Source organism: Acomys minous (genome assembly GCF_964271855.1).
Source record: "Acomys minous genome assembly, chromosome: 11".
Lineage (NCBI taxonomy): Eukaryota > Metazoa > Chordata > Mammalia > Rodentia > Muridae > Acomys > Acomys minous.
The window spans coordinates 98,726,341-98,870,519 of NC_140492.1; the positions used below are offsets into that span (position 1 = coordinate 98,726,341).

At 45.5% G+C, this 144,179-nt stretch overlaps 3 long non-coding RNA genes across 5 annotated transcripts in view; 1 reads left to right on the plus strand and 2 right to left on the minus strand.

Annotated features, from left to right (window-relative positions):
• Positions 1-8,538: 8,538 nt before the first annotated feature.
• Positions 8,539-67,650, minus strand: LOC311608264. Of its 3 annotated transcripts, XR_014782880.1 has the most exons (5): positions 67,482-67,650; positions 65,668-65,762; positions 49,704-49,860; positions 10,065-10,187; positions 8,539-9,205 (listed from the first exon to the last, which is right to left on the minus strand). It is a non-coding gene; the product is annotated as an uncharacterized lncRNA (long non-coding RNA). The 3 variants fall into 3 exon arrangements; XR_014782881.1 differs by lacking the exon at positions 67,482-67,650 and having other exon boundaries at positions 65,668-65,828; XR_014782882.1 differs by lacking the exons at positions 8,539-9,205; positions 10,065-10,187; positions 67,482-67,650 and adding exons at positions 20,165-20,427; positions 22,471-22,547 and having other exon boundaries at positions 65,668-65,828.
• A 58,404-nt stretch (positions 67,651-126,054) lies between these two features.
• On the plus strand, positions 126,055-131,409 carry LOC311609559. The gene is made up of 3 exons (XR_014783435.1): positions 126,055-126,142; positions 126,784-126,930; positions 130,999-131,409. It is a non-coding gene; the product is annotated as an uncharacterized lncRNA (long non-coding RNA).
• A 664-nt stretch (positions 131,410-132,073) lies between these two features.
• Positions 132,074-144,179, minus strand: part of LOC311609560 — a 13,686-nt gene continuing 1,580 nt past the window's right edge. Inside the window, exons 2-3 of the long non-coding RNA XR_014783436.1 lie at positions 137,733-137,835; positions 132,074-132,374 (exon numbers count right to left, since the gene is read on the minus strand). This is a non-coding gene — a long non-coding RNA (uncharacterized lncRNA). The remainder of the gene's footprint in view (positions 132,375-137,732; positions 137,836-144,179) is intronic.

The window sequence follows — 144,179 nt, forward strand, 5'->3', positions numbered from 1 at the left end:
ATCTAGCTTCAAGCTCAGTGAGGGAAGTGACCGGAAGGGAGTGATGGTAGGAGTGGAAGGGCTGGACACAAGGCTCTCTCATCGGGCCTCTGCATGTGCATGCGTGGCCTGAATATCCAGGCTCATACACGTGCGTGCACTTCACCCCAAAACACATGAAGTAGTGAAGGGGCAGAGACTTTTATCCCACTTTCGTGCTAAGGAGTGACCCTGCCACACTCTTTCGGATGCTGGCAAAGGACCCAGAATTAGCAGCTCAGAGACAAGAAATGTTATTTCTAGTGCGAGCTAGAGTCATTTCCAAGGCTCCAAACTCCTCAGAAATGGAAGAGACGTGGTTTGGGTGACACCCTCAAATAGCATATTGTATGAAGAAGACAAAACCTGTGTCTTTGTAGTGGGCTGGGTAAGGAAAATCGTCCCCTTTTCCAGAAAAAGGCATCGCCTCTCCAAGGCTGGGTAGTCGTACCTTCTTCCTAGAAATGGCACCAAATCAAAGGCTGCCAGTGCCTCAGCTTGTATGGTATTTGGGAGGTGAAAGGTGAGTGGATATCTTCCAACAGATAGCATACAATTTACATATCAAAATCTGAACACACCGAAAGGGCAGCCACTAGCCTGTAGTCCTATCCTTGCTGGTGTTTGAACTTTATTTGTCCTGTGAGATGGGTGAGTGTACTGAATAGAGCCAAGTTGCCACAAGCCGACAGCTCTTTCTTAATTGAAAACAAAACAAAACCCTCAAAATCTTACCCTCTGCCTTTGAAAGGAAAGAGCCTGATCAGGATTGCCAAATCAAGGACAATTAAAAAAAAGAAAGCAATCAGACACCACCCCCCTCCCCTACAAAACGGAAGCTGATGAGTGATAAAGAAATAAACCAATCAGAAGCAAGAAGTAGAAGGTGTAACTCCTTCAAAACCCTTACCCCAAATGGAAGGCCATGAAGACCCTAGAGCAGTGACCTCCACAGACCTGTCAAAGAGAGGCTAGGTGCATTCATGCGGTAAGACGTTTGGAAATAAGGAACAGTTCCTGTCTCTTCCACATGTCCCTGAGGCCTCCAGAAGCCACACAAACCAGGGAGAGGCAGAGGCTTCTGTCAGTGCCCCGTCCTCTCAGCTTGCACACCCTGCCCCACCCTCATGATGTTTTTCGTCTTTTTTGCTGGGAAGGAAGATACAAGGCATGTCATGCAGCCCGCTGGCTAAGTGGATGTCCAATCTGGAATGTTTAATGTCAACTCCTCCCCACCCCCAATCCCTTTTTGTAAGTTTCCCACAGCTTTTAAAATAATTTTCTTGTTGGTCTTTTAAATTACCGGGGGGGGGGGGGGGGGGGTCGGGCGTTCATGGCCCTGTCAAACACCCATGGATGCAATTCCAGCCGTTCTCCCTCCACAGTCTCTCTCTTTCTCTCTCTCTCTCTCTCTCTCTCTCTCTCTCTCTCTCTCTCTCTCTCTCAATTATTCAGATTACATCTCAACTGTTATCCCCTCACTTGTATCTTCCAGTTCTCCCCTCCATCCCTCTTTCACCCTATTCCCCTCCCCTAGGCCTGTGACAGAAGGGGACCTCCTCCCCAATCATATGATCACAGCTTATCAGGTCTCATCCTGGTAGCCTGCTTACCCTTCCTCTAAGTGCCGCCAGGCCTCCCCACCAAGAGGAAGTAGTCAAATAGGGGGCACCAGAGTTCATGTCAGAATCAGTCTCTGCTCTTCACACAGCTGTGGAGAATGCGCTTGTCCATTGGCTAAATTTGAATAGGGGGCCTAGGTTTACTGCATGCATTGTCCTTGGTTGGTCCAGTAGTTTGAGCATAACCCTCTGGGTCCAGATCCACCAGCCTTGATGGTCTTCATGTAGGGTTTCTGGACCTTCTGGGTCCTACTATTTCCCCATTCTCCCATATCTCCCTCACCTGGAGTCCCAATAGGAAGTCCCAGCATCTATACCAATCCCCTGCTGAATGAAGATTCTCAGAGGTCATCCCCGTTGGGCTAGTGTCCAATTATAAGTGAGTACCTGAAGTAAGCTGTCTGCCGATGTTCCCAATTCTCACTGGGTCTCAAGAGATGGCGTTGACATCTTCTCTTCAGCTGTACCCCACCCCCCACCCCCCAAGAGAACAGAGTCCTTTTCTGAATGAACAAATAAACGAATAGTTAAAACCAGACCAGACCAAACAGAATATTTTTGAATGCCCATTTCATGTACCAAACATTCGAGTGGAAATGAAAACAAAACGTAGGGTTTGTATAAGTGATCTGAGTAGATGAAGGGAAGTTAGCTGCAATAAGGGATAGAGCTGAAGCCCGGTGTGGTGGCGCACGCCTTTAATCCCAGCACTCAGGAGGCAGATGCAGGCGGATCGCTGTGAGTTCGAGGCCAGCCTGGTCTACTAAGAAAGTCCAGGACAGCCAAGGCTGCACAGAGAAACCCTGTCTCAAAAACAAACAAACAACAAACTACAACAACAAAACCAAACAAAAAGAAAGAAATCACAGACGAGAGAGGACATGGCTCTTTTCTGAGCCCTGATGTATTCTGTGCTGGGGCTCTATGCAGTTTACTGATCCTATTTCCCTCTTTGAAGCAGCACTAAATACAGGCCCTGGGAAGGTGACCGACCACTGCATAACTAAATTGGATTACTTTGTTGTTTCCACAGGAACCAGCCCCATGCGGGGAATGTTTGTTCAGGGGGGTGGGGGGGTGGGGGGATGTGCTGTGTTTGTTTTCATTCTATCCAATTGTCCACGGAGTGATTGGACTTTATGTTCTATAACTAATGCTTGAAGTCTATTTATTGGCTTTAAACAGGATGTGCTTTCCCCAACTCCCTGTATTTGTGTTCTGCCCTGTCATTGTTTTGTCACCAAGCTGGTCATCCCCAGCTTTTTTATTTAGCTTTAAAAAAAAAAAAGAGAGAGAGAGAACCTAAAAGCCAGAAGGGGTTTGTGAAGAACCCTTGCTGCTGGACTCAGGGCCTCAGGTATTGTTGGGGGCAGCAGAGCCGTGGGACAGAAAGCACCAAAGTGGTAGGAGTGGGAGGTCAGATGGCTCTGTGACCTTCAGAAGTCTTCCTAAATGGCCCTTTTGTTATTTGGACCATGGCCCTTACCACGGCTGTGGAGAGGATCAAATAGAAGCTGTGTGGAAACCTCTCAGAACAGTGCCTGTGACACACCCATGCCTGTGACACACCCATGCCTGAGACACACCCATGCCTGAGACACACCCATGCCTGAGACACACCCATGCTTAATAAACAAATGTTATTTAAAGGGTAGGATGTGTGGGGCCGAGAAGAGGAATGTTCCAGCCAATAAGCACAGAGCCAGTGGAGTTTTCTAGGTACTCAAGCCAAAGGGATCGTAGCTTTTCCTGGAGTTGGAGGACCTTGTCTGTGAAGAAAGAGATTGTCTTTTTGGGTTCAACGTTCTGCCCTTGCAGCATTGTTTAGGGCACTTGCTGAGCTTCACGGCATCCGGCAGCCTCTGCATTCACATTATTAAATCTCCAGCTATTCCTGGAAGTATGTATTTGTTTTCTGGGAGAGGCACTAAGAGGTGAAAAGCAGAAAGCAAAAATCCGTAGCCTATCTGGGACAGAAAAGCAGCAGGTGACCCAGCTCGGCTTCTCCTAGGGTTCACCGGGAGCCTGAGGTCCCATTCACACCGAAGACTTTGTATCCCTCAAGTTGATCCCAGGTTTTAATCGCAGGTGTTTCCCAGTTGCTAGGAGAGAGTGGCGAAACAGGAGATAAGAAAGCATAGCACTGATCACTTTGGACTTTAGTCCCTCCCCCCCCCCCACACCCCCCTCCCACCATGTGACAAGCACAGCTCATCGGGTAACTGTCACATCTCTCATCTCACACCACTGACAATGCAGGGTCATACTAGGGCGACCCTCCTCGGGTCCCCTTCCAGGACCACAAGTGATCCACAGTCTCACGGACTTGGAGAAGGGAGGTGGTACCTCTGGATGACCCTGAAAACTCAGCAGCTTTTAGAGACTTCAAACTTAACCTTCTTGTCATAAAGTGATATTAGGCAAGTGACAGCCCAGAGACAGCATAAGGCCAAGTCTGCAGCATCTTGACAGCCTCAAGACCCCTGAAGATCCCACCTGAATCTTCTGGATTTTTCTAATGCTGTGGGTGCTGCTGCAGAGCTTCTGGGCAGCAACTGTTCTCAGATCCCTGTTTCCTTTCGTTGCCAAAGACAGTGAGCTCATGGCATGGTGCCTGGCCCAACATTCCGCTCTGAGGTCTCTTTTTCTATAAAGTCCTTGCCCCATTCTCCTCCAGGCTAATGTACAGCTGGCCTCAGGAGCATTGAACTGTAGAATAATCACTTGACTGTGCTCTAAAATTGTAAGGGCTCTGTCCTCCCCTCCTTAGCAGAGATGTGCACGTGACAACAACGCCTTGGTTGTCTCATGGCTGCATGTGGGCCAGTGGCCCTGTTTCTCATGAATAGATCCTATAAGGGAGATGCTTATGGGAACTCAAAATTCAGAAGTCTGTGTCCATTGTCCCCAAATGTGGTTTTCTCTGTATTTAGATTTCTAAGGGAGACGTGCTCGGTGATCATGCATGGAATTTAGAAGCTGGCTGAATTTTCTCACGGTGTTCTCTAAGAGGATGGTGTCTGCTGATAGTTGGCTTGCCTCAAAGGGCAGTCACCTCTAGTTTTAGGCAAGCAATATCGCATATTAATGGCAGAAGAGGACAAGTATGACCACAAATACCAGGAGCATTTGTGCATCTTGCAGGGGGAGCATTTTCTGGGCCAATATTCCTATTATCAACACCATTTTGGAGATGAAAAATTTCCCATAGTCACAAAGTCGCACATAACCAAACTGAAATTTTAATTAAAGTTAAAATTAGAAAGTCAAGACGGTAGATACTGACAGCAGGGCTTGATGCTCCCCAGAGAGACTCAGGGGACCACCGAGTCTCAATCTTAGGCATCTGTTACTTTCACCCAGGGCATGCTACTAGCTACTACCGTGTTTTTTCATTCACCTGGGTCCTCTACCTTTACTGAGCTCCCATGGGTACACTATCAAGGGGTCAGGAGCTCTGCCTAATGCTGTAGAACACAGAGGCCAAGAAATGAAACCACTAAGCTTCTGTACAAGCACTCCTCCATGATCCAAGATGGCGCACAGCCAGCTGCAGGAAAACCCTGCAAGGCTATAGTCAGGCCCTAGAGAAGGGTTAACCATGTGCAGTGCACCTGCTCTATCCAGCTTTCACGTCTTTACTTTCTGATACTTCCATAAATCTTCATATTTTGGCTCAAATAACTTTTTATTAGAGTATTACATGTTCTGTGTATAAGTATTACATAGTCATTTATCAAGCACACATACCCTGAGTACATGTTTTATTATATATTATTTTTATTGAAGCATATGAGTAAAAATAGATATGTCCACCAAGTGCGTGTGTCCTAAGCATATAGCTTTGAAAGCTCTTAAAATAACTTTCTCATACTAACTAGTGCTATTCAGAGAAGACATTAGTAACCCATAGAAACCCATCTTTGTTCCTCATCCACCAAGGTGACTACTACCCTGGCTTCTACCACCACAGGTCTGTTGATTGATCTTGTACTTCGTCATTATAATGTAGGTGGGTACAAATAAGTACACAACAAATACATGCTTCTACATCCATTCTTCCTACTGAGCATCAGATCTGTTAGATCCATCCATAGTGGTTCTGATCATGACTTCTCTTTGCTGTCAAGTATCCTTAGCTAGGCCCAGTTGCTGGACCTATATCTTAGTTACTTGGGAATCTGAAGAAGAGCAATTGCAAGTTCACTGCCAGTCTGGACACTTTAGTAAGCTCCTGTCTCAAAATTAAAAGTAAAAAGGGGGCTGGGGATATATCTCAATGGTAGAGTGCTTGCTTAGAATATTAGCTTAGAATCTAGTAAGGCCCTAGGTTCAATCCCCAGTACTGTGATTAAAGAAATAAAAGTATTCCATTGAGTAGAAATGGCCATGTACTTCTCTTTTCTTCATAGGACTGATGTGTGGTGGAGCTTCCCTTTTGGGTCTATTAGATGTAAGTACACACACACACACACACACACACACACACACACACACACACACACTGGAGAAAGAAGAGAGTGAGAAGGAGGAATGCATACATGACTTTAATCCCAGCACTCAGCAAACAGAGGCAGGCAGTTCATGAGTTCGGGGCCAGCCTAGACTTCACAGTAAGACCCAATCTTTAAAAAAAAATTCTCTGTCAAAGGCACAACCATAGTTGCTGCATAGCTAGTACAACCAGGACTCAGCAATGGCCTCCTCTGCCTGGCTTCAGCTGGACCCAAAGGGATGACGTTCCCATATTCTTGGAAGCAACAGAAAAAGTCCTTGAGTCCTGGAAAGCCCATGGATAGTTGCTGTCTGCATCAACAAGTCTAATGGGGAGATGTATGGGTCAGCTCATGCCTTGATATGCTGTCAAAATCTTCTGGGTTGGAGGAGACTATGTTATAATTTAAGACAATAAGGGGGCATTAAAATGGATGGCCCCACATCCCTCAAATTTCTGACACAAAAGAGGGGGCTCTCGAGGGTATGGATTATATTTTGAGGTGAAATGCAGAGAAGGGCAGGCTCAGGTGTGCACGGGCAGCCCGAATGACCATCTCTTGGCATATTTTAGGTTACAGCAAAACTTATAGGAAGCACGTGGCAAAGGGCAATCTAAAGTTCATTAGTCCTCGGGAACTATCCAATTACAGACTTAACCATGCTTGGCACAGGAGAATGAAGTCAAGTGAGCCAGACAGCAATGTAATACTGAACAATCTGGGGGGAGGGGGGGACGTACTATTAGCTGAGGCCTCAGGGAGGCCAATAACAGAATCACAGCCCTCCCCACGCAACACAGAGCCACATATTTCAAACCACAGGCAGGTCCTGACCTATGCTTGGTTCCGCCTGGCACATCTCATCTTCACTCTGGTGTGAAAGCAATTTAGGCAGTGAGCAATTCTGATAATGAATTCTGATTTGCCCCCCCACCACCACCACCACCCGGGCCAGCAATATGTCCTTGCATACTTTCCTCTGGTGCTGGCAGCTCTCAGTTCTCAGCCAGCTCAGTCATGGAACAGGGGGGCAAAAGATCCTCCGAGGTAGACTGTGTTTCTATGCCGTGGTTGCTCTTTAATTGCATTTGTTTGTTTGTTTGTTTTTTAGAGCTGAGGTCTTAGGTACCCAAAGTTGGGCCTTAAAGTAATGATTCTACTGCCATGGCCTCCGGGGTGCTGAGGTCACAGGTGTGGGATGCCATGCCCAGTTATTAGATATGCTCTTGAGTTTTGATGTATCCAACATGTAATGGGGTTTATTAGGACACAACCCCATCAGCATTTTCAACTAACAATGGGTTTATGGGGGCAAAACGCCATCTGTCGTAAATCATTTCCGGTTGCAATTTAATGAGATAACCTTTCCTAATTGGCGTCCCCAATTATTTTTGGAAAATATTAATAAATATAAAACCTTTCCAACCTAAGAACATTGAAATTGTGCTTTCTGACTCTTAAGTAGCCACGACTATTTCAGCTAAGTGAGGTAATTAGAAACGAGGAGGCTAGAAATCACATGTCTAGCCTGTCACTCGTAGTTTACCTTGGCATCCATTGTTAAAGTCCCCCCTCCTTCATTTTTGTCCAAATTTCTCCTTTTCTTCTTTCTTTTCTCTTTGTGGGGATATAACTAGCCTCATACCGTGGGATAACAGTCCCTTTCTTTCTTTCTTTCTTTCTTTCTTTTTTTTTTTTTTTTTTTTGCTTTGTTGACAGGCTTTCACTGTTGTAAGCCCAGACTGGCCTCAACTGAGAGATCCCCCACCTCTACCTCCATGAGTGCTGGGACATAGGCTTGTGCCATCATGCCTGGCTGAGAGCAGTTTAAATCCTATTATACCTTTTATGATATAAATATTTCACATATCCATTAGTTTCATTTTGTCTATAGAATGAAGTATCATAAGCGCATGCCAGGTTTCTTTCCTTCCCGTTCTGTTTTAGAGTTGACTATACTATGTGCTGTATGTGCATATACCGTATGTGTTGCTGGACTCTTTTTTTATCAGCTAAATTACAAGGCACACATAGCACCTCATCCTCACTAATTAGCATATAATATGGCTTTGTGTCTTCTTCCTTACTTTCTCTGAGAAGAAAAAACTGAGACCCTGGACACTGGGCTTTTCTTTAATGAGACTGTCACAATTGTCACAAAATCCATTTCGTGTCATGTGCCATTGAATAGACAATGAACTTGGTCCCCAGAATCAAGATGTAGGCATCTTGATAGGAGGGAGTTCCTCAGTTTGGAACTATTAGGAGCCTGTCTTAGATCAAGTCACTTTCCGTTTTGAGTGTCTCTCACAGAGGGAGCCAGACACTGCCACATCCTGGGTACAGTTGGCAGTGTGCAACTGCACTGAGGAAATGGGATATTTCCTGCAATGATGCTCTCTCTCTCACCCGCGCGGGCCTTCCAAGGATTCCCACTGAACACTGTGTAACAAGATACAGTAAGACTAGGCACAAACTCACATGAAGAGTTAGGCAAAGCAAGGCAGTAGGAAGAAAAGGATCCCAAGAGCCGAAGAAAGAATTGGAAACAGCCCCATTTTCACTGTTAGGAGTCCCACAAAAACAACCATTAACCAAGCTAACACCATTAAGACATATGCAGAGCACCTGGTGCAGACCCACTGCGGGCTCTGTGATTGCTGCTTCAGTATCTATGAGCTCCGTTTAGTTAAAGTCTCTGGGGTGTTCTCTTGGCGTCCTCGGTCCCTCTGGCTCCTAGAACCCTTCATCGGCCTCTTCTGCACGGTTCCCTGAGCTCCGAGAGGAGGGGCTTGATGGAGAACTCCGCCTAATGCTTGGTTGTGGGTCTCGGCAGCCGCTCCCATCAGCTGCGACGGAAGCCTCTCTGATGACGATTGGACTAGGCAGCAATTGGGCTAAGCATGATATGGACTTCCGGCAGCCTTTTCTTTCTGAGCTGCTTGGTCCTTTCACTCCATTTCTCAGAGATCTGCTTCCGACATCCCCAGGGCAATCATGTAACAGGGATATCCGGGTCAGGGCTGGATCTAGGGACTCGCGAGAAAGTTATGGGAGTCACTGGTTACTCTAAGAAAGAAAGTCACATCGTAAAACGGTAGAGTGGGTGTCCTTTGATGATAAGCAGAAGACACAGTCTGATTGACCCCAGCAAATCAACACAATTTTTGCTTTGTTTTTGAGATAAGGTCGAACGTAGCTCAGGCTGTCCAGAACTCATTTATGTAGCCAAGATTGACTTTGAATTTATTTTGTATCAGTTTTAAATAATTTGTTTGTGTTGTGTGTGTTCAGTATGTGTACTTCTGCCCAGAGTGGGGAGGGTGTGTTCATGTGCACTCACAAGTAAAGGACCTCAGGTAGCTTGTTTGCTTCACACCCCTCAGACAGGATCTCCCGTTGAACCTGGCATTAGGCCCATGATCTGCAAACCCTGATGCTCTTCCTGCCTCTCTGCCCACTACGGCCCTGGGTTACAGGTACTCATGGCCGTGCTCAGCTTTTTGTGTGGGTGCTGGGGATTTGAACTCTGCCCTCACTTCCTGTGTGCTGAGATCACGGGCTCACACCATCACACGCAGTACATTTGGTGCTGAGGATGGAGCCCAGGGCTTCATGGTGTCAGGAAAGCATCCTACTGAGTTTTATTCCTAGCCCCTGTATCCTTCCTTATGGACCGTCAAGGCCCGTAAAGTTTACTATCCACCTCTGGAGGTGGAGGCCAAGAACCAGGAGTGGCTTATTTTTTAAATACCCTCAAACATCCTGGGATGTGTTTCCTGACAGGCAGACGGCAGGATGAGCTCTGCCCTCCCTTCCCAGCAGATACTTGTGAGCTCCAGCTGTTTGCGTCCTTCCTCTACAGCCACATCTGTAGAGCTCTGGGCAATTTTGCTTTTAGCCTTCCTTCCCAGAATCCCTTACTCACCTGTCTGTGGAGGACTGCCCCGTGTAAGCGCAGACACATTCCTGCCACCTGGAGTCGCCTCTCTGTCCTTTCTCTCTTCGGTTCATTTTGGGTCACAGCAGGGCTTCACAGTTTTCTTGCATCCTGTTAATAAAAATTAAGCAATCAATTTTCTTCCCCTCCATTACATGTAATTCCCTCTCTAACTCAATTATTATTGCAGCCCTGGCAAGTGCTTTGCAAGGCAGATGGCAGGAAGGACAGGTTGCCAAAATAAAGGGCATTGTTTGCTGAGGGATATTGTTTCCATGAAAGTGATGACACTCTCCTTCCAAGGATGGATTGTTTTTTGGTTTTTTTTTTTTTCTAAAATCAAATTCATGTAGCTCTGTGAGTGTAATAGGTTTGTGCAAGTGCTGCCAAGATTAACATAGGCAAGGTGACAGGCTATAGCAACCATTAAAAGTACTTTATATGATTGAGTAATGTAAAATAATATGGTGGTGTGTACCATTTACTTTGAAAGAAATTAGAATAAACCTATTATGTGACTTGCCGTTCCCAGCCCTTTGAGTTCTAAACTATCTAGTTGCAGAGGTGCTGTACTTGGTGCCACAGCACAGAGCATGCCTGGTAGATGGCATCAGGGTCCCAGTGCTGTTTGGGAAGTTTCTGTCTGACCAAGAAATGGCAGGTATCTAAAGTGCAAAGTCTAATCGACTGATCGATGGGTTGATTGATTGCTGTTGTCTGTGCCGTTGTGAGAAGGAGGTAAGAAGGGGATGGGCGCCTTCTGTAATACTGCCAAAGAAGCTCAGCAAGAGTGGAGGTGTGTGTGTGTGTGTAGATGGAAATACATATGTGTGTGTATAAATAGGAATATATGTCTATGTGATGTATATGTATTATGTGTGTGTGTGTGCGCGCGTGTGCATGTGTCTGCATGTGTGTGTGTTTGTAAATGGAAATACATGTGTATGTATAAATGGGAATATATGTATATAATGTATATGTATTATATATGTGTGTGGGTGCATGCACGCGCGCTCGTGTGTGTGTGTGTGTGTGTGTGTGTGTGTGTGTGTAGATGGAAATATATATGTATGTGTATAAATGGGAATATATATCTATGTAATGTATATGTATTATGTGTGTGTTTGTAGATGGAAATACATATATATGTATAAATGGGAACATATGTACATATAATGAATATGTATTACGTACATGTGTGTTTGTGTGTGTGTGTGTGTGTGTGTGTGCGTGCGCATGTGCATGTATTTACAAAGGCTAGAGGGCAGCCTTGCCTATTGTTGCTCAGGAATGACCCACCTTGTTTTCTTGAGGTTGGGTCTCCCATTGCCCTAGACCTCAACAAGTAGGCTAGGATGGCTATCCAGTGAGGCCCATGGAGCCACTGGTCTTCAACTGACCAGTTCTGAGATTTCAATTCTGTCACCATGCCTAGCTTCTTGTGTGTCTCCTATGGGTTCTGGAGAATTAAACTCTGGGCCACATTCTTTCATGTCAAGCACTTTGACCAACTGAACTATCATCCCGGCCATTCTTTTTTTAGATAGAATCTTACTTTGTAGCCCTGGCTTGATTGGAGCTCACATAGTGAACTTGTTGTCGTCCTCCTGTTGGTGTTTTCTAAGTGCTGGGGATTACATACGTGCAACACCATGCCAACTTCAGTAGGCTATTTCCACACTGTATTGGGTGGAGTGGGCATTTGATTTTTTTTACAAGCCTGCACTAGAATCAGTCTCCTTATTTTATACTACTTTCTGCCATGCTTATAAAGCTGCCCCCCACCCTCCCTGCTTGTGCTTTTGGGGGTCACTGCTTTTAGCCATTTGTTTTTTTCTGGAAAAAAAAACAAGAGAGTCCCTAAGATGGAGGTCCGAGAGTCCAGACGTACCTGCTAAAAGGACCTTAGCATACATACATCTTTCTGCAGTCCAGCAAACCTGAGCACTTCTGTCCATTAATGCCCAGAGTAGACTTGAATTTATCGGGACACAGTGAGTGTAAAACATCTGGCCAAGATTTCCCTTCTCCCGAAACAGCTTGGACGCGCCTCTCATAAGAGATTGCTAGACATAAACATAAAAAGTGTTCCCTTTGCATGATACATTTATAACGCCGTATAAAGCAGCAAAATATGCTCATACACTGAAAGCTCAGAAAGTGTAAGCAAGCGCAGTACTTTTTTTCCTTGAAAAGCAGAATCACCTATAATTCTGTTCTATGGAGACATCAGCCATTGCAATTTTATTGCGTCTGAAAGGTTTTTCTGTTTAGGCTATATACACTGCTGAGGCACGGAGTTGCCACTCATACAAGCTGCCTTGTCCAGTTAGCAGTTGTTTTAGCGAGCTCTCAGTTGCTGTGAAGATATAGCCGAGATATCCATTTTAAAAGGAGGAAGGCTTATCGCGGCTCAGAGTTTAGAGTTTTTGACATGGGGGCCTCTTAATTCCGTGGCTAAGGAGCCTGTGGTGGGGCCTAGTACTGAGCTACTGGGACTCAATACAACCCTGTGGCAACTGGGAAACAAAAGAAAAAGGAAGGGTTCCAGGTCTTTCTGTCACCTACCTTGCAGCAGTCCACTGCATCCTAACTTCCCTCCTCTATGCCCTGCCTCCTGAAGGCTCCACCATCTCCCGGTAGCGGTCAGAGCCAGCTGTTCATAAATATGCCTGTGGGTGGGAGGAATGGAAGGATACAAGTGTAATCTGAAAAAATTAATAAAATTTTAAAAATAAAAAAATAATAAATAAATAAATAAATAAATAAATATGCCTATGGGGCACATTCTAGATCTAAGTATTAGTGGCAACATTATTAATATTGCTCATCTGTTTGCCATTTTGCTAGATATAGCTTAGTATTTTTAATGGCTGCAAAGGACTCTGTTATATGGATATACTATAATTTATTTTAACTACTTCCCTGTGTTTTACAGTTAGAAGATTGCTAATGGTTAAATGACGATAAGCATTCCATTCAACTGGCTTATCTTCAACGCTTTAGGTATATCTCAACCTTTACCTTTTGGCAGATTGTTAGAGAGGAGCTGCAACTGTGTCAAAGTTTGTTTAAAAAAAAAAAGATTTTATGTATTTCTTATTTATATAGTATTCTGCCTGCATGTGTGCCTACACACCAGAAGAGGGCACCAGATCTCACTGTAGATGGTTGTGAGCCACCATTGGTTGCTGGGAATTGAACTCAGAACCTTTGGAAGAACAGCCAGTGCTCTTAACTTCTGAGCCATCTCTCTAGCCCAGTTTAAGGATTTTTATGTTGCTTGTCCAACTGGCTTCCTACAAGGATGTGTGGTATTTTGCAAATTGTGATTTTTCAAGTTTGTATAATCTGATTTTTTTCATTATGTAAAAAATCTTATATGCATATATACTCAGCTTATATTCTCTTCAGTTGCAACTATATGACCTTAACGTACTTTAGAGCAATCCTTTCATAGGGTCCCTCCAACTAACTGTACCGGGTCTTTCCGAAAAGCAGTCCTTACTTACGCAACTTTCTTACTTAACATACAAATGAGTGGCCTTGAGCTTGTGGGATTCAGATGTCTGTTCAATTAGAGCCATTTTCATAATGCATTTGAAGACTTTTGCTCAATATTCATAAAGCCAAATGTTCAGATACTTTATTTGCCAGGCTATTATGCGCCTGCATAATGGGAGGCTCCGGCGTCTGAGGCAGGAGCGGCTGCCTTGCCCCGGCTCTGGGAGCACAATACAGGTAACGTGCCTTTGGCTCCACTCCCAAAACCGCAGCACACAGATGGCGGAGAACAAAAGGCCTGCGCGGGGCCACCATGATTCAGCTGCTCCTCCTGCCTTCCTTTCAGCCCTCCTGAGTCGGTCTGCTCCCTCCCTTCCTCTCCATCCCTACCCCCATCACGCACCTCTGCCCTCTAGGACTCACAAAAGACCCTGCTCAGAACACCCAAATGTTGGTCCAATGTGGTAAAGCTGAAAAGAGAGCCATTTGATGTCACCCAGTCTTCTCATTAGACATTGTCATCGCCCCTCCTCTTTGAATGTCAGGGAAATAAAGTCTATTTAGGTGCCAAGAAATCTTTCCGATAGGGAGGTTGCTATGGCAACCGTGTAGAGATGAATTAGCCAGCAAGCCGCTCAGTCATAAGGTGCTGGCTAGGAAACTGCACTGCATGATGTCCCACCTTCTTTTAAAGCTGGATGGTTCTGCATGGCCCAGTGTCTACTTTCTATTGCAGGCACAACTGTTTGTTAAGTCGTTTGATTTGCTATAGAATTAAGACTCCCCAGAGGGGAAAGGCAGGGGTGGAGAGTAAGCTGAAAGACTAGCAAACTATGACAAAACCAGAACAACTTTTTTAAAAAGTGATGGGGTGGGGGGGGGATCAAACAGAACCGGCTCCCCTCACAAGCAGGTGCAGAAAGCTAATGTAAATTCTGTGCCCGGTGAGGGGCGGGTAAAACAAAGTCAGCTCTATCTAAATTGGGATTGGTTGAAAATAAACCTCATGCTTTTATTAATCTAATCCCTGCTTTGTAAGCCATGACATTTAACCGGGTAATTAAATAATAATTGAATAAGTCTGCGAGGCATAGAACCAGGCAGAAAGGCACATTCCCCTGAGAGAATATTTTTTTTTTTATCAAATATTGACTTACTCTTCAATATTAATGATGGGGATTTACTGCTATATTTTATATTTACATACTAACGTCGTTTGGCAGACCCTTTGTGATTTATAGGTTCTCGGCTTACACATGTGAATTGAATTAAAAGCACAAAAGAAAAATCCAAGGTCTGGGGAGCACACATGAACGGTAGGTAGGTGTGGCATGGGGTGAACCTCCCTGCCTTCGCTCCTGCATCTGTGGAAGCTGTTGCCTATCACGGGCCTCAGCGAGGCACACAGGTCTAACTGTTCCTACGCCACCAACACACTCACTTGGTGCTGGGCGGTGAAATGGAGCTTCTTATTATTACTTTCAGTTATATGTGTGAGTGTGCACTTGTGAGTTCAGATGCACGTGGAGGCCAGAGGTGTTCCATCCCCCTGGAAGAGTTACAGAGAGTTTTGAGCTGCCTACTGTGGGTGCTGGGAGCGGACCCTGAGGTCTCTGCAGGAACACTGTGTGTGCTCCTAAGCCTGAGCCACCTCTCCAGCCAACCCCTTGGATTTTGCGAGGTACAGATCTCCTCTTTGGCACTCGCTCGCTTGCTACGATGCGTGTAGGGAGGTCAGAGGACAGCTTGCAGGACTCCTTTCTTTCCTTCTGCTGTGTGGGGCTGAGGACCCAACACAGGTGGTCAGGCTGGGTGGTGAGTGGAGTGCCTTTACCCAGGGCTCTGCGCCGGCTCCACTCTGGTTTTGTGTGGTGCTGGGTTTGCACCCTGGGTTTCAGTACACTAAACAAACACCCTCCCAAAAGGAGCTACAGCCCTAGTCTCTGAAAAAAAAATATGTGTGTGTGTATATATATTTGTGTGTGTGTGTGTGTGTGTGTGTGTGTGTGTGTGTGTGTGTGTGTGTGTGAAAATACTTTTCAGTTTCCTTTAGGAAACTCATTAGCAAACAAAACAAAACAGTTCAAGTTTGGGGAGTACAGATCCTAGGTGAGCAAATGTCATTTTTGTTTCATTCAGATAAATGTACTTTCTAACAGAGCCATGTCAATCTGTGGCCTAATGACAAAGAACATTGACATCTGGTTAAAAAAAAAAAATGGGACTTACGTTTTTTTGCTGAGTGTTTGCAAGAGCTTTGCAGGATGTGTGTTGAGGAGGATGTGCCTTGGCCCTGGCTCTACTGGTACAGATTAGTAAGTTGGGCAGTAATCGTGCCATCTGAACTACACTCACAACGTGGGGCCATGGAAGAACCAAGCGCTGTGCCGCAGCCGCTCACACACAAGCAAGATTGTCTGTCGGCAAGCCCAAACGTGTGCTCTTTCTATTGTCCCATTAGGAGGACAATCTGGAAGATGCCACCTGGTCAATCGCTCCATATTCTCCACCTGACACAGGGCAACTTGCCAACCTGCCACTTACTTGCAGGCTGCTTCTCTTTGTTAGTGTAGTCACTATTTTTCTCCCTCATTTATTTGGGTTGCTTAAGTATTCAAGTTTCAGCCAAAAAAAAAAAAAAAAAAAAAAAGGTTCAGCTAATCCAAATGATCACTCTGTGTGCATAGAGAAACCTGGGCACTCTTGCTGCCTCCCTGACTGTCATAAGTTGTCTTTCAAGGTGTGTAGAAAAAGCAGGACCAGAATTTCCATAGGACTCCAACTGCGGAAATGTAGAGGTGTCTTGGTTTTCTTTTCTTTACCTTCTTTTCCTCCTCCTCCTCCTCCTCCTCCTCCTCCTCCTCCTCCTTTTCCTGTTCCTCCTCCTTCTCCTCCTTATTTTTTTTTCTCCGTCTTCTTAAAGAGAATCACTCTTTGGTTTTCAGCCCTCCTGCCAACTCCACACCCACAGAAGAAAACTGGCCCTTTTATTTCCTTTGCTTCAGGAGAGCTTATAGCTTCAGGAGAGCTTATAGATTCCATACAGACAGTAGAATGCGACGTGATCCACGGAGCCACCAGTGCTCAGAGCTCTCAAAAAGACAAGCAAAAAGGAAAGCAGCCCACACACCGCTCAAGGTTGCTGTTGGAACCAGGCACCATTCAACTTCTCTAAATTATCTGTATGCACATATCAGAGCTGCCAGTCTTCCCCTGTGCCACAAAGCTAGTTTACTCCTGCAGTTCGAGAGTTGCAGTTTTAATTCTGGGAAAGAAAGGCTCGCAAGACCCTCCCACCACCTCAGCAGCTGACAGGCTCCATGCCTTGGCTTACAAGGAAGGCAACGATGTCCAGGCAGCCTTAAAATCCAGGAGACTTCCTGATAGTGGGAGAGAAGATACTTTTCCATGAGAGCTCAGGTAGAGAGAGGACCCAACCTCACTACAAAAAATACAGCTAAGTTGTCAAAGGCATGTATCAGTTCTTAAGGAGGACAACTAGGCTTTCATCTGTGCCATCACATGAAAAAAAAAAGGGGGGGGGGCTCCTTCCTTCTCCAGACTAACAGTGTGAGTGGGTACCGCAGCCTCTGAAGATGAGCCAGGTTAACAATAGAGTCTATCAGAACCAAGGTGGGGTTAAAAAAAACCTCCGTCTTCCTATAGCAGCCCCAAAATCAGGGCAAGAAAACTGTGGTTTTGGATTTGGACTTTAGAGTTCTCACTAGACTTGACGACTCCAGATGAAGGTTTAGGTTTTGGTGTCTTTTCACTCTCCCATCTTGGCAACCTTCAAGTCCAGCTAAGAAGAGGCTGATGCTGCAAGAGGCTGATGCTGTGGGAGGCTGATAATGAGTTTTCACTGAGGGGAGGAGCTGCTGCAAGGAGTGATAACACGCTTGAATGACGAGCCGGTCAGCTCCCTGAGTCCACTCACTGGTACAGCCAGAGAGAGAGAGAGAGAGAGAGAGAGAGAGAGAGAAGTGACCTTCGAGACTCAATGTGTCTGGAGCTGCAGCAGGGAGCAGCTGGACCCGGCCATGGTTGACGAGGAGGGTGACAGTGGCAAACAGAAACCAGTGCATGAGCACATGGCTTCTGGGAGAAACCTGGTGAGCATGTGATATGCAGATGACATATCTCCAGGGGCAACCAGAAAGAGGTAGAGGGACAAAGCCTATGATTTGAGATCAGGAGTCCACGCGTTGCAGTTAGTGCTGTATAGTTGAATTCCATGTTGCCAGTACATATTTGCTGAGGTCTTTACGTCACCTTAGATTCAGCCCATGGCACTGTCATCCAACCAGTGAAGTAGTACTTTGCTGTTAAATGTCATTGTCACTTGTCTAGATTTCGAGCCATCGTGGGAGCACACCTCTGGATTTCTAGAAAGATTTTATTGACAAGGAAAGACCCACCCTGAGTGTGAACCCCAGAATGGAAAAGCAAGCTGGGAACCAGCTGTCATCTCTGGTTCCTGATTGGCTACACTGTCAGTCTCCTGCCTCACTATGACTTCCCCACCCCGACGGGCTATACCCTCAGTCTGTGCACCAAAAGCGACTCTTATTTGAGATGCTTTTTGCCAAGTATTGGTCACAGTAAGAAGCAAAGTGACAGACGCATGCCTCTAGTCACTGGAGTCTAGTGTCTGTCAAATGCACTTTGACGGAACAGAGAAGGGGGAGGCATGGATATGACAGACGGAGTGTGGACACTGGCATCTGAGGGACTTGAGTTCAAATCCTGATCGATCCTCTTGGTAGCGGTGAATCTATAAGTCTCAATCTGCCCAGCCTCTTTTAAAAGTAAGAGCAAGGGGACAGCGTGCTACCATATCTCTCTGTTCCCTGTACCCAGATGTAGAGGCAGAAGAATTGACAATCCAAGACCAATATGGGTTACACAGAGAAACTATCTTAAAAACAAAACGCAGCGCATGCGCACACACACACACACACACACACACACACACACACACAGGAAAAGGGAGAAGATGGAATGAAAACATTGGGAAGGAAAGAGTGGGATGGGGAGGGATGAGGAAAAAAGGGGGGAGGACAGAGAAAGGAATGGAAAAGGTGGGAGGAAGATGGAAGAGAGTTATGGATGTGAGAGCTAAACAATGTACATGAAGCCTGGGCGTCCGCCCACCTTTAACGGAACTTGCTCGTGTTGCTTCCTGCTTTTGCTACTAATCTAAGTGACTGCTCTCGCTGATTTTCCAGCGTTCAGCTATCCTCGCGCACATGGCTTTCCTCCTCCTTGTCCACAGAGCACTGTTCTTTGTCTCATATTGCCAGATTTGATTCACTGGTAGTCGTGAAAGATTTCTGTGTTTATGGACATACAAAATACTACTTCCTTCCTTCTTTCCTTCCTTTCTTCCTTCCTTCCTTTCTTGAATGTGTTTGTTAGGTTTTAAAGTTAGGGTTATGCTTGCTTCCTTAACTTCCTCTTGTCTGGCTCATCCATCTATCTATCTATCTATCTATCTATCTATCTATCTATCTCTTTCTCTGTCTTTGTCTCTCTCTGTGTCTGTCTGTCTGTCTGTCTGTCTGTCTGTCTGTCTCTCTCTCTCTCTCTCTCTCTCTCTGTGTGTGTGTGTGTGTGTGTGTGTGTGTGTGTGTGTAAGCTGGTCTCAGTCTAGTAGTACTCTTCCATTGCCCCCCCCCCATGCTAAGGTTAAACGTACAATGGTACCTGTTTTGTGCTATTTCCTTTTATGTCCACACATACCCATCTGCAAACACATTTGTTGCCTTCGCCCCATCTGCTAAGAGATATACTATCAGAATGCTTCAGACAGTTGAGAAAATCTCTAAATGTTTAATAAATGTGGTCCTCTATGTAACCAATGACTAGGACACCTTGTGGGGAGAAGGCGACTGGCACAGAACTGTCATTATGTCCCCAACATCTCCAATTTACACCTTCCCATCTGCTGCTAACTGCTGGCAATGCACTTGGGTGCAATTCAGAAGACCCACAAGTTCCGAGCGGCCTTTTCTCTTGTTTTCTGCACATAACAGTACATTTTTGATTATTCGCCCATCTACTCAGATGGCTTACATGTGATTGGATTTCCTTCCCCGCCTTGCCAAATGCTCACTTCTATCAGCCTCCAATATAAAAGCCAACCACGAATGGATTTTATGATGTGTACAAATAAGAAGACCCTTCAGAGGTTACAAAGACACAGGGTTGGACCTCTGCAGGGACTGATGAGCCTGGACTCCAGGGCATTGTGGCTGGGTTGCCCCCATAGGTTTTAGTGAGTGTCTCTGGGCTTGAAATATTTCCTCCATGACCATAGATTTGTGATCTCTTCCTGTGCCATCACTGGGCTACTATAAAGTGAACACACCCAGGGTTGGCTACACAGGAGCATCTTTTTCTGTCTTTCTCTCTGTCCCCATAGGGCACCCCTCTCCTCCTCCTTCTTTCTCTGCCCATACTTGTACAATAAATCTCTCCATATATCTGCTGTGTGGCATCTCATTTTTAATTCTAGCTGTCTTGGTCCTGGGTTTCAGCACTAATTGTTATCACTAAAAATGAGAATGAGACAACAGATATGAATATGGAGAGATTTATTACAGAAAGGGAGAATGGGGAGAGGGAAGAGGGGAAGAGGTGCCCCAGGGGAAGAGACAGACAGAGAAAGAGAGACAGAGTAAAAGAGTGCAAGAGTTAAAGAGACAAAGTAAGAGAGTGATGGATGGCAGGTTTGTTCTTTTTATCCTTGGCCCCTGGAGGTAGCGGCAGGTGAGGATGTCAGAGGTTGCTAAGCAACCTGGAGGCAGGCTTGTGGAGCTCCTTATGCTGACATTCCTCCCTTTTCCTATAATTAAAAAAAAAAATGAGGATGTTGGGTTGCTTTTCATGCAAGGTCAGTTAAAGTATATAAATGTAGGTTCATTGGAAGCAGCTCAGCTCTTGGCTGCCATGTAAGTGGGAAGAGAGAGGAGAGAGAGAGAGAGAGCAACAAAATGTCCAGATTATATGGTGAAGTGGAAGGAAAAGCTCTGCTTTGGAAAGTTCAGGGTAGAAGGCAGGATATGCCAGCCATGTCCTGCAGCAGGTAGCAACTAAGGTATGCTGGGAGAACCTGGAGCTGTTTCACCTGGGCCTGAAGCACATCAGAACCTATAACAAAAACTTTGATCAGTTGCCAATGAAGTCCATCTTGTAAAGGAATCTCACAAGTAAGGTTTTTTTGCACAATGCTTGAGCCAAAGCTGGATGTGAAGACAAGGTGTATTGGGCACTACCCCCAGCATTACCAAATTATGTGTGTGACTGGGTGTGGTAACATACATAACTGCTATCTCAGCATTTGGGATGTGGAAACAGAAAGATCAGGAGTTCAAAGCCAGCCTTATTTACATAATAAGTTGAAGACCAGCCTGGGTCAATGAGACCTCATCAGTTTCATGGTGGCCCAGCAACAAGTTAGCTTTGGCTCCATGCTTGCTTAAGTATGGTTTGGCTAAAAACAACCACAAATCTACCCGTATATGAGAAAATGGGTTTTCCACAGTTAGCTCAAGGTCTGACCACCTTTTTAAGAACAGTGACTTTATAAACAACTAGTAAGTGCTGGAGTGGGAGAAGTCTTTTCTATGTCCTCTGGCTCACGTCGGCAGCTTTGCTTAGCATCGCTAGGCAAAGTGACTCTGAACTACTAATCTACAAAATAAACATCCAGGGAATGAGACTAGTCTTGGAAGGAAACGTCAATCAGTTTGTTGCTGGAAGCAATGTGAGTGCAGGTGACGTGCCACCCATGTACCATCAAAGGCCTCCTAGTCTAAGGGTCTGCTTTGAAGAGTCTGGGAACATGACATACTCTTCCCACGTTCCTCTTCTTGCCTGAGCAGTAAGTAGCATGCACTGTCACATGAGTGTGCTGGCTATGACTGCACGGGCCTTCTGAGTAATTGGCCCAAGAAGTCTAAGCAATAAAAGTGATGGCAACCTCTCAAAGAAATGGTTGATCTTTTCCCATCTAAAGATCAGGACAGAAAAGAAAGAAATGGTCAAAGAAAATCTTGAAACAAGAAGAATTTCCCTTAAAACAATATGGTCTTTACTTGGTGTTCTGTCTCCGGAAACACCTGTAGACACCAGACCCCTTCGCCAATCAAGTCCCCCTGCCCTTTATAAAGTTTTTTTTTTAAGATTTTATTTACTTTATGTATATGAATGCTCTATCTGCATGTACAACTGCAAGCCAGAAAAGGGCATTAGAGGGTATAGATGGTGATGAGTCATCATGTGGTTCTGAGAATTGAACTCAGGACCTCTGGAAGAGCAGCCAGTGCTCTTGACTGCTGCGCCATCTCTCCAGCCTCCTTGTGTTTGTTTTTAATTAGGTATTTGTACATGGGCCTGTGTGGCTGTATGTTTGAGTAAGTGCAGGTAACTGTGGAGGCCAGAAAAGAATGTTAAATACCCTGAAGCTGGCGTTAACTGGCTGTTGTGAGCTGCCACACCTGGGTGCAGAGAATAGAACCTGGGCCCCTTGCAAGAACAGCACACACTCTTAACCACTGGGCCATTTATCCAGACCCCACCAATGAAGTCCTTTATTTACAATGGAATAATAGTTGTGTCTGACCTACCTACATATATCCTTCTGTATCTCTAGGCTAATTATAAAATCTCATACAATATAAAGTATGCACAAATAACTGTTGTACTTTATTGTTTAGAGAAAAATTATAAGGAAAACATCTGTACATGTTCAGGATAAATGTAGGCATCTCAGTATTTCCAATCTACAGGAGACTGAATGCATGAATGCAAAAATCCACAAATATGGAATGTCTTCTGTACATGGGAAAGAGTATCTGGTGAGAGTGGAAGAGTATATTTTTCTTACCTTGTCTCTGAGAGCTTCTTGGTTAAGTTCAAGTACAAATTTCTTTTACAGACAAGGCAGGCCAGAAAAGTTTTAACCTGCAAAACAACGGGTACAAAGGGCCACCCAAGTCACTCTGTACTGCTCTGAATTTAAGAGTAGCCAGGAGGCTAGCCTAGTGGGTAAAGTGCTTGGTGAGCAAACATGAAGACCCCAGTACAGATATCTAGCACCCATGTAACAGCTAGACACTGTGTGTGGCACACACACACACACACACACACACACACACATCTGCAACCACAGCACCCAGGGCGAGGGCACCTGAGAGAGGTTGATCCCAGAAGCTCACTAGCCAGTCTAGATGATCTCCAGCTTCCGTGAGAGGTGTTGTCCCCAAACAAAAGTGGAGACTAAAGAAAGACACTCAACTTTGACCTCTGGCCTCAACATGTACAAGCGTGGGTGAATGCATGCACTCGAGAGTGCACACACACAAAGCCAATAGGTAACTGTGATAAGTTTAGCTGTGGGTGACACCAGCTGTATGCGGGGAGCTTTTAAAGCATCTTTTATGGATTAGCTAGCAACCTGACATCCACAGGAGGGGACTTTAGGGTAAGTTGCCTCAAACAATGGAAGAGGAAACAGTTCAACCCCCCAGTGTATCTCCAGAGCACACACTCTCAACCGCTCTACCCAAAATCCAGCTCTGTGACAGCATAGTGTTCTCATTAGAGACTTGACTCCGAGGACTCATCTAACCCAACTACTATCACAGAAGAGCTATGCTCGGTTGCTCTTTCTGTAATAAAGCCTGTTACTTATATAGAGATAATGCATTATCCATTTTTTTCTACAAAAGAAAAAGGACATGGAACCAGAGTCACCATCAGAATGTTGGACAGGCCTGGTAGATGCTTCCAGCAGAGGTGACAATACAGCAATTACTACTTTGCAGCAATGTTGTCCTGGGAGCCGGGAGCCGGGAGCCACTCACATCATTCCATTTGCTTTATTAAGACAAGACTGTGGAGGATACGGAAGCTGAAGGGCCTGTCCATAAATTATCTGAGCCATCTGGTCAAAGAGGAAAGGAGATGCTGAGAAGTCATTGGATTCAAGGTATGTTTGAAGCCATGAGAATTATATAAAGGATGGGAGTGGAGTGTAAGATGAAATTTCAAATGACCCCCAAGGGTTTGACTTGAGCTATTGGAAAATTGAAACTGTGTGGGAGGGATTGTAGGCATTATCCCAGGTGAAGGTGCTTGGAAACACCTTATAGACACAGATACCTCACTGAGATTGACATTGCAATATACTGAACGGAGCCATTCTGGGTCTGGAATTCAGGAAATTGACCTGGGACTCCAGCCGGGCTATTATGTATGGGAGGAGGGAGCTTGAGAGGAGACCAGCTATTGCGCTAGAGAGAGACGCAGGCAGGCGGAGAGGAGAGGAGAAGGCTGTGGATTGGGGAGACGACCAGTTTACAGGCTGGACCAGCGTGCAGGCCAGAGACACCTAGGGATCCATCCGTGGAGCAGATACCAGATTTCCTTTAACCTTTTTTCCCTCTTGTATAGGACAGTTGGGTTATCTAATAAAGTCTAATTGTTAAGCAACAGAGCCAACCAAACTGCCTTTTGTTAGAAAGAGGAAAACCAAGGAAGGAAGAGACAGGTGTGAGGAGGGCGTGTTAAGAGGTAGGGGCTGAAGACGTTAACGAGGTGCCCTGCAGCCATCTAAGCAGGGGCATCAAGCAAGCAGTTAGATATGCAATACTTTAGGTGTCAAGAGGAAGGTTGGGCCTCGACATGAAAACTTGTCAGCTTTCAACATGTAGAAATATTTAAGAAAACGTATAATATCATTACTGAAGTCAATAATGATGGAAAAACTTAGGCATGTTACTCAAAATACACCTTACTGATAAACAACATCCGTCCCACCCAGGGAACATATTAGTTATGCAAGTCAATAGGCTTATCTACAACCACGGAATTGGGTGTTTTTTGGGTAGGGCCCTGCACCTTTGTGAAATAAGCCTTCCAGGTGTTTCCTTTGCCTGCTGAAAGTTGAGGATCATTGGTTTAGAAATTAGGGAGCAAAGAAGAAAGAAAGGGAACGGCCCAGAATGGAGGAGACCAGAAGGCATGGGAGTGCTAGAAACCAAGCCAACAAAGCATTACAAGCAGAAGAGGCATCATGAGGCGCCATGCCCTCAAGAACTACTGGATTTACACACTGTCTCCACGGTGGAGGTGATCACGCCATCTGTTAAGAAAAGCTTCAGTAAAGTTGGGTAACGGGCACAAGCTTGGTGAGTAGCCTTCAAGAGAGAAGGCGCCAAGGGAGATGTACGACCATAGAAGCAAGTGTTCAGAGGAGCTTTGCCACAGAGGGGAGGGGAGAGGTAGACAGTGGCTGAAATGGGGAATAGTTAAGAAAGAGCTTTTTTTCCCTACCTCTCTTTTCCCCATCTATCTCTATTTCCGCTCCTTCCTTTTGGAAGAGATCTAAGCAGTGCATTTTCATCATGTTGTGCTTGATCCGGTACAGATGAGGAAAACCGGGTGAGAGGGACCTGAAGGAGCAGTGCCTTGAGCAAGGGAGGAAGGTAAGATGGAGTGCCAGGAGACAGCCAGGAGCATGCACCACAGGAATAAGCAGGAAGAAGATGGTGTGGGCCAGACACAGGTAGGCTAGTGAGTGGTAGACAGGAGGGTGAACATTTAAAACAGAAGGAAAGAAGAAAGCAAACCAGAGGGGAAGCTGAGGGGAGAACAGAAGAGGTAGATAAGGGCCAAGCCCAGTGGCGCGTGTTTATAACCTGAGAGGAGAGGTAAGGGGGACTGTAAACTTCAAGACAGCCAGGGATACATAGTAAGGCTTTGGCTCAAGACATATCAAGTATGTACTGAAGGAAAGAAAGGTGAAAGAGAAGAGAAAACAAGAAATAACATCTTCAGCAAAAAAGGAGGTAAGGGCTGGAGAGATGGCTCAGAGGTTAAGAGCACTGACTGCTCTTCCAGAGGTCCTGAGTTCAATTCCCAGCAACCACACGGTGGCTCACAACCATCTACAATCCAGTCTGATGCCCTCTTCTGTCCTGCAGGTGTACATGCAGGCAGAGCACTGTATACACAATAAATAAATACATCTTTAAAGAAAGAAAGAAAAGAAAGGAGGTAAAAGAGATGTGGACTGTTACAGTATTTTGTATCCGATTGGCCTACAAAGCAAATAACTGACACAGGGAGACTAAAACATACTTTAAAGCTGCCATCACTTCGCAGGGTGGAGTCTGGACTGATTCTAATCTACTCGTAAACTAAACAAACTACTCTAAACGTTATAATATACATATATTCCAAGCACTTGCCACTATGACCCCTGCGCCGGTCCACATCAAGTCCCCACCAAACTCCTCCAAATGTCAAAAAACTCCTCTCGCCAACAGTCAAACTTTTTCTCCTCCCCTCCAGGAAGTCCCACCTTCCACTTCCTGTCTTTCTGCCCAGCTGATTGGCTAAACAGCGCTTTATTGATGGTTGATACATTTACTTAGCATTCCTCCACAGTGGACAATGAAAAGAGAGACAAATAAGCTAGAACACAAAGAAAGGAGAAAAAGAGGGAAATGCTAACAAAATACACAACTTCATAATTATCTCCTTGAAGGGTGGACTCAGCCATATTTTTGACAAGCACTTGATAGATGGTTCTCAGTGCATCCTGTGAACCAGGATGAGTCTCAAGAGTGGACAGGGCTGGATCTTAGCAGCCACTGAATATTACGATCAAAACACTCAGTTTCAACAGACTTTGCATAAGCAAATAGATTGCATCAGGATCAAGTCAATTCCTTAACAACTTTTTATGTTTCCTGCTTTTAAAGCCTTTACATAATACTGCTTGATGTCAAAGGCCCCATGTTTTATAGGATGAGGCCCTTCACACAAGCAAGACTCTGTTAGTCCTTTCGGATCGAAGAAGAAGTTCTAGAACATTCACTCACTGCCAGGTGTCAACTTCTGAAGACTCAGAGAGGCCATGCTAGTCCCTTCATGGATCTCTTTTAGAGCCAAACCAGAGGACTGAAACTCTGAGTCCCAAGGAATCTGAGGAGGATTTTGCAACGTCAGCAAATTGCTCTTGACACACTCTTTAGGCATCTTGGAAGCTTTCTATAAGGGAAGTTTCTTTCAAGTCCCTAATCCTCTTTCCCAGGATGGTGTCTAAGATCCAGGTTATGGCATAGTGGGAAGGAAAGGTGATTTTGAGCCTCCCCTGACTGGCATTCTCTGAGATGTATGCCTCCTATCTGAGCATCTGCAGTTCTCTCACATGGTCCATTTCTTAGTTATCTTCAGTTTCTGGAAATATTTCTTGTTCTCTTGAAGTGCTCTGAGACCTAACAAGAGTACAGGGCTACCCAGGGCCCTTCTGTGTTTCCTTCTACCTGGGCTTTTCCAGAAACGGGTGCACAGGCCCCATACATCGAGACTCAAAGACACAACTATCCTCTGACTAGTGACTGAGACAGGTGCCTAGAATAACACTGGCTCTCTCCTTCCCCGACTATCCTTTTCCTCAGTCTGGGGTGGTGGTGGAGGATGTGCCGACATGGGAACAGGAGGAGTGGACAACATCCAACTCTTTTGTTTATGGCCTATGAAAAAGAGAAAGCAATGGTTTGATCAGGTTGATATTCTTACTTGAGCATCAGTAACCCTTTCCAGAGATGATGGAGACAAAACACCTGAGGAATACAGAGCATGGTAAAAGGGGGTCAAGATGCAAGAGCTATTGCCTCTCTTTCACTCTCCCACATGAGCGTATATGTCTCACTATAGAAAGTCTCTATTTCATCTTGAACTGTTAAGCCAACACAATGCCCAGTGGTATTTGTACCTTGATATGGGTTGATGACAAAGAGTGCAGATCCCCTTTGGGGCAGTAGGATGGCATTGCTTGCAGGTGTTTGAAACAAATGGCCCCAAGAAAAGAGAGGAGCATATTTTTGTATACGTTCTGGAACTTTGCTCAAAGCATATTTTCCGATCCCGGGGAAATGCACTAGTGAGTTTCCATGTGATGATGTCTACCTGGGAGGCCCCATCCCTCTTGGCACCATCTCATTCCAAAGAGGCCCTGCTTGGAAATCTCATTTTTCTTACAACAGATGCTGGGGTTCAGTCCAGATCTCTTGGACATGTTTTCAGAGTGTGCACAGTGCTGGGGTTGGGATGGAAAGTGAGCCAGAAAGGGATGGGAGAGTGTGTTAGAGTCTTCTCCCTCCTCTGCCTGGCTCTCTGCACGTATTTGTTTTCTCCTACAAACCTGGCTGGCAGTAGCAAGGGTTGTAGAAGTGGAGCATGTTGGGGGCCAGGCTAGCAATCTGGATCCTTTCAATGGAAAATACTCCTGGGTGTCTTAGCAGGACTCCGCCATCGCCAAGACAACCTTCTTTGAAACAGGAATGCTCAAACTTCAATCAGCCAAGAAACCAAACAACAAAACAAAACAAGGGGCTAAGGTGTTAACAATGCAGATGCTTGGCGCCATCCCTCAGATTCTGGTTTCTCGTGCCTGAGATGGGGGACCCAAGAATCAACATGTTTAGTAAGCGCCTGTGGAATTCTGATACGGGCAATTCCAGACAACATGCTGGAAACACATGAGGAGCTCCATGAGGTAGGTGTGTGTTAGCCCTCGGCTTCCCTATGCTCCAGACCTCGCCTCATCGCTACAGCCAGGTGCAAACTAGTGTCACCTAGGCCTGCCCACCTGCTTCAGTGGCGCACCAAAACTGCACTTGGGTAATTGTGAGCCGTGAACCACGGGACAGCTATGAGCAAGAAGCCAATGCAAATAAACACTGGGAAAAGACAGCTTCTGGATAGGACCCTGCAACCCTGAAGCACTTGCCGGCTCTGTGCAATTTAAGACTCGCTTGCAGACTGCCTTGCCTGTCTCTCAAATGAGAGGCCAACTTCTGGGGAAGAGAACTCCAGGACACAGTTTCTGCAATGTCTACCATCAATTGGTGCTCATAACTGGAGAAGAGCCTCTAACTTCTTGTCAGGTCATTTCCAAAAGCTCATCGTTCCTCAGTGATTTGGGTCTTACAGTTCATTAGGACAATCTAATAGAAGGTAGCAATGCTCCCAAATGTTTGTTTAACTGGAGATGCAGTTGAGCTAAATTCTAATAGTACTACAGGATTTAAAATAATCTGTTATGTGGGTTTTATTGGAAAATGGGTTCCAGATTCCAGGAGAAGAAGCCAGGAGCTCATTTTTTTTCTGGCTGTTGTTCCAGAACAGGACTAGACTCATGCTGGGCTGGAGGAACTCCCTCTGGCCCCTCACACGCATGCGTGTACACACGTGCGTGCACACACACGCACACACACACACACATACCCCACATGTGCACACATGCATGCACACACATACAGACATAGACACACACATACAGATATAGACACAGACACAGATACATGGACCCACACACAGACATATGAATGGACACGAACAAATAGATGGACAGAGGGAGAGACAGACAGACAGACAGACAGACAGACAGACTAGAGCAAGTTGTTTACCTGTTAGAAACATTTCCATTAGTTCTGACAGAGTCAGGACAAGGGACCCTGAAAAAAGAATATTTCAGGGAGACAGAGTCAGGTGGCCCTTAAGAGACTGTGGAGGACTGAGCCCTTTATCCGCAGTGCAGAAGCCACATTGAGTGAGGATTTATCACACCCTCTAAGTATTTGAAGGGCTTTTAGTTATTTATCACTAGGTAATGAACCACTAGAAAACAGGATAGCCTTAAAAAAGCCCAACTACTTATTTTCTCATGACCCTGTGTTATGGGCTTGTCCAAGTGTGCGTGGTGTGACTGCATCAGCCTCACAGAGAGTTGGAACCTGGACTTTGTGGATATGGGGACCACGAGGTACCCTCTCTCTTTGTACAGTTTTCCCAATGGAGCAACCATATGTAGTAGCTCATGATATTTAAGAAACAAAACAAAAATTTCTAAATATTCTCTTCTCCCTCTTGCTCCTTTTTTTAGACTGTGTCAATATGTAGCCCAGGCTGCCCCAAATTTATGTAGCTCAAGATACACACCCATCCTCCTTTAACCCATTCAGTGCTGGGCATATAGGTGTAAACAACCACACCTAGCCTGAAATTTCTAGAACTTTGTGAAAATAAGCTGGTCACAGGCCCAGCTTCATTTCTGATTAGAGAGGCGCAGGATTGCCCAAATAACAAAGAAGAGACCGCGCTAAATCTTGCCCCCTGCCCCCAGAGGCATGGTAACAGACTGCCTTAGTTGGCGTGAGGCTCTGAGTATGTAGTAAAAGTTCTGAAGTACAGCCATCACAGGAGTATTGCCGACACTCCCAGGAGACTCTGTGGAGCGGTGTTATTTATATGTCTTCCCGTGTAAGTTTTCTGGATGTAAATTTCACCTTGTCTTCTTTCCTTCAATTTCCTCTGCCTAGGCCTTCTGTCCATCAAAACGGCCACCCACTTTATCAGCCACGATATCACAGAATCTTGGTAGACTACCATGGATTTTGAAGTGCTCTCCAGACAATTGCACATACATTTCCAAAGTTAGTTTGCATAAAGCTTACTTTAAAAAAAAATCTGACTAACCCAGAGTCACAGTTGGCCCTATTCTAACGTTCTCTTAGGCTCAGGCATTGTCTGGAGGGACAAAGAAAGAGATGGAAGCAGCAGTAGTTTGGAAATGATGTACAGCCCTGGGTAACAGAGACAACCCTGGTTGCCTCCTCCAGCCCCCTCCCCACAGCACACTTCTATTTGATTGGTGCTAGCAGTGTGCCCTGCCTCTTTCTCCCACTTAAGTGTGGCCACGTGGCTAAGTTCTAACCTGAGAACCAGAAGACTGGTAGACAGGCTGCTCAAAGGGACTGACTTCAAACCAGGAAGGGGGCCACTGAGCTAGCTCAGCAGATAATGGTGTTTGCCACACAAGCCCGGTGACATAAGTTCCATCCTTGATCCTCAGAATCCACATTAGAGAGCTAGGGAAAGAACTGACTCCACAGAGTTGTCCTTTGAACTCCACATGCCCACGCATAAACATTATGCGCACATACCACACGTGTACACAACTACAACAAATAAAGTTTTATTGATAACTGGGAAGTGACCGTTGGTTCACTTTGAGTTGCTTCTTTCCTGCTGCCCACACTAAGGACATAATGGTTAGTTCTCCACCAACCGTCTGAGAGCTCAAGGGAACTTTAGAGCCGAGGCCACATTCCAGTATGGTAGAACCTGAGACAGATGGATTTTTGGGTCAGTGATGATTATGATGTTTTATTCTAGCTCTGAACTCTAGAAACAGGTCTCAGAGTCAAAGTCAAGAGAGAGGCAGAGAGGTTTGTACTGAAGACATTGCTATTTGGGGGTTCTTATTATTATTATCTCTCTTATGTACCTGACCCTATCCATATGAGACATATAGTAATAGCTCTTCATAGGTATATTATCTATCCATGTGTGTGTTTCTGTGTGTCCTGTTATAAATGCTATCTGTACTAAATATAGAATCAGAAAAATGGTTAAGAACTAGTGACCAAAACTACAAGGAGTTCTCACCTGGACCATCTGCCTACCTCTGTGCCACCATCAGCCTTCATTGTAGTTGTTTTATGCAATTTAATTTATGTATGTGTGTGTGCAAGTGCCCATTGGAGGCCAGAAGAGGGCATTTAATCCCCTGGAGATGGAATTAAGTCCTCATGTGAACCCTGGAAACCCACCTAAGCCCTCTGCAAGAGCAGCAAGTGCTCATAAGCCCTGAGCCGCCTCTCCAGCCCCTCCCCCAATCCCTCCATCGTCTTGTGTAATCCATCTTCAGTGGAGGAAGCGCGGCCTCTGTGTGAACTATAAGGAGGTTGCCATTCTTTGCATCCATGGCCTCTCGCACCTTTTCTACAATACCAACCTTACCCCATCTCTCAGACACTAGCCTGTAGTGAAATTCACTATGTACCAGTATGCCAAAACAAACAAACAAACAAACAAACAATACTCCTCCCTCGGCCACTTAAGTGATGGAGTTACAGGTGTGTGCCATCAGACCTACCTCAAAGGACCACTTTCAGCTACACAACTTGTTCATTTGGTTTCTTTTCATGCGCACCCCATTTACTGGCATAGGCCCCTGGTACATAGTATAAGTTTAATGAGTATTTGTGGCAGTCCTTGTGGCCGCACACGGAGTGATATACCTTTTCCCCTCCCCGCTCCTACCCCCCATCACTGTCACATTTCCCTTTTGGCCGCACAGCTTCTGCTCACCAAGTCTAAGGCTAAGCCAGATAACTTTGTAATCTAACTCCCATCAGTACCCATTTGGATGGCAAATGGATGGTCCGGTGAGTTTGGTGCCTAAGCCACTGTTGTACGGAAGGAAGGAGCAGCCTCTCACCTGAGAGGGAGAGGCTGTTCTCTGCGACCTAGTCGCTTTCTCTTAAGTGAGGCAGAGAGGCAGAGGTGGGCATGTGATTTGAGCCAAGACAGACCGGAAAGGGCAGAAGGGAGGTTACTGGGGGGCCCTGCTGCTCTGATAGGGATAAAGGGGCTCTTTCAAGGCTTCCCATGAAGGCTGTGAGGGAGATGGGGAGGCAGTGCACATAAAGCAGGATCAAATGGCGTCTCTCTGTAGAGATTAAAGCTGAGAAGCAAGAAAGTGAATGGAGGTACCCAGGGCGCCTCTGGCAGGCGTCTGAATGGGGCCATTCTGTGGCCTCTGCCCATTCTTCGTGCATAGTCTCACTGCAGTGGTCAAAGGGCCCTTCAGCCTCTTCACAGTTATTTCTACAGGGGCTTCCCACATCCTTGCCCCTTGTTTACAGCTAAGACAGTTTGTTTGTCATTTGAATGATAAAGGTGCAAATTAAACATAACCCGCCCCAATAGTAAAGCAAACAGCTCCTCACTCCCGGCTTGATTGTTAGATTGTATGCGGACAATGAGGTTGATGGGGGTGATTGGACTTGCCTGTTTCCTGAGGATCACAGCCGTAAGCAATTAATTTAAAGGTACCCTCCGAGCTTCCCATCAGTTCTGAGTCTCCTCACTGAGACCCACTTAGCCTGTGGGGCCAGGTGGACGTCCTTGCGGTTGGCTGTTCTAAAGCCTTCTGAGTGCTCTGTGGCAGCCTGTCCGTGTGCAGCCTCACTCCTGATGCAAGGCCCGTGTCTTCATTATTATGAAATTTTATTTTTGGTTTTATAATTTAGCTAAATGAGCACTCTTGAGACTGGCCTCAGTAATTGTTTTTTGTAAAATATTTTGTTTATTTCTTATAGGTTATGCAAAATATTGATTTTTCCCTCCAGGATCCCAAGGCCTGACCTGTTTCTCTGATCTGAGAACTTAAGATTATTCTTGTAAAAATCAGACTTGCATGCCTCCATGCCTTTGTAAAGTGCAGCTCATGGGATTGGCCGTTTATGTATCAACTAGCTGGAAAAAGATTCTCTGGATTTTGAACCCTAAAAAGCAACACATCCCTGAAGGCCCACCTGAAGGTAAAGAGAACATGGACAGCCGTTCTCTTTGCTCACAGAGCTAGCACCAAGTACTATCTGTGTGCTCACATGTGCGTGTATGTGCACGTGTGCGTGTATGTGCACGTGTGCGTACATGTGTGCGTGTGTGTGGCACAAGTTTTTTTTTTAACTTGTCATTGGAACACATGCTTGCTGACAATATTTATACATCCTTTTTTGTTTATAAGGCAGTTTGGTTGGCAGTACTTATTTCTCTATTGTCTAAGGTTTCAAGAGTTTGGAAATACTATTGCTCGGATTTGTCTGTTATGTAGCACGGAGCCTCAATGCAGGCAAGATGCTTAAACACGAACATTGGAGATGACAGTTATCAAAAATCTCAGATACCTTTGAGCAGGGACAGAAGTCTCATGTTGCTGCACGGTCTGAGCTTCTTCTTGGGGAGATTTAGGCACAGTACAGAGAGACATTTGTCACACTTTCCCAGGGATTTGCTAAACTAGAAGAGAGTATGGGCATTTTGCATAGGTTAGTGATGCTGCCGCCGAGGCTGAAATTCAGCCTTTGCTTTAAGGAATCTGAACTGTTTTTGAAATAAACACATCTGGATTGGAGGTCGACAGTGTAAATAAGATCTAGACTCCTTGCTTCTGTCTGAAAAGAAAATATGAAGGAACTGGCCAAGGTTTTCTGAGCAGGTCTTAAAGAAATTGAACATCGCCAGCTTTTTTCTTCTTTTTACCTTTATTGTTTATTTGATTTCTTTACAGAGGAATCTGAGTCATGTCTCCAACATGTGCCCAAACATGGCATGACTTCTAAACATATTTACTTCTCAGTTCTTGTCAAACAGTCAGATTTGGAAAGCGAGGGCCAAGTCTAAATCACTCCATGCCGAATGCCTCCCCGTCAACACGGACTTGGCAGTCACAGAGTCTGTGTCTCAGGGTGGTGGGGGCTCGCCTGGGGCTGTATGCTCCATGAGGCAGTCCTGGCTTTGCACTCTGACTCTCGCCCACTAAATGATACAGAAACATTTGCTTTGTGCCTCGATGCATTTTAGAGAGCTATAAAAAATGATAATCAAGCATTTCCAGCACAAATTGAAATGCCTCAGCTGTTGCCAGGTGTCATTAGTGTGAAACAATTTTCTTTGTCTGTGATGTTGACTTTTCCATGTGCTTAAAAGCATGTTGATTTTTAGCTTATTTTTTGATTTCCAAAGAGCATCTAGTTTTCAAATACTTCTTTTTTTTCTAAAGAAGGGGCCTCTAGTTTTGTAAATGCTATGAAAAATTATCCTGCCTCAATTAAGCCTGTAAGGGCAGAGGAACAATACACGCAGAGTCCCAGCTTCACCAGGATGTCACCTTCCTAAACAAGGAAGCCAGCATCAGGACCACCCAGGACAGACTTCACTCTGCTGATCTTTTGAAGGAACTATGGTTCCACTGTTGGGTTATTTCTCCATCAACCACTGTTTAATGGCATTTCTTTGGGGAGTGGAAGATGGGATGTATGTGAAACAGGTCTCACTCTATCCCAGATTAACATGAAACCTGCTACGTAGAGAGGTCTCAAACATGTGTCAATTCTCTTTCCTTGGCTTTCCATTTGCTAGGATTATAAACATGAACTGGTTCTTAATGAAACGTTTCCAAAAGGCAAACAGATGTTCTCAAGGTAAGTTTTGCAAACTCAATACCATCACTTATGACCTCAGCAGCAACACCAGGAGATCTAAGCTCAGTATTTTGTTCCAGAAAGTAGGGACTGTGCTTATGGTTCCCCAGCAGTGATCTATTTATGGCTGTATTAAAACACAGACCACAACACACACACATACACATACACACACATGCAAACATGTACACATGCACATACACCAGCACCCATGCATGCACACATACGAGTGCATGCACACACACATGCATGTGGGCATACACGTGAACACTCACACACACACACACACACACACACACACACACACACACACACACACAGGATTTGAAGACCCTAGCTTCTTTCAGATAGGGAAAACACTCCAATTTCTGGTCATGTACCTACTCAAGTGCTTTATCTTACTGTGAAGAGCTCTGAGTTTCAAAAGAGCTCCTCAAAGAGTCTTCAGAAAGCTAGCTGGAGACGCCATCAAATGAAAAGGCCAGGATTATCTGGATAAATTCCAACGGTGCTCTCCTGCTGGAAGAAACTACAGGGCAATCCTTCTGTAGCACTGGTCCTGGGAGGACAGGCCTGAGGATCCGTTTCCAGAGTGGCTTGTTTTAGGACAGTGGTTCTCAAACTTGAGCGGGCATCAGAATCACTTGGGGAGTGTTCTAAAAGACAGACAGCTGAAGCACTGGTGGAGTCCCTGCCTCAGTAGGTCTGGAGGCAGACCAGAGAATCTCCCTGCCTCGGTAGGTCTGGAGGCAGACCAGAGAATCTGAATGTCTAAGAATGTGGATCCAGGAAGCGTATACTCTGAGAGCAAAGTGGCCTACATCCTGGACTGGATACCGGTCAGTGTCAAGCAAAGGAGACTGGGAAGTGTCGGAGCCTAGAAGTAAATGTACTAAGGGAAAGAAAGGACACAATGTGAAGAGGGAAGATGCGTTTATATGCAGTGAGGTTGAGCTTGGTATCTGAAAGGAAGGTACAGTCAGGGCTCTCTAGAGGAACAGAACCGAAAGAGTGAAACTACGTCAGAAGAATATGTCACATCCGCTTATGTTAAGTTAATAAGAGCTGTTGTCTCACCCCTGAGAGGCTGAGCACCCAGGAGTCTCACAGTGGCAGTCACAGCAGTCTCACAGTGGCTGTCTTGCCCTGCAGAGGCTAGCAAGTGGACAGTTGCTCAATCCACAGGAGTCTCACCATGTAGCTCTGACTGGTCTGGAAGTCCTTTTGTAGACGAGGCTAGCTCCAAGTTTTACAGGGACTTGAACGCCCTCCTGACTTCTGAGATAAAGATATGTGCCACCAAGCCCGGTCCCAGACACACATTTTCTTGGTGTGATAAGTATCTCAGGGGAGTAATCTGAAAGAAGGAACAGTTGGATTGGGCTTATGGTTCCGAACTTTTAATGCCCAGGCAATTAGATCTATTGCTTTGGGCCTGAAGTGAGGCAGAACGGCATGGGAGTGGAAGAGTATGGCAGACACTGCTCACCTTACAGCAGTCGGGAAGGAGAGAAAGAGAGACAGAGAGTGCCTGTGTCAGTGGCCTTCTTCTCCCAGCCCATTAGATGTCTGCATTCAGGGCAGGTCTCCCTCCCACTTCCTGTCCCACATGTCAGTTATCTCCGGAGACCCGCCCCCCCCCAACTGATACACTGAGCAGTGGGCTTTACTCATTTCTTAGGCATCTCTGAATCCAAGAAAGCTGACCATCAAGATCAACACCCCCCCCCCACCCCCTCGAAGCAGGGTTATAGACAACTATCATGGAAATCCACGGGCCACATTAAGTCAGGAAGAAAAGTTTTGGTGGCCAGCTAGCTAGTCTCTGCCACACACTGACGGAGGAAAGCCAGACATTGCAGTGGTTATTAATAGGTCAAAGAAGAAGGTTCACTCACAAACCAGTAATACAACTGAGTGCTGGCACTGAAAGTGGTCCTTGTGTTATGTCCTGTCGTTGCACTGGTCTTCCTGTAGGTGGGGAGTGAAGTAGCCTCTGAGATGGACCCAATCAAGGAAGGCAGCAAGCAGGCTTCCCTCATCCTGTGTGTGCTTGAGGGAGGTTATGCTCTCTCCCTCTCTGAACTAAACTCTCTCATCTAAAAATATCATGTCAAGGAATGTAGCCACGTCTGGCTGCTGTAAAAGGAGATGGGTGTTTTCTCCATCTAATATATTTTGAATGGACCCATTCAAAACACCCTGGATGGAGAAGCCTGTGCTTCAAACATGGGCTTCAAGTGTATTTTTAGAATTTCTTACACTGTCTGGAAATGTTGATTGGGAAAGGCTACCGCTAATCTTTTCGCACATTCAGGGAATATCTCCAAGGATAAAACAACTGCACATTAGAGGTTCTTAAAGTGCTAACACTGACGACTGCTCACTTTGGGGAAATGAAGACAGAGTGGGAATGTAAACACACACACACACACACACACACACACACACACACACACACACACACACACATGTCTCTTGATCGATTCTACTTACAAGTCTTTTCTTTGTCTTGAAAAATAATCGGAGATTCGGGAGTCTCGCCCTGGGAAGCTTGCAAACCACAGAACAATTCTAAAAGGATTTTTAAAAAGCAGTAAGCATTTGAAAACCAGAATCACACCACTGAACTGACTGAGGGATACTGCCACACTTGGGGAAAAGTGTGGTCTAAGCTGTGTCGGTGGGGGTAGTGATGTTGTGCCTTGCTCTATGGTGGTGTCACAACAAATTTACTGGTGACTGATGAACTTTCATTTTTGGTTTGGTTTGTTTTTCCTTTTTAACTTTTTGTATGTTTTGTTTGTTTGTTTGTTTTTTGAGACAGGGTTTCTCTGTGTAACTCTGGCTGTCCTGGAACTTTCTCTCTCTGTAGACCTGGCTGGACTGAAACTCAGAGTTCCACCTGCCTCTGCCTCCCCAGTGCTGGGATTAAAGGCATTTGCCACCACTGCCTGGCTGCTTTCCAAGTTTTAGTTGTTATTTTCTGATGTTTGTGCTTAAGGGGAGGAGTAATAACTGCTTCAAAATATTGGTTTGCAATCGCATAAGATACCGTATAAAACCATCTTTGTGAAATCCATGTGACTACTTAAACACCAGAGACACCTTTCATGGCAAATAAAGTGAGAACTCATTTCTTCTAGGTAGTCAGAGTAAGTGAGAAACTAACCTTTCAGAATTCTCAGAGGGAAAAGGGATGGCGTGCGCACACCTTAGCTATTTATCCAGAGAGGTGGAGATGCGCTGTGGAGAAGGAAGGTTTGATGTTCGAATAGCACTCAACCCCAGAAGCACATCAACATCCCCTGGGAGCTGTAGAACACTATGTGGCTAAGGTTCCTTGGACCGCTGAGGTGACTTCATCCTGAAAATGCCCCTAGGACAACTGCTCCAGGAGGTAGCCTGTCTTGCGTCACTTTACACATTGAGCCTCTGCGGAAGTGGAAGGTGGGACTGTGCAAACTAAGGCAGGGTAAGGAAGGTCGAGAAGGACACCAACAACAGCGTCTTGCAGCCCTACACACAGCACAGCCTTGGCCTGAGCCACTGAGCACGGTACAGAGTCAGCATCCTCGTCCTCTCGCCCTTCACCATGGGGATCTCAAAAGTCTTATGTGCTGGGAACCAGAGTTTCAACTTCACCGTGTGCTTTCCACTGTACTGTGCTTACACCTCATGCTCTGACTCTCCTTGGCATGGTTATCAAGCCGGGACAGCTGGCTCCTCCTCAGAGCTTCAGGTGACCATCGCTCAGGAATGTTCTCGGCCTATTTACTGATATGACAAATATCTCACTCTCCTATGCTGAGCACTGCTAGCTTATTTGTTACCCAACCTGGGCTGAATATAGAAGACCAGACTCAAGGTCCCCACGCTCAGCCCCTTGGGTTACAAGGCCAGCTCTCTGATAGAGAGTAGTGGCTATCGCCATTTCCAGAGACTGGCTTGTGGGGTGTGACCTGTTAATGGACTATGACAAGCTCACCCAGTACATCCATGAACAAGCCACGGGGGCTGTATCCGGTTATTATCGCCCAGGGCCACTCAGGGATCAGACTCCTTGTGAGTTAGAATAACAGCTGGGAAATTTCTCCTCTATACCACCCATTTCTTCTTTACCCTTCTTCTTCTTCTTCTTCTTCTTCTTCTTCTTCTTCTTCTTCTTCTTCTTCTTCCTCCTCCTCCTCCTCCTCCTCCTCCTCTTCTTCTTACTCCTCCTTCTCCTTTCTTCCTTCCTTTCCTTCCTTCCTTCCTTCTTTCTTTTTTCCTTTGAGACAGAATTTCTCTGTGTTGCCTTGGTCATCCTGGAACAGGCTGGCCTCAGACTCACAGAGATCTTCCTGACTCTGTCTCCCCAAGTGCTGGGATTACTGCCGTGTGCCACCATCACCTGGCTTAGGACATGATTTTAAAGGACACTGTGACTTGGCAGAGTTTCTTGACATTGAGCTGGTCCCCAGGACCGTGTAGAATGGCTCTCTCAAGAAAACTGCTTGCTGCCTCTGGGAACAAGGAGGCCAGACAGATCACTGAAATGCCATGCCAGTAGGTGAGCGTGCATTTTGTAGCTCATTGGAGGAAAAATAACTTGGAACGCCACCTTGAAATGTGCTACAGGTGAATCGGCTTCTGATTGTCACAGTACACAGGTAACGCAGACTTTGAACATTTTAACGCTGCTCCAAGTCTTTGGGAAAGCTTAAGTTTCAATGGCCTAGAACTGAGGAAAGGGGGACTACCTAATTCACAAAGAAGTGGCCCTCTTATTATTCACTTCATGTGTGCACTATAGCAGAATGCCACAGGTAGGATAAGCGGCACACGTATGCTGAAGCCAAGGCTGATGTTGGGAATCATCTTCTGTCACTCTGTTTACTAGGGCAGGGGCCCTCAAACACAGAGATCACCACCATTGCTAGTCTCCATAGCCAGCTTCCTCTGAATGTCCTACAGCCAAGTCACCAAGCCCAGCTGTGTGGGTTCCAGGAGCCCAAATTCCGGTCCCCACCCTTACATGGCAAGCACTCTCCACCTATGAGAGAGGAGCCCTCACCACCTAATCACCTTTTAAGCTTATCACATTCGGAACCCGTCGATTTTTTTAAGGAAGTCCATTCAAACCGCAGCATCTCAGGATGTGATTGCAGGATTGATGCCTGAAATCACAGCCCATAGCTCACACTGCTTTCAAACACTTGGACCAGTCTATGGCTCCTGTCTAAGTATCAATCAAAACAATGAATTCCTGAGAATGAGGTTCTCCCAGTCAGGCTGACTAGCCATTCTTCCAGGCCCTCTGAGCTCTCTGTATGTCAAGATAAATCGGCAGAAAGATTTGGGGTCTGGACCACATTAGCTGAATTCCCCCAAAGAAATATCATCACAGAGTTATGATTTAATAAACGGCTCACTCTTGTGTTTACTGCAGGTCAGTGTAAGAAAATGGCTGTAAGGAAACCATTTCTCCATTAGCGTAAGCCACCTTTCAGTTTGTATTGCCATCTGTATAAAAATCAGTTCAGCAGCAATCTTCATTAATTTATTGCAGGAGAAAAACATATCCCTATTAAAGAATTAGGTGCCTGAAAATATGATGCTTAACATGCCTCCCCCTTTCCTAGGGTGACTAATGATGGTTATGGTCCCATTAATGTTTTTGATACAACTCCATTTAACCTAGATCTCTGAGGTGTTAATCCCTTCTACTCTCTAATTTCTAACCATTGACCTACTTTGAGGCTTATTCTTCCAACTCACGTGTCTTCTTTCATATAGTGTTAACTTTGGAAGTGCACTGGGGCATGCAAGCATCTTTACTTCATGTTCCTGCTCCTAGGCTCAGGTATTTCTCATTTCCTCAAAGGAAGGTCTGGAAAGAGCCAGAAGCAAACTGTGCATATTTTGTGAGGGTGTGGGGCCTCCCTCAGGAGCCTAAGCCCAAGAAGCAGGCTAGAGTGGGAAGTGCTTAGCATCTTGGGGAAAAAAAATCTGTGTGAGTGGAGAAGCCAAGAAGCTGAATGGACTGATGTGGCAAAGTATGAGAAAGTTAGACAAATTTATAGCTAAGTACTTATTAAGTTACCAGCCTCGACTTAGAATAAGCAGATCACATATATTTCTATCTTATGAAAGTGACAATTGCCAAAATACTTGCATATTTCAAAGTCATCGTGTTCTTTTATTATTGGTGCATTTGTTTTCTGATTATCATCAAGCCAAAATGAAGAGGCAAAACTAGGAATGTTTCGACTAAAGTGTTCTGCCAGGTCCACTAACTTTGAGTAGCTCTCTAAGTTGACTTCTGATTTGGTGCCCAGTGGGTAGGTGTCCCAGCCCTTCTCTGATTCTAATAACACCTGGATCTTTCTGCAGGAACTGTTGATTGCTGCAGGCATGTAGGTCACCCATCAGAAAGATAGAGCCACTGTGGATTTTCCATACCTCAACTCCCACTGGACACAAAATAGGTAGGAAAAAAAAAACCCAAAGGAAAAACAATAACAACAACAACCCCACAAATAAACAAACAAACCAAGCCTTTATCTTGGGCTAGAGGCAGGAGCTGCCAGAGGGAGTTCATCTGGAAAGAAATGTTCGCTCTGATGAGAGATGGATAAGACAGAGGAACAGAGAGCACTAAGCATCATGAAAAAAAAAAAAAAAGCTAAGGTCAGGACTTGGGGGCTTATGAACAAAAGGAAATGAGAGAGAAAAATAATTGCTAAGGGAGTAAAGATGCTGAATAGGGGTATTAATTTTTTATGTCATCAAAAATTAATACAAGGAGTGGGGTCGTAACTTAGTCAGTGAAATGTTGGCCTTTCAAGCACGAGGACCTGAGTTCAGTCTCCCAGGACTCACATAAGAAAAGTCAGGTGTGGTAAAAACACATTTATAATTTCAGCTCTGGGGGAGGTGAAGACAGGTGAATCCCTGGGGCTTTCCAGCCTGCCAGCTGTCTTAGTCTGTGTTCCATTGCTGTGAAGAGACAACCATGACACTCATAAAAAGAAAGCATTGAATTGGGGCTTGCTCACAGTCTCAGAGGTTTAATCCATTGTCTTCATGGTGGGGAGCATGACAGCACGCAGGCAGACATGGTAGCTGAGCGTTCTACATCTAGGTCTAAAGGTAGCAGGAAGGGAGCAAGCTACTAGGCTTGGCTTGGGTTTCTGAAACCTCAAAGCCCGCCCCCTAGTGACACACTTCCTCTGACAAGACCACACCCCTTAGTCTTTTCAAAAAATGCCACTCTCTCTCATGACCGAGCATTCAAATCTATGAGTCTACGGAAGCCATTCTTATTCAAACCACCACACTAGATTAGCCTACCTAGCAAGCCAGGCAATAAAAGACTCGATGGGTAGTACCTACGGTACATGAGACTCTGATCCTCTGACCTACACACACATGCACACACACACACACACACACACACACACACACACACACACACACACACACACCACACAAGTGATTCAAATTATCCAAGCAGGATCAAGAAAAGAATCTCCCAAGAGAAAGGCAGGTAGATGTAGATTCTGGGACAGCTCTTGATCTGAATTGGTCAGGTTCATCTTATCGAGCTGTAAAACTACTTGGATTGTTTAAGTTTCAAACATCACCTACATATAGCTTTCTGTATAGAAAGGCCTTTAAATTGAAGATGAACAGGGTCATGAACGGAGACTGGAAATGTTTTTTATGTCTTTTTCTTTTTCTTTTCTTTCTTTTTTTTTTTTTTTTTTACAAAATAGCATTTTGGTTAGTTAAGTATAAATTAATTGGAAATGCACACATAAAACTGTGTTGGAAGCATGAAGACATTTTTTTTTAAGATACTGAAAAGCCATACTCAACCTAGCAAACAGTCAACAAAATGAAAAAACATGAAAGAAAACATTTATGAAACACTTTCTTATAAGGGATTAGTATGTCCACAATACTTACACAAATCAAAAGCAAGGAACTTGGTGGAACACTCCTGTAATTCTAACACTCAGGGGCCTGAGACAGGAGGATTACAAATTTGAGGTCAGCCTGTGGTACATACTGAGACTCTTCAAACAAATTTATTATTATTATTATTATTATTATTATTATTATTATTATTATTATTGGTGGTGGTGTATGTGTGTGGCATACACATGTATGTGCATGTGCATACATTGTGCATGAGAAAGGTTAGAGAACAACATGCCGGAGTGAGTTCTCACCTTCCACCATGTTGGTCCCAGGTTACCAAACTCAGGTCATCATGTTTGGGTGCAAGTGCATTTATTCACTTATAAATTATCTTATAAATTATCTTGTTGGCCTCCAAATTTATTTTAATTAAACAAAATAATTTTTTAAAAGAACAAAGAAGTGAATAACTAAAAAATAAATAGGCAAAGGCCCCCGAATAGATATTTGTTCTAGTTTGTGTTCTATTGCTGTTATGAAGACTGTCGCCTAAAGCAGTTTGGGTAAGAAAGGGTTTATTTCATTCTTACAGCTTATGTCTATCACGGGAGGAAAGCCAAGGCCAGGGCTCAAGGCATGAGACTGAAGGCAGGCAATGGAGCGGAGGTGATGGAAGAATGCTGCTTACCAGCTTGCCCCCCGCTGGCTTGCTAGGTCTGCTTTCTTATACAGCCCAGGACAATCACAAATACCCATCACCACATTCAGTGAGCTTGGGCCTCCCACATCAATCAGTCATCAAGAAAATGCCCCCTACAGACTAATCTATAGGTCAGGTTGATGGAGACAACTCCTCAACCGAGATTCTCTCTTCAAAGATAAGTATTTTGTGTCAAGTTGACAAAAACTAACCAGCACAATGTTTCTCAAAAAAAAAGAAAGAAAGAAAAGAAATATATATATATATGTATGTATGTATATATATATATGTATGTATGTATATATGTATATATATAAACATGGCCAAAAATTAAATGAAAACTTCTGGATGTTACTGATCATTGGGAAAATGTAAATCAGACCACAGTTAGGTGTGGTTTTCACATCTCTTAAAATAGCTTCATCAATAAGACACTAAAATAATACCTCCTGATTAATGATGTTAAAGGAACCATTATACATTGGAATGTGGAATGCAAGTTGGTGCAAACATTGTGGAAATCAGTACAGAGGCTCTGAAAGAAATCAAAGTAGAACATGATATGACCCAGCCTCTGCTGAGTTTGATTCAAAGGAAATAAAATAGTCCCTATATAAAGCTATCTAAAGCCAACTTCATTAAAGAATGACGTAGAATATCCAAGTCATGGGAACACCTGGGATGTCTGTTGATGTGTGGATGGAGGACAGTGGTTGTAGGTCAGTGGGAGAGCACTTTCTTAGCATAAGCAAGGCCGTGGGTTCAGTCCCCAGTGATGCCAGAAGACATTCACACAGGAAAACAAAAGAGCTTGTCTGGTGGATGAGTTGACAGGGCAGTTGTGATGTACACATACAACATTATGTCATTCAGACTTTAAAAATGAGATCCTGTCATTTTTCACAACATGGGTGAATTTAAAAAAAAAAAAAAACCACTGTGCTCAGTAAAATAATCAGGGGCAGGAAGAAAAATATCTGTGGTATCTTTTTAAAAATATTAAACACATAGAAAATAAAATGTGACTAACAGGAGCATGAGACAAATAGGATAATGTAAGTCAAAGTTGTAAAGAATTTGCCAAGCTAAGCATCGAACATATTATGTTGTATTCTGAGAATTTGCCAAGAGAGCAGGTTCTCCTCTCTCTCTCTCTCTCTCTCTCTCTCTCTCACACACACACACACACACACACACACACACACACTTACTTCTTTGAGGCAATGAGTAAGTTAACATGACTGTTGTAGTCACTTCACAATAACTAAAATTTGGTTTGGGACATTCTGCATTCTTAATGGTAGTACCATAAGATTATAAGGGAATTGAAAAATGACTTAGTCTCTACTTCAATGGCATGTCTGACCCCAGTGACGGAATGATAGCTCAATTTCTAAGAGGGTCCACCACCTCGGGTAACACCACAGACTGGGATCTAAACACTTAAACATGTGAGCATTTAGAGGTATTTCAAATTCCATCTGTAGCTGCCTCTCCACCCTGAAGTTGTGTCAGTACATTCCCCGGGTGTTTGCACAATGAGTAAATCACCTAACCGTGCAGGTAGGTCTCAGAGCTCAGCCTACTGTTGAGTGATACATGACTGTATATGGACATAAAAAAAAAAAGTCTATCAAGATCACATGTCATATTCCATAAATACATTCAGTGAAAATTCAAGGATAAAAATGAGCAAAGACAGCACTGACATAATAATGTTTAGGAGCTTGATGTATGGATGGCATGGGAGTAGAGCTTAAGATATTCTGGGCACCTGACCAACTTCCGGAATCTCAGACTCTTCCTTGGTCATCTGCATCTTGTCTCAGTGTCCATGCTTTGATATCTTTTCTCCACTGAATAACCTAATATCAGCATGCGGATGTCCCAAAAGCTTCATTGCATATGATTTCTCAACATACTGTTTTGTTGCTATTACTTTATTTGAGACAGTCTTCACTGTTTTGCCTAGGCTGCCTTTACTCTCATGTTCCTTCTTTCTTAGCTTCCCAAATGCTGGGATTACAGGTCTGCACCACCATGCCTGGCTCTAAGATATTATTATGCAATCTGAGATGAAGGTCATTGCCTTAGTTTATGCTTTCTTAATATCTAATTCAAAGCATAGAGCTTTTGTGGAGTCTCCCAGAAATGGTGCCTGCGATGGACTGTGACATATTAATCATGTGATTACCTTTTAGTCATGACTGTTAATGGCAGATACAGAGATTAGAGGACACTGGGTATCCTAAATCATCCAGCTCCCACAGATGGTTGCCAAGCCATGAGCAGTGTTTGTTTCATTAAAGCTGTACCTTCTGATGCCTGGTCATTTGGGCAGAAGTGTGATGTTTAAACACTAGGCACTCTTTGCCATTTATGTACTAAGGGCTGAAGACGCCTCTTCACCAAAGTTTCTGAGATCAAGGATGCCCAACAAAAACATATGGAGGGCCAGGCATGGTGGCACAAGCCTTTAACCCCAGCACTTGGGAGGCAGAGGCAGGCAGATCGCTGTGAGTTCAAGGCCAGCCTGGTCTATAAAGCGACTCTAAGACAGACAAAGGCTATACAGGGAAACCCTGTCTCAAAAAACCAAAAAACAAAACAAAACAAAACAAAACAAAAAAACATATAGAATGTGAGTCACAAATATGAAACACCGATGGAGCTAAGATATTACCATGTCAACACTTAATCAATACTGATATCATTATTGTTGATAATAAATTGTTAAGATGCTTTATAAGTTAAGTTTGCACTAAATCATTGAAACGTGTATGTCTTATACTCAGTGCTCTATGCCTTGTGTACAGTGGCTATTGGATTGAGCAGGGCAGTTCTAGACATACATGGAACACTGGTCTTGAAGTTGTATTGCTGGTAATTAGGGAAAGAAAGAGACACTAAGTTAAATATTATAGTTCAAAGAGGAGTCTTTGGTTTACCTATATTAAAATCACCTAGAGTGCTTATTAAAAATGAAGAAGCTGGATATGACTCTCTAGCTTTACCCAACTGTAACCTCTAAGGGGACACTGCCTTTTTTTTTTTTAAACTTCTAGACAATTCTCTTGCACAACTGTTGCTCTGGTGTCCGGAATAAAAGTCATATTTGTGTGGATATCAACAAACAAACAAAAAACTTTCAAATCATTGTGCTAAATTTGGGGAAATGTATGTGCATGCAAATTTTTTAAAGATTCTTTAAAATGATAAGCAAGCTACAGGATAGAGCCACGGATGTTAGGTACACAGTAAGGGACTAGTTGGGAGGGAGGGATATCCCTAGGAAGGGGAAGTAGAATAAATAGGCAGTTATGGATTGATGAGGAGGTGAGACTGGAATAGGAGGATTAAACAGGAGGGGAAAGGGAAGAGCCAACTGAGTGAGGGAATATGGGAGAGACAGCTAAAACTAAGGGTCATTTAAGAGGTCATATGGAAGCCCAATTCAGTAGAAAGTTTCTAGAATATATACATATATAAAGGTGATCTAAATAAAATTACCAAATAATGGGGGGAGACAGAACCCTAATGGACATCTCTCACCAACAAGTGAAGCTTCCAGTACCAAGAATGGGTTATATCTAATCAAGCTGTTGCCTATTTCCAAGGCAATTGGTTGATCTCCACAAACTGACAGTAAGGCCTCATTGCTGAAGACAACACCTACACAATTTGTTGAGCGCAGAGAATTCAAGCTGGTGCCTACTTAGAACCTTCAAGGTACTCTGGATACTACCAAAGGAGGTCCAAACCCTTCATCCTATGATGGTGATCTGCTTTCAAAATATACTGATGCAATAGTGGTACAAAGGTTGTAGAGTAACCAACCAATACCTGATTAGATTTAAGGCCCATTCACTCCATGAGATGAAACCCATATCTGATGTTACTTGGGTGGCCAAGAACTGAGGGTAGATAGGCCAGGGACCTAGGCTAAAACCAAATACTACTGTTTATCCTATGGCTCCTAAAAACATTCTGCTATGCTTATAGATCAGTGCCTTATTCAGCCATCATCAAAGAAGCTTCTGCGTCTAACAGTTGGTAACAACTACAGAAACCCACAGTAAGACAATGTGCAGAGAGTAAGAGACCTTGGAACACTCAGCCCTAAATGGAATGACTCCGTAAAACTCCTTTCTTCCCTCAGGACTCAGAAAACTCTGTGGAAAAGGGAGGTAGAAAGAATGTAAGAGCCAGAGGAGATGGATGACACCAAGGAAACAAGGCTTTCTAGATACAACAGGAATGCCATACATCTGAACTCATAGAGACTGGTGGTATCCACAGGACTTGCACAAGTCTGCACCATGTGGGGTCCTAGAGCTGAAAGGAGAGGTGGACATATACTCTGATCCTTAACCCAGAAGCTATCTCCAATTGGTAACTACTTGCAAATCAAAAATTAGTTTTCTCCAAGAGAGTCTTATTGGGGGGAAACAAACCATTTTTTGTGGGGGATAATAATAAAATATAATAAGATGAAATAAAAAAAACTAACATGTCAGAATTGGACAAAATAAACAGAAGGAAAAGAGCCCAAGAAAAGCTACAAGAAACAGAGACCCACTTGTTCACACACTCAGGAATCCCATTAAAACAAAACAAAACAACAAAAAAGGCTAAACATGAAGTCATAAATATATACACAAAGCGATCTAGAGAATAAAAACAATAAGATAAAGGGATTTTTTGTTTTGTTTAGCTTTGTTGTTTAAAGAAAGAAAAAAGGGAGGGGCTGCGACAGGACACTTATGTGACAAGAAACATCCAAAAACGCTTTGTTGCACTTGTTTTCTGTTGGCTATCTACTGCTGTTGGGCATAGGGCCTACCCTTAAGACTAGTTGAAACAAACCACTGTTTTTAAAAAATTAATTAATCAATTTATTTACTTTATATCCCTGTTGTAGTCCCCTCCTTCTTCTCTTCCCAGTCCCATACTCTCTTCCCCCACCCGCTCCTGTCTTTTTCCTCGGAAAAGGGGAGTCCCCTACCACCCACCCCAGCTCATCAAGTTGCATCAGGATTGAATTTGTCCTCTTACCCTGTGGTCTGGCAAGGCAGTGGCATCATGGGGAAGTGATCAAAAAGCAGACAAGGGCATCCTCTGACTAAACAAGACTCCTAGCAGAGGGAGGAGAACACCAACCCACCCACAAAAACTCTGATCCAAAACCTACCCTGCCTACAAGATGTGCAGGGATAAAGATAGAACAGATAGAGGAGAGATTGAGGGAACGCCCAACCAGTGCCTGGCCCAACCCAAGACCCAACCCCATGGAAGAGAGCCAGTTCCTGACACTATTAACTCTACTCTGCTATGCTCACAGGCAGGAGACTACCAGAGTTGTCCTCTGAGAGGTTCCATCCAGCAGCAGTTCGAAAAATACTCTGACTCATAGACAAACATTGGGAAAAGCATAGAGAGTCTAGTGGAAAAGTCGGGGCGGGAGGATAAACAGACTTAGAGATGACTAGAGCTCCACGTGAAGACCAACAGAACCAAATAACCAGGGCCCAGAGAGACCTGTGAATCTAAAGCACAAACCAAGGACCATGCATGGACAGGACCTAGGTCTTCTACATAGATGTAGCCGTGAGGCAGCTCAGGCTTCATATTGGTCCTCCAGTAAAGGAAGTGGGGTGCTGTCTCTGACATGGACTCTGTTCCACTCTTAAGGATAGGATGCTCAGCAGTAGATGGCCGGCAGAACAAGGACTCAATGGCATCTTTCAAGTTGTAGATTGTGTTAGTGTTGAGTTAAGGCATTTCCTCCTTTTTAACTTTACAGGTTCTTTGCATATATATTATGGCTTTCTGTTTGGGGGTTTTTATGATATTCCTGTGTATGGGAATGTATGTGTTTTTGTGTCTACATATCTTTTTTTTTTTTTTTGGCCCTTTCTTTAGCTCTTTTATTTTTGTTTGTTTTGTGCTATGACGATTATCGTGTGGCTGCAGCACTCAGGTGGGACGGAAGCTGCTGAGCTTGTATGTATAAATACCCTCTCTCCAAAGAGCTGCCATGCCTGATGTCTTTCAGGGGTATGGAACTGTTTAAACACATGACATCCGACTTTCCCACCCAAAGTGGTGAAACACAGACATTATAGTACTCTCTCCTTTCTTTCTGTTAGCATGTGCATTTTCTCTCAGGTCACTGGGACTAAACCTCTCAAGCAACGACTTATATAGTTCACGGCCACTTTTGCTTCTGAGGAGGTCTAATTGTGCAGTATCTGAAACCACCAGCAAGCCTTCTCATTTGTCTTAACTTGGAGTCCAACTTCACATGGAGCAGGGCTGGACCTAAGCTGTTTTCAAGGTGGAAACATCTCTTGGTTACAGATGCTTCTTGCAATGTTTACTCACCTCTGGTCCTCCAGGTGTGTAAATCATCTGCACTCTGCCTGGAGAGACCAAAGTCTCTCCCTCTTGGCAAATTCTGGAGATCAGTGGGTAACACATTCAAAGTCTTCCCCTTCTAGTCTTTGTCATTTTCAGGGGTGTCTCTCTCTGATTCTGATACCTGAAAATAATTCAGTAAACAATTCAGAAGAAAAGCTTTTTTCATATAGTACTGTTCTAGAAGGAAAGCCAGTTAAGAGAGTATCAAAGCCAAGCTTCAAAGGAACCAAAGTATCCCAAGCTGTCAGTGGGATGTCTTCAGTCTGTCTTAAGTGTATTACTGCCAACCCACCCAGGCTCTCAGGTTTCTGGGCTGTGAACTAACTGGTGGCTGCATCCCCGATGTGTCTTGTCTCTTTAAAGATACAACTTCCAAAAATTTGGGCACTGTGTATAGACAGCACCTTTCCTTCTAGAACCCTGTCAGCTCCTACCTACTCCTCTTCCAAAGGTCATATCTACCTTGCACCTTAAAAGTTGTATCTCAGATTTGTTGAGGACCATAAGCTTCTTAAAATACTCTCACACTTCTTCATTCTCTGGCCTTGGGAGAAAGGACTGAAACGCATGCCAAAGAGCTGTCACTCTACATGACATCACACACCTTCCTTGAAACAGTCTAGTTGCTAGACTTCTGTCCCCAGTTCTTCTCAAAGGCCACCCCTATGAGCCTATTGGGGTTCTGTGATCCCTCCTTTATTGGCTTTAAAATGATCCACTTGCAAGACATTTCAAAACCTAATTTATTCCAGGGTTCTCAACCACGGCCCAGCATCTCTGAATTCTGGAATCCGGAGATTTATGCTGAAGTTCCAACAGTAGAAGCACGGTGTGGCCAGCCAGGAAATGGAAGAGTGTGTTAATTGCTTTTCTTATTGATGTGAACAACCTGACAAAAGCAACATAATGGAGTGGGGGGTCGCTTTTCCTTGCAGTTTTAAAAGGGATGTAGTTCATTCTGACAATGAGGCATGGCCGAGGCCGCATGGGCCATGTTTCTTCTATAGTCTAGGAGCAGAGGGGATAGAAAGCTTGCACTCTGTTCACATTTTCCTTTTTATTCAGTGTGGGACTCCAGCCTACAGGAACAGCACATTTACAGTCAGGGTGGGTCTTCCCACTTTTTTAACCTTCTGGCCTTTTTAGTTAAACCTTCCTAGAAACACCCTCAGATATATTCAAGATCATATTTCCATGGTGATTTTAAGTCCAATCTCGCTGTTGACAAATTAACGATGATGACAAATTAACGATTGCAAGGGAGACAGGGCCCACCAGCTCTCCAAACTCCACCAAGGTAACATTTGTGTGGACAGTTGGCTTCCTTGTTGTATTGTTTTGGTTTGTGTTTTGAGTCTGGAAATCATGAAAAGAGCCTTTCTCAACCAAGGGCATCATTTACAAAGCTGGACCAGAGTCCTTGTGATGATAGGTAATTTTATAGATCTGAATTCTGGTGGTCCTAACTCCCAAAATCAGATTCAGAGTCCTGATTAATGAGGTTCTTTGGTTTGCGAAGTCAGTTAGGTCATAGACCATTAATTATCCAATGACTTTGTCAGTTCCAAGTTACTATGTGTCTTTGTATTGTAACTAGCGAGAGCTATTATACTGCTTGTAAAATAAATAACAATAAATCATTTTAAGAATTTCTGATAGAATGATAAATTAGTGACACTACTTGAATTCTAAAGGATTCTCAGTCAAGCGGTTGAACAGCACAGGAATTAAAGGAGACAGAAAAGCATCACAGCACAACCATATATTGCTGTCACACTAACTCGTTAGAGAATTTCTCAATGCCTGCCCAGCATCCTCTCTCCCTAAAGAGTTTCCCATGGGTCCTTGATTTTCCAAGACCTCCCAGCACCTGAGACCCACTTATCTCTGCTCCTCCCAACAGTATCTTAAGGCCCTCAGGGGTGAAGGTAGTGCCACGTGTGTAGTCTCCAGAAGCTCGTTCCCCTCATGTGGTTTACACGTGTTCCTAATGACATCCTTGGAGTGTGTCAGCCAGTACCATCTGGGGCGCCTGGAGGAGTGTCTGGGAGAGGGTGACAACTCAATCTTAGGCCAGAGGACAGGGAAACATATTGGGTGACTGCAGTTTCCATTCAGACAGAGGGAGTCTGGCAGGATGATGTCCACATCTGCTAAATCCATTACAAAGACTCTGCTCATCATGAATATTACAATAAGAATAGCCATCAATCTGGCTCAAATCAGCACTGTTCTTTTCTGGTCATTATTTTCCTTCTGGCCTGATTCCGCCCGCTCTTAATAGCATATTGGGGGAGTGTCAATCTTTCACTGGGGCACCTGGTTAGTTGTCTGCCTGTTTATGTTGGAAAAGTTTAGCCAGACCTCTTGATATCAAGTTGACAGGTCCTGAAAATGACAAAAGCCCGATGGTGCCTGGGTGCTAAAACTGCTGAGGAAAAGGACACGTGTCCCGAATTCAACACATCTGGCCTTTGTGGAACTTGATGTCTGTACCAGGGCTTCTCAGTCCTCAGAAAGTGTAAGAATGACTAGAGCATTTGTTAAAACGTTGTATATAGTCTACTCCCCGGCATTTAGATTCAGCAGGATTATCGGAGCAGGGTCTGCGCACTTGCTGATCATGCACTGAGTAGCGCCATTTAACACTTTCTTAGAGCAAGTCCCTTATTGCTTCGGCCTTGCTACCTCCTGAGAGCTCCAAGCTCCATGCGTACCCATTGCACTGGAAGACTATATTTGCACACAGGCACTCTTTGCACCCCACAACATGAAGCAATTGGCCTATATCATTGGTTCAGTTCTTGACACCGAGTTGGACATCGTACTCTCGGCATGCTCTTTGATTCAGATTTGGACCTTAGACTTCAGAGAGGCAGGTTGTTTGACCCACGTTATCTCACATGGTCATCTCTCTGTGGTGTGAGCTAAAGTTCTCTGAAGAGGCTGCATCTGAGTGGAGGATCTTGCAAATGTGCCATTGGCTAACCTAAGAACCTGGTTCCTGAAGAGATGGTTGGTTCTTACAAGTCAAGAACCAACATTCATTTTGGGTTGTATTTTGCTTATTTATTTTTTACTTAGTACTTACTATCAACTTCTGTATCTCGGTTAACATTCTTTTGACATTTCAGTGAAATTCTTGCACTATGTCTCTACCCTTGACATATCAATAAACAACCCACCAATACTAAAGCTAGGAATGTTATACAGGCAACATATACATAGATTTTTTTATTTTGCCAGAGCTCACCTATTCACCTCAGCATTTTAATCAAAACCTCATTTATGCTTTTTTTTTTCTTATTGTGACCATAAGTTTATAAAACCTTTGTCAGATGGGATTAGCCATTTAGGCAACCTGGACCCATGTTCCTGGATCATAGTCACTCACACTTGGGTCAAAATGAACTGTTCTCCTGCTCCCTTTGTGCAGAATTGGTATTTTATGTCAAGGGGGGTATCTATGTCTTTTATTCATTTCACAGTAACTTCAAAAAGCAGTGTCTGTATAATTAAATATACATGCAGAGTATTTTACAGTAGGCTGGACCACAGGAGCATCCATTGCTTGATATTATATTGCAAAGACACATCATAAGTTGACAATATGGCCCCTGTTTTGTTTGTAAAGGAAGGTATTGCCAGCTGTGGTCTGTGGTTATTTTTAAGTGTAAATTGGCAAGACAGAAAACCAGAGAACTATCTCAGATAGGCAGTCTGACATCTTCTCCTCCCCATTTTCACACTCTGATGTTACTGTATTTATAGGGGAAAAAAGATCTACTGTAAATAAGGCTTTGGCTCGAAAACCATCGTTCTTTTCAATTTTATCCCATGTTTCCTTTGGAAAGTTTTGTTTCAGGAATGATGTAAACTCTAAATCAGGGGGACTCAGAAAACAAGCAAAATCCCACTTGAAGACCATAACTAATTTAGTCATCAGCCTTCCCAAGTGAACTACATTACCATTCCTTGGGCATTTTAAAGAAAGATAATGCTTCCTTAAACCTTAATACATCAGTTAGAAATGCCTTTATTCTAGCCAGCTTGCAGCCACACAGAGGTAGACACTGGTCTCCTTTGTACTCCTGGAGGTTGGGGAGGACGTGTGTGGCTGACAAGAGCAACACTGTTGAACAAATATTTTTGGTTGCTCACTGCAGGCAAAAGTCATGTAGGTCTTTCCTGGGAGACAGTTAGACGGTGGGCTCTCAGGCTGCCCTTACCAGCTAAGTCAGGATCCACGATGATGTCTATACACATCAGCCAGTAGGAGTGTAAAGCATCTTGGAGAAGCCAAGCCCTCACTGGTACCTGGAAGGAGACAGTCAGCTGGCCAGACAGGGATAGAACAATGCCAACAGATGAAATACAATGACCATACAGTGGTCCAGGAAAGCAGAGAATGATGGAAAGAGGCTGGAGCAGGAAAGGATATGGGAAGAGAAGCTAATCATACCATCCCTGCATTCACTGCTGCGAGGATCCAGGCGGGAGAGAAAGCACGTTAGAGACAGACCCTTGTAGCTGGGCATGGTGGTGCAGACCTTTAATCCCAGCACTTGGGAGGCAGAGGCAGGTGGATCTTTGTAAGTTCGAGGCCAGCTTGGTCTACAAAGCGAGTCTAGGACAGCCAAGGCTCCACAGAGAAACCCTGTCTAGAAAAACAAACAACAACAACAACAAGATAGACCCTGTGCCATCTGTTGAAACAATGAACCCCAAAGAATTTAAAAAATTTCAGAACTCTTATATTGGGGGAAGGGAAAGGCCCAATCTGGATACCAACCGAGGAAGAATCTGCCTCCCAGGAAGAGATTTCACACAGCTCTGACACCTTAGGTCATCTTGTTCCATAGATCAGACTGTGATGGGTCACTGATAGGCCGGACAACATCTTGACCAGGACTGCATAGTTATGAGTGCCTCTTAACCCCTATTTAAACTAAATCTCATGTCGGTACCCTTCTGATGGACTTTGGGGGAAGTCACTAGACCCCTTTATTTGTTCCTCTTTCCAATGTGGCTACATTGTGCAAATCTCCTTTCTCTGCTCATTTCACTATTACTGTGTCTTTAGCTAGTGTGTGACAGATGAGTGCTGGAGCCGTGCTGAGATGGCTCAGGCCAAGGCTTTTACTGTAAAGACCCCAGTGAGAGAGCCATGAGTTAAGATGCTTGCCTTCAAGCCCAATGGCCTGATTTCAGTCTCCAGGTAAAAAGAAAGAATCCATTCCTGAAAGTTGCCCTCTTACGTCCGCTCACATACCACGGCATGTTCGAGCTCACATGCACAATAAGTAAACAAATATCACATCATTATCTTTATTCAAGTAGTAGAATCTTTTATTCAAGAGCAAAACAAGCTACCTAATGGATTTTATGCAGAAAGGTCCCTAGTTGGCTAGCCTTGGACAGCTGTTTTTGAAAAACATACAAGTGTTCTCTTGAGGAACTGAGTGTGAGGCAGGGCTGAGAGAATAGAGGCTGAGATCTTAAAAGAAGAACCTAGAACAATTTCTTGATTTGGGAAAAGCCTCTAGTGCTACTTACTAAGCCAGGGAAGGTGAGGTGGCAGGGGAGGGTGGAGTCATCCTCCTTTCTGATGCTCTGAGATTCACAAGGGAGCTGCCAGTCAGTTACCTGAACCTGAAAAGCTGAGCAGGATCCGAAATGGGGATTTAGAATCACTGACTTCTTTGACGCCATATTGTCCCCAAGTTTAAGTTGAGCAAAGAGCTACTTGGTTGTAGTGGAATGAGCCATTTTCTTGATTAAATTCAGTACTGAAGAGGAATACAGACAGACATCGATCAAGCAAATATTTGCACACACACGCCCGCCACCAGGCATGAGTCAAAAGTAAACAGCAATGGACTCTTAACATGAACTGTACTTGGATTCTACTCTCCCTGACCCACAGCCTTCCTAAGGACCACTAGCATTGTCTCAGACCAGAACAAATTATTTAACTTATTTAACTGAGGCCTCATCACTGTTTCCCTTTTCCAGTCCCGGGTGCACACCCACACAAGGAGGTCCTCACTCCTGCGTCCCCAATGGAAGAAAACCCAATGGCATGGTGAATACTCCAAAACTGCACCCTGAATGAAAGGCTGAGGAGAAGGCAAGACGTGTGAGCACAACAGTTAGGGAAGAATTAGAAGGCTCACAAAGGCTCAATAAATCTAAGACCCTGAGACCATTTACCTAGGAATTTTCCCAGCACAGCTCATAACTCAACAAGCTCTGATGTCATTGTGTATCTTTAGCAGAGTAAAATTATCCATGCTCACAGCAGTGGCTGAGTCACCGTGAAGGTTGAAATAGTTCAATCTCTGGAGAGAGGATGCCATGAAATATGAAGCATGCTTGTAGGCGCCTTCTATCAAAGGTGGTGAAGATGACTATGTCATAGCTGATTCTGAGCATAATTTGCTATATATAGACACAAAGTGCTTATTATCTGTTGATATTATCTATAGAGGGAAGGCAATTCATAAGCAATTACCTACTGCAAACCCCCGTCGATTTACTTCAGCAACGAGTGCATGTTCCTAATTAGCTGTAACATTCATCTGAACGTTAACAAAATTCTCTGGAAAAATTACAGACTGTTGTTATATGTTAACAAGGACATCTTCCTCCTGTACACAGTTAACACGGCAAACAGAAGAACTCTAGGAGCATCCACCAGACAGCAAACAAACGTAAACACCACAGGAGGAAAGAGAAGCAAAGGAATAAGAAAGACGTTGTGCAATTAAAACATCGACAAAGCTGATCGGCGGTGGACCGAGGCTTTCCCATGACACCGTGTGTTCACATGGATGCTCACGACGTGAAGCAAAGCTTTGCATGTTCTGTACATCCTGCGTGCTCAATAAACTTCTAAAAAGAAATGCCTTTCAGGTTATAGAGATGGCCCAGTGGATGAAGTGCTGGCTGAACAAGCACGGGGACCTGGGTTGGAGATCCCAGAATCCATAAAGCTGGGAGAGAGAGCATGTGCCTGCATCACGCATGGGAGACGGAAAGCAGAGACAGCAGGATCTCTGGAAGCTTGTGGACCAGCTAGCCTGGCTTACACAGTGCCCAACAATGATAGCGAAGATGCTCTGTACAAATAAGGATGAAGAGGAGGGAGGAACAGTACCCAAGGTTGTCCTCTGATGCCACACTCTTACCATGGCATGCACACGCCTCCTCCATAACCCATACATGCACACTTGCCACACACTTGCATCACACACATACACACACACCACCACCACCACCACCATCTCTTTTTAGGTCTAAGCTTTCCTGAGAACTAAAAACTCATCGATAAACAAATACAGAAACTGTTGCTTGGGGGCTGAAGGTGAGCTGTGTCTGCATGGAGGGGGTTTGTGCGCTCCTGTCAAGCTGACCTCACAGCATTATTTATAAGATAATTTGGAAACAAAGCTGTTTTAGATTCGGTAACACCAAAAGCTATGCTGTGTATTGCGGGGCAATTACATGATGCTGAGGTATGTTTCCATGAAATGCCTGCCAGGCTGGCAGCATTAGGTCCAAGACCCAGCTAAAAACGTGCATAATACACAGTTTGGAATGACTGGTTCCCTAGCCAAAATGACCCAAAAATAGAATTCAGGGCAGAAGTATATCCAGAGGGAAGGATCTTTCAATTCTCAAAAAGAAAAGAAAAAAAAAGGACCCAGTGGACCATAATTACAGTTGGGGAAACTGGAAAATCCTCTGAAAGGCTCCTCAGATGGTCAGATGGTTTGGGTAAGAGGTGATGATGGCTGGACCAAGAGTAGCAGAGCAGGAGGTGAGAGTTAGAGAGATTTAAGGAGCAAGCAGTGTGATGCTCAACATCACGTGGCAAATGAGTAGTCGAAGCAGAGACTGTTGTGACTCTGCTGCCTAAGCTGGAGATGGACTTGGTACATGGCTCATCCCATACATGAGTTCTAGCCCAGGATGGCTACATAACGCAGAACTAGTGGAAACAGGCCATGCTTAGGACAAAGAAAACCTCTTCAGTTCTTACAACAGCTGGGCCAAAATGTTGAGCTTCATGCAGTTTAGAATATGACTCTTTGGATATTAAAACCCCACCAGATGCACGGAACTGTCTTTATGGCTACTCGGAGAATAGACGTTTGATAAGAGAGCTACTCCACCCGAGACAGGGCAAAGCCGGAAACTCAAAACCTTAGTGAGATTGGCAAGAGGCCAAATGTCAGCCGTTTCTCCTCCTTTCCCATACGGCAGGAGGCATTTCACACTGCTTTCCCTAATTTCTATAAATCTGCTAAATGATAGGAGTCTTCCACATGCCAAGAGACATATAATACGGTTATCAAAATAGATGTCGAGGTTGCCGTATGACAAGAAGCAGACTTCAACAGCTGAAGAGAGTAAGTCTGGCCTGGCCTCAGTTCAGCACCACCAGGAGTGCTAGCCAAGGCCTTTCAGGGTCTTTCTGATTATTTTCTTCTTATTCCGTCTATATTTGTTTACTCCCCCCAAGAACTCTGGACCATCTCAATTGCCTCCTCCTATTTGCACCCCCACCCCGCCACCCCCATCACCTGCTGCCTGGCTGTGTCCTCCAGGCAGCTGAGGCTACAGAACATTAGGACCCAGGAATTCATTTATTCATTCAATAAATATTTAGTGAGTTCTGTATATGGGCCAGGACTTGTTTCAGACATTTGGGACGCTATGATGAACGGAAAGGGCCTCTCTGCACGCACACAGAGAGGCTGACAGTACTCAAATGACCAAGGGTCTATGCAACGTGTCAGGTGATGATGAACAATATCTAGAAGACTAAGCAGAGTAGATGGATAGGGGGTAATTGGAGGTTATCAAAAGTTTTGATGACAAGATGGCATTTTATCAGAAGCTACGTGGGAATAGAGAGCAAGATATGAAAAGCGGGGCAGGGGCGATCTACTGAGAGGCAAGTGTCAAGGCCCTGGGGTGCTGACTTATTATGTTTTCTCAAGGACTAGCAAGGAAGTTAAGAGGCCAGAGCAGAGCAAGGTCATCTGGGAGTGGAGCTCAGTGGTAAAGCACATGCTTAGATTGTGCGTGGCTCAGCCGGTGTTCCACCTCCTGTACTAACAGACAGAAAAAGAGGCAGGAAAGCAGAAGGCAAAAAAAAAAAGAAAAGACTTGCGGACCTTAGAGGAAACAGCCAGAGTGTGGCCAAAGAACTTCAGCAGCATCCTACTCAAGTCTGGATGTTGTTAGAGGCTTGAACCCAACAGCGGCATTGTCTGACTTACACTCATTTCATTTGATTCTGGTCCTCAACCAGAGCAGTGCTTCTCAACCTGATCCCAATCCATAAAATCATTTTTGTGGCTCTTTATTTCATAACCGTAATTTTGCTACTGCTGTGAATTGTAATATAAATATCTGTATTTTCTGATGGTCTTAGGTGACCCCCGTGAAAGGGTCGTTTGACCCCCAAAGGGGTTGCGACCCACAAGTTGAGAACCACCATGCTATAGACTACCCTGGATGCAGGGGAGCAGGCGGGAGGGCACTCTCCCTCCCTTTCTTCCTTCCTCCTAGCTTTCCTTTCATTCTTTTCTTCCCCCCTCCCTCCCTCCCTCCCGCCCTCCCTGCTCTCCCTCACATCTAAATTGGTTTCATTTTCAATTCTAGAATCAGGGAGCCCTTCCTTCCCTAAAATAGAATGGTGTTCCAATGAGTCAAGCAGAGGAAGCTGGTTTTATAGAGAAAAAAAAAGGGCTTGAAAAGAACAGAAAGCTAAAAGTGGGTCGTGGGGCTGGAAGAGAACTCCGGGGGACACTGGAGCCTATTTGAGAGTTTTGGCTGTTCTCTCTCTCTCTCTAATCCTGGTTTCTAGATGATGATGTAAGTGGTTTGAGTTTCAGCTTGGTGACTTTCACAAGAGCAATGACACTTTTTTTACCTTTAGCCTGGTCTGTTAAGGCCTAACACAGGCACAATGCCCTCCTGTGGTTTTAAGTTAACAATTTCCCACACTGAGTCACGCTCTCGCCTCTGTCACCGTCCTCCCTTACTGTCCTCAGGATCACACAATGCTCGGACCTTCTGTTGATCCACTCCAAGACAGAGCCGTTTGACAGTCAACAGATGACTGTTGGCGAACATTTAAAACACTTAGAGGTCGTAGCGCAGCAGAGGGGTGGCTACCATGACTGCTGGAAAGATAACAGAGAAAGTTTGAAGTGTACCCCTAGCTACCTCAGTCAAACTGAGAACAGTTGATAGATCAAAAGACAGAGGAGCAGTCCACCTGCTTTAACCAAGCCATCTGCCCATCACTTTTTGCAGCTGAGTCTCTGTCCGGAACGGTCATCAATGAACAATGAGAAGCATCCTAGGAGCCAGGGCTTTTCTGTCTGCCCCAGAGAAGGGAACAGAAGAACACAGCAAGCACTGCAGCGTCAAGGGCTTCCTCAGAAAGCATCCCACCTTGGCTGCAAGCCTCTGTCCTTGGCTCATTGGTATGCTTTGTCTTGGATGGACAGGCTCAGAATAAGCATGGGTCGAAGCTTCAGAATGTCATGGAATAACGGTGGGAGCTAGACCAGGATATGGAAACGGTCACCCTCCGGGATGCACTGGATGCTGCTGACATCAGCCCTGGGTTAGTTTCCCTTAACATGTTCTGGAACCATATTTGACCCCAGTGGCTTCAGGAGGGAGATGATAGTGGTGAGGGATTGGAAGACATCAAAAAGAGGTGGTTGGTGATAGCTTCCAGTGGATTTGGCACAATCTGACTCCCCTCCCCCACCCCCTGACCTCCCCAAGGCTATGTGCATCTCCTGAGGCACTGAGGTGTTCGAGGAAGTTTTCCATGCCTTCGCCAAACACCTGGGAATAAAGGAATGTAGCATCTGCCATCTCCGGGTCCTACACTAACTAAACTGTAACTAAAATGTTTGCCTTCTAGAAGCCTTCCAAGTCTTCCAGAATTCTGATGCCACCCCCCTGAGGTTGAAATAACTCATCTGAGTTTCAACACTGAGATAGCCCCAAACCATGACCCAATCTGTTGTCACCACCTTTTCAAACTCCAGGCACAGTTCCTCTTCCTCACCTTTTCCAGCCTTCACTAAAGACACGACACGACACAGGGCAAATATGTACTAAGGTTCTAAGGAGGCAAGGAAGAGAATTATAATGCAGAAGGAAGTTCAAGAAAGAATCAAGAAGGCAGCGAGGGCTTCCCCTGTGCACCAGCTTTGTTCCACAGCCCTTCTCTGAAAGCATCCTTCTTCTCCATCCTATTTTACATCTGTCCTGGGAGCTCGGCTCACTGGTGCAGGCTGCCACTTGGAAAAGCCCGGGGGGGTATTCCTTGCCTGTCACTACAAATCCTTGTTAGCCTCTAGAGGAGGTGGAATGTGAGTCCAGGTCTCACCAGACTCCCTGCGTGAGCTCTCAGCACCACCCCACACGGCTTTCTTACCTTCTCAGGACTCTTCCTGTCTCAGCAGGGAAATATCAAGACAGCCAGGAAGTGTTCTGGCAGGAAATTCCCTCTCTCCAAAACTCTCAACAGGGTAGGTCTCACCAGTGAAGATAAAGCATATGGTGGCAAGAAATGCACCATGAGCATCCTCACCCTCTGGGCTGCGTCTGGGCCATTCCTTGCCACAATTCCAGCCATTCTCCCTCAGGGGGATGAGCACTACATCTAAGCCTAGACCTTCTTGAAAAAGACTTCTTAGTGAGCTGAGATAACTCCAGCTGAACCTCAATGTCACATTCACCTGGCTAGAGCTTGTGACAATCACACCACTGCCTTGTCCCAATACTCACTCTAAGAGCCTTAGCAGTGTTTACCACACAGAAACTGAGCAAATGTTTGCCGAGAAGACCTCTACACAGATCCCAGAAGAAATCTCCCTAATGAGTAAAAAAATTCTTGGAAAAACAAGCAGTCAGAGTTCAAGGTATGCACTGGCTGCTTGCCTGTGCCCCGAGTGGCTCTTCCAAAGGCTAGGGGATGCAGGTGCAGCCGACCAGCTCTGATGTCTCTGGTCTTTATGGGGTTTTTACAGGGAGATCCCCTATTCAGATCAAGTACACTGGTCTTTCTCATAAACCAGAGAAGCTCCACATCCAGAGAGCTGGGAAGCAGAGAAAAAAGCAGGACGGGAGGGACATGATGAATCAAATTCCAGCCTAACAGTTCTAATAGGGTCAATATTTAGGCTACAGCGTTTGGCTAGACCCATTACGCAATTCATCTTCCCACAAGAAGACACAAATGATCTGGCCAATTTATTTTTGCGGCGTTAAATTAGACAAGATTTATAAATGGCAGAGGTTTCAAAAAAGTCTATTTAAGGAAGGTACCGTTAGTTTTTTTCTAAGTCCGTTCGTCTTTGGGTCATTCTGTTTGGCTGTGGTCTCTGAGTAACACAGTGAGTGTTATCTCTAAGTGCAGGAGAAATAATATCAGCTGTGTGAATGTGTAGATTGCCCAGCCTTTAAAATGGGGTGACATGCTGGGAAAGACCAGGCAAGGTGTGTAAGCACACGGAGCTATGTGTCACTTGGGCGCAGGGTTTCATGAGTGACAAAGAGATAGGACTTCAATTCCCAACAGAGCAAGGATCTCTTTTTTCCATATTTCTTTCCCTGGTGATACCAAAAGGAAAGAAGAACCAAAGAAACGGACTGAGGAAACACACCGGGACAGTCAGATGCACAGACACACTTTCTTGTCCTTCTCACTGCTCTCAGCTTTTCCAAAACCCTTCCTAATCTCCCGTCTTTAGCAGGAAGATGTTGTAACACCTAGGAAAGAATATCTCAGAGTCACAGGGGCCTGGCTGACGAGTGGCCTGAATGCACGGATGCAGGGCACGGAAAGCAGGTAGCTGGCAGAGAGCATAGAAAGAACATCAGCGTGAAACGTGGGACCCAGCCATCCAGAGGAGTGGCCTCGGACACGGGAAGGACATGGACAGAGATAAGACATTGTCCAAGAAGCTGAGAGTGGGATGTAGTGGCCCAACCCCGCTAGTGTGATACGAAGCCTCCAGCTCTTCCTAATCTCTGCTCCTGGGAGAGATAGAAGCACAGAGAGCTAAGACAAGGCATAGACTCCTCTCCTGCTGCTTGCCTACCTTCTGGTTTCTGGTCCTCACCTCTCCATGACAGGAATCCCCCAGATCATTTCCCAGAATCTTGTCTCTCTTCAGTGGATGGCATCTATATTCCCCCTAGGGTCTGGTAACCAGAAATCACTTGTACTTTTCTCAAAATGCTTAATCTGTGTACAGATCTTGCCCTACCTCCAAGCCCACTTTTCATATACTTTTAAACTCTAAGGGAAGGAACATGCGGCAGCGTCTCTACCATAGTCAAAAATAGCCTCAGCTCCTAGGTGAGATGTCTTCAGCTGCTGCGACTGTGCTCCCCAGGCACTGGCTCTGAGTCAGGATCCTTTATCTTGCTGACTGCTGAATGTCACCTGGGTGTAGGGGACACTCCCTACCATCTGCCTCTTCCATATGAGAACCCAAGGCCTCACTTATCTTCCCAGAGTCAAGGGACAGATTGACAAAGTGCCAAAGAAAAGATTGACACTATTTACATATTCCTAAGTCCTGGTGACTAAGTACAGACTGGGGAGCACCGATGGGATATTTTTGGAACCAAATCAGCGACCAGTGTCCATGTACCCTGTAAATAATGTTTGTGAATTTTCAGCTTTCTGCTCATGAGATGGGACGATAGCAGCATTGAAGAAGTAACATCTGTTGGATCCCTCCAGCCTCTAGATGATGGAGAAGCCCAGAGAGAGGGGTGATACGGAGACAGTGCATTCCTAGGAACCCAATTGTCTGCCATCCTGCCCCTTTTGGAGGTGTTGTCCACTTTCCCACTAAACTGAGATTTTGATACCTGAGGATTTCAGGCTATTGTTTCTTTATGATTTGAAAGGTTTTTTATTTAATTTTAATTTTATTAATTTATTCAGATTACAACTCAATTGTTATCCCATCACTTGTATCCTCCCATTCCTCCCTCCCTCCCACTTTCACCCTATTCCCCTCCCCTAGGTCATAGACCTATAGGTCTATAGACCATAGGTCAGGACCTCCTCCCTGACTATATGGTCATAGGCTATCAAGTCTCATCTTGGTAGCCTGCTTATTCTTTCTTTGAGTGCCCTCAGGCCTCCCCACCAAGGAGAGGTGGTCAAATATGGGGCACCAGAGTTCATGTCAAAGTCAGTCCCTGCTCTCTACATAACTGTGGAAAATGTCCTGTCCATTGGGTAGATCAGAGTAGGGTTTCAATGTTTACTATTGTATTGTCCTTGGTTAGTGCAATAGTTTGAGCAGAACCCCCTAGACCCTGATCCACCCATCCCTATGTTCTTCTTGTAGGTTTCTAGGACATCCTGGGTCCTTCTATTTCCCCATCTCCTATATTTCTCTTACCTAGAGTCTCAGTAGGATGTCCTCACATCTATCCCAATCTCCTGGTAAGTGAAGACTTTCGTGGGATGTGCAAGGTTAAAAACAACCCTATTTGTATTTGAATCAGAGATAAAATTGAGAACCATATTTCAAAGGTGCACTATTTTCCTATGACAAACTAAACAAGACAAGGTAAATGTAGCACACTTTGAAATTCTATAATCCTTGGACTTGGGCTTGAATATTTCCTAAATGAAGTCATTGTACTTGAAAGAATATTGATTAATGGACAAGATTAAACTCTCCTGCAGCACATCCTCTTCGGCCTCAGACAAAAAGACAGCACTCAAAGCTCTGCGTGTAGAGTCTGGCTCCCTATGTAGCAATTTTCCTTGTGTGCGCCGAGTGCCTGGCATGAAGGAAAGGCCACATCTGGCTTTCCCCTGATGGCGAGGATCTTGATGAGCAGTGAAGGCGAACAGAAATAGGCAACTCAACATGGCTGCTGTATTGGGGTTTAGCCGAGAAGTAAAATCAGCTGGGGGTACAGAGATATGTAATGGGGGTATTTGTTGGGAGTTGGCTTATGTGGTATTGCATGCTGAGTGTTCCATGGTGTGTTATCGACAAGTAGAAGGACCAGGGAAAGTCCTCAGTGTCCAAAGCCCCGAAGCCTACCACCTCTGTTGGAGAGCTGGAAAGAGGGTCAGGAAGTGGATGAGTTTGCTCTGCTCTGCTTTTTCTTCTCTTCAAGCCCTTAGCTGACTCAGGGTGTGTGCCCACCCTAGTGACAGTGGATTATCCTTACTCAGTCTATGACTCAAATGCTAATTTCTTCCAGGAATGCCTCAGGGACACCAGGAAATGTTTTCCTCATGACCTGGGTGTCCCTCAGGCCGGTAGGGCTGACTCATAAAAGTTACCCTCACCACACTCCCAGAGCTCATAGAAGGTAATGAATTAGTGCCCCAGGCGCCAGAAAGGGACTTAACAAGGCCAGTTGCCAGGAAGGCTAACAACAGTTTAGGAACTGAGTATACACCGTGGAATGAATGTTTGTGTGTGTGTGTGTGTGTGTGTGTGTGTGTGTGTGTGTGTATGTGTGTGTGTGTGTGTGTGTGTGTGAAGTCCAGGAGCAGATGGTGGCTGGCCCCTCAGGCCCCTCCAACATGGTGTCCAGCAGCCTCTGACCTCTCCTCAATATTATTCTCCTTGTTCACAATCATAGTGGCCTTTAAAACCATGACAAGCCTTGGTTCCAGCACCTTTGCCTTCACTGCTGCATCCTATGTCCTAGTGACAGTCTCCTGCCCTTCCTTCCTCCCTGCAACTCCCTGCCTGAATGCTGCCTTCTTAGCACAAGCTGATCTGTAGATTTGTTGCATCCCTTTCTCTCACTATCCCCCTTCTCACCTGGTCTTTTTGTGGTAGTTATCACCATTTGACATAGTCCATAGTTTTAGCTACTGTTATTTTGTTACCTGCTTCTGAGTCCCACGGCTTGCTCCGTCCTGTCGCTGCTGCAGCCCCTTGCTCTCGGAATGTCTGGAGGCATACAATAACCATCCATGGGTACCTGCAAACGGATGAACATAGCCCTCTGTTGGAGGACTGGAAATCACCATCAGCCTTCATCCTAAGTGTTTTCAACTCAGCATACTGATGGATTTTTTCCATGGCAACTGAGCCCTGATTATCATAAAAGCCAACTGGAAAATATCATCTCCTTTACCAGCAGTTGCTACCCTTCCAAGCCTGCTAGACGGGATCTCTTCTATAAATCAGCAAATATATTTATTTGCAGAATTTCTCCCAAATAACCACTAGCATCTCTTAGCCCTGTAAAAGTCCCTGATTATCAATGATTCTTTTTAAAAAAAAAAAAAAGGAATATGCTTTTCCCCTTAGATGAAGACAATTTGGCCAAAAGCACATCCTTGTAAGCCAATGTAAAATTAACCAATCTAGAACTGAAGAGAGTTTTACAACTTGGGCTATACTGATGAAGGATGTTAGACTTGCGAGGCAAGTGCTTTACCATCTTAGCTACACCCCTAGCTCAGAAGGCTTGTTTTATGACTGTAGAACCAAGTACTCTGAAGTTTTCCCTCCTCTTCGTGTGTGTCACTACCCTATCCTTGACCAACTGAGAGCAGGAGAGGTCTCAAGTCAGAAGCTTCCATCTCTTCCCCATGGGGTTGATCAATTCTAGAACAAAAAGACTGTATCTCCAGGAACTATTTGTCTCCTAGCTCCATGAGAAAGTCCAGGAGTATTTTCAAAGATAGTACAAAGCTTTCCATGGGGTTTATGGAAATGAGCCTAGTGGCACAAGGTTTTTGATGAAAAAAAAAAAATCTCATCCCCGGGAGGTAAGGGGATTCAGCTGGGTCCACAGAACTTTCCAATTTCATCTGCTTGGCAAAAGCAAAGTTAAAGATCCCTTAAGGGGGCCAGGGCAGCCAAGGGTAGCTGCTGGCCTCTGTTTTTCTTTCTGGGCCCTGCCAAGAATGACATCACCTCGTTGGATTATTAGCAGGCCCTATCAACAAACACAATCCCATCCGTCACATCAAAGCAGCCCACATATGTGCATGCCGGTCAGGGAGCCAGTTTCCATTAGCTTCGTGCCATCTTTAAACAAACTTAAGGTGGCCTCTTGAGGTGCAAAAGTACCCATTGGCCTTTTTTTTTTTTTTTAAACATAGAGGAAAATTCTTGGGAGGTGGGGGTGGGGGGTGGGGAGGGGTCAACACTATGACAACAAAATCTGTTGATTGTGAGGACTTGACATACCACAAAGCAAGCTGGTCCTCGTGGGTTAAAAAAAAAAAAAAAGCTAATATTTATGGTAAACATGTGAAATGGAGTAGGCATGGTCAAGATGAAAGCTGCTGAGCCTGTAGAGAAAGCAGGTGGGCTTCCTCAGAATAACCACACAGGGAGGGTGTGGCTTCCCTGGAGAAGATCGGGGAACGATGGCCTGCCGATGGAAGAACTCTGTCTTCTTCCGGTGATGCCCAGCAAAATTTTGTGTGGGTTTCTCAGTGCTGGTGTCAAGATGGACCTTTCAGAGAGTCTTATGGAAGCAGGAGACTTAGAGACTTAACTTAAGAGGCGGGGCCAGAGGCTAGAGAGACAGCCTGCTACCTATGGGGAGGAGTAAAAGCCAGGGAGCTTTTAAGGTGGACAGTCCAGTTGAGAAAAGAAAAGAAGAAAAACTGACTAGGCATTTACATGGACAATATAGTCGGTCCCGTTTTTTTTTTAATGACCCCACAATTAATGTGTTTACCTCTGAAATATGCTGGATCTGCTGTGGAGTATCATGAGCTCGCATCCCATCTCTTCGACTGCAGCGTGCACAGCAGCTGGCTTCTCCGAGGGTCCTCCGGCTCCTTCCCTGACAAAGTTCTTATAAGCAGAACCTCGTTGCCAATGTTGTCCAGTTTCTCCCCGTTCTTATCCTCCCGAGGGACTTCTCTCCTGCATTAGAAGGAAGATTTGGAAAGCTGTCTTGGAGTCCTCGAGGCAAATCCCAGCTCTCACAGAAGTCGCCCGTTCCCCAGGCTGGCTCGATCATGTGACAGCCCATGGGAAGCACACCCTTGGCTAAATCATGGCAACAGATTTCACAGAAGAGAAAGGTTGATGGCTGACAGAAGCCTCAAAATACCCGCTAGACTGAGCCTCATAGGGCAGAGGATATGCCGACTACACGGGAAAGATCTCTAGGAATTAGACCTCACTCTTTTTACATCGTGCGTTGGCTCACACCACCTTGGGGCTCTGTTCTTTGACACGTGACCCTGCCGCTGCCTACTCATAGAATTGATTTTAGAAGATTGCAAGAATCAAGTACATTAATTAAGGGACAATGCAAATTTAGTTTGCTTTGGGTTTGGTTTGTTTATTTGTTTGTTTGTTTGTTTGTTTTACTTTAGTTGTGATTGGCCATTAGTTGAGCTGAGCCTAATGAGAAAGATGAGGCATCTCCCTAACCCTCAGCATCCTTATGTGCTAGCATGTATGGTCAGGGCCTTCACCAACACAGTTGTGCTGAAATATAATCATTAGGCTTGACCCTGACCATGTGAGTCCTTTATAGAAAGGGAGATCTGGACATAGGGACAGACACATTTCCTGGAAAGAAGATGTGAAAGAGAACAAGAAAACAGACGTCCCATCAGCCAGGGAGGGAGGCCCGGCACAGATCCTTCCCTCACAAGAAGCAAGCCTGCTTGTGTGAACATCGTGGCAAGAATTAAGCCCCTCTGAGGAGAGACCCTTGTGCCCCATCCTTTGGATATCAGACTATTGAGGCCATGGGCTCCAAGGAATTGGACTCTCCCCCAGGAATCTCACGCCAGGAGGAGAAAAAGGCTGAAGCTTGGTGCCAGAGGGAGCACTTGTCTCCCAGAGAGAGAGGTCACACAGTTCTGACGATCTGTCAGAGCACATTGCAGAAGAGACTAGAGCTCAGTGCTGAGAAGGCCCATACTTGACCAGGGCTGCTCTAGTCTGCCCTGCAATTGCCCTCTCTTTAAACCTATACCTCATGTTAGAACCCAAGAGATGAACTTGGAGCTCACTAGACCCCTTCATCTGTTCGTCTTCCAAGTGTTGCTACGCTGAATAAAGCTCCTTTCTCTGTTGATTGCTGGATTGATGTATTGAAAGTGTGTGGCCAAGCCTAGCTTGAAAAGCCAATCAGAAGCTGGGCTTAGATTCTAACAGCTCTGGTGACATTGACCCCTTTGACCTTGGACTTCTGGAACGTGAGACAGTAGATTTCTGTTGTTTATGCTAGCCAGTTGTGACAGTCGTGGCAGCCCCCGCAAAAAAATACATTGATGATGATGATGATTTTGTTTTGAGACAAGGTCTTGTTAGGTAGCCCAATTCATAACCATCCTGCCTCAGCCCCCCAAGTTTGAGGATTATAAGCACATGTCATGGTCACATTCTGAAATCCTAAAGCCCAGTCTTTTCCCAAGAAGTTCTGTGTGCCAACGCTCATACAAACTGGCTGTACCAGCCCAAAGCAATTTCAGCCTCCTTCAGAATCTCAGACAAAAGATGTAACCAACATCAGTGCCTCCTTCCCTGTAGCAACCTGTGCCCTCCTCATGTGGGTCCCCACCCAAGGGACAAAAGCAGCTCCTTTGTTGTTATTTTAGACATGCACAACTTAAACAGTGGAAGGCAGATGTGAAAACTGTCATTTGCCCATAATGGCTATGACTTATGACCAGTCCTGCTGGAAGATGGCATTGCTGTACGTTAGCTGAAGTGGGGCTCCACACAAGGAGCAGCTTACAGAACCCTAGATGCCGTTTCCTATGAGCTCACACTGAAAAAACACAATGTGGCCAACCAAATCAGACTCTTTCAAGATGTTTGGAGGGTATTTTTTGAAAACCAACCAGAGCCTGATTTCTCTATCCAGGGTACAGTATGAGCTTATTATGAGAAACTGCCATGTCAAAGAGGCAGGGGTGTGACATGGAGGTGGGGGAGGGTGTCAAAGTGGAAAGAGAGAAAGCAAACACATCTCTGAACTTTGGTGGTGTTTGCCTAAGAATTCCGGTAGGGTTTAATGAACTTCGCTCTGAATTTTAACTGGTTTGGTTTATCCCATGACCTAAGCAGGGGATGCTTTTCACCGCATCTTACATCATTTAAGCCAGACCCTCCCTCACCTGCCGTTCCTGCTCGCTCGTCCTAAGACCTCACTGCAGACTCAGTCACTGAGGTCAGCGCAAGATGCACCTTCTTGAGGCTGAGACTAGCAGTTCTGGGTAGCGTGTGAGGGAAGGGTTGCACGTGCCAGGGATTGGAGGATGATGTTGCCCCACGTGCTACAGCTCACACCTTGAATCGACAAGCACCTGCCAGGCCACCTGGGTCAGAGGCTGGCTTTTCTCCATCTTCAAGGATGGTTGAGTTTTCAAAGGGTTTTGCAGGCAAAAGTGAGTGTACGAGTTTAGAGGGTGTACCACACACCCTGGCTGTTCCCAAGATGAAAGGAATTCCTTACCAGAGCAGCAGCTTTCTGCTCAGTGGGTTTTACTAAAGGTAGATAAAGCCTGTGGGAACATGGCTCGCTCGCCCTCTCTCCCCCCTCCCACTTTTCTGTCTCTCCTGGCAGGGATTCACACTGTAAATTTATTGCTTACTTTATTCTCTGAAGCCAGGGAGCAGATGAACAGGAAGCTCCAAGCCTGCATCCTAACAGATTTAGAGCAGAGGGTGTGGGCTAGGGGTGTGTAAATAAATCATGGCCTCTCAGCACAAGCTGCACATGAGAATCACCTGCGGAGCATTAAAAATGCCTTCTAAACTGTACCACCAAAGCTTTTTCATCTGAAAAGAGCAGGCCAGGCTCAGCAAGGGTGTTTAGAAGCTCCCAGGAGGGATCAATGCAAGCTGAAAACCAACCGTGTAGATCCTTGCCTCCAGCGACGATGAAGAATTATCCCAGAAAGACTATTTCTTTATTTCTGGGTGCAACGCTAACCCACTGTCCTCACTGAGAGAGAAGCTTCCAGAAACAGATAAATCCAGATGAACGAAGTCACTAGGGGCCAGAGGATGCCAGGGAAGCATCCAAGAGTCACAGGTGATCACAGAACCACCGATGTCATAGTCTTCAGAGACTGTCTTCATGGAAGGATCAGGGTATAAAGCAAGAAAAGAGGGTCCTAACAAAATGGAGTAAATGGAAGTGGGCTGAATAAGCATGAATCTACAGTCAGGAGTCTATGCTGAGGCAAGAGGGCACACTGCCCTCCTCAGAAGCCTCAGCTGACAGAAGAACAGTCAGCAATCCAGAGACCTCCTAGTAACACACTGCTCAGCTACCAATGGAGACCGTCTCGTACCACATGGCGCAGTTATAGTAGTCTACTTTCTGACCCCGAAAATAAATATGTACTAGCTCCTTCTGTGTTCCCGTGCCCGCGGTACCCCTCAGGAGCAACAGAAAGAAGGGAAGGTTAATTTTGGCTCACAGTTTGAAAGCTCTCAGTCAAAGCTGTCAGTGCATCCTGACAGGGAAGGCTCGGTGTAGGCCATGGTGGCAGAACCGTGTGGCAGAGGCTCTTCACATCACTGCAGAGAGTAGATCTAGGAGAGGGCGTTAAACCACAGCCTTCACAGGCCCATCCCTATTGTGCACGTGTCTACACATGTGTTCCTATGTCTACTCTTATGCAGAAGCATATGCACGTGTGTGCACATGCATGTATAAGCCAACAGTCATTTCTAAGGAGCCATCTACCTCTTTTTTATTTTTTTTTTAGACAGGATCTCTCACCGGGTTCTGGGGTTTGCAGATTCAGCTGGCCTGACTGGCCAGTCAGCCTCAGGGACCCTCCTGTCTCTGCCTCCTAGTGCTGGGACTACAAGGGCCTAGCATCACATGTAGGTTTTTATATAGGTGCTAGGGATCTGAATGTAGGTCCTCATGCTTTTATAGAAAACATCTTTACTGATTAAGCTACTTTCTTCTACCCACTACCCTCCCCACTACCCTCCCCCCACTACCCTCAGTGGCCTGTTTCTACCAGTTAGAGGTCACACAGCCTCCCAAACCAGTGCCACCAGCCAGAGCACGAGCATTCAAAAGCACTAGCATGCCAGAGCATTTCAAACTCAAACTCTGAACAAACGTCATTCTTTACACTAACAATTTTACATATGGTTTTGTGACGAAGACGGCGGTTGCAAGAGGCCTTTTTAGTTTTCTCTTCTGCATGTGGGAGGGCGTGCCTTTCCCCATTCCAAGCCCCTCTTCTGGGGTCTGCGACTCCGATGCCTGTCATGGTGGCGGGTCTCAGCCTGAAGGGTGGTCACAGCAGTTGGGAGGACAAACACACCAAGATGATCTGTGTGGGGCTCTGTCACTCAGTGAAGCATCTGTGTGTTGCTTCCTAGGCGCCCTCCTTCCTGATGTGGGCTCCCTCCCACCCACCACACATCCCCACCCCCGTCCCCCACCCCCACCCCCATCCAGTGTGCACACCAGCCACCAGCCCCAGATGTGAAGGGAGCTCCCAGCGGAAGCCTGCGGGTTGCCGCCTTTACCTCTGAATTGTAGTTAAGCCTAGTTATTAGGAAATAAAACCAGATTGGCTTTTAAGTGCTCAAAGAAGGATTCCTGAGGAAGTGCCTAATCCCATGGCCCTTGTCAGCCAGGCTTTTAATCGCTGTGCCCCTCAAACACTGTGAATGTGGGCAGAGGGGCAGCTGTGGCATCTGGGTGGTGGTGGTGGCTGTCATTCACCTGGGGCAGGCGAGGAGAAGGAACTGCATCCGTTCACCTGCTCCCATTTTGCAGGGAAGGATAATTTACTTTATTGGGGGCTAAAGCTTGCTTGCTTGAAGTGAGAGATGCTCTCGCACCTGTTATATCAACACAGAGAACGTGGTCTCCTGGCTCCTCTGTTAAGGGCTGGCGAGGGCCTGGCCTTCCCTCCAGAGCCTTTTATTTACCTGCAAGGAGATCACTGCCCTTTCTGCAGTGGCCCCGGTGGGCTAGAAGGAGCATGTGACGATGGGCAGTGGAGACTCTCTGTGGCCGATTACCCAAGGTGTTTGTGACAGCTGGCACAAAGGAAAAAAAAAACTCAGAAAGAAGTAAGGATGAGGTTGAAGACTTGCAGTAGCTAATTTGCTGAAGAAGGTGAATAGGTTTGGCCACTCTGTTGCTTGCCTCTTGGCTGCTCTTACCTACCCCTCATGGGGGAGGTGGGCTACAACTTTGGATAGCTCTGAAGAGGGTGTGGGCCAAGAGTCTTCAGAGGCCAGAGAAAGCAAAGAGCCACTGCTTTACCCCTCCTGCCACTTTGTGTAAGCGAAGAGAGTCATGTCACATGCTGGGCAGCCAGGTACCCCACCTCCACCCCCACCCCCGCCCCCACCCCGACACAAAATGGAGCTTGGCTGGAAAGATGCCCTGTTCCTTGATTTAGTTCACCTCTCCTCCTTTACTCGGACAAGCCTAAAGCCCTTAACACACCCAGAGCAAGGAGTTAGACAGATAGGCAAAAGGGCCATGGGCCTGGGGAATAAAGGTGGCAAGTTTCCGAGATGGCCAGCTTCTTCCGTATCCTCCTGATTTGAGACAAAAATGCATGACAGCTTAAATTAAAGGCCTTGTAGGCGGCATCCTTACTCTGCTGATGGACTGGCTCAACAAGTTCAAGGCTGGTTCAGGATATACTACATAGCATACATAACATACGTCAAGCAACCATCATATCTTCCTTCCAACTGAACAACCCTAAATTAGGAGAGAAAAAACAAATAAACAAACAAAACAACCAGCAATGAAAACTCAGCCCTCAAGGAGAGCTTGGATTTTTTTTTTCAGCTTCCCAAGCTGCCAGCCAGCTCCACTCTTTGCAAAGGGTCTTTTTCTCTGTATGTCCATGCGTGCGTGTGTTCCTCGCCTCCAATAAACGCCTTCCTTCACCTGCTGTCTCCGTCTATTCCTGTTTGCAGCGTGCAGCATTTGAGATTTCCCTGCTGCTACCTACTGCACTCGGGAATTTTCCTGCCATTTAATTATTTAACTGGCAGAGAAAAGAAGCCCACTCAAGACCCCTGTCCTGGTCTCCCTGATCAGGGTCAAGTCTTGTATTTCCATCCACATGGCGACAATCACCCTTCTTCACAGACTTAACCGTAGCTACGTGTCACCGATGACGTCCCTCACTGTTTGGGGACCTGCCTACGATCTTACTGCCATCATATGTCTTAGTATGGGGCATCCAGCAGGTACCCAATACTAACTGGCTCAGTGTTTATAAGAGATATCTATGCAAATCTACACATTTGATTTTCTGTTCCTTAAAAATGACTGTAGGCTTGCTCTCTCTGTTTGTTTTCTGTCTGTCTGTCTGTCTGTCTGTCTGTCTGTCTGTCTCTGTCTCTCTGTCTCTGTCTCTCTCTGTCTCTCTCTGTCTCTCTCTCTCTCTCTCTCTCTCTCTCTGTCTCTCTCTCTCTCTCTCTCTCTCTCTCTCTCTCTCTCTCTCTCTCTCCTCTCTCTGTCTGTCTCTCTTCCTTGTCTTTGTCTCTCTGTCTCTGTGTGTGTGTGTCTGTCTGTCTGTCTCTCTCTCTCTGTCTCTGTCTCTCTGTCTCTCTTCTCTCATTTAGTCATCCCACACATAGAAATAGATGTCTCTTTCCCCTCTGGGTTAGTATTGGTCATAATCAGAGTCCTACCAATACCCTGAAGGAAACCAACCAGCTCTCACCCTCCTGGCTCTTCACTCCTGTTCTGAGCCTTAGACCAGTTAATAACCCATGGGATGACAAATATAGCAGAAAAGGGAATGGCTTTCGAAGAAGTGACAAGACACAGGAAACCACGGCGCTGTGCCTTGGGAACAGAAAATAATAGAATAAGTCCTTAAAGATCTAATCTTATTCTTAGAGGCACTCTGCCAAAGCCATTTCAGCCTCTGACAAGTGTTGGCTCCAATCCCACCTCACAGAGCCATCCACTAGCCTTATAAAGGACAACGGCCATGCCATGCATTTTGTCCCTTTAGGCTTAAGGAATCAGAAAACAGATACACTTGGAGGAAGACCGGACTATTTCCTGGCAGAGGGGCTTTTGGGGATTGGCTGTATCCCCACCCTCCTGGGAAAGAAGAGGCTGCAGAGAATGCCTTTAGTTGCTCAATGCAATTATCAGGGATGACCCGGGTGCATGGTCCAGTGCACGGGGCTTTCTGGGTCTCAAGCGGCTGTGTGTTTGAGAGTAGAGACTCTGGTCAGAAGGCCGACATATGGACCAAACTCCAGGATTGATGAGGTACATCTGAGCATCATCAGCCCTCCTATCCTCATGTATCCCCTGCAAAATAGGTATGATGGGTGTACTGGCTGCATGGCGCTTGCAGAGGATTAGTAAAGCACGTTGCCCAGTGCACAGAAATTACTCCAAATGCTCCTAAGAAACAAGAGCCTGTGTATTTCTAAACACCCAGGTTGGCCTTTTGCCAGGTGAAGACAGAAATGAAACACTGGGCTCTCTGTGTCTTCTTTTATTAATGCATCTTTACCAAGTTCTATTCACCACTGCGTTCCGCCGGCCCTCCTTGGGTCAACCCTCTCTTGCTCACTTGCCTGGCTGGGTACATGAGATCAGGTTGCATATGTTAAAGAGTTCCAGGCAGGGAGCATTTTAGGTGGGTCGGATACCGTGAGTCAGGAGGAATTTGAGTTCAAAAGATTATTGCCTTTTGTGCTGTTGAGCCTTCCATCAGTTCCTGAGGAAGAAGTCTGTTTAAAGGTATATTCAGGCTCACAGGGGCCAAAGCATAGCTCCTCTAAATATGTCTTTTAGGACATTCCTGACATGATTTGCTTTGTTCGAGGCTCTTTTAAGAAACCACATGTAATTACACTCAACTCTTCAGAAGGTTAAGCTTCAAACGAGCAGATGCCAAGGCCGGCTAAGTTCTCATTGTCATCCAGCTCCTGAGCTCAGCAAGCCAGCCTTAGCTCCTCCCTGCAAGCATGCCATCAGAAAAGAATGTGAGCCAGGACAGCCACAGAGCCTGGCTCCTCTCTGTTCGAGCGTTTCTTTCCAGTATTTGGGCATATCTTTTGATAATCATGTCTCGTGGTATTTACAATCATTCTCATCTAGGAAGAAAGGCACTTGCAAATTTTAAGAGAGGTACCACATGCTAACGACAAGACAGCATGTGGTTTTCAACGTCTACAGATGAGGAGGGTCTGCAGGAACATTCTAAAGCCTTGTTCTCGAGTTTATTGTTCGCTTAACCCACTGGAAACATGCATATGCATGCCTCCTGCATGTAGAAACCTTGCCCCTTATTAATTATGGAACAGACCCGTTGAGTTTAATATTCTAATTATTTCAGGCTACAGGACCCCCCCCCAAACATTTTCCTGCTATGCTTAAATTAACATCGGTATATATGGTAAAAACAGGAAGAAACAAATTATGCCTTAAGAACAGACCTCACACTATTGTGACTTACAATTAGAGAAAGAGTCCTTGGGACCAAAAAAAAATTTTTTTAACTCCAGCACGGATATGCCTGTGGAATATATATGTATGTGTGTGCAAGTTCACTTGTGTGCGGATGCATGTGTGTGTGAGTGCATGTTCAAATGGGTACACTGGTGTGTAGAGGTCAAGGTTGACATCAGATGTCTTCCTTAATCCTTCCCCACCTTTCTATATTGCTTCAAGGTCTCTCGCTTGCTCCCAGAGCTCACCAATTCTGTTAATCTAACTGGTTATCTTGCTCTGGGGGATCTCCAGTTTCCACCTTCCCAGCATTAGGATTGGGGTGGGGGTGGGGATTCCATATCGACCCCGTATTTACATGAGTGACAAGAATCTGAATCGTGGTCCTTATACTTGTTACACAGCAGGTGCTCTACCCACTAAGCAATCCGCCCCCCCACACACACACACAATCCATCTGTCTTTACGTGGATTCTCTTGACTTGGGGTTCTCAGGAAACTACTACATGGATATATGTAATGAGAACAGAAAACCAAAAGGAAGCTGGCCCCTTAAGAACTTCCTTCCTTCCTTCAGCAACTACTTAGCAAGGTCCAGCCTGATCCAAGGACTGTTCCAGGCACCAAGGAAACAAAAATGCCTGACTGCATGGAGTTCACACTATCATGTTGTATTGTACTAGTAAATGGATGGTAGGTCAGCCAGAGAAGGAAATTAATATAGATAGAAGCAACGTGAGTCTGGGAATTGTGATGCGTGCCTGTCCTGCAAGAGCATGGCCAACAAAGGCAGGAGGAACACAAACACCAGGCCAGGCTGAGCTCTATCATGATGTCTTGTCTCCAAAACAGAAAAGGGCAATAGAGGGCTCTAAGGTCAAGGTCACAATGCTCCTCCAACATCTGAGCGAAGATCTAGAAGAATGGAATGGCTGGTCGTGTAATATCTGAAGTAAAAGCATAACGAACCGTCATGGAAACCCAGCACAAGGGGGCCCTACTGCAGCTGCACTCAAGGAAGAGGCCAGCGTGACCGGAACAAGGGAGGAGAGGGCATCCCGAGGGAAGGGCACCCTAAGCAGCATGCCTTTTCTAAGACCTTGAGCTTCTAGTCTGAGCAAGAAAGAGCATTGAGAGTGGAAATGAAGGGGATCTGACTGTTGCTATAGCAACGCTGCCTAGAAAGGATGCTGAGAGCTGTGAGAAGTGGCCAGATCCTGGGCTATTTCAAAGGAAGAACTTTAAAGGGATTTGCTAATGGGCTTAAATATAAATTGTGGAAGAACAGGATGAGTCAAGAACAACTCCAAGATTTTTTTTTTTTTGGCTTGAGTCGTTTTTTAAAAGATGGAAGAATAGAAGGGAAGACAAGGTTTAAATATCGATATGTTAAGTTTGAGATGCTTACAGTAGACATCCTTGTGGAGAAGTTGAGTAGGCAGTTGTAGAAAAAGAAAGTCTGAAGTTCAAGGAGAAGGCATAGACTTCAGGCATATTTTTAGACTCTTTCAGCATGTGGATGATGTTAAAGCCACGAGACGGGCTGAGATCACTCAGGTAGTGACTGTGGGCGGGAAAGAGAAGGCGGTCCAGAGACTAAAGCAGGCATGCCGCACTTTGGGGTTTGGAAATTCACACCTGGCATAGCTCCGGACAGTTGTGTTATTCAGAAATGTCTTACTCCTGCCTGGTTCAAAACACTCCATTTTGCTGAATCATACAACTTGGCATTGATCGTCTTTCTCCGAATTTTTCAACTGGAGTTAACTCAGACCATAAAATAGAACTTAACACTAAAATTGCAGCCGGCCCTCAAAGCTTCCCACCTTTGTGCTGCAGAATCCTTAGCCAGTGACGGTCAGAGATGAGGTTCAAAAGTTTCTTGGTCACCAACTAGACTAGACCAGGCTAGAACTGTACATGGAAAAAAAAATTGCTTTTCCATGAAGACATTAAGTCAAGAGGGTACTATCCCAAAGCCAAAAAAGCACAAGTCAGCTTGTGTGTCACTAGGAGTTATTAATATCGGCTATCACTGCGAAACAAATTATCCCCCAAACTCAATGCCATGAAATAAGTATTGATGATCTTATTTATAAAGTCCAGCTGTGGTTTGGCTGGCTTCTGTGCCCAGGGTTTCACACAAAGCTGTAACCGAGGTGCTGGCAGAGAGAGAGAGAGACCAGACCCTCCTCATTTGGAGACTCAGCCTGGGAATAGTCTGCAGCTGGTTAGAGGCCACGCTGAGTTTCCTTCACACACACGGGCCTCTCTGGCTTCATTCATTGGCGAAATGTGAATAACCAGAGAGGGAGTGAGCAAGGAAGAAAACGCCAGCAGGACAACCATCACAGGCTCGTATAAGCAATAATGAAAGACAGTGTCCTATCGCTCGTACTGTATCCTATGAACCGGAAGCAAGAGAGGGATTTCTTGGGGAAGCAAGAGGGAAGTAAGAGCGATCAAACTACACTCAGAGTCACAAGCACCATGCGGGGGTGGGAATCTCACGAAGGAAAACTCACAGGGGACTATTGAGTGGTCTGCTTACCACAAACAGTGTGAGGAAGATGATTCATTAATCAATTTATTTTTAAAGAAAAGTTTTAGGCACAAAGCAAAGTTAAATGGAAGGCACAGAGATTTCATATACTCCCCACCATCATATGCTTAACCTCCCCTGCTATTAATATCACCTACTCAGTCAGGGAATCTATGCCATCAACAGGGAACCTACAGTGACATGTTAATATCCTTCTGAGTATATGGTTTATATTAGGATATACTCTTGGTGTTGTACATTCTGTGAGTTTGATAAATAAAATGTGGCATGTCTACCACGACTGTGTCAATTCATAGTAGTCACCATGCCATATAAATCCTTTCTGCTCTGCCTATGTGTCCCTCCTCCCGGTAACCCTTGACAACCACTTATCTTTTAGTTATCCCCATAGTTTCTGTGTTTTCCAGGGTGTCGTATAGTTGAAATTATTCCGCGCACAGATTTTTCAGATAACCTCTAATGTGCATTTAGGTTTCCTCCATGCCTTTACATGGCCTGATGATTTGTTTCTTTTTTAGTATTGAATAATTTTTAATATTGAATAAATATCATTGTCTAGATATACCACAGATTACTTTCCCATTTACTTCCTGAAGAAGGACATCTTGGTTGTTTACATGTTTGGGCAATTATGAATAAAACTACTATAAATGTGTGGGATTTGTGTAGGCTTAAATATTTAGTTCATTTGGGAAAATACAAAGGAATGTTGTTGCTGGATCATATGGTAACAGCATGTTTCATTTCCCAAGAAATTGCCAAACTGTCTTCCAAAGTGTACTATTTTACATCTAATGACTGTTACTGGTATCAACAGCATTTTGAATTTTAGATATCCTAGCAGGTCTGTAGTGATGTCTCATTGCTGTTTTAGTGTGCAACCCTCTAATGTGTTCACAGTATGATAAGCTGAATATCTTCTCATAGGTTTTCTGTGTGTGTGTGTGTGTGTGTGTGTGTGTGTGTGTGTGTGTGTTGGTGAGAGACCTGTTCATCTTTTGCCCATTTAAAAATACTTGTTCTAAAAAATTTTTAAAAATTAATAATATTGGTTCATTTTCCAATAGTTGAATTTAAGAAAAAATGTGTATTTTAGACAATAGCCCTTTATTAGTTGTGCTTCTTAAAATATTTTCTCCCAGCAGTTGGCTTGTATCTATATTTTCTTACAATTGCAACTTGATCCTTCTCAGGTGCAGGCCACACCAGTCGGAACAGGCCTTGGAGCCCTCGCATGCCCTCAGTTTGAAGTCCAAAGATACAAGCCTGCTGACATCCCTTCCTGCTCCCACCCCTCCACAGGTGGATATCTGCTGCCCAGAGGCAGGCCATGCCAGTCAGAGGAGCAGAGACACCCTGCTGGACCCGAAGGCCACTTTAGCTGCCGGAAGTCCACCCCCCAACTCTGAGGAAGACTCTGCTGGTCCAGAGGTCATACTGGCCCTCACAATACAGACCACAAAGACCAGAAGATTGAAAGAAGAAACAGAAATCAAGGAATAAAATACCCATGCAACAAAGACAAACTCAGAGATGGGCACCTGGACCTATATTCACTGCAAACACAGATGCTTAGACGCCAGTGTAAGAACACAATCCACAACAGCCAAGGCAGTATGGCATCACCAGAGCCCAGCTGTCCTATTACTGCAAGCCCTGGATATTCCAACCCAACTGAAGCACAAGAAAACTACTTAAACCAACTTAATGAAGATGAAATGACTAGTCCCTTAAGGAAAACACAAATAATTAGAGAAGATGAATAAATTCCTTAAAGAAAGCCAAGAAACAAACAAACAAACAGGTGAAGAAAATGAAAATGGATATGGAAGCAATAAAGAAAACACAATCTGAAGGAATCCTGGAGATGTTAAATGTAGATAAGTGAACCCAAACCACAGATGCAAACATCACCCACAAGATACAAGAGATGGAAGAGAGAATCTTAGGAGTAGAATATGTAATAGAATAAACTGAAAAAAAAATCAGTCAAGGAAAATGTTAAATCTAAAAAATTCCTCACACAAAACATCCAGGAAATCTAAGAGAAATAAACTTAGAATTAGGATAGATGCATTTTTTTAAAATTTAAAAATACCACCTAGACTTTGAAACTAATAATCTATTTCAGCATTTTTAATATGGAAAGTTGTAACTTCTTATTGAGTGAAAGTAAATCCGGTGGTCATGACCACCACCGTTTTAATAAGACAAAATAAAGCCAAAGCTATTGGCATATACTGCATATAAAAAGGCTTAGCTAGATGATATACTAGGTGGTAACATAAACTGTATTTATTTTTATGGGTCATTGTTTAAGTCAATGATTTAAATAATATCACCAAATGTGAGTAAACTACAAAAACAGATTTGGGGGGTGAAAGTCATCCCTAATATATAAAGGAATACCAGAAAAAAGGAAACCCATATACATGGGTAACCTGGCATAAACTTGAGTTTTCAGCTCACACTTCTAACTCAGTTCTCTCATGGGTTTGTAAAGAGTAATCAATAAGAGAGTGGAAAACCCTGAACAGACTTGACAGACATGGCATCTTGCCTCTGCAGAGGCAAAGCAGACACACCACAAACTAATGAATACTCTGCAACCCTACCCATCTTGAAAGGTCAAAATGTATTTTTTTTTTTATTCCCAACAACCCAGCTCTGAGTGCCTAAAAACAGTAGGCCTGCTCAAGACTGATGAGGCCATTTTTCAACTGGAACACCCCTTTTCTCTCTCAGGAGGCAACCACTACAGACAGTCTCATTTCTTAGCCACAGAGAGAACACAGTGTTAGTGCTTCCCCCCAAGGTCTTGCTTGACCCTTTTGGAGCCTGAGGTCCAGTCACTCAGCACCTCCAACCTTCCCATTCCTCCAGCCCATCTGAGTGTCCTGGCAACTCAACTTGAGCGGTGACTACCAATGGCTGTGACACAAACAACTGTCCAGTTTAATTGCCTCTTTGGTCTATCCCTTTAAGACCAAGGCTCAGATTCTGCTGGGGGAGACAGTAAAGTCTCATCTCTCATCCATCCTTATCAACCAGACAACAAGCAAGCCAAATTTCGTTTACAGAGTCCAGATTTGCAAGCTACACTGTATGCCTGATGCTTCGCATTTTCCACACCGCTGCACTGCAGATCTCCCTGGCTTCATGCGAGAGCACTTCAGATCCCATGAAACCGAAGCCAGAACTGGTGAGACACGCTGCTGTGAGTGAGGGCCTCTTGGCAGAGTTGGCTCCTTGGGGAAATGGAGGCTTGCTTAACAGCATGTGCAACCTATTAACTTCGGGCTCCACGGGAAAAGGCCAAGAGAAAGAAGGAGACACAGAGGTGGGAGGACTCACTTTGTGGTTTTAGTCAAAGCCTCAGGCCCCCCTAATTCTTTGAGATAAAAAGAACTAACCATTTCGGGGTCTTTGCATAATGTGAATTTGGAAGTGTCTCTGCATTTTCATTTAGCATCGAATAACTATCGTCTCAATTTTTTTTTCATTTAAAGTTGGCCAATGAGCCCAAGGCTTATTGTTTTATTCATCTCATTTGTTATAGATAAAGAATTTCAGCATAGAAGTCAGGGAGTAAAGCACTGTTTGATGGTATGCTTTGCTATTAGTTAGTTAGTTCCAAAATAGTTTGATATTCAGTTGAGGGTAGTGTTAGGGTCTCAGATGGACTAAAAGTTGAGAAAAGAATAACTTTTTGTTTTCTTAAAAAATAAGTCACACTAATGAAATCTGTGTGTGCGATGAAATTTTTTTAAAAAATCAGAGCGTGAGGTGTGGTGGTTGGTTGGTTTTCAAATAGAGTAAAATGGAAGAGCCAAATCGCCCTTAGATTTATAAAACTGGTTTTGCATCATTGCAAGTTTCTATCTATGCTCTCGTTGGTCAGGAAGTCAATACCTACACAAAGAAAGATGGTTACTCCCCCCCCCCTTTTTTTTTTTGAGTTTGGACCTCTTTATAAGTCGTTGTACTTAATTAGGAGGAGGCTCCTATTATGCTACAGTAAGGTTTAGATTAAGGTTAGATTCAAGTTTAAGGTATATTCAGATTTAGAGAACTAATAGCCAACCTGCCAAGCCAGCTTTATCAGCTGCAACTTCTCTGCCCTGCAATTAATGGTAGCTCAGCCAATGTGGCCTTAAAGAAAACACGAAAACCCCACAGAAGGGGCAATGGGCAGAGCTGTCCAGCCCGTTGCTTTGTTATCATGAAGCCAGGTTCTTTCACCCAACACCCCATGCTAAGAGCATCAGCTTCTCAGGAGCTACAAGATGGCTGTGTTCTCCCAACCTTTCTGTCCATACCTAGTACCTGGCCTTTTGATTAAGGATGTTAACAATAACACAGTAGACTTCACGTTTATATCCCGTTAACGTCAACTCCCCATTCTGGCAACGCACCACTCTGAGGGAGACAGAGAAAGCAAATATTAATTCTTCCTGTTAGAGTTGAAACAAGCTAGAGAAAACACTGTTAGGAACAGGCGTTTGGAACAGCAAAGAAGTGTGATGAGTCAGGTCAGTATTTGCCACAACACATGATGGTAAGTCAGGCTGGCAGCTTCAGGAGGAACAGAGGCCATGTCTGTTCTGGACTGTAAATGTAGGCTTTATTGGGAGCCCGATCTACCTTCTTCCTGAATGGTAGAGTTGTGCGCCCAGGTGGATGGAAATCTAGACTCTGAAAAACCAACAAGAGACCCTCTTAAAATAAGTTGTATATATTTATATATAAGATAGACCAGGTAATGTTTGTTATACTGTTTATGTGCAGCAAATTAGATGTGTGTTTTTAATGAGATCTGACCTCTCATGATCATCTCTTCCATGTTACTACATATGCCCGCATTCATTTAAATCTTAGCTCAGTCATCTACTTTAAAGCCACTACACTCTGTGGGCACTGGGGACTCAGTGGTGACAACAATGGCCACAGTCCCTGTGGCAGGTTAAATTACAATCATAATCAGTCTTAGACTGTACGGGACATTTGGAGACTTGCTATGAATGAGTCTAAAGGAAAGGGTTGCATGCTGGGAGATTAAGACACAGTCTGATAGCTTGGTGGGGAGGGAGGAGGGAGATCACAGGCCAGCCAGGTAAAAGGGAAAGCAGGCTCCAGGGAAGAGCAAGTACTTCCAGAACAGAAGACCAAAAAGAGCAGCAGCGAGCTTCAGGCTTCATAGGAGACCTGCTGAAGAAATGGATATGGGGGCAGGCCATTGCCTATGTGTAATCAGTGATAAAAAAAAAATGAATGAGACTTCTGACATGCCAAAATACTTATAATAATTATCACATTTCTAATTCATGTGATGTCTATGTCATTTACTGGAAATGAAAGCTATTTCACTACAAACAAAAACACTAGTTTGAAAGATATGACATCATTTATATTTTATGCACAAAATGAAAATAAGTCAATTAGTCTCAGGGGTTTACCTTTGTTGTGTTATATAATCTTAGAAAAGAAAAATTCACTATAAAGTCTATATATGTTATATTCACTATAACAAACTTGCAACCTAGGACTTCTTACTAGGATATCATGGGCATCCTTTAAAAAAAACTTTTTTATTGATTCTTTGTGAGTTTCATATTATGTACCCCAATTTCACTCATCTCCCCATCCCAAAAGAAAATAAAATTAGAAAAAAAATCTTGTCACAGAAGCTATAGCGTGTTACATTGTGTCACACAGCAGTCCCTTTTGTCCAGACCTCTTTACTTGTAAATGCTCATTGTGATGAGTCATTGGTCAGGTTCAAGGCCTCCAGCTTCTGCTACACGATCAATCCTGGATCCTCACAGGGACTCCTCTCGGGTATCCTGTTGTTGCCCTGTATCGTGGAGATCCTGCAGCTTTGGATCTGCAGGGCTGGTCCTTTCATGCACTCCAGAAGATCATAGATGGAGTAGATGTTGGGGCAGTGGCAAGGCAGGGAGGGCATCTCTCCCTTGTAGCATGTGCATCTCACTAAGCTGTCTCTCGTGAATATGATGAGAACACACTGTAATCCAAAGGGCCCACCGACCGGGTGCCTGAGAAGAGGGGTATTTGGAGCATTGCAAATAAAATAAGATCCTGGAGTGATTTCTAGAAGGATGAGGTTGACACCATCGGAAAATACAGAAGTTATCCGTAAGGATAGAAAAGAAACAACTGAGAATAAGAGTTGAACCAGGTAGGACTAAAAAGAAGGAGGGGCCCAAAGTAGAAAGGAGAATAACAAAGAATGATGACACCAAACTGCTTGACTCAGTGACTATCATCAGACAGACGCCTGCAACCACAGAGATAAAAATACACTCTCTTTAGAAGGCTGGTTCTCTTGTGCCCTGAGGGACCAAAATGCAGAGTTTGGGGTCTACCTACCATCCTCAGCACAGCCCTGGTGGCCCTGGGCTCTCATCTCGGTGACACGCAGCATCAGTGCTCCTAGAAGAACGTGGCTTTTGAATCTGCTCAGGAGGGATCTTCTCAGCCAGTGCTGAGCTGCCTCTGCAGATCAGCCTGTCAATCTGTCAGGAAAGTGTTCCTAGAGGCTCCGGCTCTGCTATTGACCTGGGACCACTGGGTCTTTGAAGCTGCTATTATTAACTTCATTAGGCTTAAACAATAAAGTGTCCCAACTTCCAACCGCTATGTTCCTATGTGTGTGTGTGTGTGTGTTGTGTGTGTGTGTGTGTGTGTGTGTGTGTGTAATCTACGGTATATGCATATGAATATGTGCATGCATATGTAAGCCTGAAGAAACCACAGAAGGACACTGAGTGTCTTTTCCTAGCTCTGTCTGTCTTATAGCCTAGAGACAGCACTTTTCACTACACTGCTAGTTAGCCATTTTGGCCAAGCTAACTGGCTCACCATTTGCCTGTCACCATCCGCAGTACTGGTACAGGCATGCACAACCACGCCTGCCTTTTTGTTTGTTGCCGTTCTTTTAGGATTTTTGCTTGCTTTTTTTTTTTTTTTAATCTGTTTTGTTTTGTTGAGACAGAATCTCACTATACAGATTTGGTTGTTCTGGAGCTTACCGTGTAGACCAATCTGGCCTTGAACTCACAGAGATACTCTTGCCTCTGTCTAGTTCTGTGTGATTCTGGGGATTCAAACTCAGGTCCTTCTGCTTACACAAGAAACCTTCTTACTCTCATGGGCCTCTGTTCCCACACTTAGGAAAAGCTAAGTCAGATTACCCATTTTCTAAATCTTTAATTGTCTTTAAAGAACATAGTATTGAGACTGCAGCCGAGTCTTAAGTGTTGTGCCTTGCTCAGCAACAATAGACCAGCCCTTACCCCAGCAGGCTTTCCAGATGCACTTGGAAGGGACAGTGAAGAGAGAGAGAACATGGGGTCTCAGAGCAGCTCATGTATCAGACAGTTGGTAACCCCTTCCTCTGTCTCCCGTGCTTGAACCTCTAGTATAATCAATAACTGACTTATGCTCTTAAGGATTTGTCCGCACATGTTTGAACCAATACCAATTACACAGTAAGAAAAGTGTGACATTCCTAAAGCCACACTAATGGAAAACACCACATAGGCCAAGGAAATGATTTTTGACAATTCTATAAGACTTTTGAGCACCAACGTTCCTTCTGGAAAGACCTGAGGAATTTGGAGTGCCCAAGTTCCCTTGGGGATCACTGTGTGCTAGATAGCTCAAACTTACAAAGAAATGTAGTATTAAGGTGTGGCTCAGGGGTAGAGTACTACTTGCTGGGCATGTAGGAGATCCTCAGTTTGATCCCCAGGACCATGAAGGAAAGAGAGAAAGAAGGGGGAGGGAGGAAAAGTTGAGGGAGAGAGAGAGAGAGAGAGAGAGAGAGAGAGAGAGAGAGAGAAGAAGAAGAAGAAGAAGAAGAAGAAGAAGAAGAAGAAGAAGAAGAAGAAGAAGAAGAAGAAGGGGGTAGGTGGTAGGGAAAGAGAGATACAGAGACAGACAGATAGACAATGAGAAATCTTGAAGACTTGAGGACAAATATAGTTTCATAGATAACACTGGCATCTTCCCCAAACTGAAGATTATCACACAGGTTGCAAGAGAGAGATTCTGTAAAAAACTGGGACAGATAGAAGATGCAAAAGCTCTATCCCAGGGGAGTTTCATCTGTAATTTTGGCAGTAGTGCCCTGATGTGGTTTGAAATTTCTTTACATGCTGCTATATTCCCTTGGTCCCCTCGGACCCTCAGAACGTCTGACGAACGTAGATTTGCTTTTGTCAAGTGAAGGAAGGGATGGAGCTTGTCTGCCCTTTCTCTGGAGATCCCGAGGTTGAAGGAGGTAGCAGAGCTGCCACCAGGAAACTACAGCCCATTATTGTCAACCACTGTCATCAGGGAGGGGAATGGTGGTCTTCCATGGAGCAGAGTGTGACACACTTCTTGGAGCTGCAGTGGGCTGGTATGTGAACATCTAGAAGGTTACTTGGGATGGTTTTTTTCCATGAAGGCCAAATACAGGTGATCCTTAAAAGGGGGGAAAAACTATCCTTGATGTGGCTCTCTAAAGATGAAGACACATTCCACAATGAGTCAGAAGCAACTTCCTTCCTGTGGCTCTAGGTTGATGCTGTGTCTGCTTTGGCCAACACACTAATCCTAATTAATGGGACTAATGTTACATGCCTTCCAAAGTCAGGCCATGCAGGGTTATACAACCTCCATCTTTCTCAATGGACTAATTAAGGAATTTGCTTCACTCAAGAGAGACTGTGCAGAGGTCCTTTAATGGGTCTTTGATGTCAAGCCAGCCCAGGTACCAGTGAACCAAGTGAAGTCTCTGCGTGGTTCCTGTCTCCAGCTGTTCTAAGTCCATCCCACATAAGGTCCCAGACATTGCTGAGCAACTGCAAGCCATGTCCACTGTGCCCAACCCACACTTCTGCCCCACAATACCTGTGTGGTTACTGCCTTTGCCATGGACTTCAGGCATCGTTTAAGAGACAACAATAGATACCTAAAACATGTGGACCACAGATGTGATGTAACCACCTGCTCACTCTGGTTTTCTGACATTCACATTCTCTGCTCTATTTATTCAAACTCTAGAACGCTACCCTGGTTTAACCAGTCAGGCATAGCCATCCATGCTGAAAGTGTACAGTTTGGTTGCATCTACTTACAGTAAAATGGGGACCTGCTAAAGGCACATTGATCAAATTTCAAGTCAGCCTGTGTCTTAGTTTAGGTTTCTGTTGCTATGAAGAGACACTATGACCACAGCAACTCTTATAAAGGAAAACATTTAATGGGGGCTGGCTTAAGGTTTCATAGGTTTAGTCCATTAATATCATGGTGGGAAACACGGAAGTGCACAGGCAGACATGGTGCTGGAGAAGGAGCTGAGAGTTCTACCCCTGATCAGCAGGCAGCAGGAAGAGACTGTGTGCCACCCCGAGCATGGGTTGAGCATATGAGACCTCAAAACCCACCTCTACAGTGACACACTTCTTCCAACATGGCTTCATCTACTCCAGCAAGGACACACCTCCTAATAGTGCCACTCTTTATGGGCCACACATTCAAACACAGGAGTCAATGGAGACCATTCCAATTCAAACCATTATAGGCTGTGAAGGGTAAAATTGGTGCATTGGCCCAACCAAAGCTCAAAAAGCTTGACATGCCTTTAACATACTTCTGAGGAGGCACTTAGCCAAACATCATGCTAAAATGACCCATATATGTTGACTAACGGTCATTAAGCCAGGATCAAGCATCTGAGCAAACCTGAAATTCACTGACAGTCCACAGGCTACAGCTGAAGGAGAGGAAGAAGGACAAGTAACAACAGCTAATGAGATTTTGTTCTCACTAGACAGACTGGAAGTGTCAGGCAGACACACGCACACGGGGCAGGGACGTGTTTGAGAGTTGGTAATAGATGGGAGATGTGTGAAGGGACCAGGGAAAGCTGTAAGTAGAGTTCTAAGATAGCAAGAGTCCGGTGAAAGACCAACAGAGTATGCAAAGGTTAGGAGTAAGCAGGGGCTAGCAAACAAAAGGAAGGGCAGCCAAGTCTATTGCTGGTGCCAATATCAGTGAATTGATGCCAATTGAAAAAAAAAATAAGCTATAAGACACCTGGGGCACTATAGTGCAGCTTACCATGTCTTCATTCAGTGACACCTCACTCCTGTATAAATTTGTTGTAAGAAGAAAGCACAGGTCCAGGTGGACAGTGGGTGGCACTATGTTTCTTAACACTGTTTCCAGAAGTCAGCTCCGGTCTGTAGCACACGTTGCTCCTGGGTCTGTTTCCTACCAAATCTTCCATACAGTAGAGTCATGACATACAAACACTAGTATAGATTTGCTCCAGATGCCGGCAGGGCTCCTGAGCCCATCTACTTGTTGGAACCATTGTCCCAGCTGGATTCACACACAGCTGAGAGTTCCCAGGAGGCAGAAGCTATGGCTACATCTCCCTGGAGAACATCCAGGGGGTCCCTTCGCCTGCTCTTGCCCTGCTTTCTGTAAACCCAACACGAGACCATCACAAAGTGGCCAAGGGAAGAATCAAAGGGAACCCTGGAGCCTGGACCACTTCTCAAAGTCATCTTTTAGTGACAGCCAATCAGAACAGAGATGGGCCAATTGACCCCACAGATGAAGTCTCGCAGAGTCGGCGGCAAGTCAACATGAAGAGACTTAGGGGTGGATGAGGAACTGAGCTCATACTGACACCTCAGAATTTGGACCAGCTCATCTCCAAAGACTTCTCATAAACAGCATCCCAACACATCCATAAAATACCCCCCTGGCCTTCCACCAGAAGCTTTAGATAAGTGTTAGGGGAGCTGAGGCTGGAGGAGAGAAATGTGCTTCTCACTCCAAGGCCCACATTGGTGGCTACAGCGTGGGCATTCTCCAGAGCTTGCCAAAGACGAATCCACCCACACGCTGTCTCTGTACCATGCTATCTAATGGAACCCATGCTGCCTTCACTTGGGCCAACTTCCTGCTCTCTCTGGCCCTGGGACAGAAACCAAACAATGTGGCCCTTTTCCAGACGCTATTGTTTGGCAGCCACACACCCCTCATAAAGCTAACCAGTCCCTCAGTCTGAGGACAACATGGGGGTGTCTATTAATGCTCCATTAATAGCTAGGAAGGTTTTGCCCAGACACAGAGTTAACTGACCAGGCATCTTCATGTGAGCGAGAAGTAGACTCCTCAGAGCAGACCTGGCCTTGTCTGGGTGGTGCACCCATGGAAGCCTAGGCATCAGGAAGCAATCCCTCTCTCCCCACGTGCCGTGTTTCCATGAAAAGTGTGATTTAATAATAACAAATAGATGCCGAGGGAAATGAAGGAGGGGGGGGGGTTTCCATGTGCAATAGAGAGGATTAGCGGTGATTAGTGGGGACAAAGAAAGGGCTAGTTAATGTTTTGGGCAAATAAGGAGAGTTGACAGGTGCAGAGTGTTGTGTACACAAGGCGGCAGCCGGGAGTTATGTGGGTTCCACCAGCAGCCGCTGGTTTAGAAACGTGCGATTTCCTTCCACAGCTAATTAGCACGGGCTCCTCAGTCCTCTGGCAACGTCATGCCCTTTCTTCCTGTCCTAGGAGGGAATGGAAAATCCCCCCCCCCCCCCCCCAGTCATTTTGATTGTGCTTTCATTGACATTTCTTTGCCCTGAATCGGGCCCTGGCAAGGTGATGTGTGTCTCGGATACGCTTCAGCGACTGAGACCTGAGACTAAAGACTTAATCTCTCTGGACGGTGGGAAAGAAGTTGTGTTTGGCAGTGGAGGTGGGGACGGGGGTGGGGGGCTTGGGGAACTGAAGGGTTGTAACATACGGGTCGGGCAGACGGAGGAGGCCAACGAACATTGCTCTCAAGAAGATTCCCTGCCTGGTGCTCCTCTCCGCACTTCCTTCTCCACGACAGATGATCTGATACGCCGCCCTTTGTTGGGAAGCAGGCATTTGGAGTAATCACACTAAAGAGGTTGCAGCCCCTCAGAACTTCAGGAAGGAGGAGCTCCTTGCTTCCTTCGGCTCCGCCCACTCGCCCCCACCGCCCTGCCCCGTTCTAACCTCTGTTGGGAGCTAGCCTTCTCCCCTTCGAGGATCTCCTGCTGTTGGGAGCATGCACCACCACACCTAGCTTTCTTTCCTTTTTCAATTACAGTACTGGGTATTGTGGTCAGGATGTAGAGTGCCTCCACACACATTCTCGTGAGTTTGAATCACTGGTTCTCAGCAGGTGGCAGCCGTCTCAGAGTCTGTGGAAACTTTAGGAGAGGCCTCATTAGAAGAAGTGGACCAGCCAGCCATGGTGGCGCACGCATTTAATGCCTTTAACTCGGGAGGCAGAAACAGGTGGATTACTGTGAGTTCGAGACTGGTCTACAAAGTGAGTCTAGGACAGCCAAGGCTACACAGAGACACCCTGTCTCGAGAAACAAAAAAGAAGAAGAAGAAGAAGAAGAAGAAGAAGAAGAAGAAGAAGAAGAAGAAGAAGAAGAAGAAGAAGAAGAAGAAGAAGAAGAGGCCCATGGGAGGTGTGGCCTTGAGATGTACCCTTTGACTCAGTCTCTGGCCTGAGTTTCCTGTGTTTTTTGATCTTCTGAGAAACAACAAGCCATGCCACAAGCTCTCCCTGTGGAGGCTTGCACTCCAGCTGAATCCTTCCCTGACGTGACAGACTGTGTCTCCCTAAACCATGAGCCAAGGCTGTGCAGTATCCTGCCATGCAACACAACAAATAACTTATACACTGTGTCTCGAACCTTTGGATTCCAGGAAAGCACTGGGCCACCATGTTACATCTCCAGGTGTTTTTGTTTTGTTTTGTTTTGCTTTGTTTTGTTTTGTTTTGTTTAAAGAAAAACTCTTTGCTTTGAGGAGGGTCTGTGTTGTGCAAGCTGGCCTAGAACTCCCAAGATTCCTGCGTCACTCTCACAGTGCTGAGCTTAGAGACTGTGTGTCACTGTACCGGACTCTAAAGAGTGTGTGTAAGTGTTTTGATATGTTTTCCTTTCACAGCGGTGGGGATTGAACCCAGGCCCTGAGGTATGCTTGGCAAGCATTCTGCTACTGATATACACCTCAGAGCCCTGTTCCTGCTATCAAAAGCCAGCCTCCCTTCCAGAAGGAAAGCTGCTTGCTTATAACACATTACTTCCTCAATTAGCATCCTTTTTGTTTTCTTTTTCCTGCTCTCTCCAAAGGCAGCAAGGGCTGCTTTTCTTAGCCTGCGACATTTAAGGCACGGCATAGCTGGTGTGTCCTCCTCGCTCCACTCCAGAATCAAAGCCACACGCTCTGTAGATGGCTCTCTACCCTCATGCTCACCGTCTTCTAGCCCTTTCCAACCACCCGCCCAGCTCAGGCTCCTTCTGGAACACTCTCAAATCTGCCCAGTGTTTATGGGTCCACTGGGCCAGCTCTGACTCGTTCCAATTGGTGATTTAGACCATCTGAACTTACATTGGGCAGCAAGAGGAGACTCTTTTAGGAGCTGAGGTAGCAACCCAAAGCAGATGTTGAAAGCCCTGTGGGAATAGATGCCCCAGGGGCAGCTGGCCTGAGAGAATCATATGGTGGCACTCACCATCTAGGAAGGATAAAATGGGTGAAATAAAGAGTGCCGAGTAAACGGAAATGGCTAGAGGCAGGCACGTGAGAGTGTGTCTTCCAGCATTAAGCCCCCAAGACTCCAGCTTCAGAGAGGAAATGAGTCACCATCAGATATGGTGAGAAATAGGATGAGAAACTCTGATAAGTTTCCTGAATCGGAAGCCGTTTCGATTCTCAGTCTGGCTCCACCTCTGCGCCCCCCTCCACACCACTGCTCCCTTATCCCCATGGGAACCTCAACCTCTGATAGCCTCTCACCAGCTTACAGGCTCCCGGGCACTGTAAAAAAAAAAAGACCTGGATGCGGCAAGGGCCCCTTTGTCAGCGTTAAAAATCCACAGGGAAGTTTCCACAGGGAAGTTTCACGGTCAGGAGACAGCTCGGAGTAATTAAAACTGAACCCCAAATTTCTCCCCTGGCACCCACACCTCAATTCATGTTCTTTTTTTTTTTGGAGACAGGGTCTCTCTGTGTAGCCTTGGCTGTCCTAGACTCACTTTGTAGACCAGGCTGGCCTCGAACTCACAGTGATCTGCCTGCTCTGCCTCCCAAGTGCTGGGATTAAAGGCGTGCGCCACCACTGCCCGGTTTCAATTCATGTTCTTATGGTCCAGTTTTGTGCTTAGATTTCTCGAATGTGGATTCATTTGTGTTCAAAGAGCCCTGAGCTCAGTCCTAGAGCAACAAAACTGAAGCCTTGCTTCTGTATCCATCTCCAACTGTCTTCTTCACCACCATACTCCGGACGTGGAGACCACTCCCTGCCCCACGCCCCGTGCCCCCTGCAGGGGTGAGTGACTCAACAACCCTGGGGAGACAACTGCCGCTGTCTCACATAAATGGTCTCCATCTCTTTCTATTGTCTTTTACAGATGACGAAACAGTTTCTTGACTTCGGCAATAACTCTTTTGGCAAGGCAATTGCCACACAAGCATGACGTTTGGGCATAGCTGTGCAAGCGGGGCTCCCAGCATGGCGATGGCAGGGGCAGGAAGATTCCCTAGAGTTCAGGAGCCAGCTGTATCCGTGAGCCCCTGGGCGAATAAGGAACTCTACCTCAGGAAATAAGGTAGAGGAAACACTTGCTGCTAAACCTGACAGCCCAAGATCAAGCCCCAGGACCCACATGGTGAAGGAGAGGAGAGACTAAGCCACAGTTTGTCTTCTGACTCCCACATAGCACTTGCATGCTCACAGACATGAGCGCACGCACATGCATACACGCACAAAGGCACAGCTAAATTGAATAAACAAAAAGGTAAATGTAGTAAAATAAAATAAGATGGAGAGTGGTTGAGGAAGACACACAACTAATGTACGTGTGTGCTTACATATGTACACACACACACACACACACACACACACACACACACACACACACGAGCGCGCGCTAAAAAAAAAACCAACAGTTTTAAGCAGGAATTTGTAACTTGTCTCAAGTCACATAGCGTAAGTCCTGCCAAAAGCTAGGCTCCCATGAAGTGATCTAGGGATGAGGTTTCCTGTGAAAATGCTTCACCGTCAGATCTTCCTTGGAAAATTGATAGAAAGAATGGGGAAGTGAGACAGGGAAGGAAGCTGGCCAGGTAAAAAGACTGGGCCGAGGAACGGTCCAAACATTAGCCCTGAAAACCAGCAACTCAAGAGGGTGTGGTCAGATCCAAACTCCATGCTTCTACACACACACACACACACACACACACACACACACACACACCACAGAGAGAGAGAGAGAGACAGACAGACAGACAGACAGACAGACAGACAGACACAGAGACACAGAGACACAGAGAGAGACAGAGATGGAGAGACAGAGAGATACAGATAGACAGAGATAGAGACAGAGAGAGAGACAGAGACAGAGACAGAGAGCCCCCAAACCACCTCCACCCCTCCCACAGGCACAGCCATAAAGCTGTAGGACCTTGGCATCCAGGGGCCTCCATGTTGAGCTGTGGCTGCAGCATTCCACCGGGCGAGGGGCTAGGCTGAGCTTCACACCGTCAAGGCCCCTTGCAGTGTAGCTTAGGGGACAAAAGGAAGGCCTCATATATACAGCACAGGTCACAAAGAGCTCAACTTTAAGCTTTTAAATAATCCAGGAAGAAAGCAAGATATCACCCTACAATTTAATATTTCCTAATGCACACTGTCTCAAAAGCACTATAAATCAAGATTTTTTTTCAGTTTCCACATAATTATCTTATAATGAGCTCATTTATATTTTGTGACACTTTCTTCTGTGAAGGAACATTTTTTATCTACTTTTTAGATTAGGTCAACAAGGATTATTCCTGATTAGATTGAGGATAGTCTGTAGCAATGATTTAAATCATGATAGTCATATTTCTCTGCTTTATCAAAGTTCTAATAAAGTTATTTTATTGCCAAATTTTGATGTTTCACATCTTTCCAGCATTATTCTAATCATAGTATTGTTATATAAAAACATAACAAAGTAAGTCATTTCTTAATAAAAATAACATTTTATTAAATATAAAAGAAGCCCACCATTTTTTTAAAACCTACCATTTTGGGTGGCCTTACTTAGAGCAGAGACCTGTGCTGGGTGCTGGTGTTGAAATATGAATAATTTCTACATCCTCCCTCGGAGACACCTATAGCCTTGTAAGGAAATCAGCCAAAACCTAGAGGTGAGGGTGTGGGGCAGGGAGTGTGCACAGGAGTTAACTGTGGGTCACGGAGTCCCTCAGGCTAGAGCAAAGCTCAACTTAGCCAGCTTTAAAAGAGATTAAACATAATTATCATCCTCAACACCCAGTGTACAAAAGGAAATGGAAACTTAGGAATTTAAAGGCAAGACCTTTTTTAAGGTGTGGAAGGAATGCAGTTTGGGGCATGAGGCAAAGGACTCTGGCTGAACAGGAGACCTCAACAGATGCAAATGGGCTTTGCATTCAGAGAGTGAGGAAAGAAATCCTGGGCCACGGTCTCTGAGACAATGGACAGTTTCTGAGCCTGGCTAAAAGCTCATGGGGTTGGGAGGCAGGAACTGGGCAATGGTATGCATTCCCCTGCCTTAGTATAGGAATGAGCTCTCCCTTCAGTCCCCAAAGAGAATCTTCTAGAAGGAATGGCATAACCAAGCGATTTCTTTCTTTGTTGAACTGATCTCCTTCAGGGATGTTTCTCTCCCTTTAAAGCTCCTTTGCACTGCATGTCACCTTCACTGTCCTCCTGTGTCCTTTGCTCAGTCCACCCCAGCCTCCTCCTCGTACTTTTGACCTTTTGACCTATAGGAAGACAGGTGCCACTGAGTATCTACGGACTGAGGAAGCAGGCCCTTGGCAGACACTGATCACCCAGTCTCCAGTGCTCTGCCACAGCGGCCAGAATGAATGAAGATGGAAGTGTTATGAGAAAACACAGGAGTGCAAATGTGTCAGAATTCCCGAGCAAGAGGGTAAACGCTTTCTTTATCCTGGTGTCATAGTGAACTTCAGGTGCCAGCCTGACTGGGTTAAGAAGCACGGAACATTGATAAGAATCACCTTTGAGGGCTGGAGAGATGGCTCAGAGGTTAAGAGCACGGGCTGCTCTTCCAAAGGTCATGAGTTCAATTCCCAGCAACCACATGTTGGCTCACAACCATCTATAACGAGATTTGTATACATAATAAATAAATCTTAAAAAAAAAAAAAAAAAAAGAATCACCTTTGAGTGTCTCTGTAAGGGCTTCTCCACAAAAGATTGGCTGAGCCAGGAAGATACGCTCTGCCTGTGGGTAGCATAGTCCCAGGGGCTGGAGTTTCAGACTGAAACTGAGAAAAAGAGGAAAGGGTAAAAAGCCAGCTGAGCATCACCATTCTTCTTTCTCTGGTTCCTGACCAGCCCAGATGTCAGCAAGCAGCCTCACACTTCCACCACCATGGATCCAGTTGTTCCCCTGGCTGCCTCACCGCCTTAGACTGTATCCCCTCAAACCGTGAGCCAAAATAAACTTCCTTCCTTTCAGTTGCCTCTTGTCAGCTCTTTAGTCACCTCGATGAGAAAAGTAGCTAATGTGCCTGAGAGCTGCTTCCTAAGTTTCAAAACTTCCTGAACGGACACCTAGGCCTACGAAACAGGCTCAGAACTGCTCAGTCCGGAGAGTGGACAGACAGTACCAACTGATCTGGACTGACAGACACCCCACCACCACCACCAGTACGCACTCGGAGTTGAAGCGCTAACACTGAACATGAGGGTTTGGAGGTATGGCCTTGGCGAGATGAATAGAAAGATAGGAGGCCATGAGCAAGGGCAACCCTGGTAGGCAAATAAGAGAAAGAGGCTCCAGGTAGATTACATATCTAAGATGGCCCACTTCTGGGTGTCCCTCCCCCACCCCCGCCATAAGACAAAGACTTGGTGTCTCCTATATATACAGACACACAGAGGGAACTGCGTGGTTGGACTTTCAAGCCACCCAATGCTCAACCACCTTCCCTGTCTTTGCATTATCCAATCGCCTGCAATAGTCCAGCCAGTTCAGGAGGAAGGGAACTCATCTCCCTCCTAAGCATAAGAACCTTAGATCACCAAACAGACTTGAACACCAAGAGTCTATCTCTTTGAGTGCTTTGCTGTGTATGAACATGTGTGTGTGTGTGTGTGTGTGTGTGTGTGTGTGTGTGCGCATGTGAGTGTACATGTGTGTTTTCACCTTCAGTGAAACTTGGCTGAGAACTGAAATGTTGCTTTTCTTGCTTTCTTGGTCATTAAGTTGGTGAAGGAAAAGACTGAGCTCCTGCAACCCCGGATGGCATCGTCATTCCAAAGGCGTGGGTAATATGGTGTCCTTATAAGCAGAAGTAAGGAAATGACATATTGTCCCCTCTCCTCCCTCTGTTCAACTCTCTCCTCTGTCTCTCCTACATGGAAGGACAGCACAAGAAGGCAGGAAGATGTCCTCATCAGAACCCAACCAGTTTTAGTAAGTAACCTAGGCTGCATAAAACACAGGTCAAAATGGCTTTTCAAATGATAGCTTCGGAACTAGGTCTGTGTTTCCAAACCCTTCCTTCCGGCTGTCCTTTAATCAACCTGAAATCCTGGGCTCTCGTCATCCTCATCCCTGGGCGTGCACAGCGGGGATGCACACGGGCCTGGATGTGCACAGCGGGGATGCACACGGGCCTGCTTAGTCTCCCTGTCTGAAGGAGCAAGAGCCAAGGGTTGAGGTCACTCTGCAGCTTTGTGGCAGTGGTTCTTGGGGAAAAGTGTCCTGGTCACGTACTCGGAACTGTTTGAGATATGTACTAGTCACATGCTTGCCCTCCCGTCTCCTCAAAGGGGAATGGAGGAGAAGAAAAGTTACATTGATTCAAGTTTGAGGCACTTTGTTCCAATAGAGTATGGCGGACTTGCTTTTCGTTTCAGCTTAGAAATTAGCTAGTTTACCCCTAACTCCTTCCTGACCACTCAGCCTCTCAACTGGCTGTTTCCCCTGAGAGGCAGCCTGTTGGCTCGGCGTGGCTCTCCCACACCACTGTACACACATATCCCTTCTTTTCCTCTGCTCACAGCCAAGCCCATGGCGTGCTGCCCAGCTGCTGGGCAAAGCCTGATTGGCCAAGAGCTCTTCAGACACCTCTTTAAATTCATTATCCAAAGGTGCAGAAATGATCATTTGGAGTCACTATCGTATTTCTCTGTGATGTGACACCCAGAGAGATTATGTGTGTGTGTGTGTGTTGGGGGCGGGGGGGGGGGGAGGGGGAATAAAACGTGCCCATTTGACAGAGATGGTATTTCAGAGGTGTCCTCTTTCAAACGGTCCCCCACCCCCTTATCTCAACTATCAAAGTGTTCATAGGTCCCTAAAAGCAGGGCAGCTATTATGATGAAAATTTACATGCAGAGTGTAAATGTCTGACCTGTTTGTTATTTGCGGGGGTGGGGGGTGGGGGGTGGGGGGGGACCTGTTAGCCTCCAAGATCAGGTGAGTCCCGGGCCTTGTCTTAGGCGGCAGACCTCAAAGGATGTTCTTGAATCTTTGTCCCTCCCTCTTCCTTATTCAGGTTACAAAGGCCGCTGAGGAGGAAGCTTGTTCCCAGGCAAGCTAACCATGGGAGCTGAGGCGCTTCCAGCACCAGCTTCTGGGTGGGCACTTCAGTGCCTGGCTGGCCCGTGTCCTGGGTTAACAGTCCTACTCTTTGCTCCCTCTCCCCAGCATTTAAAAAAAAATATGCATTCCATATTTCTTTTTCTAACCTTCACCAGGATTTCTACTCCTGTGTACCCCATTTCATAAGAGATTTAGATCCATGCTGGGAAATGTGAATATGTGCGGAAAACCTAGCTGGTATTCAGCAAACCGTGAGTTATTTTGCAGTGTGGAAGTTTCGGAGTGCTACCGTTGACAAGAAAAGATGGTGTCCAAGCCAGACAAGGACTCCAAGTCACAGGAGAGCAGCTAGGGTGTTGGTGAATGAAACATGGGCGTTACTAACAACTGAGGATGTCCAGTCTTAAGCACAATCACAGCTTACAGGAAGTTCTGATTTGTGCCTATTCAATCTCCACAATTCACAAATATTCATTGTGCTGGCTAATTTTATGTCAACTTGACCCAAGCTAGAGTCATTTTACAAGAGGGAACCTCAACTCAGAAAATGGCCCTACAGGATTGGCTTTGTAGGCAAGCCTGTGGTGCAGTGGATTGATGGATGATTGATATGGGAGAGCCTGGCTCACTGTGAGCAGTGCCACCCGTGGACTGGTGGTCCTGGGTGCTATAAGAAAGCAGGCTAAGCAAGCCACAAGGAGCAAGCCAGTGAACAGCGCTCCTCTGACGCCTCTCCTTCCAGCTCCTGCCTCCATGTTCCTGCCTTAACTTCCCTAGATGATGGACCACAAGCTGTAAGAGTAAATAAACCCTTTCCTTCCCGAGTTGCTCTTGGTCATGGTGTTTATCATAGCGACAAGGCGTAAGACAGCATGATCCAGTACGCATTCATATGCACAGAGTCAAACCAAGGGTCCCGAGCACGGTGACTGCAACCAGATTGGGTTTTAATTCATACAAAGTATGTCTGCCCTGCTCTGGTCGAGATAGCCCCCCTCCGCTGTGGACTATCCAAGTCCTGTAGGAGCAATCAGAGTCAAAGCCTCTTAAGAGTCACCTCACCCTACGACAGGGGGACTCTGAATAGATATGTGTATGAGTGGAGCACTTCCAAACTGGTCCGTGGAGTGTGAGGGTGGCGAGCGGGAAGCCTCTGTATCACCATGTATATGAATAATTGGATATGTCTAATCTATATCAAAACTACAATCATATCTGGTATATAGTGAGGTCTACTGTTTGCCTACTGCTTTATATTTTAAAACGCTGTAAGTGTGTCTTATGCTTAAGGCTGAAAGGCCCATCCAGAGCTGTGGGGAGCAGAGATCATGTTCTGCTTCCTCCTGTTCCCGAACCCAGGCCTGGTGCTCAGTGGATCTTCATCCCATGTGTGATATATAAAGTCATTATGTCACACATGGAGACCCGAGAAGTCCCTCCCAGGAGCCAGGGTCCTTACTTTGCATCACTCAGGTGACAGAGAAAGAACTGATGACACGCAGGGTTCTGGGGAGGAGAGAGACCTGGAGAGCCTTCTGCAGCTTCCCATGGCGTGGCACCTTGAGTGCTCAGCATGCACACACGTGACAGGGTTAGGCTCAGGCCAGTTGAGCAGGCAGCAGTTGTTGTAAAGTGGGATTCCTAAAACAGAGGCGCCCTAGGAATTGGAAGCATTGCACAGAGTTTGAACTCTGGCCTTGGGGTGTTGCCAAAGGGATACTCTTCTATTCTCTACCATTGGAGGCCTCCTGTGTCCAGTAAGTGTACAATACAAGTAGAGTTGAAGAGAGGATGGACTGGAACTCTGTACAGAGATTTCCCATCAGGGGAATAGCAAGGAAGCTGGTAAGGCAAGGAAGAAGGAGAAAAAGGGGGAAACTGAGAGGTGGTGACAGCTCTCAGGGGGCCAGAGTGGAGGGGCTTTTAAAGCCTCATCTCCAGCCTTTTCTTTCCCTCTGAGGTGAGCAGACAAAGTGCAGCGTCAGGGCATAAGTGAGGGGAGATAAGTTAGAGGTTGTGTAACGACCCAGGTGAGAGACAGTTAACAGCTTGGAGCAGAGCAGTAACCGGTGAGAACAGAAGCCTGTCCTGTGTCTAATAACAACAGCAGCAAACACTTATGCAGTAGAGCTTAGTGTGAACAGTACACACACGAACTAATTCCAGCCCTCATAACAGCCCCCCATGAGGCAGGGCCTAGTATTTTTCCTCCCTACTAGATTAATGAAGAGACCAAGACACAGAGGTATCCAATAAGCTGTCCAGAGCCTCCCAAATCAGCACTACAAGAATTCTCCTTCAGGCTAGCCACCTCACTATGCTCTTCCTCTGCCCCTCCCAGAAGTGTCAAATTCAGATGAGGTTGTCTGACCACGTCTCTTTCAGCCAAAGCAAAGTCTGGATTTTGGATGAGAGAGAAAGCAAGCTTGTGGGATGCAGTTTGCATCAGGTGCACTGTCCTAGGAGCAGGTAGAACTGGCTTACAGTTCCAGTTAGCTCTTAAGGCAACAATGATTTATGTCAGCATGGGCTTGTCACACCTGTACACACACACACATATGCCGAGAGAGACACATGCATAAGGTGGACACACAAAAGTACATGCATAATGCACAGAGAGAAAGAGAGAGAGAGAGAGAGAGAGAGAGAGAGAGAGAGAGAGAGAGAGATACAAAAGTAGATGGACAGTTCACACACACACACACACACACATACATTCTGCTGTATCTTAGAATTTTGTCTATCATCCACTTCTCCAATGGTTTGGCCATGTAGACAAATAAAAAAAAGTGTGTGGTTGGTTTATGGTTGCCAAGGAGACAGGTTTGTTAGTAAAATATTGAATAGAGAGCACAGTCTGTAGAGTGCTGGAATTGTCAAGAGCTGGTCTTGAGAGGTTATGTCCATGCGCGCTTGTGTGCGTGCGTGCGTGTGTGCGTGCGTGTGTGTGTGTGTGTGTGTGTGTGTGTGTGTGTGTGTGTGTGTAGGGAATAGGTGCTGGCAGCAGCAACTACAGCCCTAGGGGAGTCAATATCACATGAGGAAATAGATCTACACATATCAAAGACATGAAATCTGAGCATGCCGATTAGGAAAACACAGTCATGCTGAAGCTACAGCAGAATCATGCTGCTCTTTCATGTGGAACCAAAAAGAAGTTAACCCTGTGTTGGCCGTGCCTGAGAACCAGCATTAGCCCCCCAGGGACACAGGGAAGAGTGAAGACCAGTTGGAAAGTCCACAGTTCCAGTCTTTGAGCCCCATCTCTAGTCAGATACACATTCAAGACCCCAGTGAGGACCTGCTTTGCCTCAGGGATACCTCCCATGTCATGGAGGCTCCAGGGTCCATAGAAAGATCGATGAATCCCATTGGACAAATCACCTGGAAAGGTCCTATTAACTAGTCCTGCTAGCCTCAGAAAAGCCTGGCTGACTTTCTATACATACCGTCTGCCATGGCATAGAAAGGTTAGCGATGGGGGCACAGCATCAAGTGGTTCCAAAGACACAACACACACACACACACACACACACACACACACACACACACACTTGCCATCAGGTGCACTGCCCTAGGGTTAGGGAAAACTGCTTTACAGTCCCTTCTTGTCTGTTTTCTACACTCTGCTTCCTGTGGGAAAGTGGGTACTGCGCACCCATCTGCGCCTTCTGTGCCATCTGTGGGAGCAGGTGAATTCGGCTTTCTTTCTTTTATTTTTTTTAATCTATTTATTTTCATTTTTATGTGTATGGGTGTTTTGCCTATATATATGTGACTGTAGGATATGGGTGCCCGGTGCCTGTGAAGGCCAGAAGACGGCACAGACTGGATCCCTTAGACCCAGTGTTATTAACTGTTTTGAGCCACCATGAGAGCTCTGGTACCAAGGACCAGCTCCCTTGCAAGGACATCAAGAGTTCTTAACCCTGAGCCATCTCTCCAGCTCCTACTTAGGCTTTCTTTAGGAATAAAGGGAGGGGGATTCTAAGGTCTAAAATCCCAGCTGCTAGATTCTAATGAACCTTACTCTGCCAAGTGGAACTTGGCCTCCCAAGAGCCAGAAGGCCCCTCCCAGGCAGCACTTAGCTCTAGTGCTACAGCAGGATGCTTGTGTCCCGGTGTTTATCTCTTGAATTAATCATTGTTGCCAAGGAGGACCTTGAACTCTTGACCTTCTTGCTTCCACCTTCTAAGTTCTGGGATCACAAGCAGGCACTGACATAGCGGATCAGGCCCAAGTATGACTTTCTTTGCTAGTTCTCTTCTAAGAACTGCTCTAGCCACATTAGATGCAGATGACATAGTGACTTAGCTCCAAAGTTAAGTCCTCTGCTTTGCTGTCAGCACCTCCAGCCCCTAGAAGATATCTCACATCCCTGTCTAATGCCAGGCACACAGGAATGGCAGTCAGCCAAATGCACAGAAGCCACTCACTTCTCTCCTTATTAAAAGACAACAACCAAACACAGAGAGTTCCCCAGGACATGACTTTTTACTGTAGTTCCATCTCCGCACTTTAGGGAATGCTATGTGCAGAAACAACACCTGCCTTCTCGGCTGCCACTAATTATCTTCAAAGACTCACAGCAAATGATTCCAGGCAACTCCAGGATGGAAGTCTGTAAAAAAAAAAAAGGTGGGACTGTTTTTGAAACACAACCAGCATGTCCGGAAACAAGATCGTGCCACTTAACACAACAATTATCTGTCCGACACCCAACACCACCCAAACAGCCCTCCTCACACTGGGAAAAAACCCTCAAGCTGACAACTCAAACCAAACTCTAAATGAATTGATTTCATTTCAATCAACACAAGTCAATGGGTAAAAAAACGACTGCATGCAATTATAAATGAAGTCACCAGAGCAGGTCATGTTGGCTTCTTACCTTGGGTATCTCATTCATTGTCCATCTTCCTGGAAGGAGGGCCCAAGTAGCCTTTTTCTCTTTATGATTTACATAGCCCAGTCTCCCTCCTACTTCATATGTGGGCTAGGTGCTGGTGTATCCAAGGGATTCTGACCCATATGCATGAGCTCATAGTACAGGGGAGGGAGTGGAGGCCTAAAGCCCCAACAGAACGGAAATGCAGTCATGATGTGGTGAAACAATGTACTGAGCTTGGCAGCAGAGGGACTTACTCTGCTGGGCTTGCTGAGGTTGGGTTGGGAGAGCCCTACACGCTCTCTTCTTGCCCTGGAGGGCTGGGTTTGATTGACTGATGGGCTCTCCTGGGATTGGGCTGGAAGGAACACCATGAATATATACATAGACTTCTACTGCACAGGAGCCAGTTCACAGAAGGCCAAGAAATTCAGTGTTGCTATAGCAACCTAGCGCAGGTGACAGGCCATCAAGGAAGTAAAAATGGGGCAGTACTAGCAGCCAGCCTATGAAGGTTTGACGTTCTAAGATATAAACTTTTGCTTTTCTTCTTTCCAAATTATGAGAGAAATACATGTGTATAGAAAATTTTAAAAACATGTGTGGGTGTTTGAATGTGTGTGCTGGTACATGTGTGTGCATTTGCTTGTGGAAGGCATAGGTTGGCATGAGGTACCTTCCTCAATCACTCTTCACCTAATAGTATGTATGTATGTGTGAGAGAGAGACAGAGACAGAGACAGAGATTTTGATTTTGATTTTGAGATAAGGTTTCATGGTATAGTTCTAGCTGTCCTGAAAATCACCTTGTAGACCAGGCTGGCCTTGGTTGAGATCTGTTTGCCTCTGCCTTCCAAGTGCTAGGGTTAAAGGCGTGTGTTAGCATGCTCAGCACTCCACCTAATTTTTTGAAGCAGGGCCCCTCACTGTCTTAGTTAGGGTGGCTATTATGGTGAAGAGACACCATGGCTGCGGAAACTCTTATAAAGAAAACATTTAACTTGACTGGCTTAAAGTTCAGAGGTTTAGTTCACTATCATCACCGCAGGGAGCATGGCAGCATCCAGGCAGACACGGTGCTGGAGAGGGAGCTGAGAGTTCTCCATCCAGATCAGTAAGCAGCAGGAAGACAGAGTGACAGTGGGCCTGACTTGGGCCTCTAAGACCGCAAAGCCCACTCCAAATGACGTACTTCCTCCCACAAGGCCACACCAACTCCAGCAAGGCCACACCTACTCCAGCAAAGCCACACCTACTCCAGCAAGGCCACACCTACTCCAGCAAGGCCACACCTACTCCAGCAAAGCCACACCTACTCCAGAAAGGCCACACCTACTCCAGCAAAGCCACACCTACTCCAGCAAGGCCACACCTACTCCAGTAAAGCCACACCTCTTAATATTGCCATTCCCTATGGACCTATGGAGGCCATTTTCATTCAAACCACCACAATCTGTAAACCTGGAGCTCTCCACTTTGGCTATATTGCCTGGCCAGTAAGTCCCAGGAATCCTCCTGTCTCTGCTTCCTGAAAGCTATGATTACAGGGGAACGCCTCCACGGCCAGGACTTTTTTAATGTGAGGGCCAGGGATCAAACTCAGGTCCTCATGCTTGTGCAGCAAGCTCTTTCTCGACAGAGCCTTCTCTCCAGCCCCAAAATAAAATTATTACTTGTAGAAAACAATAGGGTTGCCTGCCAAGTAGTCCCTTCCTACTTTCACTTCCCTTTAACATCTAGATTCTGCATTTGAGGGGCAGAATTATGGTGTTTGTGTTTTGGGGGGTCTAGATTATTTCACTTTGCATGACAATCTCTAATTTCATCCTTTTTCCCACAATGACATTTGTTCTACACGGCTGTATAATAGCTCACCGTGTGTATTTACCACATCTACTTTACCCTTCATTGTTTGGTTGGCACCTAAGCAGGTCTGTATATTGACTGCTGTGAATACAGCTGCAGCAAATGCAGGGGTACAGATGTCTTTCTGAAATTCAGATATAGATTCCTTCTAGCACACACAGAATTAGGGCAGTAGGACCACAAGATGATTTTATTTTTAGTTTTCTAAGGAGCCGTCATTCTGTTTAAAGGGGGGAAGGATTACCCATAATCCTATGATCCAGTGATGACTACTTATCATTTCAGGTACACACACACACACACACACACACACACACACACACACACATACACACGATCAACCACACATGTGCACCACATGCACTCACAGGCCCAGATGTGCAGTTCTGTTTACTAGCTTTGTAACTGTAACTACATATTATAAACAGTTTCTATCTCACTAGGCAGGACTTATTATATAAAGCTTGCATAGTACCCCAGCCTATGGTCATAGCAAAATGTCTTCACTGATCTCCTCTTGTATTAGGCCATAATTTTTTTCATGTTTTAATGAGGCGAGAAAAGGGGAAGAGTGTCCCGTTTTGTTTGTGCAATTGTTCACTTACTGCCCCTCTTAAAAATCTGATTCCCAGAGAATATAAAGGGCTTTCATATATATGGCAAAACCATTCTTGAGAAAGCTTATACCCTTAACACGCCAGCTAAAGCATAAAAGTGTCAGTGTCTCACTTTCTTGTCATTATTGACTATTGCGATTTTTAATTTTTTCTCAGTTTGTTGGCTCAAAGCTAATACATCATTAATATTTAACTTGCACTTAATTACTGCGAGAATACATTTTTAATGCCCATTGACTTCTACGTTATCTACTTTAGTGAAAGCCTTGTCCCTGTCCTGGGACTAATTTTTCATTAGACTATTTTTCTCTTTCTGATTTGTGAAAGTTTCTCAAACTTTAAAATATAAACTTTGTCTCTTACTTGCAGATATTTTTTTCCCAATATGGCAATTCTTTGTAATTTTGTTTAGGGTAATTTTGGACCTAAGTAGGCTTTTAATTTCTACACAGGAAAGCCATCAATCTTCCTTCCTCTTTCATATTTCAAAAGACAGCCTCTGAGATCACAAAGCTATTTGCCTTCACATCTTCTATTTACATGGTTAGCGTTTTGTGGCTTTATTTGATGAGTGAGTGAGATAAGAATCTAATTGAGGACTGCCTGCAGAAGGTGAATTATGTTAGTTCAAAGATATCGGGTCTTAATCCCTGGAACCTGGGTCTATTACTATATGCATAGGAAATTCTTGATGGTTGGAACTAAGTTAAAGATATTGACATGTGGAGATTATCCTGGGTTCGCTGAGTGCCCGAAAAAACTCAACTATACTGCTTCTGCAATTGAGACTAAGGAAAGTTTGCCACATGCAGAGGAGACGGCCCTGTGGCAGACAGAGGCCTCAACAAGCTGAGGGACACTAGCGGCCACCAGAAACGGAGAGGAAAGGACCAGAGTCTCGCCTACACCCTCAACAGGGACCTCTGCCCAGACAGGTCTGAGTGGAAATGACTTCCTGAAGCCTGGCCCCTGATCTATAGCGCAGTAAATCTATGTTTCATTAAGCCGCTAAGCTGAGGGTAATTCATTATAGCAGCCACGGGACTCAGATATAACACTCCACCAAGGGGTGTTCCTCAGGCTGTACGCAACTAAGCCAAATTTTCCCTTCCTGTCTGGAATGTCAGAGGCAGGTGGATCTCTGTGAGTTTGAGGCCAGTCTGGTCTACAGAGAGAATTCCAGAACAGATGGGACTACACAGAGAAACCCTGTCTCAAAAAACCAAAAAAAAAAAAAAAAAAAAAAAACTTTTTAAAGATATTTATACATGACATTGGCTTTGGGCTTTCCATTTTCTGTCTATCTATTCTTATATCAATGGCATCATGTGAGTTACCACGCCCCTTATGTTTTATACCTGATTATTCAATATTGATTATCCCTTTAGAAATGTAGAAATGTGTTAAACTAATTAGTCCTTCAGATCAGAGAAAACTTAGAATAACTTGTTTTAATTCGCTAAAAGTTTTGCTCAGGAGTAAATGTAGTAAGTTTGTGAGTTAATTTGCAAAGAAACCATCTTACAAAAGTATGATCTGGTCCTATTTTAAAAACAGATGTCTATGACTAAAGCCTTTACTGAATGTCCAATAGTTATTTGTAATTTTCTGTTTTTCATATTTCCAACTTATTATCCAGTTTGCACTGTTCCCTCCTTCCCTGCTCCATCACCCCTCCTCCCCATGCCCTGCTCATTTTTTAAAATTTCTTTTTCTCTTCTTTTGTCTGTTCCTTCCCTTCCCTTCACTACTCTCTCTGCCTTCTTCCCTTTCCCCATTTTCCTTTCTTTGTGCTGCCTATATAATGTTTTTGAGCAAAGGAATGACATATGATTCCTTCTGTGGCAGCTAATTTAAATTTCTAACTTTGTTTTGTGATTTTTTTTTTTCCTAGGCTAATGCTGGAACTCATCTTCAAGCTCCAGCAGATGCTGTGTGGGTGGGTGGCGAGAGGGAGTGCTGGTTTACGTGTGGGGACGGGGATGGGGGGGCAACGCATGTCATTTTTAATTAACACTTGATAATCAAGTGATCTGTGCTCATACACTGAGTACAAGGAGCTTGTGACTTATACCAAAGAGGAAAATGTGTTCCCAAGAGCCACAGTTCGATTTGCTCCTGCAGTGAAAGAGTCTCTTGACTTGTAATCAATGGTTCCTTTATGATAAATGTGGTAAGAAAACCCTCTGTGCATACCCTGGAGTTTTGAACCCTGGCCCCAGCCTCACCCCAGATTCACCCATGCTTAAATCAAGCAAGAGGGAATCTGCAGTAGGAAGTGTGGTTAACAGCCACTGCTCTGTGGAGCAGCCATCTCTCTGAGCTACCTGACCATGAGCTCACAGGGCAGAGCTGGTGAGGTTGCAAGAGAGGGAAGGTTGGAGTGTCTTTCTCAGTGGGAAAATGGACAGAAAGGAAGAAATCTGCCTCTACCTCATTGTGCCATCCTAAATCAGACCTGCAGCGTAGAACAACGTCCAGCCTTGGGAATACACAAAACAGGTGTTGTAATGGAACCCCACATTGGACACCACACTAGTGATCATTAAAGACTAATTAATTCTGCTAATAATGACTGCACCATCGTTTTTTGTTAAGGTGCGTGAGCAATCTGCAAAAAGAAAACTGTCTTTCTAGCTAAGCAGACTTTCTTTAACTCGTCAACACACTGCCAAAGAAAGGGGAACATTCTGCCAGCGTTCAAACTGGGGGAAAAAAAGTCCTCAGGCAAGTTTATATAAAACCCCAGAAAGTGATACATAATAAATTAAATATCCCAAAATAAGCAAAGCATGAATATTTAAGCACTTGGCTATTTTAATTCGGAGCAAAGCAATGAGACCCAGGCTCCTTACACAGGATGGAAAATTCAAGTTTGAGCTGGCAATACTAGGAACTGCCTGGGTTCCTTTTTACTCAGGAGACTGGCAAACATTAAGTGACAGTGACTCAGTGTCAAGCTGTAGACCAAGGTAAATATTTGCCAGGGACTGGTCAAGCCCCATAGTCTACAAGGACGGAGAGCTGGGCATAGAGCAGTGTGTATCTAGCTTTTTTTTCCTGGTAATAGCTTATGGGTGCTAAATGACAAGGCAGCATTATCTTGTTGGGGTCCAGAACACAAGTGAGTCCAAACTAGATGGACATAAATGAGGACAAAGAGAAGGGAGCTCAAAGAGGGCAGCTAAGGAGAAATGGGACCTTACAGCCCCTTCAAAACCCAGCAAGAGGAAGCTTTGTGTACTTAAGAAGGTTTTTTTTTTTTTCCTTTCTGGACCTTAGGTCTTATCTCTGTCAGAAGCTCCAGTCTCTGATGCTTAAATAAAATGTATTCTAGCTCATGCCGTGTCCTACAGGGAGTGTGGTATGTGTTCTACAATATTTGTGTGCACAAAAATAAGACACACAGGATTGGGAGAGTGGCCCTGTTGCTGAAGGGCTTGCCAAGCAAACACGAGAATCCAGGTGGATCTCCAGCACCCACATAAAAGCCAGGCATGATGGCTTGGGCTTGGGATCCCAGTGCCGGGGGATCTCACAGGCCTGCCAGACTCAGCAAGCCTCAAGTCCCTGTGAGAGAGCCTGTTTCAAAGGCCAAGACAGACAACACCTGAGGTTGTCCTCTGGCTTCAAGATTCACAAGCACACCTCTACACACACACCAAACATACATACACACTTGTGCACACACACACAATCACTTCACCTTTAGCTTTTCCCTACTGTTTTGTCATGTATGGTGTGTGTGTGTGTGTGTGTGTGTGTGTGTGTTCAGGGTACTGAGGAGCCTCACCCTGAGGGTATATGTTACAGAGAGACAGAAAGATGTCAAGAGGCAAAGACAAGTGGCCACAGCATTACAAACCACAGAGGAATGGATGCCCGGAGCCTTTTGGGATGGGAAACAGATTCCAAAGCCCCACACTTAAAAACCATTTCCTTGGGCATGGGGGCACACATGTCTTTAATCCCAGCACTAGGGAGGCAGAGGCAGGTGGATCATTGTGAGTTCAAGGCCAGCCTAGTCTACAAAGTGAGTCCAAGACAGCCAAGGCTACACAGTGAAACCTTGTCTCAGAAAAAAAAAGTTTTTTTCTTTTCTCCCTTTCAAAGTACAAAAACATCATATGCATGATCTAATTCATCCTCCCACAGCTCTGAGATAGGTGTTAAAACCTCATCCCATACACTGTAGATGAAAAAAAAAAAAAGACATAGAAGATAGAAGCCAGAGGACTTGTGGAGGCCTCTGCTTCCTTATCGCCATCACGTCAGTGGATAATGGTGGCATAGGGGAGAAAACAGCACGACGCTAAAAATTTGGCAGATCTATGCAGACACAGAATGGGGGGACAGGTCTGGGAACCCCAGTGTTCTCGCATGGTCACACTACAGTTTGCATGCACCTGCCTTAAAATGTAGTTAGTTGATCCTTGAGAACAACTTATGCCTTGGCAGCTGCTAGGACTAGGGACACCCGCTAATGCAGGAGCTTCAGGTGCTCAGTGATTTCTCTTGCTTAGCAGAATACCCTGTTCTCGGAACTCGGAACTCGGAACTCTTGCAAACTCCTCCGTGTTCCCGTTCTTTACGTCCTGACAGTGTATAACGAACTGGAGGAACACCTGACTTTTATTTCTTCTCTCCCTAGTGCTACCTAAGGGTGTTCGTCTACACTTGCGCCATATTCGAAGAGACGGAAGCCTAGAGAAATTGACTGTGTCCTCAGCATGCACTCAGAGACCAAGGGATAGCTACAGAGGGGGGCAGGATCTTCACCCCTCTTCCATGAGACTCAGGTTCCCCCTCTTTGGAGTCAGCAAGGAGAACTCAGTCATGTTTCCACACAGGGGATGAGCTGCGTGGACAGACACTTATCAGCGGGCCTCAAATGCTTTTCACTGGCAATAGTGAAACTCGGGGCAAAGCTACCTGGAAAGCTCCCGCCTTCCTGGATCCTAAATATGCAAAGGCGACCGGATGAATGAGAAGGAAGCAAAGCTCGTTTGCAGCACGGAGCGAGCACGGTTTTGTCAGGGCTTTATAAAAACCCCGCTCAGGTGGAATCTAAACGCCACTTGGTTGGGTCCCACTGCCACCGGGCTTGGAAGAGTGGATTTCCCTCCCACTTTCCGTTTCATCAGCCTTCAGACCCTCAGGCAGCCTTTATACACTGAGCTGGGCCCCTGCGCGCCAGCTCGCCAAGCCTTATGCCGTCATCAAGCCTCCATTCAGTCAAGGAAGAGGCCTGAGTCGGGGTGGGAAGAATTGTTTGCTTCTGGGTCCAACCAGCTTGGCCTCTGGATGCTTCCCGGCTGGGGTAGTTCACAACAGGCACGCCCTGTCTCTTTGGGGACAGTGCAAAGTGTATTTGCTGATGAAAGCAACCATAAGGCTCCACTCAGCCGTTAGACGCTCTTGTTGCTCTTGCTTTGGACCTGAATTCAGTGCCGTTCACACACAATGGTTTACGGTAATCCAGGGGGACCTGATACCATCTTCGGACCTCCTCAGGCACCAGGTATAATTCATGCACACACGCTCAGGAGAAACACTTACACACATAAAATAAATATGAATATGTTTTTAAAATAATATACTCTGAACATAATTCAGTTTGCAGTGATCAATAAGTAGAGTGTTCTATTGTCAGCTACCACTGCTCATGCCAAACTTGTCTAATAGGTTTGTGTGTGTGTGTGTGTGTGTGTGTGTGTGTGTGTGTGTGTGCAGTATCTGTTACATGTACGCAGGTACCCTTGTAGGCCAGGGGAGGCTTTAGCTGAGTTACAGGCAGTTATGAGCCTCTCAATGTGGGTGCTGGGAACTGAACTTGTGTCCTCTGGAATAGCAGCCAGTGCTTCTAACCCCTCAGCCATCTCTCCTGCCCCGGCTGCATTTTTTTATAATAACTGGATTGTAAGAGATTCTCCAGAGGCTCGCCTGCCTCTTGCCAGGCTGCCCTGCAGGAAGGTTCTGGTGTTTCTTCTCTTCCTGCAGGGCAGGGTGTTTGTGCACCGACCAATGAGGGAGCTATAATGCTCTCTTCTTCTGTTTCTGCACTGGGAATTAAACCCACAGCTTTGTACATGCTAGGTGTTCTCTCTACCACTGAACTACACCCCAGCCTTATGATTTTAGTGTTCCCCAAATGCACAGAGAGAAGTAAAACAGTGGTTCGCTGGTCTTGATGGGTGAGTGTGAAATGATGTATTCTTACTACTTTTATTTAAAAACTATGAAAGACTAAAGAATCTATAGACAACGAAAATGAACTTGTGTGATATTCTAGAAAAAAAATTATCCAAGGAAATATCTTTATTTATTTTAATAATTTGTATTTCTCCTTTGAAGTGCCTATGATGTGTCTATTGGACTTTTTTTCAAATCTAATTGTAAAACTCTTCATGCATTAGCAATGCTCATATTTATCTTTTATAATACTGTAAAGGTTTCTCGGTGTTATTATTTTTTTTTTTCTGCTTTGTTTGGCTCATACTATTTTTTGACTGCTGGAGTTCTAAACTTCTCTGTAGTCGGGCTTGTCAGTTGTTCTCCTTTTAGTCCCTACTGCTGGTGACATTTACCGCACTATGACTGAAGCTGCTTGTTCTGTGACATGTGTCGTAGGTGGGAGGTAAGCAGATCCCTGCCCCCAAGTCAGCTCAGAGACGAGGCTTAGTGCTAGCTGTATACTGAAAGCTTTGGCAGAGAAATGAGATTGCCGCTAGCGTTATAGCCAAGTCCCCGGGTGCTTAGGAGCTTTGGGGATTCTCAAAGGCAGCTAGAGATGTCATGGGTGGTTATCGTGAAGGGATGCTTTAAAATAGACTGTCTAAACTGAGTGTGGGGATGCACTCCTGCAGGAGGCTCAGGCAGAAGGATTGGTACATTTGGAGGCCAGCCTCAGCTACATGATAAGAGTCTGTCCTAATAATGAGAGAGAGAGGAGGTGGGGCAGGGAGAGAGAGAGAGAAAGACCCAAAGGCCACTGAAACATCAAGTGACAGCCAGCACTTTCTTGAGAAAGCCAAGGCTGCATCTCTGTCCCATTTGCTCCTGTGTTGTGGCCTTCTTCCTCCGAAATGGAGAAGTAGGTTGTAGTTCTTCCCTTGAAGCAGGGAGCGCATGACATTCCCACAGATGTCAGGCCATCAAAGGCCAACACGGCTTGTCTACGTTCTCATGGGATACTTACTTGCCTTGGAGTCCTCAGTCCTACAGTTGAGGGTTTGGGGGCTCTGATGCCACAGAGAATGAAGAAACCCAAACCAGTCCATGGAGACGCGGAAAGTGATGCTCTGGGAGGAAGGAGGCGGGAGATGCACAGCCAACTGCCCTGCCTTCCTATACAAGTAACTGTTAACTCACCTGTTTTAAATGTTGTCTCTGAGGCTCACTGCCTCCTCCTGCTAACCTAGGCCTAGCCCTGGAAGCTTCTAGCCTCTGTACAATCTAACCTAGGCCTAGAATATTTTCAGCCTCTGAGACTTACTGCTGACTAAGCTCACCCCTTTTCAATTCTTTCTGAACTCTGGCTGGCTTATTCAACTCAGCTGTTCTGGCTCAAACGCCTCTCCACGCTGACTGATTCACTCTGGCTTCTGTCAGCTTCTTGCTGAATTGCTCCGCTTGGCCTCAAACTAACTCCAGCAATCTGCTGTAATCTCCTGGCTCCTTCTCATTCTCTGGCTCATTCTGTCTTCACCTGTGACTAGTTTGTTCTCTCTTCCACCTGTCTCTGTAAAACTTTCCTGGTAAAGACTGCCTCTGAATTGCACAAACCGAACTGCCATGAACTCCACTCTACTGCACTGCCTCTCAACTCCCTGACTCTGTTGGGTTCTGGTAGAAGCTAAGAAAACCCATGTTAGATACAGAAACTTGAAATGAAAGCTTTCTTTTCTGAGCTCAGGGAGGTGGCCAGTTCAGGATCTGAACAGAGTCCTCAGAGGGAAATCGTACAACATTTTTAAAGGATGGGAATACAAATGGGGTGGGAATGAGTGTTGGCCAATCATATTTTGACTCAAGGGGTTGAGCAAGGAAGTTTCCATCAATGCAGATCTCTGGGCCTGGGAACGTGAACTTGTTTGACCCTGCCAGCAAGATGGAGAGGTTGTCCTTGAGTGCTGGGCCTGCTCAGTATGAGGGCAGGAGTGGTGGTAAGGAGGGATGCGTGGACCGGATGCTGCAACAGCAGAGAGGAAGGCTTTGAGAAGGGAAGTAGGGCAGCTCAAGGCTATATTAACAATGCAGCAATTCTTATCTTAACCTTATGGGCCAACACGGGCTTTTCCTGTAACCAGGGAGAATCTAGAGCAGAGGGCTTCCAGCAGGGCAAGAGCAGCGTGGAGATGTTCTAGGCCCTCTTCCCCCTGTGGCTAAGTAGAGTCTAAAAACAAAGTGTTAGAACTTAGAATAAGTTTCTTTTGTTCCTTCCCAACAACTCAGCCGAACCGCCTGAACAGAACTGACTAGAACTCAGGAATCAGCAAGCCTCTACCTGCTGAGTGCTGGGAGATGGTGTGTACCACCTCGCCTGGAACTTTTCTTCTCTTTACCTGAAATTTGCTCTGTATCAGGGTGGCCTTGAACTCAGAGATCACCTTGCCTCTGTCTCCTAAGATTAAAGGCCTATCTGTATTCTTGCCCAGATCACACAGACCTAGGAGGTCCCTGCATGTGATCTCTTGCCAGAGCAACCATGTTCTGAGTTAAGCTTCCTCTATACCTTCCTCTGGCCCTGGATTTTCTAACAACGGTTCCTTTCAATTTTGTCTTTGATCAGATACAGAAGAAACTGTAGCTGTCAGTGCACACACACACAGACACACACACACACACACACACACACACACACCTCAACCCATGCCCCTTCCCACTTCAGAATTTCCCCCAAACATCTGTCAGCATTGGTGCTTCCTTGATGAAGGACCAACTCTGCCTCTCACATCCACTCTACACATCTATCCAGCATGCTATGTGTGCCACGGACTCCATTAACACACACGGTATATCCGTACACATACGCATACCCTAGCTATTCTGCACAGCTCCCGGGTGCCCCAGCCCTTCAGCCCTTCCTGTCCCACAGTGACAATGGCCTCCTTAAACTCCCTCGTTCCTGTCTTCCATCTGCTGTCCACTTTCTTACTGCTCGGCATCTGGACTTCTAGCTCACCTAGGCTCACCTCTCAGCTAGACTACTGACATTGAGATCCTTGTGGCAGGCACTTCTGAGGGAAGCACAAATTAACTGGGAAAAGAAGCAAGAAATAACCACGAAGGTGTATGAGGGTGAAATACTCGATATTGGGATTATGTGAAAGAACTTAGGCCTACTTTCCTAAGGGATAGCACCCAGGGACTGAGTGAGCTCCAAGAGGCAAGAGAATGGGGAAATTCTGCCATTCACTACCACTGTTCATCCACACTTTTGCAATATAAGCAGTCATGGGAATGTTATCCATGCCGTTGTGTTGCTGTGTATTATTTTTTTTCCCATAGGACATATGCTCAGATAGAAAAATGCTACAGAGCTCGCCACCACTCACCACTTGCAGCAGTCAGGAGTGCTGGCCACAAGGTTGTGGGAGCAGCAGAGCTGTGTGCCTTCCTGGGCCTCCCTGGCTGCAGCACTCAGGAGACCAGGCCCTGTGCTTTCATCTGGACCACACGGTGGAGCTGGCTCTGATGGTGAAGGCCCTGGGAAGCCGGCCACCAAAGGTGTGAAGTCAGGAGAGCTGGCCCTTCTGCTGATGGTGGCACTCGGGTGGCCTAGCTGACACAGTGCTGGACAGCTCACCTTGGTGGTCCAAAGCTGCAGCATCTCCATGACCCAGGGCAACAGCAGGATAGCTGAGCAGAGTCCGGGTAAGAATCCAGTATTGATAATGTAAGAGAAGCCAGAGGCCTCTAACCAGACCAGTGACTCATTGAGATGAATATTTGCAAATAAAGACGTGTGGACAAAGGGGTACACTGTGGGACACACTGTGACACAATATACCCTCCACTACGAGATGTTTTCTACGCTTTGTCTTGTCTTGTTTTTGTCTGTTTGCTTTTATTTTGTGGGGGAGATTGCAAGGGCGGAGAGTGGATATGAGGGCACAAGGAGAAGAGTGTGACTGGGGTGCATGATGTGAAACTCACTAAAAAAATAAATCAATAAAAAGTTTTTTTAAAGTGCTAGAGCGATGGCAAAATGCTTTCCAACGGAATAGGAACAGGGGCAAGAAGTGGGGCAAGCCCAGCCCAGAGCAGGTTCTATTTGACAATCTGCATGACGAGGCCTGAGGCAAGGGTAAAATGAGGTGGGTGCATTTAAAGACGAGGAATCAGTTCTGTGCAACCGGGAACAAGCGACTAGAAAGGTGCTCGGGTAGGAGAGGACGCTGGAGAGGTGACGTGTTACGTCACGGAGGAGCTAGCGTGCCAGGCTAAGAAGGCAAGAGTCAGGAGGGTGTTTTCAGCCTTCTAGGGGTTGCTAGAATTCAGATGGTGGAAGACATGATTAGCCTAAGCCCTTTTCAGACAATTTTCGTGCAAACTACCCCGTCTCTTGCTGTGTCCCTTGGGTACTTATTCTGTGGAACCTGTGCCCTAAACTCGTGACCTAGGCTTCTTTCCCCTTTGTCCCCAACAGTGTCTGCTGGTGGCAAGCACTGATCATGGCAAATGCCGGCTGCATCTCAGTGTCTCTCCTCACCCACTCAGCCCTCTTTCGCCTTTTCTCCCTGTCTCCTTCTCTTATAGAACTCCTCAGCCGGCAGCGCACCTTATGAATCACACACACACACACACACAGAGAGAGAGAGAGAGAGAGAGAGAGAGAGAGAGAGAGAGAGAGAGAGAGAGAGAGAGAGAGCGCAACGAGGGCTGGTCCCCCTCAGCCACCAAGCCGGTCCATCCTCATTCCATTGACGCTGCTGAGTGGCAGCTTCCCCATTACGCAACCGATTTCATTTTGTCTGGGCAGCGGGCTCTGCTTCCAGAGACTTCTTCTGCAGGCCAGAGTTTGGTGAGCTAGCCCAGGGAGTGCTAAACACCACCACCGTCGCTTCCAACTTCTCCTAGCCCTCATTTCCTCACTTCCTTCCCTCTTCGTGTCCTTTCCCTGGACAAGTTCATTCCTCGAGTTCCTCTCATTGTCCGGTGCATACATCCCTGCGGGCCTGCGGAGTGCAAACAAGAGACTACCATGTTTCTGAGATGCCAGGAAGTGGTCCCCAAGCACGCTTGAAGATCAGTTCGTAGCATGTGAATGCCAGAGATTAAGACCAGAGGACCTGAAGCCCCTCAGACCAGGGCGGAACAAACTCTTTCTGTAAAGGACCAAACAGTAAGTCCTTTAAGTCAATGAGGGGCCTGGTGTTTTATATATATTAACTCTGCCTTCCTAGGTTACAAGACTAGCCAATGCCCAAACAGACCTGCCCAGTACCAGGTCACTTATAAAATCAGTTGCAGGCAGTGGACGACTCTGACGCACAAACCTCAGTTAGCCGGCTGCCGATCTACACCAACTCTCCAGTTACAAGTGAAGATGCTGAGGCCTGGCCAGGCGTACTAGTTCTTTGCAGCAATCGATGGCAATGCCAAACGGAGGCCCTGGGGGCTCCCTAACCTCTGCGCTCCCCTCTTCCTGTGGCTCTCATCCAACAGAGCTTCTCCTGCCCCACCTGGGCTCGCACTGTTCACCATTGCTTGTTCCCAGCTGGTTTCTACCACCCTGGGAGTCTGAAACTCCTAAAGCCTGGGAACCGAAGATAGATATCAACACTTTAAAAGTTGTGGCCCCTTTCCCAGGCTCTTCTTGGCATGACTCGTAAGATCTGTGTCTGCCTTCAGAATGCAGAATGATCTACCTCTGGCACCACTGGGTTCCCCGTTTCTTAATCGTGTGTGTGTGTGTGTGTGTGTGTGTGTGTGTGTGTGTGCGTGCGTGCGTGCGTGTGTGTGTGTGTGTGTGTGTACACAATGTACAGAAACATGTCTCAAAGCCTTTTCAGAAGAAGATTTTCAAACTATGCAAAGATGAAAATGCCAGAGATGAAAGGCAGGGTAAACAAAACACTGAAACGTAGCTGAGTCATTCCTAGGACAGCCCAAATCGATCAGCCTGCCGCTAATGACTTTAAAAGGCAAGCGGGGGACAGAAGAGCCCGCTTCCCACAAAGACCATCCGGTCTCCTGTCTCGTGTCTCAGCCAAATCAGGCCCCGTGACTTGGATGATCTGAAAAGTGTTCTTAGTTATGGAAAACTTGTTTTTTTTTCCCCCTTTAAAAACAGATGTCTTGATGAAGTGGTGGGGAGGTGGTGAGCAGGGCGGGGGAGGAAGGCAAAGAGAAGGAGAGAGAGGGAGGGAGGGAGAAAGGAAGTGGGGGGGGGGGGGAGTTGGGGCTTGAATAAAGGTGCTGTTAGGTCTGCTCTGACCAGGAACCATGGCCATGCTTGGTTTGATAAGACAGCAATAAATAGTAAATAAACTTCTTCTAGCTCTTTCTAGCCCCAAGGCGCTACTCAAAGTGTTGCAAGGTTCTCCACAGTAAGGAACAGCAGCTCCGGAAGTACAGCAAAAGGGCACCCATGTGGTTATCCCAAAACAGACTCAGATCCATTTTCCTAGAGTCACCTTCAAATCAACCCAATGGCATTCAAGAGTATTAATTTTATTTATTTTTTATTTATTTTTTATTATTATGTATACAGAGCTCTGCCTGCATGTACATCTGCAGGCCAGAGGAAGGTATCAGATCACATTATAGATGGTTGTGAGCCACCATGTGGTTGCTGGGAATTGAACTCATGACCTCTGGAAGAACAGTCAGTGTTCCTAACCGCTGAGCCATCTCTCCAGGCCCAAGAGTATTAATTTTAAAAGTGATGGTGAACTACAGCTAAGGATAGTATTTATCCTAAAGACATCTTAGGGATGACCAGGAGGAGCTAATTTCTGCAAATTATCTTTGGCAGCTACTACAGTGAAAAGATGAAGAACTCCATTCTCACTGTAGCCTACCATTTCTCAGGCTCCGGCTCTCAGCTGCCCAGAAAGCCCAAGGGCACTGCTAACTGATCAAGGTCACATGCCTCCCTTTTGAAAGTGAGGCTGCAAACTAACGTACCCTCTCTCAAGCCAAGTCACCTCCCCAAATATCTGCGTATGTCTCCAAGACATTTAAAATTTGTATTTACTTTCATAACTAATTCATAAAGAAAAGGCAAAATTCCCTCAGTGTTATTATAGCATCAAGAAACACACCAACTCAACCTTCTTCCTAAACTTGACCATATATTTTTGGTAAATAAATGAATAAAAATGAACTAAAAAAATACAGGAGGAAAGGGGGCGGGGAGTCATTCCATTTGCTGTACATAAATCGGTCATGCAGTAATGTATCTTGAGAAGATTTATGAAAAAGATCTCCATGAAATGAGGAATTTTTGCTTCAAACAGAAAAATAAAAGATAATCACAAATGATTTCTTTGTTAGTTTTTGTTTTTTAAGACAGGGTTTCTCTGTGTGGCCCTGGCTCTCCTGGAACTCTCTTTGTAGACCAAGCTGGCCTTGAACTCACAGAGATCCACCTGCCTCTGCCTCCCAAGTGCTGGGATTAAAGGTGTGCACCACCAGGCTTGGCTCACAAATGATTTTTTGTTGTTGTTGTTGTTTTATATTTTAGCACAACAAAGTAAAACTTTGCTTACTTACTTTAATTAATCTAATTGCCTATTTTGTTTTAACTCTCATCACTTCACTGAAAGACACGTGGTTTCTTTTGCTTCTGTTTTGTTCTGACACCGTGCTTCATGACGCACCTCAGTCTGGCTCTGAACTCATTCTGTAACCCAGTTTGGCCTCAGACTTACAGCAAGCCTCCTGCCTCAGCCTCCACAGTTCTGGAGTTACAGATATATACTACCATGCCCAGCTGGAAGGTAACTGTTCTCCCTATTTCAGAGATGAAGAACTTGAAAAGGTGTAAATATTTTGACTAAGAAGACAAGCTAGTAAGTGACAGCCCTGAGATCTGCATTTAGTTTTACCCCAGCGCAAGTTCCCTGTGACAAGATCACCGAAGACACGATTCCCAGCAATGAGCATAATGATAATGAGATGACTGACAAACTTGTGCAGAGAGAGGGGAGCAGAGGCCAAATCCATTATTCAGAAAACAAGTCCTATTTCAAAGCCATAGAAGTCAAAAGACAAGAAGTTGAGTTTCCATTGGAATCCTCTAGTGGCCCCAGTCAATTCTCAAAACCCTCGAGCTCCCAGTTCATGCTGTGGCCAGTTGATCGCACTGACTGAGACAACTGGGAGAGATCTGGTACGGAGAATGGACTCTTCAAGGCTGGGAGGTGAGAGCAAACTTCAACAAAAGCTCTGTCTGTCCTAGCACAAGCCTCACACTGTGAACATCTGTAAATACCAATCCTACACAAAGTGTTTATTGGGACCCAGTGATCAACAATGCAGCCTTTATGAGTGGGCAATCATAAATAATATTTTTATTAATAGTGTGAAATTTCTTTTCCTCGTTATTTAAATCAGTGGGAAGAATGACTTCAACCTTTTGGAATGTTGACCTTACAGGTCTGTCTGTTTTACATTTGTGAGAAGCGGGAAACTGGTCTTCCTGTTACAATGTCTATGCAACCTGTTGGGAGCCACACATTGGATTTCCAGTCTAACTAACTACAGATTCCTCTTCTGGTTTAATGGCATATTGATCATGCTTATAGTTGAATAGAATAAACGTTATATATGACTTTGGATTAGCTGGCAGGCAATGTTGTACAAAACAAGTTCTGACTTGAAAGTGTGTTTTACTTGGGGTGTGTATAGAAAACTGCCAATTCAGAAATAATGAGAGCAAGGGTTCACCACTGAGCTACCCAAAAAAGATATCTCAGCACAAATTAAAACTGTCTAATAAAGGTATTTTACATGTAAAGAACCTTAAGTTGACTTTATTTATCTTTTGGGCACTGTGAAGATATCTCATCTGGAGGAAAGAAATAAAGATACTTAAGTCATCGAAGTCTTGGTGATAGGCAATATTTATATTCATAGTTTTACAGTGAGAACTAAATAAGGTAATAGATAAAAAATGTTGGGGAACTCTGATAAGGGCCACTGCCCTGGCTGTGACTGCTGTCATCGCTGCCGTTTCCACTGATACCACTATTGCCTCACAGTCTGCATTTAGTCACTTAATGGACAAATCAGTCTGACACGCAGTGAGTCAGACACGTTGGACAACATCACAGAGCACGGCAGAGGTCCCCTGTGTGAACCTAGGAGACCCGAGTCCAGGGAACTACTTAAGAATATCACAGAGACTGCCCCTCTGCTCTTCTTTCATCGAGGAAATCAAAAAGCCCACCTCCAGTTCCATCTGTGAGTCACCGGGCCCTGGTTTCTCAAGAAACTCGCAGCAGAACACTGGTGTGCTCAAAAACACAAATGGTTCCCCTGAAGCTAAACTGACTTAGAAGCTGTACTTCAAACCATTCGCCACTGGGGGAACGTGTGAGTCAGACATGAGGAGAAACTGCTTTATTTAATGACAAAGGGCCTGGTTATGGTGATTCCTCGACCAAGCCATCCCGAAGACATGGTCCTCCTTGGTCTGTTTCCAGTAGCTCAACACTCAATGCAGACAAATGCCTAAGAAGTGGACTCTGAGGGCAGTTGACTCAGGAAAAGCTTTCTGGGTGGGTTAGGATGGTGGTAACCGCTGACTCATAGTCAGGCTGGTCTGGAGTGTCTGTGCTTCAGCTCTGTTTCTTCTGTGTTTACTTAAAGATGTCTCCTAGCCACACACGTTTAAAAAGATTTTTTTTCAGAAAATTCTTCTCCCTTGCTCTTACTCTTTCCGCACTATTAGGTCAAGGGTAAATAGTTTATCCAGGCAAAATCAATCAGGTTTACCCTCCCTGGGATTAGAGATTGGGACCCAAATACTGGGTTGGCTGGATCAAAGGGGAGAAAAACAGAAAAGTCATGCAGACTTGGGGGACGGGGTGGCTTTTTGCAGAGGTGAAAGGTGTTATAAATTACCTGTAAGTGCATGACAGGAATCCACAGCTAAAGGTAAAGAGAAGTGATGCGGATAAGATCAAGGGATAGATTCTTCCAGTGATTTTCCACTTCCCATGAGGCATTGCTGCCTTTCCAGTGGCTATTTCTGTGGGCTTCCTTACATTATACTCCCTTGAGCATCTTCGAAAGATTTTCTTTTTCTAGACACCAAAGCTCCCTAGCTAAACATCCTTGGCCACACTGCTATTTTGTTTTGAACTCACCTTCTCCCAGCCAGAATCCTGTAGACACCACAGTCATCTTCTACCTTGTGGAGTGTTTAACTGGTCGAAGTTATGCTAATGACTGGTAAGAAGAGAGAAAGAGACAGACACAGAAACTCCTGAGAAGTAAACAGTGACTAACACTCCTGAGAACATCAAAGTTCTCTCCTCCCTAAACAAGAGGGTGGGGCATGTTACTGCCTTTGAAGCATACGATGTCTTTCCTCATCATCAGCTATTTCATAAATATTTGGAGAAAGAAATAAGAATTGCTATAGCCCAGTCTCATTTCTTTACTGCAAGAGAAAGACTGATAAAAACTGACCCAAACGCATGAATGTGTGCACATGTGTACACACACACACACACACACACACACAATTTTAACTACTTTAATAGATAACAAATTCCTATGGCATTTAAACCAGCCATTGTAGGTAATTAATAAGAAAATCTTCCTGAAGAGGCAACGGAACCATACACCCATAAACAATTCTAGATAGGAACTAGATACCAAGAGACAGGAGGAAATTTAAGATGTAAAAGGCGAGGAAGTCTCTGTGTGTCTGAGATGGGAGTTTTCTTTGTTTTGTTTAATAACCCTACATGTGAAAAGATGTCCTATAAAGACAGCACTTTATTAGGAAGCTCTTTGATCTTGAAATTAGAGAGGAGTTTGTTTTTGTTTTGTTTTGTTTTAAGCAGGAGGAATGTAAGGCAAGTATGTAAGTAGAAGCACCCAACAACAAAGAGGATGAAGAGGTGTGGAGCTGAGAGACAGACAGACAGACAGACAAAGAGACAGAGAGACAGTCAGAGAGACAGACAGACAGACAGACAGACAGAGACAAAGAAACAGAGAGACAGTGAGAGAGACAAAGAGAGAGAGAGACAGACAGACAGACAAAGACAGAGAAACAAAGACAGAGAGACAGAGAGACAAAGACAGAGACAGAAAGGTCTTGTATATGGAGATGAAGGGGGTTTTTAAAGAATGGGAAAACACAGGAATCACTTTAAATACACCAGAATGGATATTTTCTTGCCCACGTTCAGAAGACCCTTTTTGATTCTCAGGTTTTGGATTTTTTTTCCTCCAAGAACCTAGTTCTGGTTGCCTCTGAGTTACAAGAGCTGATGATGTGCATGCCACATTGTCTACAAAGCATTTCTTTCAAGCCACATGTCTGCTCCATGTGTCACCACAGTCTATGTAACCTCTGCTGTCCCTTTCCACCGTGACTCCTTCTTTAACTATAGTTTTTGAAGGTTCCCTTTATTTCTTTTGGATTAATAGGGTTTCTTTAAAAACTGTTTTAAAAATCAGTCTGCTAACTTACAGTGCGGAGGTTGAGCCCAGGGTCTCATGCCTATGAGATGAGTTTCTGCTAAGCTACTTAGCCCTTTAAAGTGGTTTGATGCATAAAGATTAGAGTGGAGTCCCTGTGGAACCTCGGCCCATTATCTTGGCTGAAAGTCTTCCTTAGCTAGTAAGGGACAGGTCTGGGTTTCAAATCTAGATGGTCTACACTGGAAATTATGCATAATGTTTTTGGGGTGTCTTCTTGTTGTTGTTGTTGTGTGTGTGTGTGTGTGTGTGTGTTTGTTTTGTTTTGTTTTGTTTTTTTTTACTGTACATTTCTTCCAGAACCTCTCTATAAAACAGACTTATCCAAAGTGAGTTTTAACAAAGGGAAGACAGAGGCAAGCTTGTAGAGTTACTTTTCCCCCAAGGTACTGCTTACTAAAGCTACACACTTGAGAAGGTTTTCAAGAATGGAGCAAAGCTCCAGGGTGTTGGGATATTCCAGACACAGTTCTCGACCTCTTGAACTTGGCACTGGAGTCAGCTCGCCCCTCCCAATGCTCCCCTAGGTGTATATAGGGGTCCGGGTCTGGTCCCACTTGGCACTCCCCACACAGTTTTCAGCCGTTGCAGGAAGGAAGCGTTTTTCTGGCAGACGGTCTTTTCATTTCCATGTCATTATATCTCGTCACTCTCACATCCACCTGCCTGCTCACACTCGTGCTCCTACACTCCCAGTGTGAGGCCAGCAAGCTGATGTCGGGAACATGGGCCTTGATATCAAGATGTGAGTTGTGTAAGCCAGCATGCCTTGGGAGACTGGCTGAGGAAATATGGGGACCCTCAGTGCTCCCAGAAAAAGAGAGCTTTCGCTCCACACCCCTATAAGCCTCAGAGAGGTCGCCATGTTTGTTTTATGCACCAGACAGGAAAAGCTCATCACAGTTGCAACTATATTGATCATCCATAGCCTCCCCCTTTCCCCTAATGCTCTCTCCTATTATGCAAGGGCTGAGTATTGATTGAATATTGACTATACTCTAACAATTCAGTTAACTGGCTTGCCTGGGGAACAGAGTGTTCGGTTGAGTAAGATTCCTGTTTTTAAACAATGTAGGATGTTAGAACATGCCTTTGAAATTCTCCTTTACACACGTGTAGATACTCTGGTTGACTTCAAGTACAAGACTGGAAGAGCAGGGGTGCTCACACAAGCATCAATTCTTCTCTTCGAGGTTCCACATCTTGCTGGCTGTGTGATCTTGGGGACGTAAGTTATCCGAGCCTCGAGCCTCAGGTCTACCATCTGCATATTGGGAGTGATAAGTCCCACTGCCCAGGACTGCTGTAAAGCTTATATGAGATCGTGGATGAGAAACGCTTGGCCCGGGTCCCAATCACAGTCCATAACCGCCACCTATCCGTTGCTATTATGGTTACGAAGTGGAGGCTGTCTTGGGCTCTCGTGGCATGACGAATCCAGGGTAGACTCGCAGCAACCCACGGCCCAAGTCTTTTGGAGAAGGTGTGGCTGGAAACAGAAAGCTATGCCTGGTTTTTGCACAAGGGAAAAATGAGACGAATAAAGCGTGGATCTTGGGCACCCGGGCTGTTGGCCTGAGCTCACTGTGTTTGACAGAAAAAAAAATCCCTTGTCCCCATCAGATACAAATACTCAAGAGGTTCAATTTAAGAGCCGCTCTTTCTCTCCGCGCCCCGCCCCCGCCGCTTCCCCCCCCCCAACTCTTCCCCCCCCCCCCCCCCGCCGCCCTTTCTGGCTGTTGTAGTCCAACAGCTGGAGCCAAGATTGTCTTTCTGAGTGATTATATCCTGGGAGGCAGAATCGTGGCCTGGAGTCCAGCTAAGGACATTTAGGCCCTTGTCATCTAGAGAATTCCAGCTAATGAACTCTCACGGGAAGGGCCGCATGATTTAAGGCAGCTTAGAAGACATTCATTCTTTCGAAAAGCCAGCCCGTGGTTGGGCCTCTGCAGGCCACCCTCAGGAGCCCCTCTCTAGTCTCCCCACACAGTGCTTCTTCCTCTGGGCACAGCTTCTCAGGAGACGGGGAGTGGGGGGGAGTAGGGGAGGGGGAAGACTGGTTTTCCAAGGTTACCGAACTTATCTCTTTTCCCTTGCGATGCAAACAACTGTGTGAAGGCCACCCAGACGCTGCAATTAAAGAGGAACTTGCAGAGGAGAGTACAGGCCAAGGCTGTTTCATATTCTGCCAAGCTGAGGTTCAAGTTGCCTCTGTGGGAGAACGTCCCAGCCATTGGGAGCTAAGCCCGCCTGGCCTAGGAAATAGACACGGCGGCCGCCCCAGTCACTTTCTTGCCTCTAAGCAGTGCCTTGGACCCAGGCAGTGTCTGCTTGGGGGCCACAAGTTAAAAGTGGCTTAGTATTAGCAACAGAGACCCACACGGGAAAAAGCATCAGCCGTGGTTCTCAGGGCATGGCCTGGACCGGCAGCTGCAGCATTACCTGGGAAATGTTTAGCCGTAGGAATCCTTGGACCTCACCCCATTCCTACCTCCTGATTCAGAAGCTCCGAGGGTGGAGGTGGCAGGTGCTTCTAAAAATCCTTCCTGCTTTTAAATCAGGCACCTGCAAACATTTAAGAACAATTGGTAGTAGAAATGAAGGGGGCCGTTTCAGTGACAGATCTTAAGATAACCCAAGGTATACTAAGCAGGTGTATGCCTGTCCCCATTTGTCCCAGACCACCTGCCTCATGACCTCAGAAAAGAAGGGCAAAAACCAGGCGTGGTGGCACATGCCTTTAATTCCAGTTCTTGGGAGGCAGAGGGAGGTGGATCTCTGTGAAGTCAAGGCCAGCCTGGTCTACAGAATGAGTTCCAAGACAGTCCGGGCTAGACAGAGAAATCTTGTCTCAAGAAAAACAAAAAAAGAAGAAGAGAAGGAGGAGAGGGAAGGGAAGGGAAAGGAAGGGAAGGGAAGGGAAGGGAGGGGAGGGGAGAAGAAGAGAGGGGAGGAGGGGGAGGGGAGGGGAAGGGAGGGGAAGGGAGGGGAGGAGAAGGGGGGAGGGGAGGGGGGAGGGGAGGGGAAGGGAGGGGAAGGGAGGGGAGGAGAAGGGGGGAGGGGAGGGGGGAGGGGAGGGGAAGGGAGGGGAAGGGAGGGGAGGAGAAGGGGGGAGGGGAGGGGAGGGGAGGGGAGGGGAAGGGGGGAGGGGAAGGGAGGTAGGCTTCGGTGCCAATAAATATTCAAGACAAAGACACTTCAGCCTGTTTGACTTACAGAAAGCCTTCATCTGTTTATTAACTTTATCAATGTATTGTGGCAGTTTCTATTTATTTTACTTTTATCCTCCCAAAGCACATCCTTAAGAACAGGATTCTCAAACTGACAAATGAAAATGATCTGAGAAACCCGGGAGTAGAGAGAAACAGACTGATTTTTCAGGGCTGATGGTTCGAAGCCGACTTCACCAGGTCTCCACGTGTGTCCAGAGGACCAAGGAAGGTGAGCAGAAAAGGGGCGCGAAGTAGCGAAAGACTGAAGGGAGGGAAAGTGTGGGCCTGGACACATTCACCCCACGTTTGGGGGGCTAGGAACAAAAGGCCAAACGGAGACACTTAACCATGAAACTGTTTACAATCAAAGGGATATCAAGGAAAAAGACTAAGAAGATTGTATCCCATCCTACCTTGACAAGTACATTTTTTTAGCAAATTGTAAAGCTAAGGTTGGCAAATTGAGAATTCCTAGACTTAGAGGGTAAAGAGGCAAGAGGAGAGATCACTTGTGCCAGCCTGGCCCATGGCCTACTCCCTTCTTCTAGCTAACTCACTTCCCACCATGATGGACTCTAGCCATACGCAAGGATAAGCCATCCCAGAGTCTCAGCTGTATCCACCAGCCCTAGCAAACAGCCTCCTTCCTCCACCGCTCAGACCTACTAAGGACACACAAGAGGCTAGAACCAAGGGCAGACTCTGGATACAGGCTCGGGGCACTTGAGGCAGGGAATTTGTATGCAGTCTTGGTTTCTACGGTCTTGTGGGGGAGCTGAACCTTTGAACCTCAGTGGTCACATTATGGGCCTGTGGAATATTCAACTCATGGGGAAAAATAAGAAACTCAAAAGCTGATCCCTCTAGGAATGAGACCAGTATAGACACCATTATGCCTAAGTCCAAAAATGGCACCAGATTGGCAGGGGTGGGGGCACTGGGGAGGGGGGAAGAGGAAAGGTTAAGGAAGTAAGAAAGACAAGAAGAATAAGGATGAGCAAGACTTTCAGAAGCCCTAGGTGGCTTCTGCTATTACCTCTACCAGTACAGGCCTCAAGCTAAGGATTCTTCCTCTAGGTTAACTTCACCAACCGACTGTTGAGGAGTGAGTGCCCAAGCTTCGTGTTCACGCTCTGTTTCTTCACATATATTACAGGGCAGAGACCAGGCACAATCTCTGTCTTAACTGCAGATGCGTTATAACTGGTACACTGAACATCAGAGGGAGCGAGGGGGGAGGGAGGGAGGGAGGGAGAAGAAAGTGTGGGGAGGGGAGTAAAGAGAGTTCATGATCACAGACCAGCATGTTATCTGAATGAAACAAAAGGATATTTTATCCGATAAACAACTGAGAAACAAATTTACATGGAAAACTGATCACTTGGTGTAGTATTTGAGGTTCAGGATGCAAGACAGTTTTTCCTTGCCTTAGCTTCTGGTGACACAAAACGGCATTTGTGAGGGTCGCCATGACCCATTATTTCCATGTGGATTTTTTTAGTTTTGCTGTTTACTGTTTATTTGACAGGGAATACACTGTATTTCTCTCTGGGAATGCAATGGGGTTAGGTAAACTGCTCACTGCTGAGCTCTTGGGACAGAGGTACAAGGCCGATCAGAGAAGCCTTCCAGCCCTTTCAAAATTGTTCTTTCAACTATTATTTTTCGGAGGGAAAAAATGGCTTTCTAGGATAAAATCGACAGAGTGAATCACAGTGGGAAATTATTGAAAAGCACTGTGAGAGATATAAATAAAAGCCAGCTGGTAAATAGGTATGTCACAAATATGACAGATGCGACCTTATTACACAGAAACTTCTACACACATATTTTAAAGGGCTGGGTAGATGATTCAGACAACAAAGAAACCACACAAGCCTGAGGACCTGTGTTCAGATGCCAAGCACTCACAGGGAAGATGGGCGTGCCAGCATGTGTGATGCCAAGGGCTGGGGAGGCAGAGGCAGTTGGGTCTCAGAGTTAAGCTGGCTCAGAGAGAGACCCTGTCTCAAAAAATACAGTGGAAACTGAGGGAAGAAGATACCCAGCCTCTTGCTTACACACACACACACACACACACACACACACACACACACACACACACACACACACTAGCATCTGCAGAAACATGTGTGCGCACTTAAATGAACATGTACACACATACACTGTTCTAATTGTGAATAAAAAAAAAAAAGAAAAACAGAAGATTACTTACAAAAGGAAAATGGTGGTAGCCAAAAAACATTTTTGAATGCTCAAAAGAACTGTGGGATAAAGATGAGACCATGTTAATTTGTAAGACTTTTCTAGAATTAGCTATGCAAAAAAAAAGTTAAGAGAAATATAAATAAAAGCCAGCTGGAAATATCTTACAAATATGACAGATGAAACCATATTACATATGGATAAAAAAATGTCATGGCCTGAACTTTGGCAAGTTTTACTCCAAAGTGTCTTAGAAATGTCAAAATATGTGGATATAAATAAATGAGCTCTGGGGAATTATCTGGGTTAGAATTTTAGAACCAAACCTGGGGTGGCGCTATCTAGCTCCTGGTAGAACCTGTGAGGCCCCAGGTTCGGTCCTCAGCATGAAGAACACAAAAGCAAAATTTCTTTTCCCAAAGTCTCCCTGTGTTCTGCATCTCACTCTGACTCTGTGCCTTGAGTGTCATACAAGCATCCTTCTAGTGCGTGTAGGATCAGTCTCTCTTTATTGACTATATACAAAATTTCACACATGTTTATAATACATTTGACTCGATCCATCCTCTATAGCTCCCTCCCTCAAGTTTCTTCCCTATCTCCAACTTCATTTTTTGTTTGTTGTTTTTGTTTTTCTTCTTCTTCTATTTCTTCTTCTATTTCTTCTTCTTCTCATTATTATTATTATTACTATTATTATTATTATTATTACTATTATTATTATTATTATTATTATTATTATTATTATTATTCGAGCCCACACTATTTAAGTCCTCCCTTCCTCTGGACAAGGAATCTCCAGTTTCCTCCAGTGTGCTTCCTTTGTCCTGTCCCGTCCTGCTTGCTGATTGGTCCTCTCATATAAAGGACAAGGCCATCCATCTCCACACTGCCATGTCCTTGACCACTCCACAGTACTGCCCCTGTCCCCTTGCTTTGTGCATGCATCAGTGCTTCATTCGGTTCCTTCTTTGGCCACCAGGACGCCTCACCCCTGGGTGTCCACCTACGTCAGTGTCCACTCTCCGCTAGACCGAAGACTCTTCTTTTTCTAATCACCTTTTGAAGAAGAGACCATGGAGGGGGCGGGTCAGTTCAATATAGTTATTTCCTCCTGGGGTCTCACTGAAGCCCCTAGCTTCTGATAACATTTACATTGTATTATATCCATGTCTCGAACCTTCCCTGAAGCCCAGACTCAGGGAATATAACCAACCGTCTGTTCCAAGTTCCAATTCTAGAAAAGTCTTACAAATTAACATGGTTTCTTCTTTATCCCACATTCTTTTGAGCATTCAAAACTATTTTTGGCTACCGCCATTTTCTTTTTGTAAGTAATCTGCTGTTTTTCTTTCCTTTTTTTTTTAATTCATAATTATAACACTGTGTGTGTGTGTGTGTGTGTGTGTGTGTGTGTGTGTATGTACATACGTGTTCATTTAAGTGTGCACACATTTGTGGACTTCTCAAACGCTACCTATTAAAGGAAATTTGTTGCGTGGTAGATAGCCCATGCCTGGCATGCCAGCATGCAGGAAGCTGAGCAGGAGGACTGACTGCTAGCTCTAGATCAACTTTACCCTCCCCACGTCTCCATGAGAACCAGCCATCTGCGCAGCTATTCAAATGACATCATTGCAGGCTCTCCTTGGTTCTTCACATTTCTCAGCCTCTACATCCAACCAACAAATATCAGTTGCTGCCTTCAAACCATCCATGTCTTACAGTTTTCTAGAATGGCTGATAACTTGAATTAACCAAGTGTGGAGGACACGCGTGACCCTCTCCTGCCTTCTGGTCTGACTTTATCTGGCGTAGACACTTGCATGTTCATCCTAATTCTGTGTGTGTTGACGCTTACTTTCTGGAACATAGACTCATGCGCACATACCTTGTGGTACTCAGTGCAGTCAACCGTAAGGGACTGGATTGAAGTTTCAAAGCTTTCAAAGAAATCATTAACTTTTAAACACGTTAAATGAGTTTATTAAATGCATCTTGGTTTTGGCAACTTGACTCACATACTCCATTAGTTAGGAATTATCTTTTGGCTAAATGACAATGGCATAAATGATAGCAATTTTTCTCTTAGGTAACATGAAGATCTGAAGTGTATTATCCAAGGAGGACATGCATTTACACACCATCATCTATGTCCTGGGGTTTCTTCTAAGTTTTTCTCCCTTACTTTCTACGGGAGTTCCAACCGCAGAGCCATTTCCTGGTCTGAGGGCAGCTGTTGCGATTCTACTGAGCATTTCTATAGTCCAGAAGAGAGGGGGAAATTGCTGGGATTCTATTTGAGGCAGCACAGTGAAAGGGGATACACAATAGATTATCTTCCCACGATTTCTGATAATTTCCTGGAAAGGAAAAGGAGGGAAATTAGATTGATGGAAAAAGAAATGTGTTCCATTCTACCTCAAGGATAAAGGACTCTGGACTTCTGAACAAAGAGAAAAAGAACACCGGTGCCATTAGCACCTTAATTGTATAGCAAACACTTAAGGTACCAAATCTCAAACTATGCCCTTAGGAAAAAGGTGGGTCGAGTGAATTACGTCCCTGACAAAATCGTGTTGAAGTCCCTCTTTCCCACCCCATACTTCAGGGTAAATTTCGTCCTGACTGTGTCACATTCATTTCCTTCCGCCTCTCATTCTTCTTGCTTGCTGTGAAGTCAATAACCTTCCTCCAGCCCACACTTCCTCCATAATGATTTTCATCACTAAAGGTCCCAAAGTAATGAGATCAGCTGGCCTCGAATCAACACCTCTAAAACAACCAGCCATAATGTACCTTTTCTCCTTTAAGTTGATTTTTCTCAAATATTTGTCACAGTAACAACAATGAACTCATCTGTGCTCTGGTTAGTCCGTGCCTCACTGATAGATTAACAATATTTCTAGGTAGCTTGTATTCTTACAAGTGGTCAGAGTTTTGCTTCATTTTAAATGGATCATTGTATTAACATAAAAATAAAAGTTGTTAAAAAAAAAACAAAGAATTGGTTTTGTTGTTAGTAAAAATATTTTATTTGGTTTATACTTTAAATGTAAATGTGAAATGTATAAGCCTGAATACTTAATAATATGGGAGCACAGAGAAATTAAAATTTAAACAAAATTAAAACCTTGATTTTTTTTTAAAAAAAAGAAATGCCAGAATCTCGTAATTCAACACATCCATCATATTTCAGTTGAAAAAAGATGAAGAGATGCTCAGGCTGCCAAGGTGTCTGCTGAGTTTAGTTGCTTCAGGAAGAGCTCTCACCTTATGGCTCCTTAGAAAGCATTCATGACTCTCCTGTCCATGTCGCTCTTGATCTGGCACAGGGAGCCATGGGACACAGTGGATGGCCGTGAAGTCAGCACAAACAGAGCCAGGGTTTCCATAGACAGTTTGGTACACAGCTCCTCATTGCCAGTGTTGTTCCGCACAAACAGCATTCACTCCTGTCAGATGCCACTTGACATCCAAGACACAAAACAAATGTGAGACAGATTCCGACTCCATGATCACTGAAGCAAATCACACGGGCTGCAATTTTTGGGACACTTGAACAAATCCAGGTTGAGTCATGATGCTCTTGGCGCCCGAGACATTGTCCATGTAGGGTGTCAAACACTCTAGTAGTTAAGGAAAAGGTCTGGAACAGAAAAAGGCTTTGTGGCCTGGGAGGTGGGGACGGGGGTGATGGGACAATCTTACTAGAAGTCCAAAGAACAGTTTTAAAGATTCGGAGCAAATAAGGCTCCACCTCCACAAAAAAAAGAAAAGACAAAAACATTTGAACTGTGAGCATTGGAAATTTGAGAAGACACAATCTGAGAGATTATTAAGGATTGCTTCCAGATTTTGAAAAGGGTAGTAAAATAAAGGTGTATTGTGAAGAATAGAAGCAAAGTGCAACAAGCCAGATACTAAGCTAATGAATGAAAGTTATAAGACAAGATATTTGTCTACTCTGTTCCATGAAAGAATAGAGAAGTTTACACAGGGAGCCAGCCTACAAGGCACAGGGGACAAACCCAGTGAGTCATGCTTCCGTTTCTGGAAGAGGACAATGTACCCTTAAAGACTTGAAGCCTTTGTGCAAACGTGTGCATTGCTCGGGAAAGCAGATCCACGTGTAGATGTACTTTAAATTCAAAGACCATGAAAACCCACACACATTTTTGGTATATACAATTACACTCAAGACAGAAATAAATTGGATTATCACAGTTTCCTGTACCACTAAATCACAGTCTGTAAGAGAGTCAAATTTTAACAAACGATTAGAACAAATAAGGTTACATGATATGTGGCTGGTTATAAATTAAGTATCAAAAAAAAAGGCTTTTTTTTTTCTCTCTTCTGGACATTATGGCAAAGTAAACTTAACTCAATTCTGGAAAATGTTGGAAAGCGACACGTTAAAGGCAGAGAGTCTGATATCATTAACACAAAGAAATCTGGAGAAGTACGGGGCTGTCAGATCTTCACTGAGAGCCAGGAAGAGGAAGCTTGGCCACCGCTAACAGGGAGAAAGTAGGTCGGTGCCTCCCAGCATTCACCGTTTGCTTTGCCTCCTCACCTTGCCTAGAGCAGCTCATAGCTGACCTAGCCAAGCCAGTGGCACCGGAAAGGCTTACCCTCATTCCAGCAGCATGGGTAGTGCCATGGCAACGTCACAGCCTAGCAGCGGTGAACCTGGAGAGCAGGTACAGGTGTCCAGGCCCTAAGAAAGTCTCCTCATCCACTTCCCTTGGATATTACCTGTTTCTGTCTGTGAATCACTGACTTACACAGATGAGTTCCAAGAACCCTTACCACATAGCATTTTCCCCCTGCAATGGAAAATGACTGACTTCATATGTGATGGAGTCTATATACCAAGTGAAATCTACAAGGATGATTGGCTGATTGCACAGTGTGCTGTTTCCTATAATAAAATGGAAGCAAGAAAGCAATACCCAGCATTGCACCGTGCAGATCCTTGTATATATACACATACACATCATCACATCATTGTCATCAGCATCAGCATCAGCATCACCTTGGCACCATCCCCACCACCCTGCACCATGTTACACCACACACCTAGCACACTACACTCACCATGTACACATAACCACACACAGCATGTACATTCCACAGACATTACCATTCTCTACCACATACCATACAAACATACCACACAGCTTCTGCTCACCACACCTCACCAGAAACACACACACACACTCACACACAAACTTCTCATTTTAAGATTCTGTTTCTATTCATCTGCAGTATACATCAATGATTCTCCCCACAATTTTAGGCTAATGTATAATCCAGGGAACACATACCATGCTCTCACAGTAACTAAATAGAATTTTAAAAAGTCTTACGTGAGTATGGGTGGGGGGAACTGTGCTGCCAGCAGGTAAGTGTTGCCTGGGCAATGTTGCTTAGGAAACATGAGGCTGCACCCCCCAACTACAGAATGGCTCAGTGAGCACCTTCAGCTACTCCCCACACTACACACACACACACACACACACACACACACACACACACACTTTCAGATCCACTCCCCCTCACATCCTGCTGTACATCTTTCTGAAAGCTGAGCCCTGACTCCCAGGTAATGCGTCTGTCTGGGCGGCTTGCATCAAGTCTTGCTTCATCAGCAGTTTCTCTGGGCTGTCACCCTCCCTCTCTCTGGCCCACAGGAGACAGGCAGGTGAATGAACGCATTTGACCTGCAGTTGGAAGCAGCAAAGTGGGCTTTCTTCTATTGTGACATATGCCTGTAAGCTATCCTTATGCCAGACTGAAAAAGGATAGATGTGTCCCTCGAGTCTCTTCTGTCGTCCCACGAGGCAGTTGTGTAGGTTAGAAGGACCTAAGGAGCCAGCTGGAGGCAGCTCAGCCCCAGAGCTGGTATTGGGTAAATAGGAGGGAGGCCGGAGTCTGCACAGGACTGTCCCCACTGACCTGTATCCCTTCATGCTTTTTTCTTAGCCAAAATCAATCTGATGGCTCCATCTCTTCTACACCTATCTCAAGGACTGGGAGGAGGCAGGAAAGGGGAGCAAATGCTCCAAGCATCGGTGCAGCATTTAGTGGAAGCCTCCTTCAGGCTTTATTTCTTGGGAAAGCATCTAAGGGGAGATCGTGTAGAAAGGCTGAGAACCCCAAACTGGACTTTAGCTTCACCCACTTGGCTGAGCTCCCCCAAGACTTGTGTTCAGAATGATGAAGGTATCCCCATATGGAGAGCAGTGTGTATTACGGCTCTGGGGACACTCGAGGGTGCAAATATGATTACTGGAGTTTTCCAGGCTTGGGGCCTGCTTTCTGGAGCAAAACCCTGGGTCACGTCAAGCAAATGAAGGATCACGGGGCCGAGTAGAGAAAGCTTTGGCTGGCTTTGGATGCAGCAAATGACCTTAAGACATCTCCTAAAATGGGGACAGTGACAGTCTTCATCAATTCACATATTTTCTTTCTAGATTTAGTGAGGTGAGTGAAATGGATGGCGTGGCTCCTCAGGCTTCGTGTGTAAATAAATGTTGGTATAGCTGCCCCTACCTTTCAGGGCCTGACTGGGCATGCCCCCCTCTCCCTCCACCTCCAGGCCTTAAGTGCAAGGTCATAGAGTCAGTGTGGGTCCAGCTGAGTGGCAGGATCAGTTCATGGTTAAGGACTTCCCAGGGCATTTGCAGGAGGGTCTGCTTCCTCCTGCCCAGGGCTTCCGGGCCAAGACACATGTATCTATGTCTCTCCTTATGCTGTTGTGTCTATTTCTAGTATCCTGCAGTATCCTGCTCCCCTCCTATATCTGCTGTTGTGTTTTGGGACACCAAAGACACACCCCTAGGCTCATGCAAGCCCTTCTCCACTCCCCTCTCATCCCTGACGGGGACACCAGTGCACATCAAGTGACCTGTGGCTGTGCCTTACTGTAAGGGAGTCCCTGAAGAGAGAGACATTAGCCCAACCAACGATACTTGGTCATTCACCTGAACACTTTGTATTTGGTGCACTGAAGCCGAGCACAGGTGTCTTTCAAAAGCTCCTTGGACCTTCTGAGACCCAGACAGACCCAAGAGACTTAAATGAATACCTCCCATCCTTGGGAACTCCAGGCTTGCCCCACTGCAGGAGTAAGACTGGAAAACCAACCGAGTCTGAGGTTCTGCCACAAGGAACTCCTTCTCATCCTTTTCCAGTCACTGCCACCAACGAGAGAGGTACTCAGGGAAGGTGTGACACCCTTAGTCAGGAGAGGGGGTGTAGGAGAGGGTCTCAGAAAAGGAGGATATATTACAAGTAATGCGGAGAGGAGAGAATTCCTTTGGTAACAAGGCTGACCCAGCCCTTCTCAGGCTCCCTAGTGACCCAGGGCCTCTCAGGGGTGCCTTTAAATCAGTTTGCCTACACCAGGGCTTGCTTGCGTGTTGTGAATTACCATAAAATATTTTTGAGGAAAAAAGGGGGGGAGTTTCAAGTCACAGGACCCCAGCCCTCCAGGAGTACCCCAAATGAAACAAATGACTGCTGGAGTTTAAACACTACGCCCCAGCCTCCTCCCTCATGGAACCCACAGCCGGCTCTTTGTAAGCCTAGGATGTGGCTGTTGCCTGGGGGTAGGGGTAGGGAGGGGAGAGCAGCCACGGGGCTGTGCCTCTCTGCAGGTGTGCCAGGAGGACAGCAGAGTCTGTAGGAAGCAGAGCTGGTTTGGACTTTGGACGTAGAAGCTGATCCAAGCTACATTATTACAAAAAGTTATTAAGCCATATTCAGTTACAGGATCCTGGGCTAAACAAAGAATGAAGCCCAGTGCAGCCCCAAACCATATGGGCCTGGAGGTTGCACACACCTGCATGGGGACCGGCAGGCCTGGTTAGAAGCCAGTCATCAATTCTAGGAAAGCCATAAAGTTTGGACTTGCTTCATAGCACTTTCTAATTAACTGTGCGGTGAGTTTTCTCCACTTTCCTATAAAGGCTTGTGCCCCCCTGCCCCTTCACCCTTCTCTCTCCCCTGTCTCTCTCTTCCCCCACCCCCACCCCCCCCATCCCCACCCCCCGGCCCAAGACACCTGGGGAGAAGGTTCTCGGGCCAGGCCCCCAGAGCTCTCACCATGGAAGACACTCTAAGCAGGAAAACAGTGCTCACCTCTGTGTCCAAAGCACAAAACAGAGCAGAGCCCCCAAGCAGGCTCTGTCAAGGAAATAATCCACAGCAGGGAACAAGGTGGGGCCCTTAAAGAAGTCGGAGAAGCTACAAGTCGATTGTGCTAAGTGGAGGGAATTGGGTTAGCTGATTCTATTTAACCAACAGAGTAGAAAGATGAATATACATTCCGTGTGGTGACATGGGGGAAGATTTACTGCCTAAAGTGTAGGTTCTTTTTAAACCAGACACTTAGGTCAGTGTCTGCTATAATTTTCTTGCTGGTAAAGTTGTTCATTCTTGTGACTCTGAGCACACTATGGTGGCAAATTCTGAAGGCAGCTTACCATACTGAGCTATGCCTGTGGAGGTTTCCACAGGCCCTACCCATAGAACTGTGCTAATGCTTTCAGGATGTTTGCATAACACACACTTGCAAATAAGTGAGCAGTAACATAAAAATAAAGATGGAGAATTTTATAACGAGGTAGGGGTGGAAGAAAAAAAAATCTACATAGGTGGTAAGGGCCAAATCTACTTCAGGGTTTTCTGGAATTCTGCCTCATGAAGTAGCACTTAGGAGGAAGAATTCATCTCTCGCCACTGTTCCTCTGCAAAAGAAAGAGGGGAAAATGCAAACTATTTTGGAGGGTGCAGAGGTCTCTCTTGGCCTCTTACCTGGCTGGTGATGACTCCTCCATCAGGTGCTGAGGTTTGGCAGGTACTGAGGTGAGGGCAGGGGGCCTGGCTGGCTCCTGTTGACCTCCATGATGCAAACCTCCTGAAACAACAGAAGAGCCCAGTGTGAGACAAGGCCTCATGCCTGGGTGGGTGGATGTGCCCAACAGCTAATGAGAGCACAGCAGGGGAAAGGTCTAAAAACTGTACCGAGACCCCAGTGGGCTGCTCTGTGACTGTTCTCCAGGACTTACCTAGACCTAAGCCATTTGTTCCTGGCTATTGAAAAGGTAAGGCTGGCCAGGCCTGTTGCTCTAGGCCACACTGTTTTGTAAGAGAACTCAGAATTTGCCATTGGTCAGTTCTGCCCTTGGAACTGGTATAAGGCAGCAGTTGTCAACTTGTGGGTCACGACCCTTTTGGAGGTCAAATGATCCTTTCACGTGGGGTCGCCTAAGACCATCTGCATATCAGGTATTAATACTATGATTCAGAACAGTAGCAGAGTTTCAGTTATGAAGTAGCCATGAAAATAATTTTATGGTTGGGGGTCACCACAACATGCAGAATTGTATTAAGGAGTCGCAGTGTGAGGAAGGTTGAGAACAGCAAAAGTCTGAGGACCAGTCACATCTGTGTCTCTATGAATATGTCCTTTAAAATTCAAGAGACTCTGCAAAGGAGGACCACTCATCTTAGATCTAAGGCTGAGTTTTCTTTTCTCTTATCTTTTCTCTTCTGGACGTCTCCCTTCTTTTTAATGATGGGTTCTTAACTATAAAGCTCAGGCCGGCCTTGAACTCATGATCTTCCTGCTTTCGTTTCTGAGTGCTGCGTTTATAGCATGAGCCAACAGTGCCCACTGGGTCTGTGTTTTATTCTGTGTCTTTCCGAGTGTGAGAAGAGAGTTCAGACTTGGGAGAAGGGCTTGTGAAATCAAAAGAGGACAAAGTGTGGGAATTGTCAGGAGAAAGTCCCGACCACCCCCACCTCCACACACACACACACCATGTGCTTTGAAGGATCTGAGACAAAGCTTACACAATATCTCATATTCCAGTCCCATAGGGAGGGCAGCCACACTGTGTTATGGTCAAGAGACAGCCTGCCATGATTGGGTCAGAACTCTTGGCCACAGCAAATGGAAGGGCGAGGCAAAGGGAACCACGCAAGAGTAATTAGGCAGCCAGGGACCGTGGCTGTGTATCTGCCGACCCTGGTCAACACAACATAAATTTTTAAGGGCTACACTGCACTGTATGCAGCACAACTTTGATATCCGAGACGCACTTAGACTTTTTCCCCTTATGAGGAATCAACTAAAAGCTTGTAAAATACACCTGTGATCCTGGCATGTTGTTTTTTTCCAGGCCAGTGTGCACACTGCTTCCTTGTGCCCCTACAGTTTGTGACAGTCATTTGCCGGTCTTCTCCTGAGGCACTGGCACCAGGGACGCTATACAAATAATGAAAGTACTAGGTTTTTCCAGTCATCGCATCCCAGCCACTCAAGGGTGATATTGAATCTGGGGCAGTTAGCACTCCCTAGAGAAATGAATCGGAGAGATAAAAGTCTTTGCTAGGCTCTACAAGATTCTCTGTTTTCAAGCATATCCTTTGCTCCTGTCGTAAGACATTTATCTTGGTGTTTGAGCAGACACATTGAAGATACGATCTGCAAGGGGATTCCCGCTGGAACTAAGTCCAAAGCAGCAACGCCTGCATTCCTCTAATATATTGTTCTTTCTTGCCCTTTCCTCAGATCATCCCAGACTGGAACATCTTGCTGCTGAGCACCAGGAAGGAAGGGAGGAAGAAAGGTGGAAAAGGGGAGGGTAGAGAGAAAGAGAGGGATGGAGGGCAGGCTAGGAAGCCCACATGTAAGACAAGATAAGTATTATTTATTTCTTCCGGGTATTTATTTTTTTGTCAAATAGAGGCCACATCCAACAGGCAGCCTCAGGGAGTCCTATAGGAGAAACAAGAAGCCCCACGTCATAGGACCAGGGTTGTTTGGGAACCCAGAAAATGCTCCTGCCCTCTAACTGAACCGGCCTGCTCCCCGCTTCCAAGCACCCGGTTCCTAACTCTTCCAACAAGGGCAGTTCTCAAGGTTTCCATGAGCTTTTCCAGCCACAGATGATGGAGCTGATGAAGAAGAGATTCTCAAGCCACACCCCCTGTACGCAGGTAGCGTAGCGACAGTGCCCCCTTGGCAGCTGGGCAGCCCTACACAGATTGCTCAAGCCCTCTATGCGGGTCTCCTCACTTACGAATTAACAGCAACTTCACAGTTTCTTTCATTAAATATGAATATACGTGATGCAATTCAGGAGGACTTGATGAGAAATAACTACCCAATAATTTTTAACTACTCTTATCCTCGCTTTTTCTTTCTCATGTGGTTATCTTGTTCCTATCTGTTAGTAACTCATTTCCTTGAGTTTTTGTTTTTGTTTTTGTTTGTTTTTGGCATTAGATTCTTCTAATTTAAAAGCATCTTATCATCTGTCCTTTAAGGTAAGACTTAGGGCCCAATTCTTTTCTTTACTTCCTGTTAGAGTTCTGCTTCAGTCTGCCTACTGTGATGTCACTGCCTACCTGCCATGGAGGTATCACCCTGCCCAGTACAAAAAAGGGACAGGTCCACCTAGCCCCTCTCTCTCTTCCTCCCCCTTCTTCTTTTCCTCTGTCTCTGTCTCTGTCTCTGTCTCTGTCTCTGTCTCTGTCCCTCTCTCTCTCTTATGCCTTTAGCCCCTTTCTCTCTTTCTCTTTCTCTTTCTCTGTCTCTGTCTCTGTCTCTGTCTGTCTGTCTGTCTCTGTCTCTCTCTCTCTCTCTCTCTCTCTCTCTCTCTCTCTCTCTCTCTCTCTCGGGTACCCCTCCCCCTTTCCTTCTCTCCCCATGCTCATTTAATAAACCTCATATACTATAATATCTGTTGCCTGGCATCTGGTATCTTATTATCTTATCACCTTATCTTAATTATAAAACTTCCTTCCAAGTTGTATACTAGTGAATGGATATCAAAGATGTAAAAATGAGAGCAAATAAAAATTGTGGGAGAGGTGGAGACATAGCTCCATAGTAGATGCAGGCTTGGGCATGTGTGATGCGCTTGGTTTCATCTTGAGCACAAAGAACTTAAAAATTAAAAATGCAACTTCCCTGACTTCTGGGATCATGGTACAGAGAAAGGAAGTGTCTTAGTCACGGTTGCTGTGAAGACAACACCATGACCAAGGCAACTCGATAAGAAAAAGCATTTGATTATAGGCTGACTTACAGTTTAGAGGTTTAGTTCATTATCATCATGGTAGGAAGCATGGCGGCACGCAGGCTGGCATGGTGCTGGAAAAGTAGTTGATAGCTGTAACCTGATCCACAGGCGCAGTGCATGGGCAATGAAGGGATGCCCCAGCCCGCCGGGGTTCGACTAACGCTCAGGAGGAGAATTTTCCTGTATAGAGACAGAACACTAGACACGAAGAAGGAGGCAAGTCTGCATTCTGATCAAACCCCGTTTATTGAGAAATTTCAGAGTTTTTATAAGGCAGGGGGCAGGGAAGCATATTGCTATGGCAACCCAGCTGTAGGGTATCTCAAGATGCAAAGAATTCCAAGCAGGTCACAACCTTCTGCCACACTGAATATTTTGCTATCTTTATCTAATCTAACTGTTAAACTACAACACCGTGGCTCCGTCTAAATCTTATCTTTAGTCTAACTTCCAAACCACGACAGGGTCAGCTGGTTTCTGGTAAATGGCAGACTGCTGGAGAAATAGGGACCTGGGCTCTGACAAGATGGCTGAACATTGGCCATATAGCCCGTCCCCTACAAAGGGAGACTGACCCAGAGACAAAGTTCCTCCAGTCCTCCAACAGTACCACACCTACTTCAACAAGACCACACCTACTTCAACAAGACCACACCTACTTCAACAAGACCACACCTCCTAATGCTTCTCAAGTAGTGCCACTGCCTGGTGACTAAGCATTCAAACATCTAACCCTGTGGGGGCCATCCTTATTCAAACCACCATCGGAGGGCTGGAATTTTGAACAGCGTATATAAGGAAAGAAGGAAATGAAAGAGAGCGAGGAGGGGATCCCAAGATTCCCAGGTCAAGGAAAGACATGGACCAGTGGGTGCCACCGAGTCAAACATGCACAGAATAAAGTATCAGGGCAATGATGGAAACAGCTTGGACGTTAATCTCAAGAAACATGGAAATCTGCAGTAACAAAACATCCTCCAGCTCCCAATTAGTCACGTTCTCCGTGCACTCTGGCTTTGGTCTCTGCCACGACAGCTCTTTTCAGAGAAGCTGTGCTTTGTCAAAGAGAGAGAACAAACTGGAGAGATTCTGTACGCCTTCTGCCGACCCACAGGTCACGTGACTTCCCTGTGACCCCCCCCCTGAGTGACATCCTCTCCCACGTAGTCATCCCAGCAGCAGTGGCAATCGGCACTCCAGGAAGTCTCTGGTCTACTCTTCTGCACCGGCAGGCGGGTGGGGCTTCCCTAATCTCTGAACCAACTCAAGGGGTCAGATCCAGAGATAACCACCCATGTGAGCATGCCCATCTGCCAACCCTCCAGGAACGGTGGATGCCCAGCATTTTCTGAGCAGGCAACAGCCTCCGAGGTCATCAGGTTGAGCCTTTGATTTCTAAAACTGACATCCAGACCTTTCCTGTTCCCGTGACTACGAGAAATGCTGCCTCCAGGTTCAGGTACCGTTGTTTCCTTTTCCTCTGGTCTGGAGTCCCACATGGAAATGATGTTTGGTTTGAACAAGCTTAATGAAGAAAGCATTTGGAACTGTGATCTCCAAACTCCTTTAAGCACAGTGTTAGTTCACAAACCAGTCTGCTAACCTGCCTCTAGGATGCTTAGCATCCTGACAGTGTGACCTGTCACCGCAGCCAGGGACCCAGGATAAAAAAAAAAAGGACAAACCTGCCACCCATCTCTCTCTTTTACCCCTCTCTCTTGCACTCTCTCTGTCTCTCTCTGCCTGTCCCTCTGATCCTCTGTCTCCCTCATGCCTCACTAAGACTATGTCTTCTTTCTTTCTCCCCCTTGCTCTTCTCACAATAATAAACTTCCTCATGCCACACCTGTTGCTTGGTGTGTAATTTCATAATGATAGCACACACAGCCCAGAGAAAGACACAAATCTCGACAGGGATTCAGTATACACTCATATGCACGGACCCAAAGACCCAGGTGTTCGTGATACCATACTGAAACCCAGCACGTTTGAAAATGGCAGGGTCCGCTAAATTGAATTTATGGCAGAGAATATTGACCATACAAACTCAAGAAGTGTCTTTGCACAGGAACCATATTTTAAAAACCCATGCGGTAAACACACAGACTGTAAGCTGGTGAAGTTAAGTCATAGGCGAGTCTAGAAAACAAACCTGAGATAACGAAGGAAGTGAGGAAGGGAAGGGGCCAAAATGTGTCAAGCCACCTATGGAGGCAAAACCGGAGCTCAGCTTGAGCTGTGGGAACACCATACAGACAAGGTCAAGCATATTGCAGAATCATGCCTTTCCCCCAGGATCAGGAAGCCAGGTGCAGCCCTCTGTAGAGTCCTGTGTCCTGGTGCTGTGGATTCCCACTGGGAACAGTTAACCTAAACTCCCTGGGGAGGAATAGAAAGTCCTCGAGCAGAGAAAAGCAGGAGATCCTGGTGCCTGAGGTTGAAGGGCTGGAGTGAGCCCAGCTGGATCTCTACTGTTCACCACAATTGAAATCCCAATATCAGCTTTTAATTCCCCACTCAGGGATTTGAGATGGAACAATCCTCAAAAGGGGAATGAGAAGATCGGACAGTGCTAAACGGTCTGTGGCTGGAGTCGCGTAGCCTTCACAGGCACCAGCCAGTTCCAGCTGGAGTCATGTAGCCACAGATAGGATTCCCCTAGAAATCTTTAAAAGAACCTGTAAGCTCTGCCTCAGGGTTGCCGCCATTTTGTATGGATGGTCTACCCCTGCATGCAGGTTGTTTCTGCAGAACAGACGCTCTTTGCTTTGCATACTATTTGAGTCTGGGGTCTTCCTTCAGTGGTTCTCGAACCCTTACGAGGTCAGAAGCCATCAGCAGCCAGAGCCATCTACCTCCGCTGCAGGCAAACAAACCCAGAGGCAGATAGCTAGAGAGGATTTGGAAAAGCTATCGATAGACAGTGTCTGCCACATTGTCACACGCTGCCAGGCACTCTTTGTTAATCCTCCTTCCTAGATTCTAAAACCAAAAAGCCCAAAAGAGGCGAAGTCAGGAAAAAAAGGTCAACATAACAAGAGATGCTTCGACATTGCACTAACTCAGAAAAGTAGCAAGCGCCCCTCCCTTGTCATAATTCACTTCACTGTAACGTGGGTGGAGTGTTTTAAGAAATGCCCTGCAATCTGTAAACCCACTGTGGAGGGAG